Genomic DNA, 122,895 nt, shown 5'->3' with positions numbered 1-122,895 from the left:
TCACGGAACTGCAGTGGAAGTCAAAGAACCGAACCAGTCCAGTGGCCTCTGTCCAGTAATATTTGAAATCATTACTTCGCTCGAGTCTCAAGTTGAGCCAAAGGAGGATCAGGTTGGATATTAGGAGGAATTTCTTCACAGAAAGGGTTGTTAAACATTGGAATGGACTGCCCAAGGAGGTGGTGGAGTCACTATTTCTGGAGGTGTTCAAGAAAAGACTGAACGTAGCACTTAGTGGCATGGTCTAACTGACATGGTGGTGGTTGGTCAAAGGTTGGCCTGGATGATCTCAGAGGCCTTTTCCAACCTAATGGATTCTGTGATTGTTTCCTTATTTGAAGAAAAGGTCCCTGTTGTGGTCTGAGTTAGGTAAGGTTTGAATTGGAAACACCAACACAGGCTGCACAGGTTACATGTTTAGTGCTGGTATCTATTCTTTCTGTGTTTGGTGTGCTGCCTTGCACATGGCTCTTGTCTGGACATAAACGGGAATGCTTTGAACTTGTGGCACTGCAGAAGCTGGCCTCTCCTTCCCTGGACAACCAGAATGGCAGAGTGGCTGCGACTGAAATGGATCTCTGGAGGTCAGCTTCTCCGATCCTCCTGATCAGGCAGGACACAACAGCAGGATCAAAGAATGGGTCAGGTTGGAAAGGTACTACAGTGGGAAATCTGGTCCAGTCTCCTTGCTCAAGCAGGATCATCTCAGAGCACATGGCACAGGACTGTCCCCGCAAGGGTCTTGAATATCTCCAGTGAGGGATCACCTAAGGACCACCCACAGCCGGCTGCTCAGGGCCTGGCTTTTGAAGATCCGCAAGGATGGAAGCCACAGCAGCTCTAGGGGCGACCGTCGCTGCCACCTGTCCCCCCGTGCCCGTGCTGTGCCAAGGCGGCGGGAGCCACCAGCTCTGAGGCGCCTCCGGGGATCCGGGGCGGAAACACGGAGGCAACATCCCTCCGTGGCACGGGGAGCTGGTGGGAACGGGCGCCTTTCCCGGCGTGACGCTGCCCCTCGGCTCCGCGCAATTCCCGCCGGAACCGCCGGGCGGGGGCGGGCACACAAAGACAGCGGCTCCCGGAAGAGGGATCCCGGGATGTCACACCCGCCCCGCCCGCACCGGCGCCGAGGCCGAAGCGAACGCGATCCCTCCTGCCCTCTCCCGCCTCTCCCGCTCTTTCCTTCACCACAGCAGCGAAGCTGGTGAAGGTTCTGGAGCGCATGTCCCGTGAGGAGCGGCTGAGGGTGCTGGGGGTGTTTAGCCTGGAGAAAAGGAGGCTCAGGGGTGACCTTATCACTCTCTACAACTCCCTGAAAGGAAGGTGTAGCCAGCTGGGGGTCGGCCTCTTCTCCCAGGCAACAAGTGACAGGACAAGAGGGCATTGCCTTAAGCTGCGCCAGAGGAGGTTTAGGTTGGACATTAGGAAGAGTTTCTTCACAGAAGGGGTGATTAGACACTGAAATGGGCCGCCCAGGGAGGTGGTGGAGTCACGGTCTCTGGAGGTGTTTAAGGAAAGACTGGATGTGGCACTCAGTGCCCTGATCTAGTTGACGTAGTGGTGTTCGGTCACAGGTTGGCCTGGATGGTCTCAGAGGTCTTTTCCAACCTAATGGATTCTGTGACTGTTTCTGCGATCCCTTCCCAGGCGCGCACCTCCTGCGACCGCCTCATGCGCGCGCCCCCGCCTCCTTCTCCGCGCGCGCACCTCCTGCCGCCGTCCCGTCCCGTCCCGTCCCCGCCCGCACCGGAGCCGTTCCCCCGCGCATGCGCCCCGCGCCCCGTCCCGACTGTTCAAACAGGAAGGCGGACATGTTAGCTCTCGCAGGTTCCCTCGCAGCTGCCGGACCTCGCGCTCTCTCCTCCCCTTAAGCCGCCTCCTTCCCTCCTCCCCTCTCACGCCGCACCCTCGGGTCGGTCCTGAAGCGGTCCGGGCTGCCGTCCTGTCCCTGAGGCGGAGGGGGGGCTGAACCGGCGTTGGCAGCGGCGGGAGGCAGGGAGGAGGAGAGAGGAAGAAAGATGATGCTGCTGCGGCCGCTCTGCCGGTGAGGTGACTCGTCCGCCGCCCGTGGGGGTACTCGCTCGGTGCCTTCCTCGCCCCGTGCCCACGGACGGACCGACCCCACGGCGCTGAGACACGCCGTCGAGAGGATTCCTCTAAGTTTTATTTTTCCATCCATTTTTGCCTTGTTGGTGTGCCTGCAGGCTTTTGTCTTTTTTCTTTTTCTTTCCTTTTTTTTTTTTTTTCCTCTTCTGTTGTTTCTTCTGGTTCACCGGAAAGAAAGCCGCGCTCCGGAACCTGGCACCGACCCGCCGGCGCTGCAGCAGCAGGACGAGAAGGAGGGACCGCTACGCTGGATCCCAGGACGGCTTCCCCGGCTGGGAAAATGGGAATGCTGAGACGGTGGGGCCCGAGCAGAGGAGGGAGGGAGAGGAAACCTGCTGCTGCGGAGCTGTGAGCATCCCGGGAAGCTGCGAGCGGGCCTGGAGGAGCGGGGGGAGAAGCAGCCTCGTTCCCCGCCTGCTGCGGGCTCCCCTTGGATTCTCTGCCCTCTTGACGGGGACTTGCCCCAGAGACTTCTGTGATTGAAGGGATCTCGCAGGAGGCGCTTCCTCAGCCCAGTCCAGGCTGCGTGGTTTCTCTTTTGTGGTCGCCTGTTCCTGGTTTGGTTTTTTTTTTTTTTTACACTTTTTCTTTTTTTTTTTTTTTTTTTTGACCTTACTTTGCTCTGGAATAAGGGAAGCTTTTTATCTCCGGAAACATGTCGACAGGAGAAAGTTTTGAGTCTCGGTTTGAGAAAATCGACGTGACTTTGAAGGACCCCAAATCCGAAGTGAACGTGGACTGTTTGCTGGTGAGTAGGGAGCGCCGATGGGCCCCCGGTCACGTCTCCCCGAATTCCTTACCCTGTGGGACCGAATCTCGCACTCCTAGCTGAGTCACCGCCCTGCTCAGCTCCGCACTGGTGTTTTGTTTACTCAGCTCTGGGCTGAGGGTGCGTGAATGTGTCTGTGTGCCGGGAGAGCGGCTCATGCCAAGGAGGCGCCTGCCCAGCCCTGCCTCACACTTGTCATCTCTCGCTTCGCGCACCGCTCTGTGCCTCGCCGGCTGTCACAGGGGCGGTGGAGCCTTTCCACAAAGGCGGAATTCGTGCGTGCCACTCCGCTGTGTGAGCGCAGGACTCCGATAGCTTTGATACCAATTCTCTCTCCAACAACTTTTTTAAAGACTGAGGTCCTCTTATGCTGTGATTAAGCACTGTGCCTCTGACAGTTGCATACGACACTATTAATAAGCCCTTACAGGTGGGCAGGGGTTTAAATGCATTTTAAATTGGTGGTTGTCTTAGGCCTGGGGTGGAGGGCTGCTCGCTTGTTGTTTCCCTAATTGGTCGTACCTAATCACTGGATCTCACCAGTGCTGTCAGTGTTATAACTGCATCATAGGAAAGCAAACCATAACACTTCCTGATCTGAAACCAACCAGCGTCATATGGTAGCTGATTGACAGAATTGGATGATCTTTTAGTTCTTATTTAGTTCACTTAGTACCTCAGTAAAGTGCATGCCAAATCCAACCAATTTGTTTGGGATGCGGCTGGGTCCTTAAATATGCCTAGAGATGTCCTTAAATAGTACCAAAGTATAATTTTTGCTTTCATACTGAAGTAGAGGGCTTATTTTCTTTGGAGCAAGTGATAGAAGTTCTTTAGTGTATTTTTTTCCCCTGGCTTTCTGTTGTCAGAGGAACAAATAAATTGAATTTGTTCCTTGTATGAACTCTGACATTTGGATTTGGAAGGGAAGGGAGGTGTGGGGGTGGAGATAGCTCTTAATAGTCATTCTTCATTTTCTGCTGCATGGCTTTTGGCAGAAAGCTTGTTTGAGCATAGGGCAGTGGAGAGATTAAAAGAGTAATGCAAGAATCTGTACAAGTTCAAAATATTGTTTATTCTCTTTAGTTTATTACTGGTTTGTGAGCTTCTGAAGTGTTGGCAGGTCAAACCTACATCCCTAGATAAAAGCAGAGCCTTGTGGACGCTGCTGTCACAAAGGAAAATAGCACTGCACCTTCTAGTTAACTTGCTTCTCTTGATCTGCTTTACATATCTGTCATTTTAGAACCAAAGCTAATGAGGAGACTCTGGTTCTTAGTATGTCAGTTTTGGTAAGTCGAGACTAATCAGACGTTTTTACATCCAGGTTCTATGGATAGGTGTCAAGAGTATAGAGTCAGCTAAGAGTCCAGAGTTTGTATTAACCACGGCTCAATTTGCTACTACGTGCTGTAGTCATTCTATGGGGACCTTCCTACAGTGATAGGAAGGAATTGGCAGGTATCAGACATGCAGTTGGTAGTATCTTTAACCGTATTCCTTAATCTTATAATCAGTTTAAGGATTTGCCCCATTTCAGTTATCTTAATTGTGATTAGCAGCTAAGCTGTACTCAGTTTGGGAATGAACTTGTTGGGATGCTTCCTGTTATGCTTGTTGAAAGTTTTAGAACATGTGTTTGCATCACAGATGTTCATGTCCTTTACAGAGACAATTTTTTAGGAAATTTCTTTTCAACTATTACCAATTAAAAAAGAAAATGCCGCTTCTGAGGAAATCAGTTGATAGGCTAACTTTGTACATGTTTGGTCAATATATCAGTCTTCCTGCTGGCTGGACTTACACTTTGTTTCACTTGTCTTGGAGTTTTTTCTATGGAAGAGTTTAAGTATCCTAGCACTTTCTAAACAGCATAAGTATTTTACACCAGTTCTTAATGTGATGATTCACACTACAAGCATCATTCTTGGCCCAAAGTACTACTTATAGATCAAATCCATTAAAATCTGTGTGGATATGCTTTTAAGGAAGAAATGCTTAGGTGTAGGTGTAATGGATCTGCATTTAAAATACCTTCTGAAATGAAATCCCCATTCCCCTCCCTGCAAGTCTCAATTAAAGAGGGAAATTTGACAGACTTTAGATGTGGTACACTTAAAAAGAAAATAAAATAATATTTTTCTGATCAGACTGCATACAGTTCTTTTTAATAAGACTTTTAAAACCTAAATTATTTTTTACCTTTGGTTAAGGTTGTGCATTGATGTTCCTTGTAACTGCTTTCACTTTTCCTAAGCAAAGGTGATAGCTAACTGTGTGTGTCTGAGTGGAAATACATGAATAGCTGATACACAGGCACTTCAACATCTGATATTCTATATGTGTAGGTTTAAAATGCTGGGGCTCATTTAGGTTCAGGAAACATTTTTTTGGCTGTATGAAGAAAAGTCTCAGCAATGCTCTTGGCTTCTCTTAGGATGGTTTTATCCTCTAACTTTGCTTCATTTTTCTTCTATTCCTATGTTTCTTCCCCATCAGTTTGTACCCCTTGTAGACTAACAGGCAAGACATGGAATAACCTTTAAATCAGCTTTGTAGCCATTTTGGGTTTTGTAAATGTCATAAGCCGTGTTCTGTATGCTAGAAGGGTTCTAAATTTATATGTGAAGTAGTATGAGAACTCTAAGAAAGGAAGATGGGGGTGGGGGCTGATACAAAGGAAGATGTATTACCGTTTCAGGAAGGTGTAGGAGAAGAGTGCTGACAACAGAGCAGAACAGGCGGAAAAGGCACACCAAGGGCCTTACAACTTCAATTTACATGCTACAGGAAGGAAATTCATAAAGCTGAGGTGCAGGAGAGAGGTGTGTTTATTTTTCATGTTTTCTCTTATGCAACTGTAATAAAAACAGAGTAAGAAAATGAATTTTAAGTTGCAATTCTCTGCAACTAAATTTGTTTCTTTGGGTCTTCCATGCGCTTGATTTAGTACAAGGTAGGGGAATCATAGATAAACTGTCTTTTTTTTGATGAGGCATGAGGAGGCCCAAGCCTGAGTTAAATGAAGGCAGTGTGTCACAGCATCATGTAGTGCATTTCCTCAAAGTATTTTGTACTAGGACTCCTGCAGTCCCCAAAAGATCTAATAATGCTGTGAAGGCTGTGTTAGAGAGGTGGTTGCACTCTAGGGTGGGCAGTGGTCAGATCCTGGTGAATTCCATAGGGGTGCTGAGTAGGCCCAAAGGCAGTGTAAGTAACTAACTATTAACTTGAGCTAAGTGACTCATTTATGAGCTTAAACACTGAAAAGCAGTATTCAGTGAGCATCATTCTACAGCAATTTTTGGAATGAATCCATGTTTTAATAAATTCTTGGGGTTTATGGGCTTCCAGTTTTTGGGGAGTGGGGAGTTAAAGGGCATAGTAAGTGAGTAAATGTGGGACATTATGACCTGAAATTGCCTATGCTTTTGATTCTAAAATAACAAGTAACTTTTAATGAAAATATATTTTGGTGCTCTCTCTGTTCAGGTAAGAACTCAGGAAGTGTTTTCATGGTTTATATAGGCACTTGGGTTATTATATACATTCTCTTTTTATATATATATATATATATATATATAAAAAGCAATATAATTTTATAATTATTCAGCTACTTAGTCAATTACTTCCATAGCTGATTTAAAAAACTTCACAGTTCTGGTGATCTTAATCTTCAAAGATGTCAAATGTTTCAGTTGTTGAGCAGTTTGTCTTCAAATTAACAGTAGTAAACACTGCATATCACAAACTTGTTTTATCTACTCTCAAGAGGTTTCCATTTTTGTTGCACCAAAAATACATAACTACAGAGCTTGATTCACCTGTTTCTCCTAGGCCTGTTTCATCAGCTAGATTAATTCATGTTCATCTGTCTTGCATAGGAAAAGGTGAGATGATCCCCTCATCTTTGGGATTTGGAGTTCTACATATATATGTCTGTTAGTAGGCATATTTCCCTTCTACTAAATGTGTTAGAAAGCACTTCTGAAGACCTTGTGATTAGGGATTTGGATAATAAATTTTTAAAAAGCAATAAATAAAAAGTATATGACTGAAAGTACCTTTACTTTGGAGGTGTCTATCCAAATAACTGTTGAAAACACCTTGACTGAAACCACACTAACTCTGCTCTTAAAGTCTGGGTGATCAAATACTAGAGAACTTTGGTATCTGAGAAGCTTCCTTGATTGCTAATGAAGCTTTTTGTATGCAGAAGAAGCAGAACTTCATGAACATTTGCAGATTGTCAGCTTCAGAATTCTGTAAGTTGTCTGAAGATAGTTCAAAGTAAGGGAAAGCGTTGACTGGCAAAATCTCCTTGGACATGTTTCTACCATTCTTTAGATCCAAGTGGAAGGTCCTGCAGTTGTCTTGGGGCAGTCACCAGAATCACTACAGACTGGGTGTTGAATGGTTTGACAGCAACCCTGTGGAGAAAGACCTGGGGATTTTATCTGAATTTCTGGCTCTTCTGTTAGAGAGTGACCTTTTTGGCAGGGCGTGTTAATGTCAGGACGAGGGCTTTAAACTGAAAGAGGATAGATTTAGATTGGACATGAGGAAGAAGTTTTTTACTGGGAGGGTGGTGAGGCAGTGGAACAGATTGCCTAGAGAAGTCATGGATATTCCATCCCTGGAAGTGTTCAAGGCCAGATTGGATGGGGCTTTGAGCAACCTGGTTTAGTGGAAGGTGTCCTTACCCATGACAGGGGGGTTGGTACTAGATGATATTTAAGGGTCCCTTCCAACCCAACCATTCTGTGATTTGGTAGTTAGATTCAAAATAAGACTTCTGGCTGACCTAGAAATGCAATTCCAGGTCTTCAAGTTAGCATATCTGAACTTCAGATGCAAAAATAATGAATGTTAATTTTTAATGTTAATTGTTGATGTCAATTAACAATAACATTATGTTATTTAATGTTAAAATTATCTTCTCATTATGTTATTTAACATTAATGTTAATGTTAATATTCTCATCACTATGGATATGAAATACAAAGATTGATGTTAAATTAATGATAAAAATATATATCTTGATACGTTAGTCAAAAGTAACAACAACAAAGATGCAACTCTAAGTTGGCTTTGAGAATACAGTAACTTGATGGGTTCTTCTTTCAGGTTGCATCTCCTAAGAATTTTTTAATATTACATTAGCCTTTAGAAAGTTAACAGTAGAGATGTGGAACTGTCAAAATGTTAGCTTTTGTTTCATGGTGTATGGTAGGTTTTACAGAGGAATTAATAGTTAACTTAGCCAATTTTTCTGCTTATAAAACTAGAGGCTGTGTAGGAATGTAATTATTTATTTTTCCTATAAAAAGTTTTAGTGCGGAATGATAATAGAAAGTTGATGTTAAGACACATTTCAACAAGAGGAATAAAAGCTATAAATGCTCTTACAAAGTAAAAATATTTGTAAACAATGTCCTTTTCCCTGGCAACTACAGAGTGGTTTTTTTGTTGCTTGAGGGAAGGAAGAGGGAAACACCTGGAAATTGTTTGTTGGACAAACTGAAAATCAACCTGTTGGTCTGTAAATCTTTGACTTTGAGGATAATGATAGCTTCAGGAGCCACTCATTGAGAGCTTAATAAATACTGAGAAGCCCTGTGAGCAGATGATGTTGGTAGCCTCACAGTTGCTGTTAGCAGAATTCCCTGGGTCATACTTTAGTTCTACATAAAAATAAAAAGCTTTTTTAGGTCTCTTACCAAAGAACACTGAGATGTTTGTCTTAATACAGGATGTTTATCTTGAATTTAATAGATCCCAAACCATGTAATTAAAAATCTTTTTTTGGTGGATGTTGCTTGATTTTATTTATCAAAATTCCTTTGTCATCAAGAAATGGCAGTTCCAAATGGAAATACTGAAAAACTGAACTTATTTCTCTGAGAACAAAATTGGAGAATGGTTGAAAAGTTTCCTGTCTTTGCCTTAATTTGTCCAGTCATTCCAGCAGCAATAAAGCCAGAAGGATGATGAGACAATATTGGTAAAACTGCAGCACTATGCAAGCAACACCCAGTTATAGCTCAGTTAAAGCACGTGCAGATAACACCATCTTTTAGCTTCCTCAGCAGTCTGCTGAAATAAACTCTCAAATTAATGCCAAGGTACACAGCATGGACAGCAAACAGGAGGAGCAGGAAGCCACTTGCAGCAGGAAAACTGTGATGCTGGAACATTGGCCTTGGAACAGGCTGCCTGGGGTGGTGATGGAGTCCCCATCCCTGGAGGGACAGTGTAGTTGTGGCACATGGGGACACAGTTTAGTGATTGTCCTTGGCAGTGCTGGGGGCTTTTCTGACCTAACTGATTCTATGAACAGTGATTGAACAAGAGATGGAGCTGGATCTTTGAGAAGAAGAAAAGTGGTTTGGAGCTTCTCTTGTCCATGGTGTTTTGCTGTGCTGAGATGATTGGATTGCCTCTGCTGAAGTCTCCAGTCAGCAGGGTAGAGATGTCTCTGTAGTGTGCTGAGCAGCAGCAGGGTATGAAGTGCTGTGATGTGATGCCTCTTCAGTTACAGCTGTCTGGAGACTGTCTAGGCAAGCAGGGGCTGCTTGGCTGGGTTGGCTGCCCATGTTGCTAAGGGAGAATCGGCACAGATCAGCACCAGCTTCTGACTGGAGCACGGGTCAAAGTCTATTCTGATACTCAAAATCTAGTAAAGGATTGGCTTTCACTAACTGAAAGGTTGCCACTCCCTGTCAATATTTATACAGTAAAAACTGTCATGGGGACAGTATGTAAGATCTCTTTATTAGTAAGTCCTAATTGAAATGCAACTGCAGATTTCTTTATTTTAGGTTCTCGTATGTTTCTTATATGCATTCATTTTCCTGTTTCTTTTATAGAGTTCAGAAATATCTGGAGGTTTTCTTGGTTTTTGTCAGTTGCATGGTCTGAGATGATGCAAAGACCTAATGCTTGGAAACCTCTGTAGGAAACACTGCACACACTAAGGGTTTATTTTGGACTCTAGATTGAAACTATCTAAAAGTGTTTCTATCTTGTGTGTGTCTGGGCTGCAGAGCTTATAATTGAACTGGAAACACAAGTGGAACATGTCCTTGTTTTTTCTTACAGATCTTCATGAGTGATAATATTCACTTAGGAAAAATCCTCGAATTCTAATAGTTATGTAAATATCGACTAATGTCTTTATATTTTTTCTCTTAAAAGCAGCATAGTACTCAGTGCTACATTATATTCAGATGTATTAAATGCCATGAAGGTATGAATAAATTTGGAGGAAAACTTGATGTGAGACATCTATGTAGAAAATGCATTAATAGAAGGTGGCTGTTTTCCTATGTAGTCACTGACTGCTATGAAAATACTGTTTCTGTGGAGGCTGAGCTTAATTTTTAGCGAATAAATACTGGCCAAAAAAACCCCTGACTACATAAAAGTAAGTATGTCATCTGGAATGTGCTTTTTGAAGAAGAGGAAGCCAGAAGCTTCTCTTGACATCTGGAGATTTCAGCTAGGAAATTTTTTTCCTGTTTTGTGGTTGGAGAAGTTACATTTTCAGCAGATGGTTAGTAAAACTTGTATTATAGCCATAGTGGTTATTTCCAGTGGGAAAGTGTGAAGGAATGATGGTTGGGGCATTCATCTCAAACTGGCTACTGTTTGATCATTTATTTCTTTAGTCTAAATCAGTTGCTTTGGATGATGATTTGGAAGTCTGCCTTCTTAATGTTTAATACCATGTGCACAAGGAAAGTAGTATTTTATTGAGTATAAATGGTTGTTTTTTTACAGAATTATTGAGGCTGAAAGGAACCTCTGGAGGTCCCTCATCCCCCTGCTGTGATAGAGTGGCCTAGATCAGGTTGCCCAGGAAGGTCTTTGAGCATCTCAGAGATGGTGAACTCCACAACTTCTCTGGGCAATGTGTAATTTTCCACTTCTCAGAAGAATACTTACTCTGTTGACACTCCATACAGCGGAAAATAAAATTCACCAAAAATAGTAGAGAAGTCATCAGTATTCATTTGGCATTTATTTGCAGAGTTCTGGCCTTCTTGTTCAGTAAACCTATTTCTAGCCCAAATAATTTTTTGAAAGGTATCTGCCACAGAAGACCTGAGGAACTTTCTGTGTGGAGGCATTTGTAGACTCAGATATTTTAAGCATAAAGGTTTGTATCTGAGGAGCCAGTTGCTGTGAATTTATAAGCTCATGTTTAATTTGTGACTGTGGTTGAAACAGATGTAGAATTTTTCTGTTGGAGCTAAAAAGAGAGTGAATGCCTTGCTGTGATGTCCAGTTTGCACTCCATGAGTGCCACTTCAGTTTTTCACGATTATGTAGCCTTGTGTTTTCTGTATCTGTGTACACACATTGTTTTCTTCCTGACAGGCAGTGAGGGAGGCTGGGTAGGACTTCCTTATTGACCTGGAAATGTGAAAGACTTCTTGACAGTGATGGGACAGGGACTTGTCCCTGATAGACAGGTGAAGAGGAGATACTAACTGTGGAGTTTTCAGGCAGAGTCTTCAGAGGAGAGACTTCAACTTCAGACTTTGACTTCAGAGAAGTTGAAGTGTGAAGTGCCAGTACAACAAGCACCATCTTCATAGAGTATGGATGACAGTTCAGCATGGTAATTCCACCACTGACACCTGGGAGCTCATTTGACCACAAGTGTGGATTGATTCTGTTAAGTACTTAAGAGGGGAGGAAACCTCTCCAGCCAGGCGGTAATCCAGTAGGAGTGGATGGGGAAGATTCTTCAGGGAGGAGTGAGGTTGAGGTCAGACAATCAACAAGTTAGTGTTGGTTATACTTGGCTTGTGCTTTTTTGCAGATGCTGTATTTTGCTAATTATACCAGGCAGGGCATGAAGCTGTGGTTGAAAATAGAGGTAATACTGATGCCTCACAATTTTGTATTGTTACTATGCGCTGCTGTCAGTGTTAGAGGTAGAATCATAGAATTCCCTTATTTGTTATGAATCTGCTTATACGAATGTATTTTTATACTAAGCTCTACCTAGAAAGTAGCTTCGACTGTAGGCATGCAAAGAATCCTGTCAGTATTGAGCTGAGAGAATTTATTCTCCCCTTTCAAAGAGGGAAGGTGGTTCTGCTGAACCGTTTGTTAATTGCTCTAATGCATCTTCTGTGGGTAGCTGTCCTCCTCCTTCTACTTAATTTACTACAAAGTTCATTGGCAATTAAACAATTGCCAGCATAACAGTGATACAGTTTTTGGTGGTCTTGGGATCATTCAAACCTGCTGTTACATTCTATATATACATATATATATACTCTTCTGTGGAAATTCAAGGCCAAAAGTGGTGCCAGCCAAATGGTAGACTCGTTAGGAACTGAAGTTTTTGCTCTGCTAATATAGACAACAATCATCATGGCTTTTGAAAGAGGGGCTGTTGTTGCAAACGTTTGTGGAGCTAAGATGGTGACATAAATAGGAAATTGCCCATGAAGACCTGTGAGTGAGTGAAAGCTGAACTATTGATGCGATTGTGTATTTTATTGGGCTGCTTTTTGTTTGAGCAGTGGCTTTGTTGGTTCATTGTTTTGTCTTTTTTTTTTTCAATACATTGAGTTCATAATTGGACATGCCATTAAAGAGCTGGGCTTTCTCTATAGAGAATAAATCAGTAGGCTTCCTGGAAGAGTTTTGTCTTCTGTCTTTTACTAAAATGCCCATGGCTATTTTTAGCCTTTCTTACACCCCACGAACTGTTTTGTGCATATGGATTTTGGAAATAGCATGACCTTAAGGTGTTTGGAGATGGTTTTGACTTGCCGAAATCAGGTGGTCGGAGAAATCATCAGAGCTAGTCACAATGTGGTTCTGAATCAAGCTATGAAGCCTCTTGTTAGGAAAACCATATTTAGGAGAATTCTGTGTTGTTTGTCTAAAGAATAAAGTTGTAATACAAAGAAAGTCTTGTATCACATAACTTGCATGCCCAGAGCTGTTCATTGATTCTGTGTGGTGGATTGGAGTAAGGAAAGGACTAAAAGTCTCTCTTGCTTTAATTCTTGATGAATGTAAGGTCAGAGGAGTCTTTGAAGTGTTTTCCTTTTGTTTCTTTTCTGTCCTCGAATGCCTTCCGGCTTTGATAAGAAAGCTTTTGTCCTTCTGAATGCAATGTATACGTAACACTGTTGTCATCAGTAGTTTGGGCTTGGGATATAAGCAGAGATACCATTCAGAGGTAAAATTGGAGCTGCCTTGGTTCTGGGACTGCAGTGATTGTACACAACTCCTCTGTGACTTTCTGTGCCTTCTGTGTAACTGATTTTGAGTGGCATCAGGGAATAGTCGGGATGGCTTCATTATTCTATTCTTTGGTCATGACAGTCTCCTCTTTGAGCCCCTGGCAAAGAAGGGAGTCAGATTAACTTTCACTTTAATATAAAGAATGGTTTCTATCAGATAAAGAATAGTTTCTATCATAGTTCCAGGTAAGTTCATGGGAAAGAAGGGTCTGAGAACCATGAATTCTAGGAGGGAGAAAAAGGGATTTATTTTTTAAATTTTTTTTTTTTTTGTAATGTACCCTTTCTTATTGCAGTCTGACAAACTCATAGATATGGTCAGGAATAAAAGATTGATTAAAACCATTTATTTGCAGGTTAGGAAGTTTCTTTCAAAGTTTCTGATGCCCTGTGAGTAGAAGCTTAATTTTTCAGTGTAAGGTTCAACCAGAGTAGGCAGCTGAAGGTTTTTTGTTCAAATCTGGCTATCTTGTGAGAGGTTGTCTAGCTCTACCAAAGCAGGACACCTTTTGCTTTTTTTCTTGTGTGTTTCAACATCAGCAGACTTACCTTACAGTGGTGCTTCATTACTCATATTTTGTGGGAGGAAATAACAGTATTCAGCAAGGGTGTATTGTAGAAACAAGTTGAAATCCTAAGGTTTCTGACTGATAATTCCTCTTACAGGCCCTTACATTTAATTTAAGAAAAAGTCTTCTGAGCTGATGGGTTAGCAAAAGTGGAAAAAAAAGAAATGGGGTGATGAGTTTTGTAAGAATTACTTTAAAAAGTATTATGATTTTTACAAAATAAGTTTATTTTTCCAGAAGAGTTGGAATCAACATAACTTCTTTCATAGCAATGGAAAAAGACACAGTCTTTAACAAGTAACTTGCAACTTTGATCTAAAGCTTATGCTTAAGGTTAGGTAATTCTCTGAAGATCTTGCTTCCCTTGAATTTCATCCTGATAAAGAAATGGCCTTCACATATAATGAAGTGCAGCTCACAGAAATAAGCTGGTTTATTGGTTAAGCTTCCTTTTTACATCCGGAAGAAGGTGGAAGCAGTGTTACCCATAAGAGCACAATTAAGTTGGGCAGGATACTTGTGTCGTCATCTCTGCAAAACAGAAGAATCACTTAATTTTTAAATACAGAAACGTGGTGTCTGTTGCCCTGATTTTATGTTTTTCAGTCTTCAGATTATTTGTTTCACTTTTGCAGTAGAAGTAAAACCAGTAAGCAAGTTCTGATATAAAAAGAAGAAGCAATTAATGGGGCAGTTTACAAAAATTATTTTGTCAGTAATGCCAGTCCTGTCAATTTATTAATTGAGTTAATTCTTAAACTTGTGCAGTGGATATTTGCCTACCATAAATTACTTAATTCTTGATGGTTATAGAAAATAACTTTCTCCTTTTGATGTTGAGGTTGGGGAAAGTCAGTCATTCAGTTTAAATGCTTCTTGTTTGAATACCAGTCAAATATCTCTTGAAAAGACAGGAGTTGAAATGAAAATTGGTGTGCCATGTTATCCTCTTGCCTTAGTAAGTAAAATATCAAAAAAAAAGGAAGCATCAGTGCAGTATCCTTGATACCCTGATACATCCTTCTTTACTTTGGAATATTTTTAACATCAGAACACAACAGATTATACTTATGGTGTGGCAGGGATCGGGTGCAAGAACAAAAAAAAAATTGCCCTTTGTGGAGAAGACTTGTCTGTCTGAAAGATATATATATATATATGTATACACACACAGATATGAGGTTTGGAAAACAGGCAGAGAAATTAGTAAGATGATAGATAAAGATGATTTTGGTGTTGGAATTGTTTGTTTTGCCTAATGTGCTGTAAGTTAGGGCTTCCTGATTTCTTCAGCGTTTTTGTGAGTCTGTTTTGAATTTCTGTTTCCTGCATCTAAAATAAGGAAGTACTTCCCCCACCCCTCACAATTTGTGGGTTTGGTGGTGTGGAGGCAAGCTGCTTTTTGTACTTTTAAGGGGTAGGGAAATTTCACTGGTAGTACCATCGGGTATTCAAAAAGCAGACATCAAGCTGCAAGGATGTGTCAAATGTGAATGGCCAACAAAAACCTCCACAGCAAGACTTAAAGTCAAAAGGGAGGCGTGAGTCTGTTTAACATTGCATCTTCATTGGTATGTTACAAACTGCTATTTTAATATAATCCATTGATTTCAAGTTTTTAAGTATTTTCATAGAATCACAGAAGTAAAGAGTTGAAATGGACCCACAAGGATCATCCTGACCTTGCATGTTACAAACCCCAAGAATCACACCTTAGGGCATTGTTGGAATGCTTCTTGGACTCTGTCAGGGTTGGTGCTGTGGCCAGTTCCCTGGGGAGCCTGTTCCAGTGCCCGACCACCCTCTGGGTGAAGAACCTTTTCCCAATATCCAACCTAAACATCCCCTGACACAGCTTCATGCCATTCCCTTGGGTCCTGTCACTGGTCATGAGAGGGAAGAGACCAGTGTTTGCCCCTCCACTTCCCCTCGTGAGGATGTTGCAGGCTACAGTGAGGTCTCCCCTCAGTCTCCTCCAGGCTGAACAAGCCAAGTGATCTCAGCCACTCCTTGTAAAGCTCTTAATCACCCTTGTGGCCCTCTTTTAGACACTCTCTAAAAGCTTTGTATCTTTCTTATATTGTGGCACCCAAAACTGCCCCCAGCACTCAAGGTGAGGCCGCCCCAGTGCAGAGCAGAGTGGGACAATCTCCTCCCTTGCCCGGCTGGTGATGCTGTGCCTGATGCCCCCAGGACAGGGTTGGCCCTCCTGGCTGGCAGGGCACTGCTGACTCAGATTCAACTTGCCATCACTCAGGAGCCCCAGGTCCCTTTCCTCAGCACTGCTTTCCAGCCTCCTGTTCCAGTCTGTATGTACTCGGATGGTTGCCCCATCCAAGGTGCAGAATCCAGCACCTGTCTTTGTTAAACTTCACGTGTTTGATGGTTGCCCAGCCCTCAAATGTGTTGATGTCTCTCTGCAGGGTGTCTCTGCCTTCAAGGGAGTCAACAGCTCCTCCCGATTTAGTATCACTGGCAAACTTACTTAGTATTGCTTCCAGTCCTGCATCCAAGTCAGTTATGAAGATGTTGATGAGCACAAGGCCCTGTGGAGGGATAGAGCCCTGCAGAACCCTGCTGGTGACGGGTCGGCAGTCTGATGGCACTGCATTCACTACAATCCTTTGCGCCTGACCCGTGAGCCAGATGTTCGCCCATCCCATGGTGTGTTTATCCAGCTGAATGCTGGACATTTGGTCCAGTAGGATTCTGTGGGAGACAGTATTGAAAGCTTTACTGAAATCCCAAAAGATTAGATTAGCTGGCTTCCCTTGATACCTAGGTGGGTTACTTTGTCATAAGGGGGAATTAAGTTTGTCAAGCAGGACTTTCCCCTCAGGAACCCATACTGATTGTGACTGATGACTACATTGTCCTTCAGGTGTTTTTCAATACCTCCCTAAATAATCTTTTCTATACTAGTCATGGAAGTGACACTGACAGGCCTGTAGTTTCCAGGGTTGTCCTTGCCCTTCTTGAAAATTGGGACAGTGTTTACCAGCTTCCAGTCGGCTGGAACCTCTCTAGATTTCCAAAAGTATTCAAAAATCATTGAGAGGGTTATCCTTTTGACTTAGAGTTGTAGTTTTCTTAAGTTCCGGATGTTCCCACAGACAAATAGGGAAAACTGATTTACATGGACATGGGTTTATGACTGCAAAATACTGTTTTTAAGTAAAGAAAATTAATTTATCTGCATGCTAATGCATATTAGTACATGAACCTAAAAATTACTGTGCTTCAATATAATAAGTAAATTTTTACATTACATTAGCTCTTTTAGTAGCATGTTCATAATGTTCATCAGTCTCTTTGCATTGAATGTATGGTAGAGAATTGATTGTATTTCTTAGGGGGAAAACTGTATGCAAAGAGGAGCTTCATGAAACTTGTGCTTTCAATAGAAAAGTGTCACTACTGGCTGTTTGAACTGTGTTGTGCATGTATATGAAGCTGTTAAAATGAAGATTTATGCATTTTAAGTTGCAGTTAACTGCAGTGTCCAATGCTCAGTAGTATAACAGGAGACTGTTCCTGTTTTCCATAGTTTCCAGTAGTGTAATCACTGGAGGAAAGGGGGAACATCACTAAAATGTTCCATTGACCTAAGCAGTTTGAGGGTTGTAATAAATAAAGTTAGTTCTCTGAAATAATTCTCCTTCTTGTTAGCCTTACATACTGATTAGGTAGTGGGTTTGTACCTTAATGAATTCATATGCGACTACTGCTTGCTTTGTAAGTCTGAAGGTGTGCTTAACAGATTTCCAGGAAAGCCTTTCTGTGAAAAGCTTCATTAATCACTTGAGAGCATAATTAAATAAGTGAATTGGCTAAAAAGAAAAAAAATTATGCTCAGTACATTCACAGACTTTTATATACATGTATAGACACTCCATAGTGATGATAAATATGAAATCATGACATTCATTTTCCTTTAAAAAAAAAATTTGCAAATTCAGTTGTGGTACTCTTAAGTTTCAGAAAAATGGATAGGAGGTGTTGTTTTCAGTACTGTGCAATTATAATTTTCTGCTCTAAATTTTGTTAGAAAGAAACTCTGATGAGAATATTTCTGTATACTGAGTAGTGACACCAAAATTGCACAAGGAATAATCTACCTAAAGTTTTCTAATAGAGAGTTGAGTTAGAATTAATTTTGGTGAGACATCAAATGTATACTATTTTAAAAATATATCAGATCTTGTGGTGGTCAGTGGGTTTTACTCAGGCTCGCAGCCTGTCACAAGTGAGGTCTTCCATGGGTGGATGCTGGGCCTAATGCTGTCCAACATCTTCCTGCATGACCTGGATAGTGGCATTAAAAGCACCCTGAGCAAATTTGCTGATGACACTGAACTGACTAGTGAGGGGACCCTACAGAAGGGAGATATGTCTTACAGAGAGAGCTGGACAGGCTGGAAGAGTGGGCAAGCAAGAACAGTATGAAGTTTAATAAAGTCAAGTGCAGTGTCTTACATCTGGGCTGACATAACCAAAGAGTTATGTGAGCTTATTGTGCTTCTTATGGCAATCTTTGTATGGGTTAGTGCAGCTAACTCCACTAAATTTACACTAATTTTACAGGCTGGTACAGGCTGGGATGTGTGAGGTTGGGAGCAGCCTCGCTGACCTGGGGGGCCTGTTGGACAACAAGGTGAACACGAGTCAGCAGAGCATGGCTGCAGCAACAAAGGTAAACTAGATCCTGGGCTTCATCCACAGAGGGGCTACTAGGAGAATGGAAGGTGTGATCATTCCACTCAGTGCTGGTGAGGTCACATCTGTAGGGAGGTGTCCAGTTCTTGTTCCTGCAGTCCAAGGAGAGTTCTAAAGGAGGGTCACAAAGGTAATCAAAGGGCTGGAGAACTTGCCTTGTGAGGGAAAAGTGAAGGTGTTTCCCTGGAGAAGGTGTGGGGGAGACCTCATCACAATGTCCCAGAACTAAAAGGACAGCTACAAGGAAGATGATAGAGATCTTTTCAGGAGGAGAAAACAAGGGCCAACATGTACAAGTTGCATTGGGAGAGATTTATATAAGAAAGAAATTTTTTGCTGTGACAGTAGTCAGTCACTGGAGCAATTTCCCCAAGGATGTGGTAGAGTTCCCATCGGTGGTCGTTTTCAAGACTCAGCAGGGTGCTAGGCAATCTCATCAAGGCTCCCTTTTGCATGAACAGTTGGACCAGGTGAACTTTTGAGGTACCACCAGATCTACACTGTTCTATGATTCTCCTTCTTCGGAGAAGACACCTCTACAGTATTTCACAGGTTGGTCTCCCCTTTGCCTTTCCCTAGCTTTGTTTCAGAGCCTCAGTGAAGCTCTTAAATCAGTGCAATGTGTTTGCAGCAGTGCTAATTAAGCACAAAGTAATGATATGTGCAATATGTACAAATTGTTTCCTCAGCTGTAGCTATCGAGGTCCCATTTTCTGAATGACACTCTACAGGATATGGTATCTGTGCTGAGCAGCATGATGTTAATTTCTCTTTTAACAGCAGATCTGCTCTGATGAGAGCGAAAGAGACTTTAAGAGAAAAACCTTTAAAGCCAGCGGCCTGAAGACACAGAAGGAACTCAACCACAGAATGCATGCATGACAAATCTAGTTTCTAAGTGGACAAAAATATAAACCGTTGTTATTTTCTTAAATATTTTTCACTATCAATGGCAACTTCAATAGCAATAGTATCTGAATTTAAAAAAGCAACAGGAAAAGCACCTCCCACAGAGTTAATTTTTGTTAATACTCCAGAAGTTAAGATGAACTCTATCTGGAAGGAGGAAAAATATATTCTGAGGGTTTAAACCAACAAATGCAAATTATCCATTTAGATTGGAAAGATACCTCTGCTAAGCTAAGAGAAGCTTGCAAAATGATCAGGAGCTAGTAGGATTTTTGTCTTACAATGGTTTCAGGTGAGAAGTTTCTTGATTAGTATAAAACTCTCCAAATTAAGAATTAGCATAGAATGAAGCTTTCAGTAAATAGAATGTAGTTCTTGTGAGTATGGAAGTAATATAGGTAGTTTGGATATGAAAGATTGTTACCATATACAGTCAGATATAGTCAAACAACATTTAACTTTTACTACATGAAGAGATACAGTTTATTTGAGCATAAAATCAGGGCTTCAAGTATGCTTTCAAAAAATAACAGAAGTAGTTGGTTGAATCTGTATTTCTGATAAAGCCCTAAGGATTATAAAGAAAAAAAATAGCTTAAACTATGCTCTAATTTCAAGTGTATTTTATTTCTCAGCAGATTATTATTCTGTAATAAAACTTAGAAGTGTCGGGGATTCGTTTTGGAATTCCACTTCTACAATGAGCCTGGTATTGGAGGGATCTGTAGCAAGAATCCTCAGGCCAGTCCATCAAGGGTGAGGCCACAGTCTGTCTGCAACAGCCTCGTCTCTGTTTTGTGAGCCAGCGTCTATTACAGCTGCTGCCCTCATGCTACATTCAGTAGCTGTCGTAGTTGGATATGGGCCTTCTAGAATTTACCTCCCTTTTATGTTTTGGGTTGTGGGGCAGGAGGACAGCTACCACGGTTCATAGCAGAAGGTGTATTAGATGAAATAAGAATGCCTTGGAAGAACTCGGTGGAAAGAGCAAATCAAATTCCAGCTATTGCTTACAGTGTTTCCCAGTTGCAGTTATGTGAGGCCATTGGCATTCCCCACTCACTTTTGAAGAAACGAGATGCTCCAGCGAAACAGGTAAATTCAATCACTGTCACTGTGGTGTGGCAAGGAAAAGAGGTTAAATCAGGATGTCTTTTAGTTACTCCTTTACCATCAGAATTCTTGTTATGTTTCTGCTGGTTCAGAATAGTTCAGTGTGTTGGTAGTTATTCTTGACAGAAGACCTAAGCCACATTGGCCTTTTAAGACACTCAAAGGTATGTTTCTCTCTTCTTGCAGAAAATAGCATATTTATTTGAGGATTGATAAGGAATATTATCCTAATCTGTTTTTGTAGTTTTTAAGTTCATACTGCTGGTAATTAAATTTTTTTTTAAATTTGGTAATGAAAAGTCAAAATACGTTTCTTGCCATGCTCATGATATTGAACAGCGTTTGGACACTGAACAAGTCAGGCTTTAGGATATTCAGAAGATTTTCTGCTGTTAAGATTAACTTCTATATAGAAATAGTATGTAAGAATTCACAACTACTCCACTCATCTTTTTTTCTGAATTTTCTTGCTCTTGTCTTCTGAACAACCATGAACTTTTATACTGGTTTTCAGCAGGAATAGCTTTTGTATTCATAGACTGGTTTTCTGCTGTGTTCTTAATTCTTTACAGGAACTTGTACAAAAAGAGGTATTATCTCTACCTGTGCTCTTATTTATAAAATTTGGCTTTTAACTGAATCTATTAAATTGGACTAAGTGTCATCTTCAGAGAATAAGCAGATTAAGAGTTTTTTTAATGAGGTGAGGTTAAATAAATTGGAAATTTGTCGTGTCATAGTTTGATAGGTTAAGGGACAAAATTACAAGAAACGACCAGTTCTCATATGTGTCCTTTAACTCTAAATTGGAAAGAAAGAAAGAGCTCTAAACACTTGAGTGTGACATGATCTTAGAGTTGTTGTACAGCGGTTCAGAAAAGAGGAAATTCAGTTCTTTTCTGTTTGCTACAAGTTATACAATGTGTTATCTTGACTGAAACAAGTAAGGGGGATTTTGAATGTGCTTTACATGACAGATTAAATGCTGCATTGCTTATCTTCTCTGAAGAGTGCCTTAAGCACATAGAGCTTTGCATCATGAACTACTTGTAATTTTACAAATGCAAAAGAGTTTGTGTCTCTGTTGAAGTTTTTGGTACTTTTGTTTCTCTTGCCAAGCAGTTTGTAAAATGTGACTGTGAATGAAAGTGGTAGGTTACTTTTTTATTATTATTATTTAAAATGTTTGGTTATTTGGGATATGTAAATCTGTGTATAGAGGGTGTATACACACGCATACTTCCTGGTGTTAAACCTTTCCTAATGTCAGATGGTTGGGTTTTTCCTTTTCTAAGTCAAATTCTTTATCTGTAGTTCAGAATTTAGTTAAATTTAATGATCGTTTACTTCAATGCCAGTGCATTTTGTTTGAATACCATCAAATATATAACTGCCTTCTTCATTTCCTCTTGAAGTCTCTGAGGCTAGGTATGGTCATTTATAAAGGGACCATGGTTGGTTGCAAGTATCTGTTTCAAAAATGACTGTTTCTGTCCATGTTTTATGTAGTTCTTGAGAAATTGTCTTTGTGGTCCAGCTGACTTTTGGAAAGTGAAGTGTAGGATGTCTGACAAAAGTGTGACTCTAAATTCTTGAACTGATACTGCTGCTCTTTAATTACATTCCAGAATATCTCATGTTGATATTTTGTAGTATTTAGAGATTGGAAACCTGCTTTCCTCAGTGTTTTACAAACATAGAATTTATATGAATGGGAAGTAGCAGTATTGCCTGACTTCACTTGACGTGGCTTTTGAACGACTTGGTTTTTTATATTTTTATACACATGTGCAATGTATCTCTAGTCTCTTAGTTCATGTAGATTTCCAAGAAAGTAGTGGTTTTATTTAATGACTTTTTGTTCAATTAGGTACTGGAAAAATGCTTTCATAAAGCAAATGCTGGGATAAAAATCATATAGAAGTTGGATGCCGGTAAAAAGTAGCCTTTCATTCACTTTTGGTTTATTTTGTAGAAAACATGTTTTCATCAGTTTTGCTTTCTGCTTAATGACAAACTAAATGACAGCTACTCAAAATGGTCTGTGGGACAGAGGAACAGAAAATGTCATGTTAGTGTGCTCTGATTTGTCTCATGACAGGCTTTTATGGTGTGACAAAAATATTGCCTGCCCTCATCCCCTGTAGAGATTAAGTTAATCAGCCCAAGCTCGGTCTTGCTCCCTTGTAAGGACAGGCAAGAGAGACTTTGACAAGATTCCATGGTTGTGGCAATGGTCCAGACAGCCCTGGCTCTCTTTCCTCTTGGGCTAAGATTTGTTTTCTCCCGTTTTTTGAATCCAAAAGAAAATCATGCCTTTGGAGTACATGTATCAGTCTACTGTATCTTCTTTGGGTGTTGGGGGGGGGATGGTTTTCTCAGGTTCTGAAGTGCTATGTAGGAAGAATGGTATTAGGGAAGAGTTGACTTACTCTTTTGTTGTAGCTGGAAAAGTTGGTAGAAGACTTGCTTTTACAGTCATTTCTTAGCATTTTAGTATTTTTCATCCTTGTGATTGCAGTATATCAGCTTGGTGAAAATACCCAGTGTTGTAGAAGTTGAATACTACTGTTTTAGGAAGTTCTGTTCTCTTTGTCTCATGCTTGAGCAAGTGTATTAGAAGTGCATGCCTCATGCTTGAGCAGTGGAAATGTTGGGAAAACTTCTTTCTTGGTGCATGAAGTCAGTGGCTTTAGTTTTCTTCAAACTTTAGTCTCAAAGCTTGAAAAGGAACATAGAAAAACTTAGTTGCATGTGCCTAACAAGCTTGTAAGCATAATAAATCACAACATCTTTGGACTTGCTTGAAATTAAAAGTGTTGGATCCTCTAATGGATTTCTAATTCTTCCACTCTTCCTCTAGTCTTGAAATACTGTACTTGAAAATTCCAGATAAACGAGCTTATATTGTTGTAGTATTACATATGATAAAATCCTTACTGATTATTGTGAGGGAGACTTGCAGTTTGTTAAAGCCACCCTTACGTTTTCATGGACTGCTTTGATTCTGTTCTGTCATTTCACTGCTGGAATGTGGAACCATGCCTTTCAAGTAGGTTTTTGATTTTGTAGTTCCACCTCTCTTTTTTCACATGCAGTCCAAAGCATTCAGGATTTTAGTTGTGATTCTACCATGATGTCAGAAAGGGTAGAAAGAGTACTTAGAGGAGATTTGGGTTAAATCAGAGAACTGTAAAATAGTTTGGGTTGGAAGGGACCTTAAAGATCATCTAGTTCCAAGCCTCTGCTATGGACAGACACTTTCTACTAGACCAGCTTGCTAAAAGCCCTGTCCAGGTTGGCCTTGAAGACACTTGGGGATGGGACATCCACAACTGCTCTCAAAGCATCTATTGTGGGAGTATTTTTAGACCTGAAAGTAATTAGTGACTTGAATATACACTTAAACGTCCAGTATTAATTAAAAATTGTGTTACTAGTGGCATTGTCTGTATATGCTACCATTTTTTCTTCAGGTGGGTTTTGAAAGAGAGCTTGTCTCTTCTCACTTTTTTTTTTTTTTAATGGCTTAAAGGGAGTGGGTAAAACCACGGTTTTTAAATTTATAAATTTGTAAATTCAATTTATTGGGTTCTGGACTGTGGGAACAATCTGTTAGCAGAACTGTTTTGTTCTACATTAGCAGTGAAAATCTCCAAAAAAAGTGGAAAACTTGCTGTTTTGTTCCTGTTAGTTACAAAATCCTGTAGTACAGACGAATCTTAGTGGTTGGAAGTAGAAATAACTTGTCTATATCTAAAATAATTCTCATGGAATTTTTATAACCTTTTTAAAAAATAGCATTACTTGAAAGTCATTTTTCTGGGTATATTCATCATGGAAAAAAGAATAAATATAGAAAAACATTGAGTTTATGCATGCAGACATCTTTTATATTGAAAGTGATGTTTTTCTTTTAATCAATCCACGAAAAAGTCTATGGCCTTCAGTAGGGTTTGTGATACAAAACTGCATAACGATGCACAAATTCTTAAATAGTGTTAAGTTCTTGTTTAGTTGCATATTTCAAATATCTGCTTGACGTGTGATTGCTTGTGCTGGAATGTTTATTGCAGAAATGTAGCAAGAGCTCTGACAGGAGATTGTGCAATCGCAGAAGCTTCTCAAAGTTGATTCTTTGCTTCATTTGGTGCTCAACTTCCCATATTTTTCATTTTGCAGACTGGTTTGCATGTGACACTAAGGAAAGGCGTATTGCTTTATAAATCACTAGTTCAGTTTCTAGAGTTTTTTTAGTATAATTATTTCATAATCTTCATTTCTGGACTTCTCTCATGGCTATTCGCCTCTAATCGTAAAAGTGTTGTGATTTGTTCTAGAGTTTTAGGGAAGAATTTCCCTTTTGGTGGTGGGGAAGGGGAGATTTTGTACAGTGTTTCTAGACTTCTGGAAAAATTATGATGCTCTCACTCTTTCTTGAGAAGTTATTCAATGAATTGTCTGTGCTTTGTTTGAAAAATTAAGTACTTTTGTTCTCAGTTTGCCTAGCCTCTGTTTCCAGTCCCTGGGTTATTTTTCTGTGGGATGGATATTATTACTAGCAGAGGGTTTTTTTTTTCTTTATACACCTTTTTAGAATCTTTTCTAAAGCATAATTATTGAACAAATATTATCTCCAGAGACCCAAGTTGTCAAAGCTAAATAGAGAACTTGCCTTTTTATTGTTGTATAGTTTGTTGTTTATATCTGTAGTTAGCACATAGTGATCTTTACAGCAAACCTGATCCAGGTCAGGTGACAACAGGTTCTGTATGGCTGCTGAGGTATTGTTGCTTTACAGAAAAATTAGTTACCTTTCCACTGACTTGTTATATTGTGTACTTTGGTGGTAATGCTCTTGGTTTGTTTTTCACAGCAGAGGTGTCACTTTTCAGACAAAAGTATGGTGGGAGAGCTAGACGCAGCAATTTAAGCTATTGATGGGAGAACTTAGGCTAGTTTTACTACAGTGTAAGGATAAGAGATCTAAAGTTGCTTTATGTATTTGACAGCTTTTACAAGAGTTAAAGCACTTTCATTTATGTTGCTTGCAATAACTCCTGTGAACATGTTGGTGTCTTGCTAATTCACATCTTGTCCAAGTGACTAAAGCTTACTTTCTGAAGTCAGGTTTCATGGATACCTGCCTGGAAAAAAATCTGTGAGGCAGACAGCAATTTCCTAGGCAACAGATGTGGAGGGAGTTCTGTTTGCTTTGGTAAATACCACTGGTATTTAGTGGAGTTGTGCAGTTTCTTTTCCTTTTGTTGAAGTCTTTACTCAACTCCTTGCAGGTTCCTGCAAAAGAAGCCTTAGACTTTTGAGCTGGGACTGGACCAGTTTGTCTTCATTCTTTCCTATCTCTGATCTGTCTTTATACCATTTTGTCGAAGGGAAGTTATGTACCAGTATTTGCATCCATAGTGTTAATTTTTATCCATGTTACTTTTGCTTTCTAATGAGCGTTCCTTACAGTGTTGACTCCCATTGATCTAAATTGGTAGTTTTAAGTGTGTGTGTTTAAAATGAAAGCGTTGGGACTCCCAGATCGGAATGGCAGATCTCTGTGCTGCCTGTGGAAGAATCTGCCCTCACAGGATAACCAAGAAAGCTGTGAGGACCTCAAAGGGCATTTGCTTGTGTAATTTATAAGTGAGGTTTGGCTTTAAAAAAAAAAAAAAAAAAAAGTAGTTATTTTATATCTTAGGTTAGGGTTCAGGGCTTGCCTTTTATCTTTGGTTAATACCATAACTTTGAGAAGTGGAAAGGATGTGAAGTCCCTTTTTTCCACCACGAGGTATTTCTGTGGATAGTGTTACCCTGCTGTGTGTCAGGTTGCCTGCTCATCTCCAGTTGCAGTTGTTACTGTAGCTGGGAACTCTAGACCCTTGAAGCATTTCCTAATGTCAAGTGCTGCAGTGGCTGTGGAATGCTGCTTCCATGGTGATAAACATCAGTCAGTTCTTTAACTACCAGTACTTCTACTTCTTCCAACACTATTTAAATATATATGTTTTAGGTGTATGTGTGTTCACATCTAGTACAGTTTTCTTGAAGAGGACACTTTTAACAAGCTGTACTTATGCTTTATTTAATTCTACTGTTAGTCAAACATGGTTTGATAAGTCATTTAAACCTAAAGTAGGCTATCTATTTTGTTATTTTCTACACATTAAAATATTAAGAATCTGCATAGCCCTCCAGATAGTTCTGCTTTAGTCTTTTTATATATTCTGTTCATGGTAGAATGTTTCACATTTGGTAGAGAAGCTTTGAAGTTTGTAAAACTTGCCCACAGAGCATATTAACCAATGCAAGTGAACCTTTTTTAAGAAAATGAAATATCTGGAGATCTCGCTTGCTGTGAAATGAATCCATGTAATTTGACTTAATGGCAGTTGGCTTTTACTCTGGTTTCACACCTTCCTGAACTATTTTCAAATGATATTGTACCTGTTTCTGCCTAGATTTCACCGAAATATATTCTTGGTGCTGTCTTGGTCTATGTTCTTCATCATCCTTGAAGACACTGCTCTCTCATCTGATAGTTGTTCCTAAAGATGTAATACTAAGTGGAATTAATTCTGATGCCAAATTGAAATAATAAAGCACTAATATAATAAATTGAAGTTTGGATGTAAAGACTATTAACTACAATAAATTATGCTAGTGGAGTGAAATTAATGTTGTAAAACAGTGTTAAAAGTTTGAGTTTGGAGGGAAAAAAACCTCCCACTAAAATACATTTTCTGGAATGCATCTTCAAACAAAGTCAGTTTTCCACAATTTTAGGCATAAAATAGTCTGATGAATAGGCGTCATTCAGAACAGATCTAGTGATTCAAAATTTCTGCATCTAGTCAGTGGACAGAGAGGGTCTGTGGTGTGAAGGATCTATGACTTGCCCTCAGTGTTAGCGAAAGACAGGTGTGTAGTTTCTCTGAATGATCTGTGTAGTGGGTGCTGGCAGTACTCCTGCACACATTCTGTATATGAGTTGATTTCACAGATTTGCACTACATTTTGTTTTAGTTCATTTTAGGAGATGCTTCAGGTGGTAGGATCCATTGCGGGAGTGGAGAAACAGCAACACCCAAAAGTGCATGTGAAAAAACATTACTACTTTTATGTGCTTCTGTCTAAAGACTTGCAAAGGTTTCTTTCAGTGCTAATATGGATGTAACAATATTGAGAGGTCTTTTAGCTCTGGTGTTAGTGATAGTGGGCGTTTTCATATATGTGTTTGTGTATCAATATATATTGAGATATTTATATTGAATTATGATCTAGTGAGTCATGTAGTAAATGTATGTTCTAGGAATTGGTCAGAGCAAATGTTGAACAGCTACTGTTTGAACAGAAGGCAAGGACATGTACTTATGCATGTAAGTACACAGAACGTGGGTGGTGTTGGCAACTACACATGGTATAACCCTTTAAAAAGGCCAAAATGAAAGCAATAATCCATACAGCTTTCAATAATACTGCCTTGAAGTTTCAAGATCTCCTTATGCAGATGTTAAATCTCCACTGAGTCAAACTCTTAGCTCTTTACTGAGTTAATACTTCACCTCCCCAATATTTCTTTTTGAAAGGCTATCAATTTAACCAAATTAGCAAGAACTCTTATGAGTATTGCAAGGTGCTAGGAGGCAAGGAGGTCTGTAGAGTTGTATCGTGCTGGGTGATGAATCAAGGACCTTTTGCTCAGGCTCATGTGTCAGTTTGTGTACTTTACCTGCTCTAACAATTTAATGAAAAGTCTTAAGTGAAGTGCCTTAAGTCTGTCTAGATTGTCTTGTCCACTTTGAAGATGAAATGTTGAATTGCAGTTTTCTCTTATTTGGACAGCAAAACTAATGAGTGGGATTAACTTAAAACTTAGTGGGATCTTTTGTGTACTTGATTAGAGATAGATAAATGTAGCACTATTGGTATAGTTGACCAGAGAGATCACTTGTGTATGACAGGACATTATTATGAGTTATGATGAACCTGTGCAAATCAAGATTGGTCAGGTTTGTTGATTTGAGAGTAGTGGGGGAAGCTCATAGTACTATAGAAATAGGAAAATGGCTACAATACAGGGAACTAAAATATGGACAGTTAAGAGTTGTAGAGCTTAAGACTTACTTTCATCTCTCCAAAAAAGGAAAAGTGGCAAAGACTTTAAACTTGGGTAACTGCCAGTCTGTCCAAGGAATGCAAATTTTGTATGCTGGTAATACCCATTAAGTATTTTTTTAGTTCTTTGAGTGCTAAATAAATAGTAAAATAATAAAGTGTCTCAATAACAAAGTTTCAACTGAATTTCATACATTTTTATTTATTATGTGCTAGATGATACGTCATAATTAAATAAAATTTCAAAATATAAAAATGCTATAGTTGTACCCTGACAATGTAGATTGTATATTTTCTACTTTATATCACTTAGAAATCATGAGATATGTTTTGCTAAATTGGAATTGGTTGATGGTGTATATTTTGAAATAGCCATATAAAATTGCATTAATATTAGTTCATACATCTGAATAAAACAAGTATTACATAGTTGTAGTGAGTTTTGAGATTAAGGAATGTAGTTACAGAGCGAAGAACTCTAGTATAGTCGTAGTAGGACTGGCAGTTTGATGCATTAAAACTTTGGAAAGAGGTATAGACCAACATTTGGGAAAGTATCCAATTAGTGTGACACTGCTTAGGTCAAACTGAAGAAAACCAGTGCATTTTAGATGAATCCAATGAAAGGAAGTTAGTGTAACAACCTGAGAAATTCAGCGTTAATAGATTGTGTAGTGAATGTGTGTGTTAATGATAAGTTTTATGTTCCAGCATTCTGTATTTTTAGGAAAACTGAAGGGAGAGTAATGGAAAAGGCTGTTGGGTTTGGTTTGTATGAATAGACAAATGAATGGAAAGCTGCTGATCAGTCTATTCAAAACAGATTGGTAATGGGGTTTAACAGGTGTATGGTATTTCACAGGCATAAGGGATCAAAAATGGTGATTAATGGTTAATGAATGATGGTAGAGCAGTAAAAATTAAAGATCCAGCAAATCAAAGAAGAAATTAATACTTTGTGGTGCCTGGCTGATTATACGTGGTAGGTAAAATTCATCACTGAATGTTGAGTGAATGCATGGGGGAAAAACCTCTCATTATGTACTTATGTTACATTGAACTAGCTTTGATTTGTAATGCCTAGTTTTGTGGAAAAATCAAACTAGTGCACAGTGACTATAAAAATTAACCAGCTATTTTGGTGAATGACTGAAAATGTAATGAAGGACAGAACAGGAAATGTACTGCATCGTGTACTTACGGTGTGCTCACAGCTTAAATACAATACGTGTTTTCTCCACACATGCCCCTGCCCCATTTAGAAAGTACATGGTGGAAATAATAAAGCCCCAGAGGGTGCTGATAGTGGGAATTGAAACAGCTTTCATACAAGGATAATTGGAAGAGAGATGGCCAGTGGTGAAATGCTGCAAGTGTGTGAAGCTGTGTCTTGGGGTACATGGGTAAAGAATCATTGTCCCTTTTTTGGCTGAAGAATGGTACACTCAAAACGAGGTACACTTTCACATAGCCTGTAGGTGGTGGAATTCACATCTGCATGATGCTGTAAATGCAAGAAACTAAACCAGAGAAAACACTTTGAAATGTTTTAGAAAATCACTGAAGAAAACGCTGCCTAGAAAATCTTTGTAATAGTTAATTATGACAGTGCCATTTCTGGCTCACACATACACCTGAGCAGTACTGCTATGTGCTGGACTTGCTCATATCCTCTTTCCTGGACATTTTTACTGTCATCTCCAGAGCCAGTCTATGCATCTAGACAGACCTTGATTTTACTCCGTATAGCTATTCCTTTTAAACTTTTAAGTGTGGTGTAGTAATGAATAAAAGTGAACCAACAGATTATGTGGAACTGTTGGTTTCATATAGAAGAGCTCTGCATGTTGTAATGGCTCCCTAGTGTGCCTTTAAAAAAATTTCCAGATAAAATGAGGTGTTTTAAATAAATAATAAAACTATTGATGATTTCATTGAATGAATGGGATATAGAAAAGTCTGTATCAGACCATGAAACTGACTGAAGAACATTAGAAAGGCAGTTTTCCCATTATTTAATTACCTCTGAAATACTGTTACCACATAAGTGGAGGTATAAACCAATTTATTTTAGTACTCGGTTTTAATTGTTGGATGGAAAATTTCTGTGTAGACCTCAAAGCTAAGCAGGAAAATTGCTGTGTAATGACAGAATAAGGTGGAACTTAGTGTTAGCTGAAAATACCTCTAAGCCACAATCTGTATTTCTAAGAAGTATGTAATGTGCTGTATTTAAAAAAGATGCATACTAAAATACATGGAACCCATCCAAGTGGAGAAAAAATCCATCATAAAAATGAGGCCATCTTATTTTAGTAAAGTGTATGAAACTTTTGGAGGTATGGTTGCCTATTATAATGATGTCTTATCATTCTTTTTTTTTTTAAGAGGAGAAGAGTAGGGCTGCTATAGGTCTTGATGGAACGATGATGTTCCTTCTTTTCTGCGTTACCAAAGAAGCCAGATGACATATTAAAAGATTGAGCAATTTAGAGTTTTTTGCTTTTATCTATTTACTATATTAATAAACCCAAAAACTGTAAATTTTTCACCCTGTGACAATCTTACATAGTATTCTATCACCTAATTCACACCAGTGTAGATTCTAATTCTTCCCAGAGGGTAGGCAGTTTTCTCCATGGACGAAGGTCAAACCGTGTTGTCCAGGGGGGTAGAACCCTTCAAAACAGGCAGAGAAATATTCTCTGCATTCTGGGTTCCCACAGAGCAAGATGGAATGAAGAAGCTGAGTTATCTCTGCAGCCACTGCCAATAATGATTGTGTGTCTCATTTGGCCTTTACCCTTTTTCTGCAAGCCATTATTTCTAAAACTCTGTCATATATTCCCCTCTCTCTGACCCGCACCACTTTGAACCAGCACTCACTTTGAGCTTGTATACTCCTCCCTGTTTGTTCACCAGTGATACCACTTAAAAATAGCTGTGCTTCGGTGCTTCCCTTTGTGCTGGCACAGCTTGTAGTGTTTGCAAGTTCTCCTGCTTTAGCTAATGTAAGTGAAACAGACTGTATAATGTTTTATGTTATACACTAGGTTTCCCAAATATTTTGCTTGCATTATGATTCCATAAAATTACCCTAAGCTCACTCTTACATTTGCAGTCTGCCACTAAAATACCAAGGTGGTCTTTTTCTTCAGAAACTTACTTCAGTCAAAAAAAAAAATTATTTTGACAGTTAAGGATTTGCAAGTCTCTTAATTCTAGAATATCACCCATCCCTACCTTTTTTGATGTAAGTTTTGAACCAGGATAGTTTATTCTCTGGATACCGTAGCGAAGGGGAGCTGATTATTGAAGAGCCTTTTAAATAAGCAATTATTGGCATGTAGCTTCCTTAGATATTGTTTGCATGATCTTGAAATGTGATTTGAAATGAATGTGAGATCAGTAGCTTGAATCTGTATTTCAGAGGTTTTTTAGTTAAGTATTTTACTTGATAGAGTTCATATCTAAGAACTGGAAGGCGAAGAACAGAACAGGAAGCATTGTATATGATGAATTCTGAATTAAACAGAATTGAAATTTGCTTTTGCCTGTTCAAAGTGAATTTGTATACTTTTCCCCGTCTTTAATTTAAAACTTAAAAAAAAACCACAACAAAATACCTAACATGCCTAAGACACCAAGGAAACCATGACATTTTCTATACTTTATGCTTCTTTTGGTACGGGTTTATATAGTATTATTTTGGAAGAAAAAGTATGATACAAAAGTAAGATTGATGTTATAAATTTAAACATATTCCCATTTTCCCTATATTTTTGTATTCAGTGTTTAAAACCTCCCTTCCTATAAAGAAAAAGACTGAATTTTGGCTTTTGAAGCAAGCTCTGAATTGAAACAGGTAATTGCAGAACCCCAGAGCCAACCAGGATTTGGGAATTCTGTGCTTCTGCTTGGCGTGTGGAAGTTTTCTGTGTTAGCCCTGAACCTGGACAAATCTATTGACTCTAAGATTTGAAGGCTTCACAGCAGACTGGGCCCCAAATTTTGACAGTTCATTGCCATCTCTAGTTTGCTTTTAAAAATCACTGGATGTGACCCAATAGCCTCATAGCTGTTTTTTTCCTACTGCTTCACACAGCATTGAGATAAATACACAGAAGCTGCTAGTGGACTTTGTACTGCTGTGCAAGCAGTTATCATGGTTCTCGGTTGAATTTACCAAAGAATAGAATTTTTTTCCTGGATTTCCTGGGTATTTACCATGTATTTTTTGGAGCAGGTGTCTTTTAGTAGTTTGCAAAGTATTTGTCACTAAGTTACACTTACCCTGTGTAGCTTTATTTCTGCATCTGTCTTGAGTCCAAATTGTTGTTGGCCTCTTACTCTCTTATTTCTACTACTGACCTGTTAAATGTTGTTCCTTGCTATTTGCTTTCCCTTTTCATTGTCAGTGTCAGTCCAAAAAGACGATCCTTTAATACACAAGATGCTAAATGTGGCTTTATTTTAGAGAGCTGAAATACTGTGATGCTTTTCTTGATTTGTATAATTTTCATTTTAACATTTCTTAGTTCAAAATGAGCCACTGTATGCAGAGGTAACTTAAAACAGGAATGTTTTCATGAAACTGACAAATTTAATATTATCTAGCCTTTAAAGTAATTCTGATTATCCTTGCAGCTACCAGTTTTCAAATTCTAGCATTATTTTACTGCTTATTCTTATTATATCTGAAGTAAATAATTTCAATCTCACATACTTTAAAAGTGGGGACTGCAAGCCAAGAAATAATGTTGATTTTGATAGCGCTTTGGGTTTTTTATAGTTAAAAGTCAGTCCTAAAGACTGAGGTGAAAAATAGACTTGGATTTGAAGTGAAAGATCAAAGACTACTATTTCAGTCTAAATCAAATGTGTTCTCAACTATATATTCCTGGAAAATAAGCTTTCAAAAAGCTTATACTCTAGCTTTTGTTCAGGCATAGTTACTTGATATATTTAGTGAAGACTGATGGGTTAGTTTTCAATCCTGAAAAAAGGATTGAAAAATCCTTTTAAAAGCTGAAAGCAAACAAATTAGTTCTAGTCATTTCTGAACTGATCAGATCAAAGGTATGTCTGGTCTAATATCTCGCTCCGACCAGGTCAAAAATAGGTAACATAGACACCTAGCTATGAACTGGACAAGTAAATAGCAGTACATCTCTGGTGTGCTTTGGTAACATCCATCAATTTGTATTTTAAGACCTTCATCTCTGTTTTTGCAGTTGTCACTTACACAATACCTACCTGAGACAGAGGATTCCCTAACGCTCTTATGATACTTTGTTATGTAACTCCCTAGAATACTTGATCATTTTTCAGTAGAAACCATATCTGTGGTTTTCAGCCAAAAGACTGGGTTAAGTTTTTCTCCAAGAAGATGCTATCCACTGAGGAATCATTTATACCTATTGGTAAACACAGATTTAACCTTTAAGTCATAAAGTTCAGGGCACTTAATGAGACCTTAAAGTTATCTCCTTCTTTGTTGTATTTTTCTCTTGGTTTTTTTGATGATGTTTGGTTTACTTTTGTTCATGGGGATGTGTGCTGTGGTAGTAGTGCCAGATGGGCTTGTGGCTGTTTGTTTCTAGATTTAAGTTGGAATATATAAAGCCAGTATCTTGTTCATGAGAATTCACACTGATTCAATGGGTAAAATCTGGGGTTTGACTCTGAGAATTAGATTTACCATCATTGTCCTATTTGCCAGTTGCCATTTCATGTTCAAGTCCCTACTGTGTGATACACTGTGACTTTTTAATATTGCTGAAATTCATTAGAACTGCTATTTTTCTTCTTGTATTTGGAAAAAGTAATTTTTTTCATGTAAGTATAGAGCTAATTGAGGTAATTAATAATTCATAGAAGCAAGCAGAATTAAATTTTAATGAGTCCCATGGAAATGAAGGAGTGACAGCTGTTTCACGTAACTGCTAACAATTAAATAATGTGAATGATTTCATTTGCATGGAAAATTGATAGGGACAACTGGTTTTTTATCTTGGCTCTTCAGTTAGCAGCATGTGTAATTATTTTTCCAAGTACTTAATTTTGCTTGTTGTTTTGTTTGGTTTTTTTCAGGATGGATTAGATGCTTTGGTATATGACTTGGATTTTCCTGCCTTAAGAAAAAACAAGAACATTGACAACTTCTTAAACAGGTGTAAGTATTTAATGTTTAATTTACTAAGTAACAGAAGTTTATGGTATCAAAAAGAAAACACCTCTTCTAGCTCTTTGAAGGGCAGCTAGGGATTTGGTGTGCATTGAGTTTTTTGGGTGCAAGTTGTTGTAAGAGTCTTATTTATTTATTTCCCAGTGAGAAGTGACAGCTGCCTGTACAAATCTTATCTCCAGCAATTGAATGTCCAATCTGTTGCCTTGCCTTTGGTGGCACAAAGCCTTTTAAGAGAAAGGCCTGTTCTCTTTGTTAGGGCAACTCCCTGGATTCCCATAACTTGTTTTCTAATTTCATATACAAGATATCATAAGCAATTAACAGTAAAATGACGTAATGATGTATACAATGTCAGGAAACAGTATTAAATATCTGTTCACTAACAGACTGGAGCACACGTTTTGTAGGCTGGTGTTTTTTTTTTTTTTTTAGTATAGAAGCTCTCTTTTCATGAAAACTTCATCCTGCATAGCTGATGCATTCACTTGTGTATGCAGCTGATGTGTCTGCAGAAATCTCTGCATTTACTCTGTATTTGGCCACTACCAGATTTCCTGCATGTTATACTCTATAATAACATTTTAAAGTAATAAAGTCTTTTTTTAAATAGAAATCGTAGTTCCAACATTTTCATAATTGAAAAAACCAAACCACAAACAAACAAAACCCCAAAACGGCGTTTAAGAATCAAATATTTTCTAAAGGCTGCCAAAAGGAGAAATTCTGAAGAATGTGGCAGAAATGTTTGCTGATTGAAGACTTGCTTCTGCCTGTGGACTAATGGACAAACCTTGAAATGAAGCTAATATTTTTAGATTTTTATGGGCTTAAGCATCTCAGTTGAATTCTATAATAAATGTTTTTTGTGGCAAATATAAAGTAATTTGACTAAAATAATTTTTGTCTTTGCTTCATTGAAATTTATGTGGGGCTTTTTTCTGTTTCCAAGGTCTCAAATGGTTTATTGAGTGCAGCTGTAACCTGTGATAGTGAATTTGTGGTGTTCATTTACATGATTCTCCATTTGTGACTATATGAATCCACTAGTTGATGGCTCACTTGCACATAGGCTGGTTACTGAAAGCCTAAGCTCAAATGTTCTGTTTAACTTTTAACAGTTCAAACTGTATTGATACCATATGCTGAGTTACATGCACATTTTGTATACTCAGTTATTTACTGAGAAGGTGTGGTGAAACTCTTGGAGAAAAGAGAAGTTGTGTTAGGCAGAGGAAATACTCATTGCAACAGATAGTTTGAATGTAATTTTTATGAGTAGTGAAATCATTAGTGAGTCTCAAAAAGCTTCACTTTTGCAATTGAGGCTGAGTGAAAGAAAACTTTTACATTTACAGACTGATAATGAATATCTTTTAGGTATAAATTATATACTGTGTAAGATGTGACCTGAAGTATCTGAAGGTGGAGAACAGAACATATTAGTTCCCTTCAAACTGCCTTTAGAACATTAACTTGCAGTGTTTGCTGAAATATGAAAGCAAGCTGCAGATGTGCAAGTAGTGGCCTTAGAGGGATCACTGAAGTCTACTTTGCCTTGAATTTCTATAATTAAAAAGATATTTTTGTGTTTATTTTAGCTTTATTAGAAGACTGTTTAAAATATCTTTTTCGCAGTATTATCTGCCTGTTTTGCACCATTATTGCAGAAATTTAAAATAAATTTCTAGATGGCAAATAAAATGGGAGTTTGCTTCCTTTATTTTATAGACTGTGAACCACTCCCTATCCCCTCTTTACTTATTTCTGTGAACCATTGCCCTGTGAACCACTCCCTATCCCCTCTTTTCTTATTTCTGCCTCTACCAGCTGAGGTTATGAGGATGATTTTTGCAGATGTAGAACCTGAGTGATCTTCTGCCATATAGAATTCAAAGAATAAAGAAATGAGTATTAAAGGTATCCAAGAGCCCTGCTTTGCAGTGGTGACTCAGTGTATTTCAAGGCAACATCTAAGCCTATAACCAAAGTTCAGGGCAGGTTGGAGAAGGTGATGTTTTGCTGTGGGAGCCACCCCAGCTGTTCATACAGCATAAGCTGGCCAGGTCCTCCACTGGTCCTGGGAGATAAGGAACTGCCAGTGAAGTATATTGCAGCCTGACAAACCTTGTATAATAGATCTTAGAATATGGGGGTCGAATTTCCGGCACTGTTGTTACTGTAACATTGTCTGAAGATACCTATTAACACTCAGTTATCTCAAGCAGTACATTTCAATTTGCAACTGATCACAAGCTTGGTTTACATTATTTTCAAATCCTTATCTTAGGTTGCTCTTCAGATATATTTTCCTTAATTCTGCTTTGTTCGTAGGCAAGGCTTGTGGTTGAACACCATGTAAAGGATTCATATTGTGCTTTGCTTTCTTTTGCACCAATGTCAGGCTTTTTCATTCAGAAGTGGTGAACCTCCTGTTGTGAGATTACTAGGCAGGAAATTAACAATAGCTAGAGAATTGCTGTCATGAAAATTGCTGTATTTTAGTTCTGTATAATCTTGCTCCTCCTCTACTGTAGGCCAGTTGGCACCACGGCAAATAAGGCAATGCATTATTTGTGGGAACCCCTGAATATTTTGATCCCTGTGTGGAAGAATTTGTCAGAATTTAGAATTTTGCTATAATTTACCGGAATCAGCCTGTGTTATGCTGCGTTGTAAAGGGGTTGGCTTTACATTAGATAGTAATGCCACAGAGTATTTATTCAAACAGAACTATGTTTGTTCCTGTTGCAGTAATAAAATCTTACTGAATTTTTATTGTACATAGCCTGCTTTTGTTTTAGGTTGTGGCCTGTGTAGGCAGAAATCTAATGATAATGATAATTTTCTGTCAAGTGCCTCCTCATTTTTTAACATTTGAACTTAAAATATTTTATTTCTCCTCCTTTTTCTTCTGCTGTACTTACTTCTCTCTAAACTTTGCTTTTAGGCCTAGAATATTATTTTTGAAAATTAAACATTGTTGCATAATTTATTTTATTAGAAGCCTATCTGTTTTAGTAGAACTTCCTGGCTTTTAGAAATACTGAAGCATGAAGCTTTTCTACGTAGTCTCATGCCAGTGTTGACCCACATGGATTAAAATAGACTGTTTTAATCTTTTACCAAATTTGGAATTAGAATATCTGCCCACGGGGAGTTTGTAAATTATTCTAGTTTATAGAATGACAGGTTTATATAAATAATTGCAATGATTCCCAGTGCATGTTTTAAATTAAAATCTACTTTTTTTGAGTATTAGGAATCATGAAAGTGCAGAAAAGCAGAACTTTTTTTAAAAATATTTTTTCAAGTGTCTTGTAGTATATTTTTTGATATGCTTTCCCAGATGTGTTGCATATTTATTCAAAAATAATCTCATTATACTGATCAGCTTGCAAGCAGGCTCATGCTGGATGTGAAATTTTTGCATAGCTTTTTTTTTTTTTTTTTTGCAGGTAATTATTTTTAAAAAATTCCTAAATTAAGATCTCCTGTAATAGGATTGTACAGTAGAGTAATTGCATTAGGTTTTGTCAGGTTTTGGTTACTGTGGTCATGAGAATGAGGTCATGCGTTCTGCAGAGAGTTTTTCAATGGGAAGGTAGGTTCTTTGAGCAGCACTTCTTCTAAAAGCTACGAGAAACTGAAATGAGACAAATGGGTTTAATTAAGTTGACGGTATGTGAAATGTGAATTTTGTTCTGTGCAGATAAAGACACAGTAAATAAAATGAGAGATCTGCGCATGAAAGCTGAAGATTATGAAGTGGTGAAGGTGATCGGTAGAGGGGCATTCGGGGAGGTTCAGTTGGTAAGTTAAGTTTCTATTTGTGCATTTGAATGTATTCTGTAGTGTTTGCTCATGCATCTGCTTCTCAGTGTGGTGTTCTGAAGATGCAGTCTTAAATATTAAAGCCTTTAGATCAGTGAAATTTTATTCCTTTATATTTCATGGAAATGTTTTTGGAACTGTCGTATTTTGGTCCTGTCCAAGTGCACAAGTACTTGTTTTGCATTGTAGTCTTCTCTCTTAGAATAAAATTGAATGTATATTCCTCATAATCAAGAAAACTAGCCTTTACCACTGTTTACATTGACACTTGAAGTCTTAAGGGCTAGAAGAGTTTCTGCCAGTTCAGGGACTGCACCAGATTTTTGTGGACATAGTTCTCACAGATGGGAGATGTGTGTTGTTTGTGATAGGTTAGCAGCCAGGCTTGTTCATCCTGCTTTATTTAATTGAGTGCTGGTGGGAGAAACTGGAAATACAGCAGCAAGTATACACATCTGCTAATGAACTCTGGAAAATGCTCATAGTTTTAACTTTATGATATTTCACAACACTAACTGCCAATATTTGTCCTTTTATTAAGGGCACATACATGCAAATTATGTGACTCTTATGCCTATGGACGTCTGTGTTGAGTTGTTCTAGCAAGTATTTTTAAAGTAATGCATTGTCAGATATAATTATTTTGTGGACCTACGGTATATAATCCTTTATAGTAATGTGAAGAGTCTTATAAAACGTATTAAATGGTAGAGCAGGAAAAGTAATGTTTTCAGTGATGTTCATTGTGTGTTAATATGGCAAACTACTGTGTTCCACATGTCACATTTGTCTTCACAGGTAAGGCATAAATCCTCAAGGAGAGTGTATGCTATGAAGCTTCTGAGCAAATTTGAGATGATAAAAAGATCAGATTCTGCATTCTTCTGGGAAGAAAGGGATATTATGGCTTTTGCTAATAGTCCCTGGGTTGTTCAGGTAAAGTGATACTACTTTAAAAATATTGACGTTATAGAATAGTTTGGTTGCAACATTGCATGACTTGGAATTACATGTTTCAAAGTCTCTTTTTTTGGTTTTTTGGTCTGCTAGGGAATACACGACTAACATTGGGAATGCTGTACAAAAGAGCAGGTATCGCACTTGCTTCAAACTGTATTTTGTCACAACAAGATAAACTATTCTGTTTATTATTAAAACTCTTTGCCAGATATATATTGGTGTATCTGCTCCATAGCAATTATCTGAGGCATCCAGCCTACTAGAAAGACATACTTAAGACACAGCTTCTGTGTATTCTAATTTCTGTGTGTATCTTTGATTCAAATTTTGCCCGCTCTGGCAATTTTTTCCTCATTTTAGTGTTGTCACTGACAGTTTTTTGGGAGGTACTGCTGCCTTTGAAGTTCTAAGGAGCATGCCTGAACCAATCATCATGCATTGTGTGTGCATGTCAGCTTGTTAATTTAAACTGTTGTTTACCCTTAAGCATATGAATTCTTCTGTTAGGTTGGAATTACACAAACTCATTCAAGATTTACCCAAGTCAGATGGGTAACTGCATTACTATCTGTCTGGATGTGATTGTTCAGAATTAAACTTAAGCATTTTGTACAATTTTAAGTAAAGAAAAATCTGCTTGCACTACTGATGTTGGACAGAGGGCTTACACCTTTGAGGGAAATATTTTTATTCTTTTAAGTTTAGGCTTATTTTCTATATAATAAATAAATGTTGACAATAAAAAGTAAACATTTAGTGATCATACAAATAGAATAGGGCAGATGTTTGCAATACAGTAGTTCCATGTTTGTGTATGTGTCAGCTAGCATCCCAGTGAGAAAAGAAGCATTTTGTTGTCTTAATGTAATGAGCATTCTTTGAAATTATCTCGAAATTTATTGCACCAAATTCACTGATCTTGATTTGTAACCAGCACTTCTTCCAGGGTAAAATAAAAGGATGGAGGATCTGGCTAAAAATTTGCTCTAGAGGTTAATTTCTTTTTAGGAAGTCTGCAGGATGATGAGAATTGCTGCAGTAATTGTAGCAATTCTGTTACTTTGGAAATCAGTTTGCCCAGAAATGCCTTTGATTGCCTACAAGCAAAATATTAAAGGTAACTGGAATATTAAGTGGCTTACGTTTTGTTTTTGCTTTTTGCAGTTATTTTACGCATTCCAAGATGACCGTTACCTGTACATGGTGATGGAATACATGCCTGGTGGGGACCTCGTGAATTTAATGAGTAACTACGATGTTCCAGAGAAATGGGCAAGATTTTATACTGCTGAAGTTGTACTTGCATTAGATGCAATTCACTCAATGGGTTTTATACACAGGTAAGAAAGAAGATGTTACATAGGGTTGTTTATTTCCTGATGCTGCCACAATTACTTCAGTTTAGGCAGCTTTAAAATTCAAGATATTACTTCTTTTTTGTTGTTACATAATTATTCCATCTTACAAATTGCAAAGTTGTTGCCATCAGAAAGTGTAAGTCTGAGGTGATACAGTAAAAGTAAAGGTTTTCATCAGGCCAGTGTTCCTCAGTTTGGGGAGCAATAAAATTGTCCCACTGTACCAAGAGATAACAGGAACAAAAATGTTATGAGCATGTTGGCCCCAAAATGGCTCTTTCCTTTTGATTAGAAAAAGCTGTTTAGGGAGTTTGATCACAGTAGTATCCACTGTTAGGAATTAATTCTCTGCTAGGCATTTGAAGCCTCAGTGACCCATTATACAAGAATCTGTGAACAATGTGAGGAAAATTTCCCAGCCATATGTTTTCTTGTAAGGGGCAAGATGGAAAATTGAGATGCAGAGCAAAGGGACTTGTGTTAGTTTCATATTATGTCCTTGCCCTAAAGAGATATGTAATAATTTCTCAGATAGGTTGAGAAGTTTTCTTTTTGGTATTTGAACTTGTATCTGTTGCTAGCCTTTTAAAAATTGTATTAATGAGGAGCAGCAGAATAACTTTTTTCAACCAAAAATACAGGAAGACTTCGAGTAGTGTGTAGTATACAATAGTATATACATTTTCAGTTTGTAATTTGGTCACAAGATCAGCATTAACACATAAGCTTTTGCAAAAAAGCGACCACAAAGCAAAATAAATGACTAATCCATTGCTTGAGTAGGATCTAGAGCATCATTAATTATGTAGCTATGCTGAATCTAATGGGTAAATTATCTGGCTGAATGAACCATTTGTACATGTGTATTGCAAGCTTTAGAAAGCAGGCATTAGAAGATGCCAGCAGCACAGCAAGTGGTTTTTTTGTGAAAATTTAGATTGTTTTGACACCAGGAGGTACTTTGGAATTTGTTTTTCACTGTAGTTAATCTGTTCAACTCTGATGAATGAAAAGGAACTTAGGAAAAAATGGGCCTACTGCTTAATGGGTCAGGGACCGAGGGACAGAGGACATGGGAATGGCTGAGGCTGCTGCCTTTGCCCCAGCCTTCATTGAGAAGGTCTGCTTTCAGGCCTCTTGAGTCCCTGTGCCCAGTGGCAGAGCTTGGGAGAGGGAAGCATTGCTCTGGCAGAGGAAGATGAAGCTGAGTCCCAGTTGTGCAAACTGGATGTGTACATGTATGTGTCCAAGGCACAAGGTGGGACATGCCAGGGGTGGTGAGGGAGCTGGCAAGTAGCCTTATGGTACTGCTCTCTGTCACCTTGGGAGGTGTGTGGGAATTGGGAGATTCCTGATGACTGGAAGGAAACAAATGGCACACCTATGTTGCCCTAGGAAGGGCCAGGAGGAGAGAGTCAGAGGAGCTGAAGGCTAGCCAGCGTGAGGGCAGTTGAATTAAATTCTCAGGAAACCATTTCTGAGCACAGGAAGGTGATTGTGAACAGGCTGCATGGATTTGTGAAGGGAAATGCATGCCTTCCCAAACCAGTTACCTTCCGTGTTGAGATGATGGGCTTCACTGGTGAGGCAGAGTGTTTGTCTTGACTTTAGCGAGGTTGTAGATGTAGGTGGGTGAGAAAGGTACAGTTTTAACAGGTAGAACTGTCTAGATACTCTTTGAATAGATTGTGCTGTCCAGCAGCAATCAGCTACCAGCAGTGCCCCAGAGGTTTGATACTGGGATCAGCACTGTTTCTGTTCTCAACGTGAACAGTGCTCAGACAAGACAGAAAGCATTAGTCCCCAGTGGCCCAACAGGACTTTGTAAAAAAGGTGGAGCCAGACTTGAAAAGATGAAAGGCAATGGATGACACAAGTTGCAGCAAGGAACTATAGCTACTCATTAGGAGTTATTTTTTTTCCACTATGTGGAGGTCAAACAGTACAAGAGAAAGGTTATGGAATCTCCATCCTCAAAAAAGAAAGGAAAAAAAAAAAGAAAACTTGCCTGGATTTGACTTTGAATAACCTAATGTAACTTTGAAGTTGAATCTGACTTTGTAGCTATACATCAGGCAGCTAAGTGAGAGTCTTACAGAAATCTCTCCCAATCAAAATTATTCTGTGAGTCTACTGGTGCATTTGCACTACATTTCATCTGATGGTTATGACCAGAGTTCTCCTTTTAGGTCTCCGAAATATACTTCTCCTGAAATTTGTGTTAACGTTATCTTGATAATTGTTTCTTACTACTATTCTGCTTCAGTATATTCAATAACATCAACATGCTGCACTTTACCAGTTACTTTATGAAAACTTCTACAGTGAAAGTACTTGGTGGAGAGGGGTATAAGTTAATGCTCCTCTTGAGTCATGGGAAAATATTTGTTCACAATAATAGACTTTTGAAAATGACGTCCAGTTGTTGAAATAGAAGTGGTACAGAAAAGGAGCTATGTTTTCAATGCCTTTTTGATGTAACCAGTGAGGGTTTTTTAGGAACTTGAGGTTCAAGATCAGTGTCCAGATCTATTACATTTGATGACTTTGAGGCTGTATTCTCATGTGGTCTACTTTTAAAAAATGTTGTCGTTCAGCAATCTGTGTTGGTCGTGATACTTAGAGAAATCAGAAAAAAATGGAGGCAGCAGTGGTGCTTTAATGTTGCTGTTTTTCCATGCAATGTTGCATCTGAAAAGCAGTTGACTTCCATTGTTTTCATAAGTTAAATGGATTTTTTTTATTTTTTAAAATGTGTATTTTTCTTCTTTCAGAGATGTGAAGCCTGATAATATGCTGCTAGATAAAGCTGGTCATTTAAAATTAGCAGATTTTGGTACTTGTATGAAGATGAACAAGGTAAGTGTGTTTGTATTTTCACTTTTATGTTTGTGAAAGGAAAACATACTTAAAAGTGAAAAAAAAAGATACTGAAAAGTTTTAAGCTAGATAAGAAGAGTGTAAAGAGTGCTCTCTTACTGTTCTTCATGGTCTAGTGAAAGAACCTAGATGATCCTTAAGGTCTCTTCCAACACAAATTATTCTGTGATTCATGCCTCTTATTCAGTGACAGTGTAAAGTGCAGAAATGGTTCTTCAAGTACTGTTTTCGAAAGAAACTTTCTGAAGTCAAGCCGTTTATTGTCTCTAGATGTTTGGGGTTATTCCTTTAAGTCTTTTGGTATGAAAAGTTAGTGCAAAGAAATGAGATGGTTTTTACGTAGTGTGCCAGAAATGAAAGAATCAAAACTGATGTGCCAGTTTCTGAATACCAGCTGTACTTATTAACCTTTGCTGATGTAGTGCGAAGACAAATCTGAAGGAAACAGGTATCATAGAATTATTTATTTTTAAAAAATGTATTCTCAAGTCATTAAAAAAACGTTTTGCAACAATATTCGAACACTCTGTAGCACTGTTCCCTACACAAAACTGACTGGTTTGTGCCAGCCTGTGCATATATTTGAGGAACACATATGGTGGAAGTCTGAAATACATGGTACTTAGTGGAGTTGGTGTAGTATGTACAATATGTTCTCACCATATTCCATTGGTGCATATATTTGAGGAACACATACAGTGGAAATCTGAAATACATGGTACTTAGTGGAGTTGGTGTAATATGTACAATATGTTCTCACCCTATTCCATTGGATTTGAGTAAATTATTGTACTTAGGTGCTGAATAAAAGGCGCCGATGAAAACCAAGTGCAGGTTATTGCGTACAAATCCTAGTAGTCTTGAGCCTCGTCTTGGTTCCTCTAGTCTTTTGAAAGAGAAAATTTACTCTATAGAAGAAAAGCTGCTCAGTGTAGGAGCTTAATTTAGGATTTGTTGCATATGCAGCACTAGATTGGCATTTATTTTATTTGCTTAGTTATATATTTTTATGCAAATTTTTCTACTGATCAATTTCTAGGAATGGCATAGGATTACTTCAGAAGTGCCTGAGTGGCACTGGAAAAGGGTGTGTGGTTGCAGCTTCAGCATTCTGGATGACAGCTCCAGTGTGACTGATCTCAGTTCTGCCAGCCCTTTCGCAGGGGTGTGAGGAACATCAAACATTCTTCTCACCTGTTACCTGCTTTGAAGTCTCCCTGCTTAGGTTTTCAAAGCCTTATCTACCTTTAGTCTTCCTAGTGGTCTGTATCTTGGGTCAGAGGCCAAAAACTTGCAGTTCAGCTGTTCCTGTTATCAAAATCCCCAATGTTGACCCATTTATCCTAACAGAGGAGCTTCCACTGTTTACAGTACATCCTGTCAGCAAATGACTCATTTCTATTTATACAGGCATGAGTGGCTGTGTGGTGTGTGCAGGGCCTAGATGCAATTCTGATTACTTCTTGGATACTAACTGAGGTTTTTAAAGTAATTTCCATTGTGTTTGACAGATCTAGTGCTTTGTTCTGGCTTTAGAAGCTTAGACTTTAAAAATACAAAAAATCCATTTAAAAAAGAATGTTTGTTGACAAAATTTGATGTGGATCTGTCGATGTTGCTTAGGCTGCATAAACTCATGGAACTTACTGGCAATTTTGGATCTTATATTTGGGCCTGGCTGATTTCCTCTCCTTTGTAGGAAGGAATGGTACGATGTGACACGGCTGTGGGAACACCTGACTACATCTCTCCTGAAGTACTGAAGTCCCAGGGAGGGGATGGTTACTATGGGCGGGAATGTGACTGGTGGTCAGTTGGAGTCTTCTTGTATGAGATGCTTGTAGGTGAGTAGTGGGATCATCAAAATAGACTGCACTACACTACTTAAGTAGAATCCCATGTTGAAATCACTCTTGTTTTTAACATTACTACTCTTCTGGCATAAGCTGTGGTTTACAGATCCTGGTATTTACAGAATATATTTTAGAAAAATTCTGGTAGAGTTCTCAAACATTTGTCCTTGCCTCTTGTTCACTTGATTGCACATATTGTTGTATATGTAATTCAAACATTGCAAATAAAGTCTACAATAATTTTGATCTGCTTTTTAATGTTCGTGATTCTGCTTTTTCAGGCGATACACCTTTTTATGCAGATTCTTTGGTTGGAACCTACAGTAAGATTATGAACCATAAGAACTCCCTTACTTTCCCTGATGACAGTGACATTTCTAAAGAGGCAAAAAACCTTATTTGTGCCTTTTTAACTGATAGGTAAGATTTGTATTTTACTCATCATGAAAGTAAGCCTTCATTAAGAATAATTCTTGTCATGTTGAAGGAAAATGGGTATTTGTTTTGTGTGCATTTTTAAACTGCTCAAGAGAAGTGAAATTCTTATTACTTGGGCAGGAATTCAGTATAACAATTTGGCAATTGCCTGAGCTGTCCATGATGGTGGAAACAGAAGCAGCAGAGCTCTTAGAGACAAAAGTTAAACCCAAACTCTGTTCTGAAATGTAGGTGCTGTGGTCATATAGATACATTCTTATGAAAATCTTCGAGTTACGTCTACGTTTTACTGGAGCTTGAGCGGTATTTTGCTGTCTTTGTTGTTAGATTATGCCTTAAATTGAGTCTTTCCTTCAGAATAATTTATGGAATCTCACGTGTTTAACCAAAATACTCTTTAACAGGGAAGTGAGGCTAGGACGAAATGGTGTAGAAGAAATTAAACGGCACCTTTTCTTCAAAAATGATCAGTGGGCTTGGGAAACACTCAGAGACAGTAAGTACAGTGCTTTTTCTCAGAAATGGTGGTCTGGTTTATGTATGTATCGTGTTAGCAAAAGGACTCTGGTGTATTTTGTTTAAAGGAGTTTAAAGTTGTATTTATACCAAGCAAAAATTTTTTAGTGATTTGAGTACTATAATAATTATTATCATAATATTTTGCATTTTTTCTAGCTGTAGCACCAGTTGTGCCTGACTTAAGTAGTGACATTGACACTAGTAATTTTGATGATCTGGAAGAAGACAAAGGAGAGGAAGAAACATTTCCCATACCAAAAGCATTTGTGGGCAACCAGCTTCCTTTTGTAGGATTTACATACTACAGCAACCGTCGGTACGTATGCAGAAACCAAATTAACAGTGTATTTTTTTTTTTGGCACTGTTTCTGACTCTTACCAGCCATTATTTAGATTTAAGTCTATTCAGATCCTTACTAATCATTCAGACTACTGAAAATTGCTTTTTTAATATTTTAACAATGATAACCAGTACTGCTAGGCATCATTACCTTAAAATATGACATTGTGTTGTTGAATGTCCTGTTCTGCACTGAGAAGGTTTTATAGTGATGCTGCAGAAGCTGAGCAGGAAAAATCCACTGTTGCCACTACTAGGCAGAGCTGCCTGCAGAGCACTGAGTTGTGTGTGTAGAGTCATGAATCAGGGCTTGAAAGTCCATTTGTTTTACTGCAAATTACTGTCCCTGAGCTGTATATGAAGTTTCCATACTTTACATCAGTGTTTTAGTGTGTGGTAAATTAAACCTTGGCTTACTAGCAATATTTCCTACTTGCCTGCTTTCTGCTTCATAATTTTTCTTTTTTTTTTAAGTACACATCCACTGCAGAGTGAGATTGTGATGCTTTATGATTTTCACTATTGCTTAAAAGACTTCTAAACGACATCAGTTAAAACTGTATTAATTCATGCTTTCAGTAGTCATTATTATTGTAGGCCCTATGGTTCGCTATATCTACATTCAAAAATCTCAATAACTTTTTATTACTTGGAAAGCTGCTTTTAATTGTGGTGTCAGGCTTAAAATGGGCTAAAACTTCTACTAGAACTGTCAGATAGAGACTATTAGTTTTAATAGCATTTCTGGATAGGAAAATCTTAAAGGAAATAAATCTGGTTTTCGTCCTTGCATAGAAGAGGAAACACTTTTCCAAGCCTGTGGTGAAATTCTTTCCATCTCTGCAAAGAGTTGGATTTGTTGTTACTTTTTGCCATGGTAAGGCATAGAAGGACTTGCAGGCTTTCCATACACTTTGGGTGAGTTCAGCAGTTCAAGAGTTTCACCTACTGTTCTCACTTTAGTCTGTAACTTTGAAAAGTTTTAATTTTTGCCTTGCAGGAATATTTTGGAATATATTGTCAAGAAGTAGCATATTACGAGCTTGTTAATAACAGAATTTCATCCTTCCCCGTTTTCCTTTTTGAGTGACAGTATCAGGAATTTAGAGAACTAAGTGGCTGTGTTCTTGCTGTCATTGAACAGCTCTGCTCCTCCCTGCGACTATCGTAACTTTGTAGGCTTACTAGAACTATAATGCTGGCCTAGAATTGAATTTTGTCCTGTGATATTCTGCTGGTGTGATGGTCTTGAAAACTCTGAAATGACTATTCATGCTTGCTAAACCTGTAATCATAACTTTTGTTTTCTTTTTGTACTGAAAACAGTTCAAGTATTAAAAGAAAAATAAATCTGTATTTGGCCGTTTTAACACAGGTTTTGGAATAGCAGCTGAGAACGCTTTGTAGCCCTATCTGGCTTGTGAGTTCTCTTCTAGATTTGATGGAGCTGGTGCTGTGCCTGTCTAAGTATCACATTCTCACTGCTCAACAACCCTGGTGTGTAAAATATGGTGGCTTCTTGTGCTCCAAACAGCAAGCCTGATTCTATAAGAAAACAGCTTCATTTCCACTTTGTCATTTGATTGTCTGCAAGCTGGCCTGATGTTTAATTTGACCATGGTTTGGAGATGCCTTTGATTTTATCCTCCTTGATCTTTTGGAGAGGTTTTTTTGCATCTGAAAAGATCCATGTGAAACAAAAAGAGGATGTGTCCATCTTTCTCAGCTCATGTGTTGGAGAGTTATTCCTCACATAATCTGATGCCCTTAATAGATACTTTATGTCTCTTTAGATCAGTTACCAGGCCAAGAATATCACATCAAGTACCAAAGGAATTTGAAAATAGTAATTTGTATTTGTTTACCTGACTCTTTAGAATCATCACAACTAGAAATTTATGGTATTTTTGGAAAACATTTATGTAAAATGAGAACACTGGCTTCAGGGCAAACTTTTTGTGTGTGGAACTCTTAGTAACTTTGTTGAAAGTCACACAATCTCTGCAGACTTTGCTTCATTACTGCTACTTGCTGCATAAGTGCCTGAGTAAATATTTATGGGATGGAAGCCAATGAGAGTGTTGTAACCAAGGAAAGCAAAGTTTTTTTTAATGATTATTAAAAAAAAGGAAAGTGGTTGTATTAGTATTTGGCAGAAATCCTTTTTTTCTGGAGGCCTTCTATTGCAGCTTTCTACTTTAACCTTTATAATAAATTGAATTTTTCAATTATATGTGCTTAAATCTGATTATGTTACTATTTGATTATCCATATTTTGGAGCAATAAATCTGGGAGTTATATTTTAGGATGTCTGTATTATCTTAATCTTTTTTCATAATCTTGCCTTTACACAGCTCTTCAAATATAACTTTAAAAAATGTTTTTGCAGGTATTTAGGTGTCCCTGCAGAAAATTCCAATGATAACAGAACAGGCTCCAGTGTGGACAAAAGTGTGGTATGTCTTCATATTTACTGTATCCTAATAAAGAGTCTGCTGAACATATAGGCATAAACTGTTTGAGTTAGAAATGTCTCAAGTTATCTTAGTGTTTGGGATATGAGAAATCAATGCATAATTTTTAGCTCTTTAGTATGGCCTCCCTAATAAAGCTATTGGAAAAGCAGAATTTCACTTCTTAATATAATATTGATTTTCCTGAATTGAGCAAAATAGCCAAAATGTTTTGTGGAAAAGGATTCACAGTTTTTATCTTTAGAAATATCAAAGTGCTTGTGCAGTGTTTTTAGAGTGCCTTATCAATCTTGGGTATCTTTGTGGCAACCATGGGGAGTCTGGACTTCCAGTGAACTGAGTGGGAGGTGGAAGATAATGTACCAAACTTGGGCATTCTACTCCTTCTCAAGCCTTCCCCACAAGCTGTTGGGAGTTGGGGCACTGGGGGATCTGCATTTCTAGAGCAGCTCATCTAGCAAGAAATGGTCAGGAATTCTTTCTTGGGAATACTCATTCCCAAGCATCTTGGCAGTCAGGTTTCCGGGAAGATATGCTAAGGTGTTTGAGACTTGGTTGAATGCTTGGATTCTATGTAAGTTCTGATATAAATCAAGCTATTCCCTGAGAATGGTTTGATATTTTACAAATTACATTCTTTCCAGAAGAAAACATGGTCAAAAAATTGATAATTAACTCTAAAAGAAATCTTGGCTTTGACTATTGTCTACTTTGTTAGTATATTTTTCTGTTTTCTGTTGAGAGTAGAAGAGATACTGATTTGTATTCAGTTTTCTCTTAAACTGGCAGTGAAAAGGTTTAAGGACACATGGCACTACCCAGAGAAAATTTGTACAGAGCAGGGGAACTGATTATGTCCTTTATTGGGCAACTGAATTTATTTGTTGAAATGGCTTGATTCTTTTTGTATATTGATGTGTTTGATATATTTTCTTTTCCTAATAAGCATTTGACTGTTGATACAGTAAAATTTAAAACCAGAGCCAGACTTTCAAATATTTGAAAGTACTAAAAACTGTGTGCTGGCTTTTGGTTGACTTTGAAGAGAGGCACTGAATGGACTTGGCATACTCATTGGAATACTACTCAGTCTGTAGTTAACTCTCAATAGTCCTGTCCATATTGTCAGACATATTTGAATGTCTTGTGATTTTAGCAGTTTTGGGAGGTGAAGGTCTGGAAGAATTTAAGTGTAGGAAGGTTTAAATAAATGTTGAGTCTTTACTACAAGGTATTTTTACCCCACAGTTTTTTCTCAGCTGTTTTTCTTTCATTACATGCTGCAATGAAAACGGTAATGTTGACACACTGTTAGCAAATTAATTAGTTCTGGAAATATAGCACAAGGTGTTACTGGGTTTCTCTGCATTTTGATGTACTGAATGTCTTCTGGGAGAGATATGAGTGCCACAAATTTCCAAGAAATTGATTATTTTGCAAGTGTGTAAAAGTTCACAGAATTAGGCCATGATGTTGTGCAAAAATGGAATTCAATGTCTGATTGCTTACTTTGGTTTAGTGCTGCCATAACCACCTGTAAACAGTTTAGATTTTCGGAAAAAGAAGATTAACAGATGCTTTTGCACTGGATCTTAAGTTTTCTTCATTGCTCGGGGTACAGAACCAGACTCACTATGCTGTAGTGATTAAGAAAAATGAAACACTATGACAGTTCCAGAGGGATTTATCTTGACTTGTCTGCTGCAGACAGACTTTCCTATAGTGCTTTCCTCCCCTGCTTCCTACTCAAAATGGAAACTGAGAACAAACTAAAACTTAAAGGAGTGCTTTTGTACTGAGTTAATTGTAACTCAGGATTTTCTTGAGGTATTCTTTAGTCTGTTGATAGCAGATTGTGCAGAACTTTGTCCGGAAGCCTGTTGTCTCTACTGATATAATTAGACTGCTCAGCAAGCTCAGATGGGTCCCCTGGGGTCCAGCCTGATGTGAGAACATACAGAGACGGAGAAACGCAAGAGGATGCGATAGCAGTCCAAGCTAGTAGGAGTCAGTACAGAAATGCCTCAGTTGCCAGATGTCTTTTTAGACTTGTTTCTCATCTATCCCGTTTAGTTCCTCTGTGCACCCTGTCTGGAAGGGCTGTAACATGAATTAAAAGAAATGGAAGAGCAATTACATTGAAACTTCGTTATCCTGTTTCGGGGTGTTTGCTGCCGTCCTTTCTTATTAAAGTGAGAGCCTGTAAATAGTCTTGCTTCTTGCTTTATTTCTCAGTGATTCATACCAGAGATAAATCCTTTGTGTACTGGTCCTTCCTTTTTCCTTAAAGTTTAGATTTAGAGGCCATCTCTTGTTTTTAATTACAACCGTTGTCTGATCCGCATAGTATTGTGTTCTGTGTCACACCAGTAATTTGTTTTCCAGAGCTGCTCTGTTAAGTGCCGAAATGTGTAATTTTTGGATTTTTTTTTGAGATTTTGGAATTGAAATGGGAAACAAGAAAGTAAAGGATCAGAACCACTTGAATATGTTGCTTTGAAGAGAGTCTAGATTAGGAATGTAGTGCTTCTCTATGGAGTTACAGAGCACTGAGGGAAATGTGGAAAAACTACATAGGCCAAAATCTTGACAATATCAGTAGAAAGGTGAATGAATCAACACAAGGTTGACTTAATGAGCTGCCTCAAAGCTGACACCATCACGTTAACTGAGGATTTTAATGTTGGAATGGGATTATTGTGCCTAGATATTTGGTGGAAAGTAGATATTTTGAGGCTACATGAAAAGAATGAATTTCTGAGTTTATCCTGCTGGCAAACAGTATGTGCTATGCAGTAATGTGCTGTATTAACATCTGAAGTTTGTTACTATTTTTCAAACCTTAGTACAGTTCTAGCTGAAAAAATGATCTTTGGCTAAAGAGATGGTAAGAGCACTTTCTCCCCATCGCCAGTAACTGACAGGCCTGGTTCTGCTTCCTGAACTTGTTGGGAGCTTCAAGATGCGTTGCAAAATACATGTGGTGATTCATGCTAGAAGAAACTTTGAGACTAACAAAAGAGCTTTCTTATATCTATGTAGTAATGTCTTCAGTAAGATTCCGAAGAAATGTAAAACACGGAGGATTAATAATTTAACTTAGCCCTGTAAATTTTGAAGATACCCTCGAATTTCATGTGCATGCAAATGAAAAAACTGTGTTATTTATTGTAATTAAATTTTGGGGCAGGGAGGGAGGGACATGCATCACATTTCAATAAGGTAAAATGTCTTTTTGGTAGAAGAAAGTAAGCTGTGATACGATGTAAGCAGAACTGAATATTATTACGTATTTCTTTAAAGTTTCTAAATTTAATGCATGTTCTTTCTTGTACAAATATATACTTAAAGCTGGAAAATATGCAGAAGATGATCTATGAGTTAGAAGAACAGCTACATAATGAAATGCAGTTGAAAGATGAAATGGAGCAAAAGTGCAGGTGAGACTTTGAACTTTAATTGTTTACATAATTTAAATGTATCTAACACTTCAGTTTTGTGTTACTGCTTTAGGGATTACCAGGATAACACTAAGAATAGTATTGTAGTTCTCCAAGGGAGTTCCAGGCACAGCTTTAAGTAATTCTAAAATTTTCTTGAGTATAGTATAAAGAAAATGTTTGGTTTTTTTTTTTCATTGACATCCATGTAACACATGTTCTTTCTGAACACTTAAGTATTTGAGTTTACCTGATATCTCTGTATTCAGATGTTTTATTGGACTGAGGTACATACTCATCATGCTGATTTCTTTGAAAATGTGAGATTCTGTATATATGGCTTGTATTAGGTTATGAAAATTAATTAGCTGTTTTCCAAATACAGGGTACTTGTTGGAAAACCACTTTTTTTTTTCCATGACTGACATGTAGGAACAACTGTTTGCTTTAAAAAGTCCTGTTTCTACCATGCTGAAGAAGCATTTTTCTTGCAGCTACACTTATGAACAAACAGTTGAGATTATTCTTTTCTGATAATCAGGCATTTCTACTCAGAGTCATGCAAACTAAATTCCCCTTCAGTTAGCTTCTCCTTTTGAAGTCTTTTCCTGAAGGATTAAATATTACCAGGAGGCAACACTAGGTATAGGATACAGGAAGAATTTAGACTTGTGAATTAGAATCATAGTGTGTAGCTGTAGAAGCTCTTTAGGTGTAAACTGGTAACCAAAGTGGTCTGGTGGGAATTTAGACTGTGTGACACTGTTGCACTGTTGGGACATTCTGATTGCTCTCCACAAGCAGGGCATACATTCTTGAAGGATATTCAGTAGCTGTCTTCCTGCAGTGCTGCTGGAGTTGTCAGAGCACAACTGTGTCTTCTGGTATGTCATACCATTCACTGTAGAGTTAGTAGACAGGAGATAGAGGCAGTTACAACAGTTAGCATTTTTTGTACCTGCCAGGTAGCCTTGTCTGGGTCCTTTTTGTTGCTTCTTTGAAGAGGGATAGCTGCCTCCAAAAATGCAATGGATGTGTCAATGTTATTGCCAGTTAAATGAGGTTCTACTGTGTGTTTTGCCTCGCTCTCTCTGTAGTCCAGTGTTCTAATACATTGCTTCAACAGAGAGAATTCCAAATAATATTATTCATATACCCTTATCTGTAGTAGGGAGCTGTCTACTGTGGAATTAATGAACTATGGTAGATATTTGGAAGTCACAACTAGAGGAAGTTTTTGCAGCTTACCCAGGGTGTTCTAATCTTAAGGATAACGTGTACATACACTGTTTTTCGCAGATTAAGGGATAAAATGTGGCATCTAAAGTTTTGCATATTTAATCTGCTGCAAAACTGATAAATACTTAGTGATGCATTTTACAAATTATTTGCAGTGATTGATTGTCTTCAGTTTTAAATGTTCATTACAAAATAACATTAGTCAAAATATAAATGTTCACTTTAGTAATAGTCACAAATCATTTCACTAGAAAAACAGTATGTATAATGTATCTATTAAATTATCTTGTGTTATTTTTAGATCTTCAAACATAAAGCTAGACAAGATAATGAAAGAACTGGATGAAGAGGTAATTTTTTTTTCCTCACTGAAGTTGCCTTAATTGGCTAAAGAGTGGAGTTAGGAATAGTACTTTTATGATTCTAAGATTTTTTCTGTGACTAAAAAAATTGTTCTCTGTTCAAGTTTGAGACCTAACTATCATGTTTCAATACATAGCATTGGGAGATAATATTTTTATTTGTACACATTTTCAAAAACTTTTCTTTCTGTAAGTCATACTGATTTCTGTTTACTCTGGTAATTATTTTCCTTAGTCTTGCTCACTGCAATTTTTCTGGAGTTTATCAAAATCAATTATTACAAAAATACAGCTTATTTTCTATTGAGTCCTTCTCTTGTCTCTTGATAATAATTTTGTAGCTACTTTAGATATAATCATACTAACAACAAATTTTCTAGTAATTGTATAAATTTGTCATGTAGAAGTTAAAAAAAACATCTTTTCTGAAAACCTTTCCAAGAAAGCCAGAAATTCATTCATTGAAACAATGCATCAGTTTCCTTGTTTAGATAGTTGCAGAGATACTGATTTAGGGATCACTCCTTCAAATGTAACTATAAAATACCAATCCTTTGAATTTTAGGGAAATCAAAGAAAGAACTTGGAAACAACAGTGTCTCAGATTGAGAAGGAAAAGGTGGTATTACAACATAAGATAAATGAGTACCAAAGAAAATTTGAACAAGAGAATGAAAAAAGACGTAATGTGGAAAATGAAGGTATGCAATATTGTCCAAACATTGGTACTGATGAGGTATATGATGTGTTTTGGAGAATAATTTAGTATCATAGTATCTTAAGTGCTATGCAACTTCAAAGAAAAGGGATCTTTTCAAATAATGAACACAGATTTTGAGGGTTTTTTTATTTGAACACAATTTTTTTTATTTTTATTTTTAACTTCTGTTCTCTGCGCTGTGCATTGTTGGTCTGCAAGCACACAAAAATATATATAAGAAGTAAAAAGTCAACAGAAGATCTATTAATGCAAAAAATATTTTTGAGCATGTTTGTGTAAAAAAACAAGAACAAAACCCTAAGAGTTTTTTAATATGCTGTATTAATAGTGCAATTTCTCTTTAGTGTCCACACTAAAAGATCAGATGGAAGACTTGAAAAAAATCAGCCAGCATTCACAAATTTCAAATGAGAAGATAACACAGCTACAAAAACAAGTATGTTTTTTGTGTTCTTTGTCTTCATTATTTCTTAGATTTGAGCATTCAAATGTAGCAAAACTGTTCCATGATCTTTATATTTGAGAATCTTGTCTGGTTTGTTTTAACAGCTAGAAGAAGCAAATGATTTGCTGAGGACAGAATCGGACACAGCTGCAAGACTGAGAAAGGGTAACACAGAAATGAGCAAGTCATTAAGTCAGGTTGAATCACTGAATAGAGAACTGCAGGAAAGGTGCAGAGTTCTGGAAAGCACAAAACTGCAGGTGGAGAAAGATTATTACCAACTACAAGCTGCTTTGGAGTCAGAACGAAGGGACAGAAGTCATGGATCTGAAATGATTGGAGAACTACAGGGTAATTATTCTGAATTTGTACTTTACCAAAAAAAGTTGTGCTAACCCTACTTAAGTGAAGTACAGTTTGATAATGGGAGGAAAGCCAACCTGCAAACAATGCCTGACTGAACAATTTCTGAAGATTGGATCTGGCTTCCTGATCGTGTTGAGCAGCTCTTGGGAGGGAAAGAGAATATCAAAATCAAGGAGTGTCAAACACTGATTGTGAGTCTGGGGCTGCCCTGACTAAAAGTCTTGAGTCCAGTGGTGCAAAAGTATGAAGAGCTGATACAGTGCTAGAGAGGATGCAGCCTGTCTTACTGCCTTGTGCAGTAGCCAAGTTGATATATCCTGCATTTTCTCTTCTTTCATTTGTGGAGAAAGCTATTTTTTTATTAAATTGCATTTTTCTTTTATGATGATTTGACATTACTTTATAAGCAAGGTTAAGAGCACCAATAAGGGATGCAGATGTGGAATCCCTTTTTGCTTGATCCCTTGGATGCTTGAAACTTTTTACTGTTTGTACTGATTCTTCATACTAGGAGCTATTCAGATGCATTAGTTCATGATTGTGCCTGTGCTAATGGACCCTGACTCTTAACTTGCCATTTCGAACCATCTGTCTGCAGTATTGAGTTTCCATGAGGTGCAGGCTTTTGATGAGGACTCTCCTTTCCCTACTAAAAGGGAGCCTGTAAGACACAGACTTTTTACCAGGGCCTGTAGTGACAGGACAAGGGGCAATGGTTTTGAATTGAAAGAGAGTAGATTTACATTAGATACAGGAAGAAATTTTTAACAATAAGGATAGTGAGACCCTGGGACAGGTTGCCTAGAGGAACTATTGTTGCCTTGTCCCTGCAAGTGTTTCAGGCTAGGTTGGATGGGGCTTTGAGCAACATGGTCTAGTGAGAGGTGTCCCTGCATGTGGCAGGGAGGTTGGACCTAGATGGTTTTCAGAGATCCCTTCCAAACCAAATGATCCTACTTAGTATTTCATATAAACTCTTACGCCACGCAAGGGTAGATGCTATGGGGTTTGAGGAATAGTTCCTTTTTCCATGTCATAGCATTTAAAATCACATAGGATGGTTTTGGTTGGAAAAGACCTCTAAGATCATTGAGTCCAGCTGTTAACCCAGAACTGTCAGTGCCTGACTTCCCCATGGTTTGAGTCACAGTCAGGTGAATACATGTTGTGTTAGTACCCACAGATCCATTTGAGACTGATCACTTATGTACACATTAGTGAAGTTAGCATCGGGAAAGGTTCTTGTTCCATAGCATAGCAGAGCATGGGTTAATGAAAGAAATTTTGAATATTAGATACTGGAAGTGATGGAAGGCAGTAACCATTTCTGCATGATTGGTTTTTGTGAATTGTTACTGATGGCGTGCATAAAGAGTGTCTAAAAAGGTCAGTTTCCTCTGCAATGTATGGCCTTTGCATGGCTGAAAAATTTGAAGTATTTGAAATATTTTATGGGCCCAGAAATCGCTAAAAGTTCCAAAGCCATTTGATCTAAGTAAAGTAACTAATATTGAGTGATATTTAATTTTTTGTGGCAGTTCGGATTACAACTTTACAAGAAGAAGTTAAAAACATTAAAAACAATCTTGAAAGAGTGGAAGTGGAAAGAAAACAAGCACAGGATATGCTTAATCATTCAGAAAAGGTATGGTGAAATTCTGTTGAGGCTGATGCTCTTTGTCAGCTTTTGACTATATTTTCAAATATTATTTATTGTTCTAAGTTAGTCTTATGTTTAGATTATTAACTGAGTGCCTCTAGTTTACAGTCTCATCAGGGTGGTCTCACAAGTCCTCAGGTAGGTCTTACTTGTAGCATCGGGCATAAAAATTGTTTGTCATTCACTATCACTGATTCAAGGATCCAGTCCTACTGCCAGTAACAAGGAATTTTTTTCTGCCTGCCTAATTATGACTGCAAAGGCTTGCCTCTGAAAATCTATGAACTTTTTAAAAATCAGGGGTTTTTTTCTGCCTTTAATGGATTTTAACTTGACTGGATCAGTGCCAGGCAGGCCTTTTGCTCAACTTTGGTGCGGCATTTTTTTTCTCTTTTTGTCCTTCCTTCTGAGAATGTCCCCCTAACATCTCTGATCTCCTCCATATGTCGGAGAAACAAGAAGAGTAAAAGGAAATATTGCATCCCTTCTCCAGACAACTGCAGAGTTAACTCTCTGTAGTGAGGTCAGGTTAAGACTTGCTGTGCTGTGTGGTCTGTGCAAATAAACCAGAGGTACGACTGCCAGTGAGGGAAGAGGCGAGCAATTCTAAGTTGTTGTTATGTGAAGGAGCCTTTCAAAGGCAAGTCCTCATGTCTCAAAGCACATCTCCAGTGCTTGTTTGATGAAATACTGTTAATGCCTGGCAATCCTAGCAATGAAATGACATTTTTGCATCCAGGTAACAATAATTCAGATTCCTTTGTGTTCTAGGATGTCAGTTCATTAGTTGTATGTTTCCAATTTAGGTGACTACTGATTATTCAAACTGAGTTGTTTTCATTATCTTAGAAATTCATTGACTACTGAAAAAAAGTTAATTAAATTTTTTCCAGAGCACTGAGTAGTTTTGATCTGTTACTGTTCTTTACTAAGCATGGAAAATAACATTGATAATCTCTTGATAACAAAAAGTTAATACTAAAAAACAGAATAAAAGGGTGATTCCTTCATGTATTGCAGAAATCTGGTAACTTTTTCCTTATCTTTAGGAAAAGAATAATTTAGAGATAGATTTGAACTACAAGCTGAAATCCTTACAAGACCGGTTAGAACAGGAAGTCAATGAGCACAAAGTGACTAAAGCGCGGTTAACTGACAAACACCAGTCAATAGAGGAGGCAAGATCAGTTGCGATGTGTGGTAAGTTTTTCCTGCCAGTTTCAGGTAAATACATAATAAAATGTGTTTTGATCACGGTATTTTAATGCACATTGTCTTATAACATAGTGCTCTTGCACTAGTGTTAGATCCCTTGTGTAAAGAAAATGTGTATTGAAATCTTAAAACATGAAAACTACGCATTTTAAATTATTTTCCCTAACATGTTACTTCATGGAAGTTGTATTGTTTCTTAATGTTTTGCATACCTTACTTCAAAGCCTTCCTTGGCTTCTAAAATGCTACTGAATCTTGAAATGCTGGCTAATGCTAAACGAGATTGAAGGAATGCATTATCAAGAGAGATGTCTCAGAGTGTTCATTCCTGTGTAACTGCATAAAAAATACCAGAGTTGTATTAGGCTTGTCTGAAGTGAAGGGAGAAGTTTCTTTTATAGATGTATATATGTGAACCAAGGTGTCTTGATCTCATAATTGACTATGTCAGGTTTTCTCTGTGAAGGTCATCAGTACCTAAATGCAGTTTTTAGAGCTGAATAAATGGCAGTGTTTTTTTCTTTTGCGACTATCCATTCATGGAAATGAAACTTTGCCTTACTTCATAATGATTACTTCAAGAATCTGTGTTTTTTATTTCTTTCACTATTTATCTTTCAGTTGTCATGATAAATGTTCCAGTGCTTTGAATGCAGATTGGAATTGTATTTCTTTCTTAGTGCTCCTTGTAATAATGCCAGGATCTTTTTACTTAGTAATCAGTTGATCAAACAGCAGAAGAGCTTAGATAGCTGAAGAAAGGGGTCTGAAAAATATTAGGATATTTAAGACTGTTTGTACAAAAGCATGCTTGCAGATGCTACATATTCATTTTTGTTGTTTTTCTTTCCTTAATCTTTTTTAGAAATGGAAAAAAAGATAAGGGAAGAACGGGCAGCAAGAGAAAAGGCAGAAAATCGAATAGTTCAAGCTGAAAAACAGTGTTCCATGTTGGACTTTGACCTGAAGCAATCTCAGCAGAAACTGGAACATCTCCTTCAGCAAAAGGAGAGACTGGAAGATGAAGTAAGCAAAATGTTCAAAATGTTCATCACTAATAACTTTCTATATAAATAAGAAACTAGAGTTGCACTGAGAAATAGAAAATTAAATTAACTTACACTGAGCTCCGTATAATAATACAGCTCTCAATAGAATTGAGGATAGCTGTTGGCCTAAGTAGGTTTAGGTAATTTCTTCTTGTTTCTTAGCTCTTATTTGCCTTACATATTTGAACCTCAATTCAAGATAACACATTTTTTTGTGTTTTCTCTTTTTCTAAAAAAAAATCTACTTGCGAATTTGACTGTGCAGCCTGATTTACAGATCTGTGTTGTCTAGTTTGCATTCTTTCCAGAATTTGTTCAAGGAAATGGAGTTAGAACACTGAGTGTGAAAACTAGGTCTTAAGAATGATAGCTTCATCCTTACATTTTCTTTACAGGACAGGGGGAATGAAGTCTATAACACCTCTCTTAGGGGTCACGACTCATGTAAATTAGTTTTTAGGTAGTTGGTAAGCTGCATTTTTTTTCTGGGGTGAGAGGTTTTTAAAATCTGAAATCCATGGAGAGGTTTCCAGACAATTTGGGCTTCTTCAGTTGTTGTCCTTCAGATAAGTTAAAACAAATTGGGAATTTTGAAATAAACTAAAAATGGGAAAGCTTTATCATCCTGCAGCATCATAGCCATAGGTTCTGTAAGGGCAGCATCTCTGTGTGAGATTATTGCTCTGAAGTATTGGGAGATTCAGTAATATTTTGACATATGGTACGTGGTGTAGCATCTAGTTAGTGGTGTTTAATATAAAACCATCCATATATGAAACCTCTTCAGCCACATGCAATTGCTTATTTAGCAAAGGCTCCTAAACTGAAATATTTCTCATTTAGGTAAAGAATCTGACACTTAAGCTAGAACAAGAGACGAATAAGCGAATAATGGCACAGAATGAATTAAAGGCACAAGCTTTTGAAGCTGATAACTTGAAGGGTTCTGAGAAGCAGCTGAAACAGGAAATCAATACATTGTTGGAAGCAAAGAGATTACTGGAATTTGAGTTGGCTCAACTTGCAAAGTAAGTAAAAACCTGAAGTAAAATGGAAAAAATTACTTAATTTTACATGTACTATTTTGCCTGTTTCTGCTAGTGAATAAAGTTCTCTGGTGCATATGCATTTTTTCCTAAACTAAAAGAGTATTTTTAGCTTCATGTTATGATTCCTATGTAGCTGCATGTTATGATTTCTATGTAGCCTTCAGTGTTGGAATATTTTTGTTATGAGCTATGAGTCAGAACAGTTCTTGGCTCACCATTCGATGTTAAGGCACACATATATGTGTGTATATATATATATGTGTGTGTATACATATATGTATGCCTCTTTTATTTGAGTGACTTCTTTATGGATTGACTCCAGTGCTACTTACTAAATCATATGGGACTTTTAGTACATGGGAGTCAGTAGTTTCCTTTAAGTGCCTAATTAATTTTCTTAAGGATTCTTAAACTGACATTTTTCATTAATTAGACTTCTATCATATATTCCTTCAGCTGACTTAATGTTTCTCCATCTAGAGTACTTCTCAGCTTCTAAACTACATACTGAAACAATCATCACTTTAGAATAAGAACTGTATTAAATCAGAATTTTAGGATGCAGCAAACTGTTGCTCTTTGTGAAATAATATTTGTGCAAATGGAAGATCATTGTAGGATGCTGATCCGGGTAGAAATTGTCTTTGTCTTTTGTTAGTACCTGACTTTTAAAATGTTTTCCTTTTTTATTCCTTCAAAGACAGTACAGGGGAAATGAAGGTCAGATGCGTGAACTTCAGGATCAGCTTGAAGCTGAGCAGTATTTTTCGGTAAGGCTTGTAAGGAATTGCATCTGCTACATTTTGATGTAAAATCATTTAACAGTGAATAGTTGAAACTAAAATTGTTTTAATGTAAGTAACAGCCTGGCATAAGCCAGCAATTCAGAAAATCCTGCTTGAAATACAAATAAGGAACAAAGTATTAAGAGAACATTAGATGATGTATCTAAAATGTTGCTTTGTTGTTTGTCAAAACTTACATTACACTGAGTAACTCTTACCTGAATTATTCATCAGAGTTGTTCCTGTCTTGAGGTTGGAAAGGGGAAATTTTTCTCATATAATTTCAGACTTTGTAGGGAGTTCAGAATCTCCAAACTTACTGGAAAATACTCCATGTTGTTGATCTACCATACATACGTTTAAGAACCATAGCTTCAGTAGCATTCTGCATGTATTCCTTTTTCTAAAAAGATACCTTCTCTTCACCTGAATCCCTGAAGAACCTTACTGGGTACTCCAAGTAGCCAAAATGTGTATTTCATTAGATGTAGTGCAATCTGTTTCGTCTCTGTGAAAAGAAACAATAGCATGAGATTCTCTGTAACACCTGAAGTTCAAATACATTTGTGAATATGGACAGACTCATTTCACTTTGGGAAATAGTTTTAAATTTGGTTTTTCCTGGGAGAGGCAATAAAAATTTTTTATGTTTACTAACCTGCATATGATTGTCATTTCATTATCTGTTACAGGGGCTTTTTTGTGCATTTTTCCATGACATACTGCTAATACTAATAAGAAGATGCAGAGCATTGTGTTTCTCAGTTTTTTATTTTTTCACTAACTTGTAGTTTAAATAAGACATTCATAATTCAGTCTGAATATTTAGCAAAAGTAGTTTACTGTAGAAGTTCAAATTTTAACTTTCAGAATTGCAGGTGGTGTTAATAGCAATATAGTAATTAAAACCAGAAGTAATTAATAGAATTCATTCACATAAATCAGGCCTCAGCTGAATCACTTACTAAGAGAAAGTTTGTGCAGAAGAAACTTAAGATTCTAAGAGAAAAGATACATGGGCACCAAGAGAATGCAACAGGTGAAAGCACAGAATGGTGTTAGGCTTGTTAGACAAACATTTTGAGACAGTGATGCTTCAAGAGGATGCAGTTTTGTCCTGTTGTGTCCAGGAGACCTGCTCTGCTGTGTCACAGTGCCTAGTTTCTCTTTTGCTGCAGGTGTATTTGTGCAGCTGTGTAGGAAAACAGATTAGAAAATTGAAAAGTAATTTGGTCATATCAGTTCTCTACCCAGCAGAAACTGGAAAGAAGCATCAGGGAGAGGCAGTAATGGCAGTATTGGCATGTGTTGGGGTTTGACAAATTCAAACTACCTAGTCTGAAAACAAGGAAGAATTTCACTATGAAATTTGAGTAATGATTCTTTTTTTATGCTTTCTTTTACAGACACTTTACAAAACTCAGGTTAAGGAGCTGAAAGAGGAGATTGATGAAAAGAATAAAGAAACACAAAGAAAAATGCAGGAGTTGCAAAATGAAAAGTATGCCCGTTATGTTTCTCACATACACTTAAGTTTTTCTGTGGAATATTGTCTCAGTCATGAATACTTTGAATCAGATTTAAAATATTTTAGTTCCTTCAGAAAAAGGCCTCAAAAGTGTTCTGTAACACCTTGTAAATGGCAGATACATAGAATGTTACCTATACTGACACTCAAAGTCAAATATGGTTATTCATATTTGCTTTGGACATTGTAATGTCTGTAAGAAGAATAATGACTTCTCTGAGAAGTTAGTAAGATTCAATAATTTGAAAAAACATTCCAATTTGTGGTAATCATATCACTTACCAACTTCTTTCATTTGATTATATTACCCTGATAATTACTTAATATATTTCTATGTCAGTAAAATAATTTGAGAAAAAGGTAACGAAAAGTCTTTGAATTTGAAATTTAGTATATTTCTGATTACAGCAAAAATAGTCATTTTAACAACCATTAATTGTGATGTACTATTTTATAAGTTATTAAATAAGAAAACAATTTTAAGCTTTTTAAAGTTTTTCCAATTTCTTAGTTTATTTCATAAGCTGAAGAAGGAGACTGTAGCCTCATGCATGAAGTACAGTTTTTTCTAAAGTCTTTGTCTCTTGTTCTGCTTGAGCATCAGCATTGAAAAACTGAGGTTATGTACAGTGTTCTTTTTGTACAGCATTTTGGTGGGCTAAGAAAGGGAGAAAGAAAAGATATTGTGCTAATAAATATGGTGTAGGAGGAGAATATGTTTGTCTCTGCTAAGTTGTTCAGAAGTGGTAACCAACATAAAGAAATGGGGAGGGAGGAGAAGGTAGCCAAGATTTCCCTTATTCTTCTTGGGGTTAACTATTTATTTTCTTACTTCTTTTTATAGATTCTCTGTATTCTATTCCCTCACTATTTTCTGCAATCTTATGTTCATCATAAACGTTTCTCACTTGGATATAACTACGGGAATTGTGATAATGGGCAAATGTGGGTTAACCATCTTTTGATGGGACCACTCTGTACGTGTAATTCAATTTTATTTTCTGTTCCTGAAAGGGAGGAGAGTGCGTCTTGGTGTTTCATGGATGATTGAAATGTTAATGAAATAGTGAGCTTGCTGCTGTAGCTTGTGTGCACCATCAAAAGATACAAGTGTACAGAATGAAGTTTTGTAACTCTTGCTTTTCTTAAGAAACTGATAATGACCATTAGCTGAGTGATATAATTTGGGTTTGATAGTCTTAATGAAAATTTGGAATGTTTTGCATAGGCATCTTAATGTCCTTTTTACAGAGAAGCACTTGCTACCCAGCTGGATTTAGCTGAAACCAAAGCTGAGTCGGAACGGTTGGCACGGGCACTCGCTGAAGAACAGTATTATGAACTGAATCAGGAAAGCAAAAAAGCTGCATCAAGGCACAGGCAAGAATTGACTGATAAGGACATCATCATAAGAAGGGTAAATTAACTGTTATCAATGCCTGTATAAATCCTTTCCAACTGGAAACAGAAATTCATAGCTTTAATTTATAAAGTCATCTTGTGATAGTAAGTGATAATTAATTAAACATCTTAAGTTTTGGGCTCATTGGAACCTTAGACATTTAATTTCATCATGTCACCTCCCTAAAAAACAGAATTCATTAATCTCAGGTGAAGCCAGAAAGAAAATCGAGTGAATGTGTATAATTCAGTTATTAAGCCTTTTGTATTTACTTCTTGTCGTTGCCAAGTGTATTACTGAAATCTTGTAACTCTGTGTTAGAGACTCTTATTGCAAAGTAACTTAGTCTTTAAAAAAACACAAACCCACTTCAGAGTCACAAAAACCCACAAGTCAAAACTCAAACTGTAATTTTTGAAGATGCTCGATTGCATAACTTTTGGGTGTTGGTATGAGCTTGATAAATATCTTTAACTGAGTAGTCTCAAATAGGATGCCATATGTACCATAGTTATTTTATCATTGTTGTTGTTTCCCATTTAGCATCAGCTATGCATGTTTTCTTAAAAAATCCTGGGGGTGTAAAGCTCCAGATGTAACTGAACTTGGCTCAGTTGCTGAAAGCTTTCTGTTAGTGCTACCATGGATATTCCATCCCTGTGTAAAGATAGTGCAAATAGTGTTTATTTCATGAATTTGCTTTTATAAGCTTGAGATCCCCAGAATACCACCATTTCTTAAGCACCATTTAGTAGACTATTTCTGTGGCATCAAAGGAATACCTTCTTGCCAGTATCTTTCTTGGTTTCATATATTCTGATAATTTGGTCAGACAGCTTGATACACAAGCATTTGCGTAGGCTTCAAACAAAAACTTTGTTCAGGAATACTGTTATGTCTGGTTTTTCATATATATTTGTTAAATGATCCTGGCTGTGGCAGTGAACATACTCACATATTCAAAGTGTTGTGGTTTTCCTTCCCAACTTTTTTCTTTTTTTTGCAAGCTCTGTACATATTTACCTATTTCTGCGTTGTCTTAGACCAGATTTGGTTTTATTTTTATCCTCATTTTTATGATTTATGACAATTATTTAGCAGTAAATGCCTTGTATCTACTCTAGCCTTTGATGCTGTAGTTCTGTCACCTGTCAGCTACTTTTCTGTCTGGATTCAAGGTATCAGGCCTCTACATATTAGTTTTTCCAAAGTACAACAAATTAATTGAAAATTTCCACATTCCATGACTGTCAGTCTACTTAAGTTGATTTTTAATTATATACTACAGTGTTGTCAGTTCTGCAATGATTATTTTTTTTCTGGGACAGGTATATTTTGAGCCTTCTGGTAGATCAAAACAGCATAGAAAAATAGTAGCATTTTTTAGAAGTTCACATAGGTAGAAGGTGTTCTACGTAAATGGTTGTTAGAGAATTAAGGGTATTTAAAATAATAGTATTATAAATATTTTTAGAATTTATGCCAAGGTCTTTATTTTAAAATGTGTTTCTTTTCATGTAGCTGGAAGAAACTAATAACACTTTAACCAAAGATGTTGATTTAATAACAAAGGAAAATACAGAGATCAGTGAAAAATTTAAGAAACAAGAAGAAGGTATGTCATGTATGGAGTTTTAATTGATCTGTTCTGAAGCACAATTGAATTTGAAGCGTATGGGGAGAAATGGGAAGTGGAAGAAGACATTGCTGTTTATCTTCTATATTATTTTGGGCTTGATGTTGGCTTTAGTATTTCATCTTTGTGCCTTTCTGATCGATCCTTCTGGTAATTTTCTGTCATTGCAGTAGCATTAAACTGGTAACGTTTGTCTTGGCAAACTGTACTGTGCTCAAAAAGGGAAACAATAGGAAAACAGAATGGAAAAAAAATAGGCACTTATAGAAGTAATTAGGTTTAAAAATATTTACTTTGTACTAAAATGCCTCAAAGTTGAATATTATTTTAACAGATTACAAAATGAAAAAAGAGGAGGAAATCAATAATATTAGAATGCATTATGAGAAGAGCATAAACACTGAAAGAACTCTGAAGACACAGGTACAACGTTTTATGCAATTTAATAGCAATAATTACTTTGCATTAACAGAAGTATTTCAGGTTTATTGCTTTTGTGAACTAACTCAGTTTCTTTGAAATTAAGCTTGTATGAACCATGATGTACACTATGCATTGTTAAATTTACAGTTGAAAGAATAAGTTTTTATGCTGTGTACTTTTCAGTATTACTTTGATTGTGAGAGCCATTTATTTTGGTGAAGGGTTTTTTTTAATCAAATCCTGTAACTAGAGGAACTGAGAAGTTTTGTGTGAAACATGCTGCATATATCATTTTTCTTACTGGTTCTCCTTTTTCTTAACAGGCTGTCAACAAACTGGCTGAGATAATGAATCGGAAAGATTTTAAAATAGACAGAAAGAAAGCTAACATGCAAGATTTGAGGAAGAAGGAGAAGGAAAACCGAAAGCTTCAATTAGAACTTAATCAAGAAAAAGAGAAATTCAATCAGATGGTAGTGAAATACCAAAAGGAGCTCAATGAAATGCAAGCGGTAAAATAATTTAATTTTTTTATCACGTTGTGGAATCGTCTCCAAAGGAAAAATGTATATAGTTCCTAATGTACTTGGAAACAGATTAGTTTTCACATGTTCTAGGCTAAACAGGAGTTTAGTGAAGCAGAGAATTTGACAAGTGTGCAACTGTGCTTGTTCTCATTCATTTCCCCTAAATTCTTGACTGTGGAACTTACTGATATATTACAAAGATTAAAAACCTGAATACTATCTAACAGGCAGGAAACTGTCTGTTCATTTCACTGGTAGGTAGGTGGTCTTCTTTTCATAACAAATGGTAATTTAGTAGATGAATCTGACTGTCTCATGTGTGAATACATCACTGGATCTTTGATATTTAACATTTTTCCTTCCAAAGCTAAACAAAAGTTTTTACTGTAATAGTTTATTTCAATTCTATCAAAAGTACCTACATGTATTAAAAAAATAGTAATGAGTTTTGTTTTCAAAGTATTTGGCTGCTGTACTTTTGGTAACACAGTAACTATACATGTGTGTATATAAATACAGCAACTAGCAGAAGAATCTACATACAGGAACGAGCTCCAGATGCAGCTGGATAGTAAAGAGAGTGACATAGAGCAACTACGAAGGAAAATTATGGACCTCCAGCAAGGAATGGATTCTACCAGTGTTGCCAGCCTTCCAACAGATGAAACAGATGGAAATCTTTCAGGTAAGAGAAAAGCATATTTGAACTACTTGGCCCTGTTGCATACGTGTAGTTTTGGAAGGTATTGTTTCCAAACAAGTTACTGCTTCTTAAAATCTTCTGACTGTCTAATTCTATATCACATCTCCACTTCCTTTGTTTGTGTGTTTGTTTGTTTGTTTGTTTTCAGACCTTGGTAGCTTATATTTAAGTCTTAATTTTTTCTCACATCATGCTTCCCACTGTATGGTTTGGCATTAGCATAGTTTATATGCACGTTTGTAGAATGAGTATCTTTACATCTCTTGTTTTTCAAATACAGTGAATACAATGTGCAGTATTTGGTGAACAGAAGACAGGGCCAACACTTCTACAACATCACAATTGTGTTTTATATCTTGAATGCAAAATTGCCTTGATCTTGTCTTTTCTTACTCAGTCGTGCAGCAGCTCTGTGACAACTGGCAATATTTGCTGGTGTGAAAAATAATTGTAGGAATTTCCATAATGAATTTGTTGGTTGTATGGTACTCTGATTTAGTGGATTAAAATAAGAACGAATAATATAGTGTAGCCAGCCATTTGCATTTGTCAGTACCAGGCACTGTACTTTGAGACCCACTGTTAGACTCATTAGTTATTTACCTCTCCCTTTCCCCTGTGTTTGAAAAGTGTGATCAGTTACTACTTTCACATGATCCACTTCTGCATCTCTCAGTACAGGAAGAAAAAAGTTCAGTGGTAATCAGGTGTGCTTGACAATTTCCATACGTCATAGCTAGGTATATATTTTTTACTACAGTTAAGTAATTTTTATAATTAATTGTGAAATTTTTAATAAGTTTTTGATAAGTCTGAATTTTATTGTAGAAAAATATTTTTAAACATACAAAACCAGAGTACTATTTTGGGTATTTTATGACTTTAGTGGATGAGCAGTCAGATAAAAGTAAATAGAATAATTTTAGATGTCTCTTTTCCTGTTAATGCACTTCATGCTGCTCAAATTGCCACAATCTAGTTTTTCCAGAAGTCTTAGAGTGATTGAAATTTCAGGTAGGTTATCAGTTTTAGTACATGTTTTGATGTAGTTACTCCTTTCTGTGTCTGTTTTTGTTTCCTATCTTCCCCTAGTGTATTTTTAGATCTTTATTTTTAGTTAATACTTTAATGAATTTCATTTTAGAATAGATTTTTGTTCAGATAATGGTATAGTCTTTTCCTTCACAACTTCCATTTTGTTCAAGAAGCCTTTTGCACTCTGGAGTTTGATCTGGAAATTGCCATCTTGTAAAGATTTTGTCTTTTGACAACATCTTCAAGGCAAACTTCCATTGGAAATTCTTAGAACTATTAGACTGGTTAGGGAACTTTTTTTTTTTGCTGTCACTTGCTAGGAGCTCCTTCTGGTATTTCTGAAATATCAGTACTTTCCAGGAGTTTTTGTCTTAGATAGTCATTCTCAGTGTATTCCATTTATTTAACAGGGATAAAAAAAGAAGTCAGAGGGGTTTTGCTTATTAAAGTGGTTTTTTTTCCTCCCCTCAAATTACAATTTGGAATGAAGCCTCATGTTTTTAAGTGTCTCCTAATTGAAGAAGACCGTGGTTCGTAATTTTGGTAGAAAATTTCTGAACTCTTTTAAATTGAGAGCTTTAGGGTTTTTTTCAACAACAAAACAGGCCAGATTTTTTCTCCTCAAAGGAGTAGTTTTGAAATTCCTCGCTTTCCATCTCATCCATTTTCATTTAATGGCTGCTGTGTATTACATGAAAAATACAAATGCTTCCATCTGGGCATAGTTACCTTCCCTATTTTTTTCTTAAGGGCAGTAGTGTGTCAATATGACCCATTGTGTCTCAGATCTTGAAAGGACTGTAGGAGAAAGTTCTTTCTTTGTCTGTCTCATTAAGGAAGGTTATTTTCAGTTTTACCTCTGGAGATGTGTGTAGTCAGGCTTTTGGCTGCATGACCTGTTGCTTCAGTTTTGAGGCAGAAATTTCAGTCTGTGCAAGATCTTTTCAAGTCAGCTGTTAATATCCATTGTTAATTAGAATATCACAGTTACTGGAAGTTCTGGTGTTCTTGGGTGAGGTATCTACTTGTTATCCCTCAACTATTTCTTTTTTGCTAGCCTTTCATTTCTCTTCTCTTTTTTGCCCTTTTCTCTACCCATGCCTCTGATTTTTACTGCAGTTGTGCTGCTGGTTTTACTGTGTGATACAGGTAGGACCTCCAATACATATTATTAGGACTTCTCTAGATTTAGATCATGTCCCTACTTGCTGCCTTTTTCTATTTTTTTTGAATGAGTTTCTGGGTTGATCAGAATCTGAATAAGAAGTGATTTGGTAATTAAAAGAGATTAAGTGACATTAGTATAGTCAGATTTCACACACTTGTGAAAGAGCCAAGCAGAGGGCAAAAAAGGAGTGCAGTAGCATTATAAAGACAAGAAAAAATCCAGACTTCTGAGTAGAAATAACCCATGCCACAGAAAGAGGAAATTACCCAGCACATAATTACTTTCCTGCAAACCAAGTAATTAGATTACAAAACAGAATGTGACGTATTACAGCAGGCTCATTTGCTACAGTTTTGTTATATGATGTTGATTGTCTTCAACTGTGTGCCAAGTTCCCATCAATTCCATAGCCCAAACTTGGCCATTCCTTCGAGCACCTTGAATAGCATCTTGTTTAAGAGCTGGATGTGAGGAGTAGTCAATGGTATTCTCCAGCTGGTGCACCAGTTCTTAAGGCAAAGACACTCCTTAAAAAATTTTTAGCAAATAAATGGTTGAATTTTATAATAAGTAATTATAGTATGATTTATTCATTTTCCTGTCATGATAAAAACATCACCAGAGGAAAAAATGAAGATACAAAATAATATAAACATGTGTAAAAGAATGATTCCATGGTCACAGATCTGGCAATAGGCAGTCTTTGGTTTAATTGAGGAGAAAAATCAGTAAAATGAATTTTTATACTCATAAAATTTTAAGGAAAAAAATTCTCTATTTAGAGGTAGACACAGAGAACTCAGATGGTAGCATACTTTACAGCTGCATTTCCCTTGGAGGTGTTTTTTGTCTGTTATTGACCTAAATACTCCCTCAAATTCTGGTAGATCCTAGGGTAACTTACACTCTCCCAAGGTGGGGATTGGCCCCTTTAGACAATCCAGGCTATTCTCAGGCTTTTATCATTATGTGGATGAAGGTTTTTCCTTGTATTCAATTCTAAGTATGTTTTGTAACTCTCACTCCTGATTATTGATTCAGATAGCAGCTCAGTTGGTGTCCCCAGTGTTAACAGAGTCCTTCCTGAAACAGCTGAGATACTTGCTTTTTAATGATGCCTTTGGAATGCCTCTTCCTCCTGCCTGGACTTAGGGAGTCTTTATACTTGCATGATTGTAAACAGAATTCTTCTTTGCCAAGACAGAACATAATCGGGAACTTGAGGTTTTTTTTCTCCTAATGGTTACAGAGGACTTAACCTGTTGTGAATTGCCTCTTTTCATCTGATTGGCAAGATCATTTAAGCAATGGAGCTGTCCTACAGGTTTAACTGCAGCACATAATATTTTACAGCATATGTTGTAAATCATGTTTTGCACAAAGATATAGTGAAATAATAAATGTGAAGCATTTAAGCCAGCAGTTTTATTGGACTCAGACAGGACTTCCTGAGGTACCTGCAAGTAGCCTGAATAAACCCCAAAGCAAGTTCCAGCCAGAAATCCTTAGTGAAACCCACATGAAATTATAGTAGGACAGTCTGAAGAAGGAAATAATCAAGTTGGAACACTGGAAAGAGTTAGCAAGGTAGTATCTCCAGGTTTTTGGTTGCTGTGGAAGACTCTTAGGAGTAGGAATTCTTGAACATTAGAAAGAGATTCTCTGCTGTTCATGAAAGCACCCATATTTCTTAGCTCCAGAAAAACAAAAGGTCTCATAAATCAGTACAGTCATGGTTGCCTTGTGTGATTAAAGTCTTACTGTTAGAACTCTTATCATACTGAATCCCTATGAGTCCTGGTAGTGTGGATACTAGCCATGGAGATGTTTAGAATGCAAATCTACATTTAAAATATATTCAGAGAGAGCTATAAGATCTGTAGCCTTTATGGACTTCTTTCTTCATATCTTATTCAGATCCAGCTAGCCGTCAGATATTTTTGAGGCCTATTTTGGATTTTCTGGATTGCAAATATGAGGTATCAATTCTGGGCTTCTTTCCAAAATACAGGGAAGTTGCAGGCAATAGTTTTGAGCCTACTTTTAAAGACAGGAATGGAAGATTCTTTTTCATAGCCTAGATAGCCCATATTTTCTTAATTACTTAATCAGAACGCTCATAAATATTATTCTTCTGGATCAAATATTTGTGAAATGGCCAGATGAGCATTTGCAGTTGTGCTGTGTAACTCTGTCAAGGGAAATTAAACTGCACTATAAATATTACTTGAGAAGAACCTTTGTGGCAAGGTTGGAATGAAAGAGCTCATCTACCCTTTTAAGAGTACATTTGGTTCCAGACAAATCTAAGCTTTGTTGAAAAGGAGTACGTTTGGAAACTGTTACTTTCAACTGCAAGATATTATTCACAGGTCAGAAATAGTCTCTCATTCAAACAGAATTTGCTCCCTAAAATAGATTTGTAGGAGACAGAAAAGAATGTCAGCTGATTAATTTGAAATACCTCATTTACTTCCTACTTCTTTTGAAATTGTTTTCAGAACATGCTGAAATAGAAGGGAACCTAGAAAAATTCCTACTGTCCCTATAAGTGTCTTTTAAAGTTCACAGTCATTGGATCTTTCCAGATTTTCAAATGCCACTATTTCAACACATGCATATTTCTTTTTTTTGAACAAGTCATCCTTCCTGTGTTCCTTTTGAACTGCAGTCACCCATACTTTGTTCTTTATTAGCAATTCATCACTTTGTTTTGCAATGGAAACTTGAGTTTTAGGATGTTTCTATAATTTCTAAAAATGGAAGAATCTTCTCTTAATGTAAAAATTAATCAAAGTATTCAAAACAAGGTAAGCATTATCTGTGAGGCCTGTAGATGTGGAGGAAATAGGTTTTCTTTCCCAAAGCTACCGAGTGTCAAGAATTGAGGAGAGTCTGGGGTAGGGATGGGAGGGTGGAGACCCCTACCCTCCAATCCCCATAGTTATTATGCAGATGTGAGAAGGCAGGGAGGTACAAATTTCCTTCATTTTTCTGGGACGTTTTCTTATTGGAATTAGTTCTGCTAACATGCTTTTCTTCCAGTTGATTTCAGTAGTTCAGTGATCCCCAGTATTCTCTTTCATGTGGAGAAATGTTAGGAAATTATTCCGTATTTCTAAGTGTTGTAATTTCTAAATATTGTATCCTGTAAGGCTAATGTGGGAAGAGCTTTTACATGCCCCATTTGAATGACTTGCTAGGCTGTTAGTCTCACTGTAATTCTACATAGCAAAGTACATGGACAATAACTTTTATACATTTGAATACATTTCAGAGCTTGCTGGGATACACCTCATATAGAGTTACTCCTGAAGGACAAAAGGAACCACTAGCTCCTTAGGACATAAATAGTTGTGGAGAGTGTTTCAGAAAATTTTAACTTAATGTTTTTGAAGTTTTCAGTGCTACTATTATCTGGCTTCATAATTTTCAATTTTAGAAACCACTCTCAGTTAGTTGGAAGGGCTTTTTAAATCAACAGTCCACATTAGGCAGAATGCTAATTTTCTTGTGGTCCTTCTTTGTATCATGCTAAATTATTTCAGTAGTTTCATGGTGGGAAAATATGATACTACATTTCTCTTTGGAGAATTTTTCACTGAAAATATGAGTAAAACACTTGTCTCTTATTCTTTATATCTAGTTGATTCTTCCTGCATTCCTTATTTAATTATCTCCTATGCTTATCTTCTGTGAGTAATGGGACACCCATGTAGCTTTGCTTGCTCTTGTGCTCTCTCTCCCTTTTTTGTTTCCCATGGAAAATGTGGATCTGATTTGTTTTACTTCCTGCATCTTCCTGCTGAGTATTTTCATACAGCCCCTCTGAATGTTAAATTATGTTTACATTGAAAATCTCTTAATTTAAACTGTAACATATTTTCAAAGCAAAGTTTTTCCTGCCTGGCTCTTTGCAAACTATTTACATACAGTGTTAGATGTTGGCATCAAGGAAAACAGCTTTACTTTTATTGTGCAGTAACTGTGTAATCAGATGTTGGCTTGTGATGCAGCATGAATGAAATGCTTATATCTTCATTTTATTTAGCTGTGCTTTTTATTCTGCTTTGCTGAATAGGTAATTGCCCATTACTGCATGTAGTACATCTTCCTTTCTAGTAGTAGTTTGCTTTTGTGCTAGTCTGCTTTATTATTACAAATACACAAAATTATTAAATATGCATTTTTTAAAACCAGAATCAAGACTTGAAGGTTGGCTTTCAGTACCAAACAAAGGAAATATAAAGCGGCATGGCTGGAAGAAACAGGTACAAACATCTTTTTTTCTTTCTTCCTCAATTTCCTTGGAAAGGTTTTTAGGCACGTGGTGAATTGGTTTTACAACTCATATTTAAGAAACAAACAAAATAATTAAGAGTAATTTAGTGTATGTACATTATTGAAGGAAAAAAACCCAAGAAAATTCAAGTTCAGTATGAAATCTTTAGTAATGATATTGTGCAAATTTACAAGAGGGGAGGAAATGGTTTACAGTGAGCATCTTGGAACCATTAAAAATCACATTTCTTCTTTGAGTTACTACTTTATAATTCTGTTACTGAAACAGAACCTCTTTGTGTAACTTGGCACCAGAGAGTAGGGAACAGCACACTTAAATGTTCTGAAGGTCATGGAAGAGTGCATCACACTGCATCTTGCCACACATGATTTCCAAGGATGTTTCTGTCTCCCTTACCTTTAAAATGATCTGTTTCTCTTGAAAAGAACTGGTTTACTCTCAGAAACTGGATCTCTGTGCTGGAACTCGCACTCCAAACAAAGCAGTATTGTTTTTCCTCTGCAAAGGTTATGATCTGGTTCTTTGAAATGTCAAATTGAGATACTTAAGAACCAGTTTCGGATTATCTTGTCTGGGTTTTCACTTCCCCCATTTGAACATCTTCTAGTACAACTAAATACAAAAGTGAACATGGTCTCTAGAATTTTTTAAATTTTAAAAGCCATTTGTATGAAACAGTTTATTTTCCTCCTTCTTCCTTATAATCAGAGACTGCTACTGGGAATTACTGAGTTATTCATGACACTTTTGAAGTAACTTTCTAATTCCTGTTGAAAGGTATTTCTTAAATGTTTCTGTTTACATTCACATTCTACAGCAGTTAGAAGTGGTTCCTATAAAATTTAAAGGAGAAGGGATTCACTCCTGTCAAAGAAGCACTTAAGTGTTTGTATTGGGCCTTTAGCTGCTGAACTCCTTCTTTGAAGTACTGCTATTTTCAGTGGGCTTACATGGCCTTCTTTATACACTCCAAATGTTTTGAGTTCCAGACCTGCCTATTTTTACGTTAATATCAGACCTTGGTGATTTGTCCGTAAGTTAAAACCACCACCTATTCTGGCTTGCTGGGAGTGAGTGTTAAGTTCTGCCCTATTTCAGCTAATGGCCAGTCACCTTCCCCCCCTCCCCTTTGGGTAAGGGAAGAACAAAATCAGAATTTATGGCTTGAGTTAACAATTTACTGAAAGCACAAAGCAAGACCAAGGCAAGCACAATAAAACCAGCAATATTAATAGCAAAAGTATACAGAAGGAGCAGGTGTTTTGCCCACAAAAAAGGTGTTCACCATCAGGAGCAAAACCAAATGGCGGATGCTTCCTGTAGATCTGTTTGATAGCTAAGGCTGCTTGACTCCTCTTGTTATAGAATTGACCATGCCTGGGCACAAATCATGTAGCTTTGTTCTGTTCTGGATTGTATAAAATACTGTGTCATTTTTCTGTCAGAATACTTCAGCAGCCTTTTATGGTTATCTTTTAAAAATGGAGATTATTTTTGCGTTCTCTGACAATTGAAATTTTAAACTCCTGATAAATGCAGCTTCTTCAGTGAAAGACTATCAGAATTTCTTCAGGCATGCCCAGTATAGGCATATTTACTTACCTCAAGATGTTTTAGGCAGTTAATCCATTCACACTTTCCTAGTTTGAATGTGCTCACACTTTGGAGGAATTTGAGCTGCAGATGGATGGCTCAGTCATGAAATCAATTGTGCTGATAAGGTTCCTTAACTAGGTTCATATCAGTGAGACACAGTAGTGAGGGACCATGTTCACTTACATGTGCATTCTGTTGGCTGAACTGTACTGCAGCTGAAACAGGCTGGCAGGTAGTTTCCTCATGTGCTTCTCATCCCAAAACTGAAAGTGCAGGAGAATTTGGAAGGTGGGAGGTATGCAACCTCAAATACATGCATGCCCAGATTAACTTAGAGAAAAAGCAAAATTACACTAGCAATTGGATTGGTGCCTGAGTTGTTACAACTTGAGCTGCTGCATTTCTGACTCAAATGTCAGTAGCACTGATGTTTTTGTTTTTGCCCCTTGGCCTCTGAGTTATTTAGCTTAAGTTAGAAAGGGGTGAGTGTGGAAAACATATTTGAGAATAAACACTTCAGTTACACCTAAAGCTAACACTAAAATAGGTTAGCCATATTTTCATCTGGAGCTTCATTTCATCCCAAGTGAAGTTGGTAAAATATCCTTCAAAAACCACTGTAGAACAGAATTACTGTCAGAAGATTTTTTTTATACGTTCACAACAGGGTATTGAGGCTGTTGTACATAACTCTTCTTGGTGACATTTGTTTTTTCACCAAGGCTTATATACAGTGTGATAACTGAATTCCTTTGCAGTCAGAATTTGCATTTGTGATAGTTGTCATCTTAGGGCTTCCTTTTATCTTTGAAAGGCAGAGGTGCACACTTCAAAGATGGAAGAGGTATTAGCTTTCTGTTGGAGTGGATAAAGGAATTGAAGCACAGTCTTTTTCTTCAATTGGAAGAATCACAGGAGGCTCACACTATTACAGCTTAGTACTTACTCAAGTTGATTAGGCTTTCTATTAAGGAATTGTGACAAAATGCCCTTTTGTGGATTTTTTAAGATGCATTTCAGTAATTGAGATTTACAACTGTACTCACACCTTGCACTGCACATTTTACAAACGCTGTTGTATAAACTTAAGATGATTTTCATAATCAGGCTTTGAGGTCAGCTTCAAGTCCTGTGTAAAATGAGGCTGAAACCTCGCCTTGTAGAAGGAGTAAACATAGTTTCAAATTATCAGCATCTGCATTGTGCAGAAAGCCATCCAGTTACCTGCCAGTACTTGGAATTCAAGATGAACTATTGGTGCATTCATTTCTCATGCTTTTCTCTCCTTTCCCCTCCTCCTGGGTTATATTACACGTGAATCTGGAGATCAGTATAGACAGAGTTGTCAGTTTACCTCCTTTTAATGCTCTTTAGTGCCTCATACCTTTCAGTTCCTTCTAAAACATTTGAAACTGCGGGGGGGGAGGGGAACAGCCACATCTGTCACTGAGTTTATGCTTGTGGACAGTTCCAGCAAAGATGTTGGACTTGCAACTCCCAGTGAAGAGCAGCAGGCAGTGAATTCCAGTGTTGAACTTACTGGGAAGTGCTTAGGTTAGAGGTGTTTGATCTTAACTCTCTCAGTGTATTCCTGGGTACCAGACCTCTGTTTCTGCTGGTTCATTTTGGCTCTTTTTTTTTTACCAGTCCATTACATTGAAAGTGTAGGAAATAGCAGGAGCCATGGGACTCTCTTTTAGCCTACCAGCAGTTTTGTGGGAAGTACCAGTGAGTCCTGCAGGCATGGAGAACTAGAGAAGTTGTTTACAACATTATCAATAAGTGATAATTTTTGCACTGTGTCACTCTCAGTGAAACAGTAAGTTTCATAGTAACCTGCCAGTAGCAACTGAAATTTGTGAGTTTGTGTACAGCTGGACTTACAGAGTCATCACAAGCATTTTAGAGTGATCCAGTGACAACACAGTCACTGTAACTGTAGCATTGCACAGCTGTCAGTAGTGTAGGTGCCTGCAGGATGATATAAATATCTCCTGATGTTAATTTGAAACCTTTCATTTACTCAGGCTTTTTATGTGCATGTGGGAATACATTAGGATAAATAATTGCTTTTTAAAATGCAATTTCAACTGTTCTACCCTTTCTTTCCATAGTATGTTGTGGTGAGCAGTAAAAAGATACTGTTCTACAATGATGAAAAAGACAAGGACCAGTCTAATCCATCTATGGTACTAGATATAGAGTAAGTAAAGTTATTGTTAGTTTTGATACAAATTGACAAGAGTGTTGTGTGTGATAGCAAATCCAGAAGCTTGAAATAAAAATTCCATACATAATTTTTAATTTCCCATACTAGTTGGAAAATGTCTCTGTATTTCAGCATACCATTAACAGAACTTTGACAGTACTTTTTTTTTGTCCTATGCTTGCTAAAAGTTAGAGAAAAAAGAGAAAGGATCATTGCTGTTTTAGTTCAAAGCATTTCTAACTTTTCCAGCTGTTTTCTGTTTAAAGTGATAAAATATATTAATTGTGATTCCTTTACATTGGTTATACATGAGGAGAATTGTGTCAAATATCACCGAAGCCCATCTCTGGTACATGACTGTGATGTTTGAACAGCTGATTGACATTATAGGATCTTACAGAGCAGTAATTGAAAAAAGGTTTTAGAATTCATGAATAGTTGTATCAATGACTAACAAATACAGTGGTCTGGAAGGAATTTCAAACTCAGGAAGTGCTTAAGCTGCCAGTTGCTCATAACCAGGAAAAGAGTTATTTTCTCTTTGAACTGTTTCTTTCTCTCTTTTTGTAAACATCTGCTACAACTACTGTTGAAAACAGGAGGTTGGGAGACGTGGACTTAGTCTTGACCCAGTATAAGATAATGTTTGTTCCAATTTTAATAGTGTTTTTGACAGCTGGTGCCCCAGATTTCCTTTTGTGATGTTTTGGCATTGATTATCAACTCATAACATGATTTAATAAAAAAACTACTGGATAGTATTCTACTTAATGTGGTTACTTCCATCCAGGTTTTCACTGAGCTTTTCTAGCAATAATGTTAGACTTCCTAGTGTTTTGAGGAAGTATTTGAAAGCCTTTATCTTAAGTAAATTTACCATGCTGGATCTTGAGTCCATTGTAAGATAACCCTCTTTCCATGCTGTGAAATATTTTGGTCTTACCTGGGTAGACAAAATCTATATGGTTTATGAATTAGTTCCTGAAATCATATTGCAGCATTGAAGAAGGTCATGTTGCTTGCATAATTTCTAAGAACTTCAAAGCACTTTGATAATTGTTCTGAAACATACATGTAGCCTTTTAGCATTTTCTGATGCATGTTTCTTCTAATCCAGTAAGCTGTTTCATGTCCGGCCTGTAACTCAAGGAGATGTATATAGAGCTGAAACTGAAGAAATTCCTAAAATATTCCAGGTAAAAAGAAATATATTCTCCTGTCTATTTAACTCTCTTGAAAAAAAGAGGTGGCTTCTTTGAAAAGAGTATAAAAGTACTTAGTGCTTCAGCAGTAACACAGCAGTATTCTTTTTCAGATTCTCTATGCTAATGAGGGGGAATGCAGGAAGGATTTGGAGGTAGAACCAGTACAGCCGGCAGAGAAGACAAATTTTCTAAATCACAAAGGCCATGAATTTATTCCCACGTTATACCACTTTCCAGCCAACTGTGAGGCCTGTGCCAAACCTCTCTGGCATGTCTTTAAACCCCCTGCTGCCCTAGAATGTCGAAGATGCCACGTGAAGTGCCACAGAGACCACTTGGATAAAAAGGAGGAATTAATTGCACCATGCAAAGGTATACTCATGGTTTTTGGTGTTCTGTATTCTCTGCGTGGTTAAGCCACACGTGCTAAACTATTGGAGGTGAATAAAAGCACTTCAGTTTAAAATGAAACCCAAAACTAAAGTTCCATGTTTTTAGATGTGAAAGTTGCTATTAAAGCAATAGGTTGTTACACTGCTTATGAACAGGCAGCTGTGGCAAACCTCTGTAGGGAGGGCTTTGGTGGTGTAACTGATGGGGCTCTGCTGAGGGCCCTGAGAGCATAAGGTTGTTCCCTACAGGTTTGTGCCCAAGTACTGGGCAGCTCCTTGGTGCCCAGACCACTCCCTTATACCTGACCCATGCTAGGGACAATTGCAGTGGCTACATCAGCAAGTTCTGCTAAAACCTTGCATCAGACTGGAGTAAAGGTTTCTTCTCTGTGCTTCTGTGAAGTGGAGCATTCAGGGTATGTACTCTGGAACTTGGCCATAAGGCACCCACACAACCTTCCAGCTTATTAAAATTGTAATTAGCGTAAATTTCTCATTTCTTGAATATTCATGTTTGACTCAAGAATCTTAATGCAGAATGACAAAGAGTGAAAAAAATTATATTCATCATTTCCCCTGCTGTTTGTTGTCTTCCAAAAATAGATAAATCCAGTACAAGAGTTTATCTGGGTGCCATTGTTCTTCCAGTGGCATGGTTGGTGTGTCATAACCCTTACTTTTGGTAAGGAGCCCTGGTTTTCACTGAATCATCTTCCTTTTCCTTGTAGTGAGTTATGATGTAACTTCAGCAAGAGATATGCTCTTACTGGCATCCTGTCAAGATGAACAGAAGAAGTGGGTGACTCATTTAGTAAAGAAGATCCCTAAGACGCCACCATCTACTTTTGTTCGTGCTTCTCCTAGAACTTTGTCTACAAGATCCTCAGCAAACCAGTCATTCCGAAAAGTTGTTAAAAATACTTCTGGAAAAACTAGGTGAGAAATAAGCTACAAAAACTACAGATCTTCTTGACTAAAGAAAAAAAAAATCTCAGTTTATAAATCCTACTTCATGTGAAATTGTGAAATAATTCCCTGGTTAATGGCTGTTGAACGACTGATCTAAATCTTTGCTCAAATCCCTAAGGAAGGAGCAAAATTCTCCTGTTATTGTGGTAAATGTATCAGTTCTTCACATTTGGAAAGGTACCATGGAGGTGGTACCTGGCCTGCCAATGGTTGGAAGGGAGCTGCTTGCCTTTTTTTTCTTCTTTAAAGGCAAGGCTCAGTAGATGTGTCAGTAATGGCATTTAGCAGCAAGGATGATCCACAGTCATCTCATCCATGGAATGACTCAGAGCTTGCATAATCTAGAAGTCTTCTGCAAATGGGGCTGAAATGAGAAATTTACGGATTCTGTCTGTTGTTGGGCCATTTCTTTTGTTGTGAGGCCACTTAAGTATTAATTCCATTCTTCCTCCCTGCTTACTCATTCCCTGTTGTCTTCTATTCCAGCAGTTGTTTTTGTAAGCTGTCCGTGACCCTATGCATTAACCAAGACACGATGTAAAATACACTTTTTTAATGCTTAAGTTACTGTAATCTGATTTTAACCTGCATTAGCTTCTGATACAGTATGTGTGTTGTTTTCTCCCCAAGTAACCAATTGAATCAACAGTATGGAACAGAAAACTAGTGTCTCAGTAAGGAAAGAGTCTTCCTAGGTTGGCAGGGCTACCAAACAGTCCTGGCATGAAATGTAATAAAAGCAAACTTTTGCATGTAAAGAGATAGTGGGTGTATCATAAAACATCCTCCTTGAAGGGAACAGTAGAGAAAAAAATTTGAAAGACACAAAGGGAGTTGATTTTCTTGTCCCCAAGACTTCCATCCTAAAACATAAGTGGTCACAGAATTGTTTGGGTTGGAAGGGACCTTTAAGTTCATCTAGTTCCAGCCCACTCTGCCAGGGTGGATCAGGTTGCTCAGGGCCCCATCGAGCCTGGTCTTGAACACTCCCAGGGATTATAGTTTTGAGATAGCAATATTTTGAGTGAAAGCCCTTAAAATAATCTCATCCAGGAAAATTACTTTAGGCCTCAAATAAAAAGCTGTCAGTATAAAAATCAGTGATGTTGTGGGCAGTTTGGTGTTAGAGATAATGCAACAGCATGAGGAGGACATAAAGAGAAAGCTGTGACCAGCAGTTAAGAATTTGTAGCTGTGCCAGAGTCCTTGGGAGAGAAGCCATAGTCACAAACACTGAACAAAGTCTCAATTTACCAGTTACAGTTCAAATGGGAGGAATGCAACAGAATCATGTTGTAATTTTACATTTTTCAACACCAGCACTTAATCAAGCTGAAGTTCTGAAATACAGAAACACTTCTGATTTGTGGGGAGATTTCCTGGGAAGTGGGCAGTTTTTCCTTACAGTCTTCACTGTAAAAGTCTGTGGAAAACAAGGGTGAGTGCAGTGGAAAAGCACACCTGAGTTCGAAAGACTGTAAAATTAGGGATTGCTTACTAAATGAAGTAGCATCTTCAGCATTGTACCAAATAAAGACAAATTGGTAATTGTTACTTTCGGGGGGGTTCAACCATGTTGGTTATGTACTTACATGGTGTGTATGTGTACAACAGAATCTTGTCAAACTATCTGTCTTGTCTAAAAAATGTCCATTTCTCCCAGCTTCCAGAAGGTTTTATAAAGCTTCATGATGTTTCCAAACTTAATTTTTCCTTCAGTCCAAGGAAATGCTCTAAGATTGATGGAAAAATGTTAGACGCTTCCAAAGGCTTTAGCCAGATTCTTTAGGACTTTTAGAAATAAATTACACCTGCTAAATTAAAATATGCATAAATAATAGCTGTTGTTTAACATCATCTTTGTTTACAGTATGACTGTTGAAGAAATACTCCTGTTTTATGGCTGAAAAAAATATGAAGTGCTGTATGTAGTGTATGATACATTTATTTCAATGATAATCAGGATTTTAAAAACTAGTTACTAAAGGCAGACAAGGATACCAGAACTGGTTAAAGAGCTCCATGATACTTACTTACTTACTGATAAGCAAGTAAGTAAGTACTCCAAGATACTTACTTACTGTTAAGTAAGATTTTTCAGTGAGTCTTGGACCACTGGAAAGAAAAAGCATATCATGCTGCTACTTAAAAGGATTGGGTAGAAAAACCTCCAGAACTGATGATGTAAAAATCATTAATACAGTTTTAAAAATGTAACACTGCATAATGTTAGTCAACGTTGCTTACCAAAAAGCTGTTAAATTAAGAATCTTTTGAAGAGGGAGTGTTCTTGGACAGTAAAAAAAAAACCCCAAAATAAACAAAACGACTAATTCCTCCCAAACCGACCAACCAGCTAGTGGGATTGGAAAGAATTATTTTAATGTCATTTACTTGTATCTTTAAGATGTATTACTGGATAATCTAAAACAATAGTTGAAAGATACTGATTGTACATTTTAAAAATCATCCTCTAGTCTTGAGTGTACAGATTCTTTCCTCCTCCCTGCCAGCCCTTGCCTGGGTAAGGATAGTGCATACTTCCTTATTTCACATTTAGATGTTTAGAGTTGCAGACTTTCTCTTCCAAAAGACTCTTTGAATTGTACTCTGAGTATGCTTTCTTTTCCATTTATCCTTGTGAGGTCCTCTGGTAGCTGTAATAACCAGCTTTCATACTCTTTTATGGGAGAAAAATCCATTTTCTTAAATCAGTTAATTGATTCTTTTTCACTCTGTCTTAATAGAAATGCTGGTTTGGAGTTGCCTTTAGCAAGGACAAGTGTGCAGCTAATCTGCTATAGAAGGAATAGATTTGCATATTTGAAAGGTTACAGTAACAAAGGAATGCGTATGTTTGGGAACATCAATTATCCAGACTATTTATGTTATTAATCCTATTGGCATTGTCCTGTGAGAGTGTTAGAGAGTCACAGAAATACACAAGTAGGGAATTGAACTTACTTTAAAAAAAAAAAAGAGAAACACCATCATTAAAGCTCTGTTTTTAAGATCCGAATGATACCATAAGTCTAATGGCTCACCAGCACCAGGAGGAGGACAGCTGCACATTCCTGAGTTTTATCTTGTGTCAGTTCATACTTCATAGATTACCAGAGCGAAGTGACCTATTTTTCAGCAGAAAATTAATCCGGGAATGTGTTGACTAAAGGAAAGCCAAAAAACCCAAAGCATGACAACAAAAAGAATCCAACCCTAACCCCACAGAAGAAAAGCCTGTGGATTTCTGTTGGGTTCAGAAGTTGCAGTGGTTTGGGGGAGAGCCTCAAGAATGAAAGGAGGAAGGGTGGTGGTGATGGTCTTGCACGAGTGAATGTCATGTCAGATCAGCTGTTCCAAATAAGTTTTCTCCATCTGCCCTGGTGTCCAACCTCTGCTCACACGTTTCACCATCACCCAAGGAGATCTTCCAAGTTCTTGGGAAGAAATAAAGCTCTAAGGTTTTCTGTCAATTCAGAAGTTAGTACCTGCATGGTATCTTATCTCTCTGGCTTCTTGAATTTATCTGACAAACTGTGACATAGATCAAACAATTAACATTTACATTACTCTTCTAGACTGACCCCAAAACCAACTAGTGAACTTGATGATATCTTGCTTTTTGATGATGTCAAATACTGACAGAGCTTCTTAGAACATGTAATTAATTACAGGAAGCTCTGTTTTAATGCTGCATATTGTAGGCTCTGATGGTGGAGAAAGTTCTATTGCACATAAACCATTTAGAGAGGCACAGCACTTGAGCAGCAGGAGTATTGGGTGTGTGTGTGTGCTCCTGCCTGTCACAGTGCCTGGAGACGTGTGCAGGAGGCAGATGGGGGCTCCTGCACCTCCCTGATGCTCAGGGAGCTCCTTGGGTGGCTTTGTGACACACTCTGTCCCCATCAGACAGCTGCCACTGGGTTGACTGGAGTGTAGTGGGGCTGCATGGCACTGGCAGAGCAATGCGAGCAAACGGTGAAAAGATTCAGAGTTACTCTGAGCAAAGTAGCATTAGAAAAAGGCCTGGTTGGAACTTCTCATTCTGGCAGTTATACTGTGGACATTTTTGTGGCTTTCTCAGACAAATTTTTTTTTGTAAATTGTATCTATGAACTAGACAAGTACTGCTGTGATGGACTATGCCCAGCCTGTCCCTGATACCACTATATATTCTGTACTGTGTGTTTAAAAAGAAGAGGCAATAGATTTAATATAGGAAAATTCACTTCTAATGTACCAGTGTTTAAATTTAGCTTATTAAATAAATTCATAGTGAATTTTATATACTGAACACTTAACTGGCAGCTCAGCACAGCAGCTGAGCTAATCTGACAGCCTGTTGCTACTTAAAGGGGAGGATTTTCCCTCTCCATCTTCTTTCCCTTCTCTTCTGTCCTTGGATCCTAGGTAAGTGCTGTAAATGATCCATTTTGGACCCTTCCATGAAGGTCCACAATTCAGTTTCCTGACTGTTAAAAAAATATAGACTTACTGTGCCAAGCTACTGAGTGGATCAGTGCACTAAGAAGTGCAGTGACTGCCAAAGCTGAGGACAGGTAAGTAGGAGGATGCTCTCCTGGGGTCAGGAAGGTGATAAAGTGGAGGAACAGCAGGCTCTTTTCCTCTCAGGAGGCCAGTCAATTATTACATCAGCTTCTATGAACTCAAGATGCTGCATCCTCTTTACCTAGGTGTGGGAATAAGAGAAGCAGCAATGTTTTTTATGGGATATACTTGTCTAGCTTTTACTAAGTATCTGAAAATTGTTCTCTTGTCAGACAGTATAGCAGAACTTGCTCTCGGTGATGGAGTCCTACCATGTAAGCAGGCATTAACTGTTTTGTTGAATGGATACAGACTTGAGCACATGCTTGAAGACATTTCAGTACATTTCATTCAGGGTCTGACCCACCTTTCTTTGCAATTGGTAGGCAGTGCTTCCTTGACTTCATGGAGGGGTGTCTCAGACCCATTTAAAGGAGCGAGCTTCACATACAAAAGTTCATCTTAAGTTCTATTCCTCATTTTAATAACTTATCACTAATGAATATGAATGAGAACTTCATGATGAACTCGCTGGCATTTGCAGTACTGCTTCGAGATTGGAACCTACACTTCATAGCTTACAGTCTGCTGGTTTATTCACGTTGTATTAGCACAGCTGAGGGGTTTTGTTTTAATATAGTTGGACTTGGGCACTTGATCAAGTTAGTGCATGTTTAAAGAGGGAAACAACCAACCAGCCACAGTTCTTGTGCATCAGATGAGCTCTGCAACTGCATGTGCGTGGTCTTAGCCTAGAGAGCCTTTTCTTGTCCTGCAAGTGAAAGAGGGTCACCTTGCATCTGCCATACACCCATGATTGTTGACTCTTAACTGCTTACTTGTAAAGCTGCAGTAATATCTGCAGTAAAATCTGTCTGATCTCTGTGTTTGCTTAATGTTGTTTGAAACTGAGAACAGTTTGTGGAAGATGATATAAGTATGATGTTAGTATTGTACCTTGTGAATAGAAAAAAAAAATCGGTTAAAATAAAGTATTTCTTCACTGCAGCTCTTGGCAAACACGCACTAGTGTTACAAAGCTAATGTTTGTAATTAATTATATATAATATTTGTAATTAATTGTCTGTTTTCTTCTTTGTTCCAGCTAACCACATGTACAGTGCTTAATGGAACCTCATGGGATGCAGTCAGAGAAACAGGGCTTTTTTTAACCACACAGAGCAGTGCAGACGGGCTGTTGTTCCTTTCAGCATAACTATCACAGGCTTCAGGGTTAAGATTGCTATTACTGTCTCCTCCTTGCTTTGGCACAAAAGCACGCTGAGGGTGTTTAATTGCGGGTTTGCCTCAAGGTAGATTAGATTAATTATTACTATGTAATGCAAGTTAAAGCAAATAAAGCTTAGCTAGGTGTATTAAAAAGGTGCTGCCTTTTTGGATTTTTTAAAAAAGCCTGTCAGTCACGATGAAATGCAGCCAACTTTCTTCGTACCAGTGAAAGAAAAGGACTGTTAACCCTGTGAAGGGGATATTTATGTCAAGATGAGCATATGAAACGGAGTAGAAGAGGAAGGTTTCTCAATGAGAAGGACTGCAATTGCTTTCAAGACTCTTAAGTTGTGCTCTTGAAGACTCCAGAACTAGCTTACAATGAAGCCTCATCACTTGAACTTCAGTGCCTTCACTGCAGAGTTCTTTACAGCCTTAATCTTAACCACCCACTATGGAATGGATCAAAGTGTTAAATATTTTGCATTATGCTTTACAAAATACTGATGCAGCAGGTTTGTAAAGGGGGGAAAACAAGTAATTGCCTTTAATCTATGCATTTTTGCCAAGCCATACTGAATTATTTTATTGTTAGAGGCATTAGAAACTAACAGTAAAAAGAACCACCGAGTTTGGAAGCATATTTTGGGGTACATCATTTCTATTACTGTATAATGTATTGCCTTACAATTTTAAGTGATAACGTACATTAAGTTAACAAACATTTAAGAAATATATGCACTGTTTGAACTGTAAATTATTCTTAGAACACTTTTACTTGGTTTTACATTGTTCTTTTAGTGCCTTAATTTGAGATAATTGTATTATTGCCATGTCAATAAATGTAGAAACCTAAAACTAAAGAAAAGAAACCTCTAAAAAACTATTGCATATCAGTAGTTTTTACTGAATTTTAATTGGTTGAAGTATTGTAGATGCTAGATGCATTTTCTAAATTAAGTACAATCTTTGAATGAGAATTCCTCTTACAAAGAAAGACTGATTCTTGTTCATAAGCCAAGAGATGTGTAGGCAATGCAAAAAAAAAAAAAAAAAGCAAAAGCTCTAGGTAATTCAGGAATTTCAGTAAATGCTGTCAGACTCTTGCTTTGTAGCAGGAATACATTCATGGTATGGGCAGTATGGTTTTATTTTATTTTATTTCTTAACCAAATACCTCCTCAGTAATTTATAATGGCTTTGCAGTTGTGTATTAAATAAGAAGCACTGGAAAACTGATTCGTCCTTAGGACGATTTGCATGTTTCAAGTGGTATTGAAAGCCGCACTGATGGATATGTAATAATAAACATATCTGTTATTAATATGGTAATGACTCTGTGCTCATTTAATGAGAAATAAAGTAATTTATGGAAAGACCCTTTTGAAAACGACTGGCATGGTGTTTTCTCCTGACTGTAGCTTATACATCTTTCTAAGCATTCAGACATTGCAACAGTTTCCAAGTACAAGGTGCATTTGCAGTGTAATGCCCAGGGCACTCTGAATTTTTTTTTTTTTTATACTAATGAATAAGTAAATACCATATTAAATAATGTTTTCATTTCCTTATTCTCATGGCCTGGTGTAGTAGCCTAATTTATATTTATTATTCAACCACCACCCTGAGCTGGTCTTGTGATTGCTTCATCCTTCATGATGCAGGTTTGGAGCTTCAGAAATCCCACTTATTTGCAGGAGGGAACACTATTCAAAAGACAAGGTAGTTTTTGTTGGTGGGGGGTTTTGGTGTTCGGCTTGTTTGGGTTTTTTTGGAACAGCCTACACATCCCATGTGGCTAGCTGTCCATAAATCTCCCTGGGTAATCCACCAAGGCCTGCAGAACAATAGAGCAGTAAGGACAAATTACATGTGAATGGTTGTATGTCCTTTGAAGGTCACAGAGCTGGGAAGTACGGATAAATAGAAGCCATTCATGTAATTTCAGGAAGTTCCTCTATGTTGAGCTTGCTGTGTCAGAAATGTCAGCAATATCTAAGCTGTGCCTGGAGTACACTAAAGACAATCTTCAGATCACCAGTCACATTGACTCTGAGCTTGTCAAGCAATAAAAGGGATAATTATGACCTGCTTTAATCTTCTGTCAGATACTGGGAGGGGAAAAATATAGTAAGATGAATAAACATCTCTTACTTAAATATGCACATTGTAATAGGAAATTTGGAGCAGTTGGAAAGGCCTGTGGTCTCTCTAGACCCAGATTAGGTTGAGGATTGGTTTTCTGCTTTCCTTTAGGTGTAACTGGCTACCTCTGCAGGCTCAAAACCTTTTGCTTGAGTAATTTATTAATAAAAAGTAGTACCTTGTAATTTCATAAATCTGAGAAATAGCATAAACCCTGTTATGAATAGCTAATGACTAGTGGGAAGAGGGAGGCATTGTGGAAAAATGGTTTTTGCTCTACAGATTGGCACCTACTGTCATTTCCAGAGTTTTTTTTGTAATGCTGAAGTTCTGCAGTTCTTTTTAAATGCTGATTTTATGTGGGAAAGCAGCAGCAGACATAATGAAGTGTAAAATTACATTGACTTGTGTGTCTGGGATAAATTGCAACTAAAATGCTATAATAACAAAGTCTAGACGTGCAAATTACAGTTTGCGTGTTCTGGTACACTGATGTTGGCACTTGTTTACTGTAAGCAAGGTGCCTATCTACAGGAATACTGATACTTGGAATAAAAAGAGCAGCCAAAGGTTTCCACTGTTAGGAGAAGTAATGCTCACAATCTCAACTGCAAGTCTTCAAGAGATGTGAAACGTGTAAGCTGTGAAGAGCCAGCATCTATCACCCTGGCTGCCTTTATACTGGTGAAGCTGGAATTTTACAAGCTGCTTGAGAAATCAAGAAGTCCAGATTCTTACATGATCCTGTTTTTGTTGATTTGCCTCCACCTTTTCATTTTTTTTATGACTGTATTAGGTTCACTGGCATTGGTAGAATGCAAAAAATCTGATTCTCTCTTCAAGCCTCCCTATACCTGCTGAAGGCAACAGGAGAGAGAAAATGGAAAGAGTAGTTAACTGTAGTAAACCAGCCTGGTAATAAAAGGATATACAGCCTCTTCCACAGGTGGGATTTTCCTACAGTAGCCACTGAGGCTGTAGCCAGAAGCAAGTCAAGAATTGTGCAGCAAGAGGAGGGGGCAGCAGGTGCTGAGCTTCCCTCCGATCTGATGAACTCTACTGGGATTTGTTTCATATACTAGTTACAAACATTAAAAATGCAACTAGAGATTTGTTCTTGTTCCTTCCTCCAGCTGTTCATTGTGACCCAGAATGTAAAACACTTGAAAACTGCTGAAATGGAAGAGGTAACACAAAAATGGGGGGTGTTGCTACTTTAAACATCTCCTGGATTGCTATGTTTCCTTTACTGAAGATGCACAGAAGATACACTGGAGCTGTAGATGCCTCATCCCCCTGAGTGTTCAAGGCCAGGTTGGATGCGGCCCTGGGCAACCTGATCTAGAGAATGGCATCCCTGTGCATGGTCCCTTGCAACCCAAACTGTTCTATGATAGAGAGGTTCCCAAGAACATTATGTTCCCCACAGAAAATAAATTATACATTAATAAATGCACCTGCCAATATATTGAATGAGGGTAGCTCATCTTGACCTTCAAAGAAACAAGAAATGTAAATGCAGCATTTTAATTCCTGAGTCTCTGGTTATTTAAAGTCAATCTTTGTTCTATCACAGGTATCACACAGGTGCCTAAAGCATGCCTTGCAAAGGGCTTTGGTTTCCTTCCCCATACCTTTTGCTGTATCACAGCACCTGCTTGTACTGTCTGAGGGTTCACCTACCACTTGTGCTCCTCGGAACCGGCCCATGGGAGATTTCACAGCATTAAAAGCCTTTTCTAAACAGATCTGGACTTGCTCTGAGCCATCTTCTAGCATCCATCTATCCTGCCAGGCCTGTTGGCCTACGTGCACTATGGTGCTGATGACAGCCCCAGCTTTTGGATCCAAGCTGGCCTGTATCCAACCAGCTCAGGATGGGAAGGAGCCCTGCTCAGATGGTCCTGTCACAGGCCACAGAGACACAGCCAGGGCAAGCACTTCCAGTGTCCGCATGTCCCCACCCAAGGTTCCCCCAGGGCCTGAATTTACTAAGAAAAAAGGTGCATTTAATAATGTCCAACCAAGCTTTTACAGTTTTAATGTCAAGGTAATCCTAGCTCATATTTATACATCAGGTTGCACTCTTTCTCTCCACACTCATTATGTCAGTTTGTGTAAGACTGAGGGAAACCAGCATCTACTGATCCCCTCCTTTAGTAAAAAGGCACACGGCTGTTACTGCAGGAAGAGGCCTACACGGTCTCGGAGGATAAAAGAGGGAGCTGGTGGTTCTTCACCTTGCAGAAGTCGGGATGATTTTCCCTGCAGATACAAATCCCGTTTTCTTCTCTTTCAGCACAGCACCCTCTAGTGCTTTCCCCAAATCCTGGAAATGCATGGTCTGTGACTGCCTGAGCACTGATCAGCTAAGGGTTTCTCTAAAGGGAAGGATGTATTCAGAGTAGCTTCACACCATAGAGCATTCGGCTTCCATTCAGCTGGCACGAGTAAACGTGACTCTACATAGGTCACCATCGGTATTAAGAACAAAACGTTCAACTGGAGATATCCCACACTTAGATTCACAGGCAGGCAGCTGGGATCTGCTCTCACTTAAATAGATGGTCTGCAGGATCTCACCCTAGAACTGGATCAAAGCTTTTCTAGAAAGCTCCCATCAGCAAGTCCAAGTAACAAAAGATTCATCGCTTTTCCTGGTCAATTTTAACACTTAAATTGCTTTAATAACTGTAAACTCCATCTTAATCCAAGATCCAGCATAATCCAGCATAATTTCAGCATAACACCCATTGGAGCTTCTCTGTGAAATGTAATCCTTGCTCGCCCAAACCTCCTTTTCACATCTAGGAGCTTACACTGGACAATAAAATCAACTTTCACTCTTCTTCTCCATGACAAACTGAAAAGACAGAAATTTCTAAGCCTTTCAGTTTAAGGCCGACATTCAAACCCTGGATTACTTTTACGGCCATTTTCTATTTCATTGTTCTACTGTTTGGAACTGAAAATCATGTCTGGGGAACAGCAAGGAAAAGATCCTTCTTGTTTAGGAGATCACTTCGATGGCAAAAACACGTCCAGAAGTGCACATGCCAACAAGCAGACAGTAGTATAAGCTGTGGCAGAAGCTCTTCACAGCTGCACCTGTAAGCAGCAGAGGTGCATTGGATTTCTAGAGGTGGGAGCTAGGAGCGGTCCAAGGAAGAGATGTTTCTTTCTGGCATTCTCTCCTTTATATGTTTAAGCATTGCTTTGGTTTCCTTAACCACACCCTAATACCAGGAGTTTTTGTAGAAGCAGTTGAGATTCAGGTCTCCACATCTACTAGTTTTAATGTTTACAACCTGGGGTGTATCATGCTGAAGGCTCCTGGCTGTTGCCATCACACACATCCTTCAGTGCTCCTTATCTATCACCAAGCCTAAAAATCACTGCTGGTTGATTACTCATCTCCTCTCCTCCCAATGAACTTCTTTTGTTGATAATTTTAGCTCCCACTTCACCCTTTCCTATAAATCAAACCTATTTCACCCACTAGAGCCTTTTCATTTTTTCTGCCTTCCTTCCCCTGCCTTGTGCAATCACAGCTTTTGCCCAGACCCCCGGGGGTGCAACAGCCCACCTCAGCTCTCACAGAATCACAGTCACAGAACGGGGCAGGAAGGGAGGCACCACAGTGGGTCACAGTGCTCAAGCAGGCCTGTGCTAGGGCACACGGCTCAGGATTGCATCCAGATGGTTTTGAGTATCTCCAGTCAGAGGGAATCCTCACCCTCTCTGGGCAATCTGTTCCAGAGCACAGTAACCTGCACAGAAAAGAAGTTCTTATGCTCAGATGGAACCTCCTATGCCTCAGTTTCTGCCCATTGCCTCTTGTCCTACTGCTTGGTACCACCGAGGAGAGCCTGGCTCCATCCTCTAGGCACCTCCCTTGAGATATTTATACACATTGACAAGGTCCCCTCTCAGTCGTCTCTTCTCGAGGCCGAACAGGCCCAGCTTTCAGCGCATCATCGCAACAGAGATGCTCCAGTCCCTTAAACATCTCTGCTGCCCTTCCCTAGACCCGCTCCAGGAGCTCCATGTCTCCGTTGTACTGGCGATCCCAGAACCGGACACACTCTCCCTCCAGCCCTGCGCCCTCCACACCGGCGTTCCCTATCCGCGGCACCAACACCGCTTGCATCCCATTCAGGGGGTCGGGCCCGTTCCAGACCCCAACCCGGACCCCTGCGGCGGCTCGCAGGATGAGCCGGATCCGGGACCCAGCCCGTTTCCAGCCCGCTCCCGCGGCGCTCCCGCCGCCGGCCCCGCCCGTTCCGGCGGTGCGCGCGCACCGCTCCCGCCCCGCTTCCGCCGAGCGGCCGCGCTTGCAGCGTCATCCCGGGGGCCGGTTTGAATGAGACCCCGAGCGGGGCCGGGACCCGCCGCCGCCGCCGCCCGCCCGCGCCCGCCCGCCCCGCCAGCGCCTTGCCCCGCCGCCCTGCGCCCGCCCGCCCCCTCCGCGCCCGCCCGGGACACGCCGCTCCGCCATGCCGCTCTTCTCAGGTGAGCGCGGCCCCGCCGGGCCCTGCCGGGAGCGGGCGGGCGCTGCCCCGGCGGGAGCGGGAGCGGGAGCGGGAGCGGGAGGCGTCTCGCACGTGCGCGCCGATCCCGGCCGGGCCGGCGGCGGGAGCGCCCCGGGAGGCGCGGCCCGGCCGGCGGAGGAGGGAGGGAGGGAGGGAGGGAAGCGGGGAGGCAGCGTTGGCCTGGCCCTGCTGGAGGGAGGGCGGGTGTCACTCGCGTCCCGCGGGCCGCCGTGCCTCAGCACGGCCCTGGCGCAGTTTGCTCTGGCTTTCTGCTAAAAGGGAAGCGGTGCTGTCCCTCCGGTGAGCCAGAACTCTGCATCCGCGCCTCCCAGTTTATTTAGGTGTGTCTGCCTCTGCTCTTTGAAATCCATTATATGCTACAGACTCAGGTGGGTTGGAAAACCCCAAGTCCAACCTTTGACCAATCGCCACCATGTCAACTAGACCACGGCACTGAGTGCCACATCCAGTCCTTTCTTAAACACCTCCAGGCATGGTGACTCCACCACCTCCCTGGGCAGCCCATTCCACTGTCTAAGCACCGTTTTTGTGAAGAAATTCTTCCTAATATATAGCCTCAACCTAAAGTTAAAGCTTTCTTAAATTATATCACATCCTGCTGGCTCTTCTTGCTGTGAGGAAAGGTTTCAATGGAAGACATCAAGAACAAAACCTCCAGTGACGCTTCTAGGACCAGTTATTGCCTTGATAATATCTCACAGATCTGGCCTATTTGGGCTCTTCAGTTTTTTAGGTTGTAGGCGGTCTCAGGACACAGTTTGTTCACAATTTTGGCTGTGGTTGGCAAACTGGGATACTTATGTCAATATAGCACGATTTTCCCTGAACTCATCCAAATCTAGTGGAGTCTCCCTCACTGGAGATATTGAAGAACGGTCTGGGCACAATCCTGTGCCATGTGCTCTGAGATGGCCCTGCTGGAGCAGCGAGGTTGGACAAGATGACCCTCTGTGGTCCATTCCAGTCTGACCCGTTCTGTGAATTGTATGCGCTGTGTTTTCTGACCAGCAGGGAAATTACGTCCTTCCTTTTTCTTACTTTCCATGGTTTTAAAATTAACAAGTTTCTCTTTATTTTGTACGAAGTCTTGGTTGCAGTCTCTGAAGAGAAGACACTCATGCTCTTCCGTTCCTCCTCCTGAGTGCTGCGTTGTTAAAACTGGTGACACTACAGATTAATAATTGCTAACTCTTCTGCATATTTAGCAGTGGATGCTTGACTGTTCAAAAATTCAAACCCAAAAAGTCTGTGCAGCTGACTTGTTCAGTGACTGAGTGGGTTGTCTTCCTGGAAGACAGGAAAAGCCTCGTACTTCGTAGGTCTTAAATATGCAAAATAATAAGTGTGTTTTAAAAAAAATCAGAACGTTGGGCAAATCAGAAGGTGCTTTCTGTTAGAAAAACTGAAAAGTCAGTCATTTGAGTTCCTTTGTAGACTAATTTAGTCTAACTCATTTAGACTTGCTTTTGATTATTCTGTCATATTACCCATCACAAGCACTGAATAGATCTGAAGTCTGAACCTTTTTGGAAGGATTTTTAAAATGATGACTTCTAAGGGTTTTGTGTTTTAAAAAGGTACAGTTGCTGTAATATATTTTTGTAAAACCAAAGCACAGGTAGAAGGATGTGGCTTTCCTAAAGTCTGGTATTTCAGCCACTTACTGTGCATGTAGGATATCACTGTATGCTGTATTTTACAGATTTTCAGCAAAATCTCAGCTTGCTAAAGAAGGCTTATTGTGTTAGTGATTGGAAGTGGTCAAAGCTGTGTCTGTAGAGGCACACAGCTTATTCCAGGCATTTTTTTGTCTGCTCTTGGTCATTATGAACTTCAGCAAAGTGAGGTTAACATTCCATTCTGCCATTCTGGCTCCTGTTTCTTCTGGTGATCCCATTCCCAGCATCGAGGTTTACGCTTTTTGTGACCAAATTTCACTCCCCATCTTAATTCCAGTCCTGCACCTTTACTGGGGTCAGTGGCCTTGCTTTTAAAGAACGTTGTATTGTTTTCCTCTGAAGGAGAACGGAAATGCTACGGATAACGGAACTGGAATCGCACCTCTGAACTTCCTCCAGAAAGTTCAATTGTTTGCAATGAGCAATGCCAAGAGAATGGGAGAGGTAGTTCCAGACTGCTATTGTGAAGACCTGCTAAAGGGTTTCTGATGCTGTTAGACATACTTATTGCTTGCAAAGTTTCTCAGTATGTGTGTTACTTACAGTGGTTTTGTAGGATATTTTTAGACCTGCTGGAAGTGGTATGTTCTGGTGGATGTAAAGATGTATATAGTACATATAGTAAAGATGTTCCCTCCATAGCTTCATTATGTACCATTTTAAGAGTCGAAAACAGAATGTTTTGAGATGGTATGAAGTCTTGGTAATTACATTCTTGGGTATTAGGAAATAATCAAGTTTCAAAACATTTTGTTTGCAGTTAATGTGAAATGGGGAAAAGAGAAATTCGATGGTGTGGAGCTGAACACTGACGAACCTCCAATGGTCTTCAAAGCCCAGTTATTTGCACTGACTGGAGTTCAGCCAGCTAGACAGAAGGTTATGGTTAAAGGAGGAACTCTGAAGGTAGAAGTCAATTTTTTTGTATTATGTCTAACTTTATTATGTGTTAACAAGAACAATGGCCCTATTTCTGGGTGTTCTCTGGAAGATCTTCAGTTGTATGTGTTAAACTGACTGCACTTCTTTGCTCATTTATTCAAAACACAGCTTGGTGGGGGGGTGCTACTTTTTAGTGTTCAGAACCAGAATTAAGTGTTTTCCTCCTGGTTTGTTTAAGAGAAGTTTTTCCTGGTGCTTATCTGCTGGAGGCTTACTGGTGTAATGAGATACAGGCAACTTTGCTGCAAAAAGTTGTTTACATTTAAGCAGTGTTAAACAACACATGAAGAACCTTATTGAAAACACAACTTGGCTGCTTTTTGTTTTAGTCAGGCAAGATTTGATAACATGTAAATAGTTAATGTTGTGTAATCTTGGATGAAATATAATTGTATGTTTAGAAATATGTGATTAATATTAATGAAAATATTTGCTTGTCTCTTGCTGCAAGATAATTAACTTGTCTTTTATTTTATTTCACAGGATGATGACTGGGGGAACCTAAAAATTAAGAATGTAAGTTCTGAGCAGTAACTAAATTTTATTTGTGTTGTAATTTTTATTTATTTTTTATTTTTATTTATATTTATTCTGGCATTTAAAGAAAGACTTGAAAGTGCTTGCTGTGTCTGTTTGAATGGGCAGTGCTTTCTTAAAAGGTCATACCTTGATGAAAAATAATTTTGTACGTCATATTTAAGCATGCTTAGAAAAGTCTCACCATTGATTTATAAAAAAACTTTTCTTTGGCATCAGTAGGGAATCACACCATCTATTCTGAAGTACTTGGGAGCATTTATTTATTTATTTTGTAAAAGAAATGGTCTGGGTCAGAGCAGTGGTCCTTTTGTGCTGTCTGTCTGTGGCCATAAAAATAAGTGATGTTGTTTAGCATCAGCTTGTGAACCTGGGCACTCTCTGCAGACCCTTGTCCTTGCACATCCCCAGGGTGGACAAATGTGTTGGTGATGCTGAAGTTACACCTCTGCCTATGTTCTTTTTTACCAGCCTGCTGAAATCTGCTGTCCTGTGTTAAATAGCTGCTGTTCATAAACAAAGCCATTAGTAATGGTGATTCGTACCTTTGGCTAGTTCAAAAAGAAAACAGAAAGTGAATGTGTTTGTGTTGCTTGGCTGTATAATATTGCATCAGGGAATCCCACAGGTTTTTGTTGGGTTTTTTTTCTGTGTCATTTTCGTTACTGTAGGTCTCTTGTAATATCTTGTAACATCTGTTACAGGTTTTACTCCAGTTCTTCACTGGGCAGAGTGAATTAGGTAGCATTGCTCTTACCCTTGTAACTGGGTTGCAGGCATCTGTTAGCAGCCTGTAGCTGCAGCTGTTGTAGCAAAGTTATTCAGCAAAAACCCCAGTACATAATATTCTTGTCTTTTTCTGCATACTGTTATGCTAATAGCTGCCTTTATTCATTTTAATACTATTGTATACAAGTTCTAGTGATTTATTTACACTGTCAAAGCAGTTTCTCTTCATTGTGTTGTTTATCCTTTTCTTAGCACTGTATGTTTCAAGGCTCCAGGTAGTAATTTTCTCCTCCTTTGACAGGTCTAATTGTGTAGATGGGCTCCTGTTGAACGCCAAAAGATTCTTTTTCATATTATGCTAGTTCAGCAAGCATGGAAACTTGATTGTTTTCCCCCACCCTTACATGTTAGTTTTTGTGCATAAACTGATGTGGTAATTTATGTTATTTTTCACTTTTCAACTAGTTTAACTCAGAACTTGTCAGGCAAGCTCAGCAGCCTCACCAGATGTTTCAGTGGAAACATCTAGCATGGATAATTCTGTGGAATTGTTCTCAATAGCTACTTCCTAGATATGAGGAATTAAGGTATGCCCTAAAGTCACAGTAGTGCAGTATTGGCTCTGTTAAACTAAGAGAAAGATGGTGTTTATTTTTGGGGAAATAGCTGAAGGTTGTTAAGAGCATAAGGGCTTGAGTGGAAATAACTGTCCTTAAGCATTCATTGCTGTCTTTGCTGTGTTCCAAGGGGATGACCTTACTAATGATGGGCTCCGCAGACGCGCTTCCAGAAGAGCCGATCGCTCGACCTGTCTTCGTGGAGGACATGACAGAGGAGCAGTTGGCCTCTGCTGTAAGCATGTTTCCAGCTTTGGTTTCTTGTAAACCTCCAGTAATGGCAAGTTTTTAAACACTTGCAGTTGCTCAAAAGTGGATTTTGAAGCTGGAATGTCGGTTTAGCATCTTCACCAGGAGTCACAAATTTACATCGATGGCCAAGCTGGGAGCAGTGAAAAGAAGTTGGGATTTAATTTAAAAGTCATACAATTAGTGCTGTTTTTCCTTTGAGCAGGCAGCTTAGTAGATTGTCTAAAAATAGCATTGCTGATGTTTTTAAAAACAAAGTTCTATTGCCCTGGCTGTATCAGTGTCCTGAACTTTGTCTAAACAAGGCCTTGTAGATATGCAGAATTATTTCCTATGTCTTTCATATCTGTAAGGAGAGACTCGGGTTTGTTTTGGGGTGGGGTGTGTTTGGGGTTTTGTTTGTCCATGTTACTGGTATTAAGTCAGCTTTGTGAAAAATGAAAATGAGTTTGACACACATGTTTTACTTTATGGGAGTAAAGTCTAGAAGAGCATAATTAGTCTATTATTTTCTTAATGAAGTAACTCCTGAGTTTCCTTTCTTATAACTTGAAAGGCTTAATTTTCTCACCAGTCATTTGAACTGCAAGCTCTTTGTCATACTTAACAGTTGTGTGATTGTTGTCAACTGTGCATGCAGAACAGGAATACTTTTATGCATGTCTGTAGGAAGAAGGATCTGTAGTTTAGGACTGGGTTTGTGCTTCAGGATTTAGTGCTTTCCAGGCCACCTGCAGGTGAAGGATACGTATTTTTGACTAAGCACATACACAGACACTGAGATAACTGAGAGGCAAACAAGGAGAGGTGATGCACTGTCAGATAACATTTTGAAAAAGTTGTTCACATTGAAATTTTGTTATACATCAAACTTCAGTTGTCTGCACTGCATGTATTCACTTGTGGAATATGCTAAATGAGTTCTCTCTTCCTAAAATAATCTGTTGGTATCGGTATGCAGTCCTACATCAGTTTCATTAAACTGTGTATTTTTCCCTGACAAATACAAAGTATTCAGGGTTAAAAAAAAAGAAAAATTCTGTTACATGGTGGTTTATAGTTATTTCTGAAACTGGTTAGTTTAACTATTAGTTGGCCTCCACATTGGTCAAAACTTCAGAAATTCACAAGTTGTCTAAAAAGATCAAGCTAATGATCTCTTGCAAACTTCTGGAGAGGAGTTTAAGCAATGCTTTTGTTTCAAACTATGAACTCCAGCATTTTCAGAGTTTTACTGAAAACTGATTTTAATTAAAACATCAGTGTTTTGTACAAATGTATTCATGTGGAAATTCCACGGAAATAGAATTTTAAGGTCAAAACTTGAATGGGATTATAATTGAACTTTCTGAATGACTGCATGCTTGAAGAATATGTTCATTAAACTAAATGTGCACAGAAAAACCCCCAGAGCATTCCTGAATGTCCCCTTAAAGTATCAAATGGTGAAATGATGAATATAATCATAAAATGGATCTGGAAAACCTCATGGAGTTTGATGGAATATTCCAGGTTTTATGCATAATTCATTTTCTTAGAAGTTGATGGCACATTACAGTGTTTATACAAAAATGGTTGCACATCTCTCTGACCTTCAAGCACCCTTGTGAATTTTTTTTGGTAGATGGAATTGCCATGTGGATTGACAAACCTTGGCAACACTTGCTACATGAATGCTACGGTTCAGTGTATCCGCTCAGTGCCAGAAGTGAAAGAGGCCCTTAAAAGGTAGGATTCAGGACAAAAATACCGTGACTAAAATGTTTTCTTTAGCTTATGAAAGAGATATTTTGTGGAATGCTCACCTTAACTCTGGTATGGATTATCGTAACGATCTGTCGCTCTTTTGGTCTATTCAAGATTAACATAATGATCGATTAAAGTTTCTCCCATGGTTGTGTTAGTCTGTACTTTAAGAAAGAAGTTAAGGCTTTGTGTTTCTTGGAACTGGCTTTTAGTAGAGAGAATGTGTTTTGCTTAGCTAGACCTGCTTAAAATTCTAAGACAAGCTACTGAACTCTTAACCCTGTTTTTTTGCTGTTACTTTTTATGGCCCTGTACTGTATAAAATAATCATATGGGAGTCCTGTTCCTTTGAGGAATATTTCCTGCAATGGTTCTATTGCACAGTGTTTGCAGCTGTGAAATTCTAGTGTTACTGACATTTGCTGCTTGGAGGTACAGTGGGAAGTTCTAAGATGCCTTTGTGGAATTTTGTTTCATTTGGTAGTTAGTTCTGATTGTAGGATAACTTCTCAGATTTTTGTTTGTTTCTTTTGTTATTCTGGACTGAAATGTGAAAATGGCCAGTGGTGTGGTTTTATTTGGGGGTTGGTTGGTTGGTTTTTTTGGTAAGGAATATATGAGAAACTTGAAAGTTATGAATATTGAAGGAAAAAAGAATTACCTGCCAATGTGTACCTGAATTTGTCCTCCAGATAAATTGTAATGAGAAAACAATGAGTATTTTTAAAAAGTGAGAACTAGGTAGAGCATTATTGCCACCTTAGGGTTAATTTAATTCCTTGGTACCCAACTGGATATTCTGTATTACTGTAATCACTAGTTATTTAAGTAGTTATAAATTGTTTCTCATTCTGTTAGCAGGTGAACCTTAATTATTAAGCACTGAGAACTATTTGTGAAGTACAGAAATTTGATTTCAAGGTTTTTATTGGCTATCGGTGTTTGTATTTTTGGAAGGTCTGTTTATTTCCATGTGAAGGACTCTTGAGTTACTGCACTGAATCAGAGTATTTGACAATTTTAACCTACCAAATGGCAAAATGTAGCCTATGAAACTGGCAGACTGCAATACAAGATGTGGCTGTATTGTCTGTGGGAAGTCACATTCGCACTCGGATTCAAGCTCTGTTCTTCCCTGGAGATTTAGCCTTTTTTTGGTCTTCCCTGCTTGATGACAGCATGGAAGGCTGTAGGGTGCGTGGCAGTGGGAGATGTGTGAAAGGACTCACTTGGGAAAGCTGTTACAGCTTCTTTTCTCACGGCCTGCTCTGCTGATCTCCCCAGGGAACTCCTCCCTGTTCTGTAGCATGTCAGGGGAAAGTTTCCTCCTTGTCATCTCACAATGGTCAGAATCTCAAAAATTCAGTCCAAGATTTAGTGAGACCCTCCTTTTGCTTGAAGGCTTTGGGGAGTCCATCTGTTCCTCATCCAGCTGCTAATTTAAGAATTCAAAGAAGAGTGGCAAGTTCTTGTCATATAGGTGGACTCCCACACCTTTTCAGTATAGGAAATACTTCCCCAAGAAAACATCTCACGTCTCACTGTTTTGCTTCTGCTGTGGAGGGAGGAAGCAAGCCTGCCCTCCATCTCTGTGCATTTTATCTGCTATCTATCCTTGAAGGTGGTTTTTAGCATGTATCTGAAGAAGCCATGGCAAATGTTTCAGAAATGGAGTAGCTTTTGTTCAGACCTCTTCTCAGTTTCTTTAAAAATAAAACGAGTCTCTGAGGCAAAAGGATTAGGGAAGCAGCAGTGATGTATCCAGACTTCTTGGTCTGCCTTTACTTATTGTCTGAAAGATTGCTTCCATGCAGTGATTACAAAATAGCTGAAACTTTGAGGTGAATGTGAGTTGAACCTTACCTTCAGTTACTTCTGGTTTGGTGATAAATTTCTTTTAAATGAATCTAGCCTGCTGCCTGCTTCAGAAACCTTACTGTCCTTCTTGCTTGGGTTTAATTGCATGCAAATTATTTTTCTTCCCTTTTAGGTATGGTGGTGCCTTAAGAGCTTCAGGAGAAATGGCCTCTGCTCAATACATTACTGCAGGTTGGTGTTTAGAGTAGAAAACAGGGGTTTAGACAAGTGTGTGATCTCCTGCTAACTGCAGATGAAATTTGCACTCTGTGTGTTGTTCTTTAGTGTATATGCCATAGGAATGTCAGATCTGCTGGCACTGGAGGATTCATTTCGTCTTTAAAGGTTATTCTGCCCCTGCCTGCAAAGCATTTATCTCTGCACATGACCCAGCTGCAGGCTAGGGAAAAGATATTTAAGCATGATCTAGGCTTAGATAGAAACAATTTGTATCTCTTCCATGTTTTACATGTAGGCATTAAGTAATTGGAACTTCCTAAAGCAGACTCCATCCATCCATGTTTTGATTTGATCACTTTGTGTAGAAATGTTTTAGTTCTTTGTTTCACATAGTGGTAGGCTAACCCCATACTCCTGGGATATGTATTTCATTGGTATTTTTTAATACAATTTACTGGCTGAGCGTTATTGTTACGGTGGAAAGTGTCTTAGCCTTTGCCCTAAAGATCCAGATTTCATAACTGGAATGGAAAGTAGTGTCTTCAAACCAAAAGTTACTCATTGTTGTGGTAGTGTGGGTGCTCACACTGTGGGAGCTCACGGTGGCCCTGTATCTTCAAGCTCTAACTAGAGTTCTAGTTAGACCCTTTACACTTGAACAAGGGTACTACTTGTCCACTTTTTCTTTTTTTACTCTATTTCATTGCCCCACTAAGATGCTGGGCCAGGACACTGGGATTTCTACCAGTCCATTTAAGGAAAAACAAAACAATATAAGGAAGGAAAGGTCCAGTTTGTGGGTATGCCTGCTGATCGAATTTTGGGGTGGTAAGTTCAATGGTTACTCTATACAGCCATGCCTGCCCCTCCCCTTTTCACTGCCTTTACTTCATGTCCCTTGTTTTCCTTTTAAGGTGACAGCTCTGCTTCTTAGGAATTTTAATAGTTTTAAGTAACTTGTAGTTAATTCTTGGGTGCTGAGCTGTTCAGGAACTCCTGCATGACACTTATGGCATTTTTTTTTAATTGCTGTGTCATATCAGTTGCACCTCTTGTCAAGGTCAGTGAAGACATTCCTGAAAGAGGAAGCGACTGACCTTGATTCCCTGTAATCTTGCCTATATTCACTTACTCAAGAGTACCATTCATTAGTCTCTCCCCTTGTAAATTAGTGACCATGCAGATTGTTGCCTACCTCACAGGGTTGTTGTGAGGATTAACAGGTGCCTTTGATGTGATCTGTGGATGTAAAATGCTGTAACCTGGGTAGATAAGACATATGCTGGAGCGTGGAACAAAAAAGAAGGCCATGTGTGTTGTCATGCAGTATCATTCATTGGATTGCACATAGTTAAGAGCTCTCTGCACATATGCATACACATACTTGTTTTCCTGGGCCTTAAGCATGGGTATTTCCTAGATATTTTATTAAAGTTTTTTTTTTTCCTAGTAGCTGGTGAAACTTAAGTTGCTCTAGAGGATAGATTGTGAATGCCTTCTGGTTTCTCTTGTGAAAATGTTGTTCCTCAGATGTGTTCCAAATGAAATCTTAATTGCTCAATTTTTTTTTTTTTCTGTTAGCAGCCAGGAAAGACAAGGCATTATGTGCCAAATTCTCAGATTTGCCAGCTTTATGCTTTCCAAGTTGTGTTCACAAAGGAGATCTTAGGTGCACCTGTTGTGCCACCTGGGGAATTTGGTCCTGCTTTGGAAAGATCAAATTGGACACTGTTAAATGATCAGTCTTTAAATGTTGCTGCTGTTTTACTATTCTTTTTACACTTCCTGCCATGTTTGAATTGTTTTTGCACTTCTCAAAGCATTCACTTACTTTTTCTTCAAGCTCTTAGAGACTTGTTTGATTCCATGGATAAAACTTCCTCCAGTATCCCACCTATCATTCTCCTGCAGTTTTTACATATGGCCTTCCCACAGTTTGCAGAGAAAGGTGACCAAGGCCAGTACCTTCAACAGGTAAAGACCAATTATGAGCTTATTGTTTAAAATTCTGTAGTATGTTGGAAGTTGAGAACAAGAACGTTTTAAGACTTTCCTTCTCTTGTGAAAATAATTACTCCCAGTAAAGTGGGGTGTTTTTTTCTGTAGAAAAGTTGTGTAGAAGTTGACTTTAATATCAAGTGCTTTGAGAATGCATGGTGGAATTGGGAGAAATTCTTAGTTAAGGAATCCTCACATTTGGCTTTATAGCTGATGGGTTTAATGTTACTAAATCATAATGCCACTACTCAGGTTTAATGTTGTGTTCCCTTCCTAGGATGCCAATGAGTGCTGGGTGCAGATGATGAGGGTACTACAGCAGAAGCTGGAAGGCATAGAAGGTGATACAGTTATGGAGGTAATTGTAGTATTACTCTAATCAGAATTAGGATTAATAGTATTTCACATATTTTTTGCTAAAAATTTTTTTATTATCTGTTTGTGAGTTCTTTAACATGTGTCTGGAGTCCAGTAAGGGAAATTGCTTTCTGATGTGTCTGATCAGCATAATGCTCCCATGGTCCTGTCAGCTCTGCTGTGGAGTGTGCTAAAGGAACCCTTCCCTTTTGGCTTTGTAAGGCAGTGTTGGACAAAGCTGCTGGTGACACACACTCACATATGTGGCAGCTGGCCCTGATAACCTGTGAATTCAGCACACCAGAACTTCTAATTCTGAAAAAAGGGTGCTACAATTTTAACTTGAACTGTTATGAACAGACAGCTAACCGAATCAACTTGATACAGGAAGTTGCTGAAAGTTTTTCCCAAGGTTTTACCAGAACAGCTTTCTCTTTTCTCTGTAAACTGTTTTCTGGAGACTCTTGGCAGAGTCTTGAAAGACCATCTGAAACTTAAGGTAGATTTAAGTTGGGGGGGGCAGGGATGTATGAGTTTCTGATCTTGCTTGTTAATGTGCTTCAGGATGGTTTTAGCAGCATGTTTTAAGTGTATTTGTTTTGAAACTTTTATGCTATGTAAGAGGATTAACTGACTAGGAGAAAATGCACCTATAGAAAGATGAAGGAATAGGCTTTAAAGAATTAAAATAAATGAGGTTATTTTGTCTGTAGGGAAGACTGTATTTACATTCTATTTAAAGTTACATCATGAGAGATTTTGTTTTACAGACAGACTCTGGAGCTACAGCAGCATCCTCTAAAAAGAAGAGTTTAATCGATCAATTCTTCAGCATTGAATTTGAAACAGCGTATCCTAAAGACTAAGGCAAGACATGAACAATGGTGATTTCACACTTTAGCAGTTGATTTCAGGGAGGATGAAAAGCATTGTTCAGAATAGTATGGAAAATAAAGATGTAGGTCTGGGAAGAAGGTCATGATATTGTGCAGGAGTACACAGAAGTTAAAGTGAAGATTGGATTGTGCTTTGAGGGAGAGGATGATGTGGGGAGGAAGAATGGTAATGGAAATTTACAGAAAAAAGTCCCCTTGTTAAATTTCAAGAGCAGATTTCCTCCCCAGAGGAGATTGGTACGTACCAGCTTCAAGGATGCTGACATGCTTTATCCAACTAAAAGTAATTGTTGTCCTAAATAGGCTTTTTTGGCTTGTGAGGGTGTGTTTCTGACACACTTGGAGTACTAAAGATGCACAAAAGGTAGCTTGATTGATTTCTTAAGAAATAAATTAGGTATCCACTGTTGTATGAGTAAGAAACAAATGCAGCTGACAAGTTTCTAGTAGGTTCTTTATAGCAAGAAAAAGAGGATATGACCACATGGGGCACACATCTCATGGCAAGTATTACTCTTTTCCCACTTCTCCACCCCAAAATCCTGTCATGAAATTGAGCACCACTTTTAGAAAGAATTACACTGTGCATTTTGCTTGTCTAAAATAAGGAAACATCCCCTTAGATGAGGTTCTGTATCTCATAGCTTGGTAGTAAGGAGGAGTAAAGGGATTTTTTAAGGTGAGAATCATGCATCTCTCTCCCTCTATCATGATCTTTGTTGTCCTTGAAATAGTTGGGAGTCTTGGAATGTGCAGCTAAGAGGAGTGATGCATAGGCCAGAATTAGGAAGAAGACTTGTTAGAACAGTTGCAGACTTTCAAAGTGTGATTATGGCAGCATTTGTAGAATAGCTGCAGTCAGAAAAATACCTGGTTGGAAGGAGATGGATGAGAGAAAAGCATTGAGGTAGAAGTATGAAAAGAGGAGAGAACAGACAGAACAATTAAAAGGAAATGAATTAATTTCATTTCAGTGAAGAGGACAGATAGAAGGCAGAGAAAGGAGGCTCTCCATGTTGAAAGAAGCAGGAAGTCTGGCCAGCAGCAGCAATAGAAGAACTTTATTAATCATAAACAACAATGGAGTGTAATGTTGCAGGAGGGCTTTGTGACTTGGTGTTGGCAGCCAGTTAATGTGTTCTGTGTCCTGTGGGTTGGGTGGTGATGGGGGAGAAGAAAGAAAAAACCAGGCCCCAGCTTAAATGGTGCTCAAAGACTTATTTTACTTTCTTTTGGTGTGCTGTCTGCCCCTGCTGCCCCTTGTCCTTAGCCACGAAGGAACAGATTGGTCTGAAGGAAGGGCTCCTTCAAATCTTTTTTGTACTACGAGAAGTAAAAGTACCGTCTACACAAGCACAGAATTACCTAAATTACTGTGTTGCTTGGCATGTTGTTCTCACTAGAGCAGTAGTTCAGCTCTTGGTGCATGGTGGTTTTCCTTAATTTTGTGAAGCATGAAATGTACAGAAGCCGAAGAAGAAGAAGTAACTAAAGGAAAGGAGAATCTTCTTCAGCTTAGCTGCTTTATCAATCAAGAAGTGAAATACCTGTTTACAGGACTAAAATTGGTAAGCTATCGCAGCTTTTGTTGAAGTTCTAAATGGCCTGTGTATTTTTTAATTGAAATTCTAAGTGACCTAAATGCACTTAATTCTGAGTGTATTTAATCTGTGACTTGGCATCTGCTGTCCAAGCTTTACAAAGTTTCAAGAATCTTTTTGGTGTTCATTGGGATGAAAGATGGCTGTGAAAGGGAGTTGCATGTTAATGTTAAACAGAGTTCAGCAGAGCATTTTCTTGATGCTGACATGGTCTTCCCCATGCAGGTAACCAAGTGCAAGGCAGTTTGCCACTTGTTTGTTCATCTGGGTTTCACTCCAGACTGAGCAGTATCATGGTTTATGCAGAAATCAGTTCCCAAAAAGTCCAGAAGTCAACTTGAAAGTAGAGTGGCGTTTTGGTTCCTAATTAAAACCCCACCAGATGATGTAAAAACTAAATTTGATTTTGCAGATTTTGAAGGGGGTGTTATTTTCCGTGAGACAACATCATCCTCAAACTTTTTTTAAGTAGAACTCCTTAAGGTAGTCTGTGCTTTTATATATATGTATTTTGAAATTTTAAGGGCTCTTTGGGGAGCCTGAATGTCTTGGGGTGACAAGGAGAGGAGCTACTGCAAAACCTTTATAGTAACTGCATAAGGCTAGGGCAGTGATCTGGTTTGTACAGGACTAAAACCAAGTTGCATGATTCTCAGATAATCTTTGTATCTCTTTTTCTTCCTTTTTTTTTTTTTAAACAGAATTTAGAACGAAAAGGAGGATAAAATAGCTAATGCTCACAAATTAAAAAACTATCAAAAAAGAAGCTCCACTTTCAGGCCAAAAAAAGTCTACAATTCTTATGCTGGATTGCCTGTAGCAAGAAAGTTGCAACATTAAGAACCAATCTAGTCTTTCCGGGAATTTTGTTAGGAGACACCAGCTGTCACTTTAGATGCAGCTCTGCCTGCTCGAGGCTGAGAGCTGAGAAATATGCAAATATTCTTCACACAGGAACCTTCAGATTTTCTTCAGTTGTGTTCCCAGCGTGATATGATACATTTGTAACCAAGTCCAGATACAATTAATAACAAAATCCAATTGTGAGTTCTACTCCTGTGGAGCAAAATTTTCTGCAGAGATAAACTCAGTGTTGTCAGGGCTCAGGAATGGGCCTGGAGCTGAAGAAATGAATGGGCATGGTCCTTTCTGCCAAGGAATTTCAAAATCGTGTGTGTTGTAATGGCTGGCAGCAACAGAAGAGACTGGCAGAACAAGATTCAGTTTATGGTTTGTTTACCCCTGTTGTGCTTTTCTCTAAGCTGTGTTTTATGATGAACATGTGTTACTTCTTTTCCTTGTAACAGCGTCTTCAGGAGGAAATCACCAAACTCTCTCCAACACTGCAGAGAAATGCACTCTATATCAAATCTGTGAGTGGTACTTTCATTGCTCTTTATGGTTCTTTTAAATGTTGTCAGTTCTCTGTTCCAAACCACAAATTTATTGCTGCAACACCATGTGATTTATGTTTATAAAGCATCTGAGTATCCACTACCAAGAAATTTAAGGCAGAGCTTCAAAAAAGGAGACCTTGTTTTATTCCTGTGGGTTTGTGTACAAACACTTTCTCAGAATAGACTGTAATTTAGGATGAACAGCAGTGAAGGTATAAAAGATCCATGAATATTTAAAGTAATAGCTTTTTCTAATTTGTTTTTTTATAGTCCAAAATCAGTCGCTTGCCTGCATACCTGACTATTCAGATGGTTAGATTTTTTTACAAAGAGAAAGAATCGGTGAATGCAAAAGTTCTTAAGGTAAGTTTTCTGCATATTGATGTTTAATTCCTCTTTCTGTTTTCCATGAGTTTTTATTACAGGTAGATTACAAGGACTTGAAGACTACTTACTAAATTGTTTGCTTTTAAATTGCATTTAAAAACATTAACAGTGCAGTTTCTTTGCTCAAATACAAAGTAGTTTCGTTTCCAGTTGTGATGGTGTGTGGCAAACTACATTGCCCACAACAGAGTGAGGGAGGAGGTGAGGGGCAGAAGTGAATTTGCCCCAGTAGTGCTAATATTACAGGATGAGAATAACCAGGATGTTTTGGTCTTGTCTCACCAGTGGTTCTGAGAAGAATGTGTAACTAAGGAGAGGGCCATGCTTTCAAACTCTGAACAGTGTTCTAGTGTTGATGGGAGATGTTTATGCTGTCAAACACTTCCTGTATTAGTGATTTTGATTGTCTGGCTTTCTGAGGGACAAATGCAGGAACCAGCTGCAAACAGCTGAATGTTCTGGTTTTGCTCTCTGTTGGCCATGGCTGACAGACCTCGTAGGCTGCCCGAGGAGCATCATGATAGATGCTCCTTCCTTACAAAAGGAAGAAAGGAAATAAAGATTGAAGGTACATGTTAACTATTTCAGAAGATGGTTTTGGATAACACAAATGGACATTTTTGCCAGGATACAGTCATCCTACATGCCTGCTGCTTTTTTCTTTTCCCTTAGGCCTGTATAGGTATTTCTGGAGTGTATGACAGCTAACAATAAACAGTCTGATTTATTAATTATTAGTCTATGCTGAATGTAATAATTTATAGTGGTTTGTTTATACTGAATTAGACATTCTTCTGGGAAAGCATTGTAGCCCTTTGGGTAAATACTGTCACCAGAATCCCAGTGGGTCAGGTTGCCAACAATTTGAAGAGGGTTGCATTTAATTTGGCTTAGTGTTGTCTTCCCATGGGAGAATGCTTTAATGTGGAGTAGCAAACCATGCTAATAAATCTACATGCTTTTTACCTCCTAGGATGTCAAATTTCCTCTTATGTTGGATGTGTACGAGCTGTGTACGCCAGACCTGCAGGAAAAAATGGTTTCTTATCGATCAAAATTCAAAGATCTAGAAGACAAAAAAGTAAATCAACAGCCAAAGAACGTAAGCTCCCCGACACTTTCACTAATTCATACCTCTGAAATTGGGGTACTAATAAGGACTAGAGAAAACTTTAAATATATTATTTTAATATATTCATACATTATTTTCTTATGTAGCAAACTCATTGGTTCTGAGCTTTAGTTCTTTTTATCCTGTATTTTCATGGAAATACAGTATCTGCTTTGGTATATTTGCTTGATGAGAAGTTCTAAATGCTGTAGTCAGACAGCATGTATTAAATGTATTAAAATGTAGTGCTTCTGTTTACCAGTGCTACGCCTAAAGGTTTTCTGTAAGTTACACAAAATTATTCTCTTCAAATATTACTGTTTGCTGGCTGCTCCCCTCTTCAGTGGAGTGTAGGAAGCTGTTCCCTGCTCACCAGCTGGAAGGGGTTGTACAACGCACTGCCACGCGTCTGACTGATAAAAATTAGAGTACGTGTCCTGGTGAGCTTAAAATCAGCACTCTAAAACCTTGGTAAATGCTTTCATGTCTTACCCTGTCTACAGAATTCTAACATTGACTTCCTTGTCTTTCATGAAGACGAAAGCAAATGAGCTGTAGTGTTTTAGCCTTTTTTTTTTTTTAAGTTTGCTGGTATTTTTCCTGGCCAAACTCCTGGCAAGTTCTTTTAAACATTTGGATAAGGCTTGCATCCCCTCTTTTACACAGATGGGAGCAAGGAAAGAGTGCTATTTTTGAACAGAATGTATTGGCACTGAGAGTCAGTCCCTGGTATTTTCTTATTGCCACTTCTGCTGCTAGCAAGCCCTAACCAAGGAATAAATCTTCAGTTGCAGAATTGTTTCATAAACAAACCCATAAATCTGGTGGGTGAACAGTGCAGGCAGTATGTGCTAAAATGGTTATATATTTGCTTAAAACTGGTCTTCTTCAGATAAGGTTTTTGTATGTACCTAGAAAATATAGTAATGGAAATTCTTTTAAGTTGAACAAAAAATGTTTAGACTTAGGAAAATATTTAAATGAATGGAGACTTGGGATTTGATGTGATTGTGCTAAAGCCTTTATTAAACCATTCTGCATTAATTCAGCTTATTCTCCTTTTTAGTCTAGTAAAAGTGATGGTGCACAGAAAGAAGTTAAATATGAACCATTTTCTTTTCCTGATGGTGAGTACAGGGAAGCAAATCTACTTTAAAGAAACTTTCTATTTACTTGTGTTCAAGTGTGCCTGATGGTAGGAATACTTTGAGAACCCTGGCTCTCTTTAATGCCTTTGGAAAATTAATCTTCAGAGACTGACAGAAATTTAAGGAAGGGAAAGATTAGGTAAACCAAAATGTTGAGATAGTCAAAGGCATAATTGCCATCCATCTGACAAGCTGGTGATAATAGAAGACAGGCATATCAAAGACATTTGCATGTAATGTGCAGTTGTTTTGCATGCTGCCTTGTCAGTGGGTGGTAGAAAGCTGAAATCAAAACAAAAACTTGAACTGGATTTCTAAAAGTGTTGTTGTTGTGCTGGTGTTGCCTCGGTTTTGGGGAGGGCTTGGAGCCTGAAGGCCCAAAGCTCTCACCCTGTGCATTATGTCACTGATATTTATGCATACATATTTATTGCCTGAGAATGCACAACATCCTCAGTTTCCTGAGACTCTCCTGGCTGAGAGCTGCTGCTTTTAGTTCACAGTGGTTTTGTACCGTGCTGTAGCTGGGGTTTTACACACACAGCTCTGGTGCTGCAGCCTGGCTGATGCATCTTTGGTCTGTGAGCTGTTACAGACACTGCTGCCGTTCAAGTAGGACTCAACATTACATTCTTTCCCTTTCAGATATTGGTTCCAACAATTGTGGCTATTACGACCTGCAGGCAGTGCTAACTCATCAGGGCAGATCAAGTTCCTCTGGGCATTATGTGTCTTGGGTTAAAAGGAAACAAGGTAAAAAAAATAAACAAATTGCAGCCCTGTTAACCACTCTTCACAGCTCCTTTCAGCAAAGGGGCTGTTAAGCGAGCTTAGATTTTATGTACAAATGATCCTGTTGTTTTCCTTGCAGATGAATGGATTAAATTCGATGATGACAAAGTCAGCATTGTTACACCTGAAGACATTCTGAGGTTATCTGGGGGTGGAGACTGGCATATAGCTTATGTTCTACTCTATGGGCCTCGCAGAATTGAAGTGGTTGAAGAAGAAGCTGAACAATAGTCTTCCGTTTTAGCCATTCTGCCTAGGTGTGAAATAAATGTTGATTACTGATCACTTCTTTAACCCCAGAGCTTTAGCAAGTGGATAAACAATTTGTTCAAACCTTCTCATGTCAGAGGGATATTGTTTTAAAACTGATCCATGTACCAATTAGTCACTACTGGACTGGACTGCCCACTGTGGTGGTGACAATACTTAAAATAGCTTTAATGTCTTGCAGAAGATAATTTTTTTTTTAATGAACCTCTCCTCCTCCTCCTTCTTCTCTAATGTCATCAAGTATTTATTACACACCTACTCTCACATTGGTTACTCTTGCATGGTTTATACCACAGTTCAGTAGCTGTCCATCCTTTGCCTTACCTGGCACTTCTGTTAGGAAGGTAGAAGAGAAACCGTTGCCTTGTTGTGTAACTCAGTGCTGCTGCCTGTAGCCAACAGCTGTGGCTACAATCAAGTATTTGTCCAGCCTGACCTGCTGATTCAGTCTGTTCTGTTGCTGGCATCTCATAATTTCAAAATAAATTGTGATCAACAATGTGTCTCCATTAAAAACAGCTCCTGTCCTGGTACTGTAGTCAGTATGCGTTTGTTTTCACTTCCTGGGCCACCACTGATGAATGTCTCAAAGCAGTCATGGAATAAAGTCACTTTTTTTTAAGCTGTAGGGCTGTGTCTCCTGTCCTGTTACTCTTTACTCAGTAGGTAAGCCCAGTTTGGTGGCTGCAAAACTGGGCTTTGCTTACTTACAGGACCTGCTGCAGTAAGTGGGTGTGTGTGACTGCAGTAAAAAAAAGCATTTTAGTGCTGGCTACAGCCTGAAAAGTGTGATCAAGGCCATCAACGCACTCAGCCCTTGGTGTACAGGTTCCCAGTGCTGATGTGTCCCAGTGCCTTCTGGAAGAGCTGGTCCCTATTCATATGAAATACTTGCACTTCTGTTGGCAGTGTGGTGAGGTTGCCTGTGCCTCACTTGCTCTTTTATCCTTCCCTGGGGACACTGGCATCTGCTGTGGCCTTCACATGTGGCCTTGCAATTGTTACTCCAGTGCCACCTCCCCTGCACAGCATCCCCTGGGAGCACACCAAAGGCCTTGGGGTGTATTTTAAGTGGCACAATTCTTAAAGGCAAGTTCTGCCCAGTAAGGAAGCCACCCGACAGTACTGGCTCAGTTCCTGCAGGCACCACAGAAACTACAGGCTCCTCTAAGTTAAATGCTTGTTCTGCATCCTGTTACAGGGGAAGGAGGGATGGCACCTGTGCTTGGTTGCAGCTTTGTGGAACTGCATCCTCCTGTTGTCATCCTCAGCATTCCCAGCACTGAAGTTGTCAGTCACACCTGCACACTTCCACTCACAATATGCTCAAGTCCCTCAATCAGTTGAAACTGTTGAAGTTCACACCTTCTACCAACCCCTACCTGCATCAGGAGCTAAGACCTGGGCTGTTCTTTCCTATAATTTTCCTACCAACCTTTACTGAAGCACCCTAATCAAATTCTTAAACACATTTAAGTCCAAAGTGGGGCAGCAGGCACAAAACTCTTACCAGTGGCTCTGCAGGCAGGAACTCTCCTTTGAGGTGGTAGCTAAGCATACTGGAAACTGACAGCTATGACTGAATAGCTGAAAAAAATAGAGGGAAGAGTTCAGTGGAAGGTAGTTTTCCAAACACTGATCCGTTAGAGAGATCTTGTGAATGACAGAAACACTATGCAAACTAGCCACAGACCAAGTTGTAGCCAGCTAACAAGACTGCAAATATCTCTCACTTTTTGAGAGAAAACAGCTTGTACCCATCTACAGAGAACCATGCCCTTAAAATGAGACCTTCACAGTAACCTGTGACAAAAAAATTCCCTTGTTTACCAGGACTCAGGGGAGCTCCTACACAGCCAAAGAATGAGAGGCTAAAAATAATCACTAATAAAAACCAGCGTGGAAATCCCCTGATCCTTGACTGAACCAGTTCTTCAGCAGGAGAGTGGGACAGCACTTCTTCCCTGCAAGTCAATGCTGTGCCTTGGAGCGTCATCACAACCACCCTGTTATTTTACCTCTGCCAGGTAGGTTTTGACAGTCCCCAGCTCCCATCACCCCAAGGGGTGACTCCAAAGTCCTTCACCGAGTCCTTCCCTGTGCTGAGGAATATGGCAGAGCCAGTGGCAGTGGGAGAAGCTGCCAATGCTCTGTCCAGTGGGAGCAACCCACGTTCTGCTGGTGCCAAACCCTCTCACAGCCTGCACCAAAATCTGCTTTGACTCTCCATCCTCCCTTTTATGTTCTACCACCAAAGATGAAACTTCCTACTTCCAGGCTAGGGTGACTAATCCTCTTCTCAGACAATCTGGACAACCTCACAGTATTATTAAAAAGCTTTGTATCATTTACTGAACATAAAATACCTATCAAAAATCTGTTACCTAGTGACAAAAGTAACAATTATCAATGACAAGCACCAGAAGAGTCACAATTACCAGCACCCCCAGCCCCAAGTCAGTCAGTTGGCATCTGAGGCGAGTTAGCTGCTGCCCTCGGTGTCGTTGGTGAGGCTTTCGGCCAGGTCCCCAAGCCCGGCTTTGCTCAGTGCCGTGATCAGGTTCTCAGGGGTGGCGTGAGCACCCTCCTGATCCTGCCAGGCCACCAGCAGCTGCTTCGCTCTCATCTTCACATCCTCGCTGTCCAGCTCAATCTGCCGTATATCAGATTCCTTCATCTCCAAGTAGGGGGCCAAGGCCTTCCACTGCTCCCCCAGCCTGTTCGCAAAGGACTCGATCTGCTCGCCCGTCATGGCTTTGTCCCGTTGCACCTCTGGACCTGGAGAAAACAGAGGAGGAATCAGTGAAACACAGGGAACATCTCCAGACACTGCAAATTAATCTTCTCTGATCTGCCCCATTTCAAATCTTCTGTTTATTTACTGACAGCCTGACTTACACCTTTCCTGTAGCTTTTCAAACCTACTCAAGCTCTGAGAGCAGATTTTTACAGGTGTTTACCTGGGTTTCAAGAGGAATGTCTCTTAATGCCCATAATAAAGAGAATACTGCTTTTTATGTTATCTCCTATTATACTGAGAGAGAAGTGCCAAAGTCTTAAATACATCAGAACTGCCTCCTCCAAATGAAAACAAGGATTTTGACAGGCAGACTACAGTTTTCAACACAAGTCAATTATAACATTAAAATACAGAGTGATCTTTAACACTCAGTTGTCTTTTGGAATTTTTCAGTCACCTTACTCAAGGTCAACCCAGGTAAAAAAAAACCCCAAACCCAGTTTCCTTTCCTTTTTTCTCATGCTACTACTAGCAGCAGGACTGTGACAGTAAATGTCATGTTTAGTCAGTACTTTAAGGAATTTTCTGTCATTCTGGCATTGACACAAGAACCATGGAACACTAGGCTCTGCTGAGAAGCCAAGTGCTGTAGTGATTACACAGATGGCTTTGCACATTCATAGCTTATCATGGTCTACAATCTATGGCTTATCACCCATGTTTATTTCACAGTTTTAAAGAAGGAAACACCAAAGACTGAATTATGTAGAGAAATTAATAATAATTTTTAATAAAATATCTCACCCTCGTGCCACCTGAAAAAACAGTTGGCATGGAGTAGAAGTTTCAACTCTAGCCAGTGCTTTTCAGTCACACTCATTTATCTGAAGTCCCATCGAGAGGAAAGGATAGGAGATGCTGAACAACAAAACAATAAAAGCCCTCAGATCACTTCCCTTATGTCTAAGCACAGCAGACCACGGCTCTGCCATCGTTGCTTTAAGACAAGATTTAAAGAAAGATGTAAATCCCACACAGTGACACCACAAAGGCTGTGTGAATTAGCATTAAGCTGAAGAGAAAAGAACTTCTCTACTATTGCCAAGGAGACTGTGGAGAAGGTCAAGTGCTGGATGGAAAAGGGAAACATGAGAGAGATTCACAGAGGCCCACAGGTGGCCTTCCACTACCAGAAAAAAGCTTCCAACAAAGCTGCCAGAGGTACCCAGTGCTTCGCTTCCATGCCCTGCATATCCCATATGCCCATGATGGATCCAGGAGCTGGCACACAGAGTTACAACACGCAAGGGAGAAGGTGCTGTGAGATGAGGGCATGAATGAGGATGGAAGAGGGCAGATTCACAAAGGAGATGGGGAAGGACACCTAGGAGCAGGACATAGCAGGATTAAAGACAAGAGACAACCAGGAGTGGATTGTGGAGAAAAATGAGCAAGATGATGTTTGTCAGGAATATTGCTCTTCTCAGCCAGAACCTTTTACCTTTAAAGTATTTTAAATGAAGAGGAAGTAAAGATCTCAGAGTTGGAATATGTTAATTTTTGAAAGTCCCAAAACTACCACCCCAGGAGGGGCTAGGGGAAAGTGCTTACCCCAGCAATTAAAGGGCGGAGAGAACAGGAAAGTGGGTGAGGAGCACTCACACAGGTTTTTACACAGCTGGTATCTCAGCCATGGACACCCAGTGACACTGGCAACATACGCCACATAGCAGGAAAGGTGAAAGAGGCTCCTAATGCAAGTGCTAATCCAACAGGTTGGATGCCTTCAGCATTGCAGGCCAGGACTCTGGGAGGTTGCTCCTGGTGCCCCGTGTCCTGTAAAGGCTGTGCTTTTTGGTAGGCATGCACTGGGGTAAGCAGGACTGATGGCCCTCAGTAGACTATGTTAAAACACAGATTCTGTATTACACATAAGAGAAAAACTGAAAAGACTGAGAACATGCAAGTCTTACTTTCATTGTTTTCCTTTAATAAAGCATCATTATCTTCCTCATCTTCATCTTCACCTGTTTTTATTTCTTCAGAAGGAGGCTACAATGAAAGAACTAAACATCACTGGATGAACTTTGTGTTCAAAGAGAAATTCTATAGCTCTGTGCTTGTCTCTGAAATGTGTGTTAGAATGGAAGGCCTGACATGATCCCACATGAGAACTAAAAATCCCCCATAGTCTCCTAAATAACAGTAACAAGTTCTAAAAAAACGTATTACTAACTAAAAAACCTAATAAAAACATCCACTGACCTCACAGGATTCTTTCTTTTCACAGTAATAACTACTAAGCATTCCGTAGTGAGCTTTATCACTTGCTTAAAAAAAATCCCAGCCAACCAACTTTGAGATCACTACTGATGAACATTTTTTAAAAAAATCGTTATTCTTGTTATTCACTTATTTTATTCCTCACTTGGGAATTCCCCGAAGTTTATGCACTTTCAGACTTCTGGAAGGTGGCAAACAAATACACAAACAACAAACTTTTCACTCCCTCATTTACCTACTGATCAGCCAAAAGGTTTCATCTTTTTCTACATTTCAGCCACGGGCCTTATGTACATATTTTTTTCTTGCCATAGCATTTGGCACATGACAGTAGTACCATCAGGAATATTGCAGACAGCCATACCTTAATACATTCAACCAATTAAAATACATTTGCCCTCCCCTCATTTTTTCTGAACTTGCTATTAGCATTCAGTTAACTCTGATGGCTGGACAAACAAAACAGCCATACATTAAAATCCAACCTTTACACCTCAGTAGTTTCACATTACACACATGGAAGGTCTTAGTAGAGAAGCAGGGGTTTGTATCTGCAAGACATTGCTGGGTTGTGTGCTAACTCAAAGGTGTAGAAAGTGCCCCTTCCCCACTTGCAGCCTCTCTTACCACTGTGTACAAAATGATCTGAAAGGCCCCTTCCTGGACTCAAATTTTTACTGTTGACCAAGCAAAGGGTTAATGCCTTTGCTCCACAAGGTTTATTCTTGTTTTGCATATTTTAGAAGTCAGGGAGCTGACAGAAGAACTCTGGCAAACCTTGCTGTAAAGCTCTGGTAACACGTAGCACCTTCAGCTGCACATGCTGCCCCTTTTCCTGCCACCCCAGTATATTCACGAGCCATAATTCTGGCTTATACGTTCCATAAAACTGGTCTGCACTGCAACATGGAACCCAAGTGGCTGGGTTCATATGTATAGATATATATATATGTGTGTGTGTGTGTGTATATATATATACACTCCTGCCTACCAACAGAACTGCCACAGCTGATTTTTTTCCCCAGAGTACAAGGCAGGGCTCAATAGTTACTAGGTTAATCAATGTTACTTAGTTTATTGTTACTGGGACCTTCAGAAATTAGACTAATTTAATTTGTAATTTTTACTTTAATGTACAAACTCTTTTCCTAGTTGGGTTTTTGGGGTTTTTTTTGCCCCCTCTGCCCCCAGGTACCAAATGGACTGTAGAGAGACAAGCAGAAAGTGAGCGAATTTAACATTAATTATTATAGGATAGTATTACTTACTGGCAGCTCCTTGGCTAATTTGATTACCATGTTTTCTAGATATTCAGGTAAACTCTTGAATTGTTGGTTTGTTGGCTGGAAGAAGTGGGGACTTCTGCGTGCCAGAAGTCTCAGTGCTCTCCAGCCATAGTTAGAATTGTTCACAGCCCTACAATAAAACACAAGTTTGTTTAGTAAAGTATGGCATCTATAAAAGCACAGAGAAAGATTTGAGACTTTTAGTAATATAATTCTGTCCAAATTTAAACAGCTTTTGTACATTTCTGGAGTCCTGCACAGATACTAGTAATGCTGAGAACAGTCTGTTTTCCTTAACAAGCCAAACATGAAAGAAATTAAAATCAAGTGAAACACATACTTATACTTATTTTCCACCATGTTTTCAGGGTCTGCTTGTTCAATAGCTTCTTCAAAAAATTCCTCCAGTGTTGGCATATATTCCCTAAAAAAATCAAATAAGGACAATAATATGTTTCACAAACTTCTCTAAAATAGAAAGGTTTTGGTTCCTTCAGACACATCTCAAGCTCATCCACTGAAGAGAGAAAAACAAACCCCAAACCAACCCATTCAAATAAAACAATTTTAAATAAGCAAAGAATCTGTTTGATACACATTGCTATAAAATTATTTACTCCGTAACCACCGGAGCGTGCCAGCTGTTGCTAGCACTACCTATTATATACATTTAAACCTCCTGCCATACTAAGAGGTGACACCAACATCTGTCAACAGCATCTGCACAGCTCACAAGTGCTCAGGAGTCTAAAATGGTTGTTAGTTTTGTGCCATTTGACAGCATCAGTAAAACATGGCTGTCCCTGCCACCCCCATCTCAGTTCCATCTGCTCTTGGAACTTGTGGTTGGTTCTGAGAGGTACTCAAAGCAGCACAAAAGGAACCCTGACCTAAGAACAGAACAGAACAGAAATTTCACACCATTGGGACAGTTTGCTGCTGAGAAGACTCTAACCAAGAAACACAGATTGTGTAAGAGCTGTAGGTTACTGACAGCCAAAACTCTCAGTGGTGCAAAGCAAGCTCAGAATGATCTGTATTTCTCCTTCCTAATGCTGACAGGGACACAGCTGCTTCTGCAAGGTCTTATCCCTAGTCAAGGGTTGGAGCAGGGGGTGAGGCACACTGCTCTAAAAATTCACTTCAGTTTTGTTATGAAAAAGGCATTTTGCCCAGGGCAGCAATGCCCTGTGCATTATCACTGACTATTGGAACCAAAGCCAGCACCTTGAAAACCCATCTGAATCCTGCTAATATTATCCCCAGAACAACCATCTAAAAAGGAGACAGCTAAGGAAGTATTACCCCATTTGAATGGAGATGTGAGGAACCAAAGCAAAAAGCTACAGTCACTTGACCACGTACAATCACAAAGCCTACAATAAAAACTTGGAACTGAATCCAGATCCCATGGGACCTATTTCCTGTTTACCATGGCATGCATTTTCTTTGTTTATCTCCATTTGTTTAGGCCTTTATTTATTAATTTATTTTTATTTAAAGACACTGCAGCACAATACAATCACACACAGGGAATCAAAAGCTTTGGTCCCAAACACAACTCCACCTTCATCCCTTGGCCTAGTAAAGGCAAGAGACCTTCCTGTACATCCCAGCCTCACAAGAAAGGAGGGTGCTTCCTCTGCAAAGCTCTGAACCTCTGGAAAAGCAATTCCTCCATTCAGGATATCTGCACAGGTAACACCTCTCCCCAGGCAACCAGATTCTACAGCCACTACTAGCAGAGTTCTCTTTGGGAACTCTCCCATTCCTTCTCCAAATTTTCTTACTCTGCATCGTGTCTGCACAGAAAAAGGGATTTTGGTATCTGTAACACACAAAGTTATGTAGCAGAGTACATTTTAAGCATTTCCCACAATTGTGCAAGCTGAAGTGACAACCAATAACTGCATTTTTCTGCATCTGCCCCATGAGTAGACACGGTATGTGCTGGAACAATGCCTGGTAGCCAATTTCCTCTTATCTAGCATTGTTCAAAGCACAGGCCTGATCGAAAATCATAGCCAAGTAGCATGCTAACTTAATCAGAGCCAGACTTGGCAATCTTCCTTCATTATATAAGGTAATTAATTATACAATCATGCTCTACAAAATGGGAGTTCTCATCTGGTTTTCAGCTTAGATTTTATTTTACTAAGCCATGAAAATTACTGATAAATATTCGAAGAAGTGAGGAAAACTGTAAGGGGATTTCACGGCAAAGATTCGTGCAAACACCTTCTCTCAAGAAGGTGTGAAATCCACACCTCATAAAATCACCTTGTATATTTTCCTGATGCCAATTTGTAACTCTCTAATTGGAGTGCTAATTAATTACCTTTAGACAAAAGATACACCCATTTTTTACCTACCTACTCTCAGATTTACAGGCTTCCATGTTATCAGGACACAAATTCCAAAGGCGGGTCAGTTCCTCACTGAAAAGAAAAGCATAACCACACATTGTTTATGTTCATCATTCTACAATTCCACACTTATGGAGTGTTTTAAAGGGATCTGTAAAAAATGGTTACAAGGAAAGAAAGCCTACTGCAAGTTTTAAAAGGATGATATATCCTTTGGCAGTTCTTTCCTGGCAGGTCCAAGCTAAGGAAGTTTGAAAATTACTGCATAGAAAAAATCAGTGGGGGAAAAAAACCCCAAACACAAAACCCCTCAAACCAACTAAACCAAACCCAGAAACTCTGTAATGGAAAAAGAATCCAACATACTTCCCCATAAGGATTTTTTTGTTGGATCCTTTTCCTAAGAAGTCCTCTGGAGCTGGCCTCTTTCTCACAGGCCTCATTGGCTTAGAATCAGGAGGTCTAAAGAAAAAAAAAAGGATACTCTTTAGTATCAAACCAGTAACATCTCAAGAACAAAAAAAGCCATTTCACCTTCACCTTGAGATGGTGCCAAGTTAAATCATAACGAAAGGACTGAAGGACAGTGAGTCTAAGAGTGGAAGGAGGCAGTGGGGAAGAGGAAAGAGAAGGCAAAGTAAAGATAAGGAAAGGATTCTGCCAGACACCAAAATTAGTTCACTCAAAAATGTAAAGGTCTACCAGAGTCCCGATAAAAAGAAGGAAGCAAATCACATTTGTGCCAGCAGCACATGTAAGTATGATCTACCCTGCTGCTGGGATCATCTGCTCTATGCTTGCAAGGTCTCTTTCCCCAGCTGCACCTGATTTCATGGGATTAGAGAATGGAGATCCCAGAGCACTGAGGTTAGGCAAGACCTACCCAAGCTGAAACTCTGGATGAGATCTAAAGGAGACAGAATATTTATAAAAGTCAAATTTCATAATTTTACTTCCCCACAATCCCCCTGCAACAGTAATTCTCTCTTCTAACAGCTCCCCTCCCTTTTTTTGCAAACAGTTTCAGTCATGGAGAGGTGGCTGCACCTCATCTCTCCAATAAAAGGAAATCTCCAAAGAGATAATGACCCAGATGCTCCTTACCACAAACAGGCTACAGTCTGTGTGTACAATGAAGAAGGGTGGAAGACAAATGTTTGGTCATCCCCTCAAGACAGTCAAGTAGACACATGGAGTCAAAGTTCAGGTTTTGCCACTAGTTAGTAACTAATTACACAGGAAACTTTCAGAAAGCCACCTTAATGTCATTTCCTTTAAGGTAAGAGATCACCATCAAGTGGCACACTAAGAAATAAATTGCATGAGAGAACTGTTACACAAACTCCAGGTATGCTGCTCTGCCAAAGTCATAAAGCCAAAGGCTTCATTAGAGGCAATCCAAAGGGGTATATAGGAAAGTCAGGCACTAATCTCTTCAACCTAGGGTCTGCTGAAAGCAGGAGGGGACAAAACCTGCTCCAGTCTCCTGGACCACTGGATCCTCAGTACCACCAAATGTTCCCCTGAGACAATGGGGAATGCTCTCCTGAGAGCCCACACACCCATAACCACCTCTTCTCTGACACACTGCAAGCCTTATGACTTTTGGCAGAAATTTAAGAGCCTTCTGCACTCACTAAAGGGACAGGCAACTGCACAGATCTCCAAGCTGTGTGAATGGGTCATGCTCATATGCACCATGGGTGCCATATTCTGAAGTGGAACCACCATTTCAAACAAGCAGCAGAAAGCTTCTGTTTCATAACACAGTTACCTTTCTTTCACAAAGCTGGGGCAGCCCTCATTTTTCCATGAGTTCCAGTTTTCTTCAGTATTTAATATATGCTGTAGAAACACAGAAAGTATTGCATATTATTAGGATGATAAGCACTTTCAGAGTTGACTCCAAAATTTTAAACTAAGCTATTAAAATTAAGGGGAAAACTTTGTTCTAGGTTGTGTGTTTCAGTCACTATCTTGAAGATCATCAGTATAATCTTAGGCAACTGGTTTATTTTATTCAAAAACAGTGTATCTTCTGTCTTCAAAAATTGTGGGAAAGGCTTTATTTCCCCTGGTATACACAAGAAAATAGATGCAGTCAAAGTAAAGGAAAAAAGGAAAGCAAAAAGACAACTTCTTGTGTTTTTATTAATTTCACTTGTATTTTATTTCCATGTCTTTGGGCACAGGACTCCTATCTGCAAAAAGTTTTATATTTTTTTTGCTTTCCAATAACCCATCTCTCCTGTATGTCCACATGCACATATAGGCATATTTCCATTTCTCCCCAGCACAAGGAAGAAAAGAGTATTAATGAAAACATGGGATAAAGTATGACTACAAAATAAAAAGACATTATAAGACCTTTTTTTACTGGGATGAGGTAAAAGCTTTCTC

General features: G+C 38.6%; 3 protein-coding genes across 5 annotated transcripts in view; 2 read left to right on the top strand and 1 right to left on the bottom strand.

Annotated features, from left to right (window-relative positions):
* Positions 1-1,765: 1,765 nt before the first annotated feature.
* ROCK1 (Rho associated coiled-coil containing protein kinase 1) lies at positions 1,766-88,022 on the top strand. 2 transcript variants are annotated; one of them, XM_069004573.1, is made up of 34 exons: positions 1,766-2,454; positions 2,739-2,854; positions 34,674-34,755; positions 38,480-38,580; positions 39,400-39,537; positions 40,726-40,901; positions 43,694-43,778; positions 45,499-45,643; positions 45,934-46,072; positions 46,495-46,586; positions 46,766-46,925; positions 49,340-49,406; positions 52,776-52,864; positions 54,405-54,453; positions 55,031-55,166; positions 55,531-55,622; positions 55,736-55,982; positions 57,536-57,642; positions 58,707-58,857; positions 59,738-59,898; positions 60,765-60,949; positions 61,671-61,740; positions 63,162-63,256; positions 64,535-64,700; positions 66,207-66,300; positions 66,656-66,744; positions 67,068-67,256; positions 67,791-67,956; positions 74,378-74,448; positions 78,191-78,279; positions 79,403-79,481; positions 79,601-79,862; positions 80,611-80,818; positions 86,505-88,022. In XM_069004573.1, exons 2-34 carry the CDS (start codon positions 2,762-2,764, stop codon positions 86,506-86,508), a joined length of 4,077 nt encoding a protein of 1,358 aa, XP_068860674.1. In that variant the 5' UTR covers positions 1,766-2,454; positions 2,739-2,761; the 3' UTR covers positions 86,509-88,022. The 2 variants fall into 2 exon arrangements, with proteins under 2 accessions (XP_068860674.1, XP_068860675.1); XM_069004574.1 differs by lacking the exons at positions 1,766-2,454; positions 2,739-2,854 and having other exon boundaries at positions 34,701-34,753.
* Positions 88,023-93,179: 5,157 nt separating this feature from the next.
* USP14 (ubiquitin specific peptidase 14) lies at positions 93,180-112,448 on the top strand. Its single transcript, XM_069004572.1, has 16 exons — positions 93,180-93,286; positions 95,767-95,912; positions 96,432-96,464; positions 97,962-98,066; positions 99,705-99,808; positions 101,817-101,875; positions 103,707-103,837; positions 104,139-104,219; positions 104,989-105,068; positions 106,568-106,682; positions 108,023-108,088; positions 108,383-108,475; positions 109,473-109,601; positions 110,677-110,737; positions 111,404-111,511; positions 111,630-112,448. Exons 1-16 carry the CDS (start codon positions 93,271-93,273, stop codon positions 111,779-111,781), a joined length of 1,479 nt encoding a protein of 492 aa, XP_068860673.1. The 5' UTR covers positions 93,180-93,270; the 3' UTR covers positions 111,782-112,448.
* Positions 112,449-114,126: 1,678 nt separating this feature from the next.
* Positions 114,127-122,895, bottom strand: part of THOC1 (THO complex subunit 1) — a 19,006-nt gene continuing 10,237 nt past the window's right edge. The window contains exons 15-22 of one of the 2 annotated variants that reach the window (XM_069004570.1): positions 122,270-122,340; positions 121,379-121,402; positions 120,862-120,957; positions 120,502-120,567; positions 118,470-118,553; positions 118,112-118,259; positions 116,534-116,612; positions 114,127-114,598 (exon numbers count right to left, since the gene is read on the bottom strand). In XM_069004570.1, the coding sequence (XP_068860671.1) occupies positions 114,303-114,598; positions 116,534-116,612; positions 118,112-118,259; positions 118,470-118,553; positions 120,502-120,567; positions 120,862-120,957; positions 121,379-121,402; positions 122,270-122,340 (864 nt within the window). In that variant the 3' untranslated portion in view covers positions 114,127-114,302. The remainder of the gene's footprint in view (positions 114,599-116,533; positions 116,613-118,111; positions 118,260-118,469; positions 118,554-120,501; positions 120,568-120,861; positions 120,958-121,378; positions 121,403-122,269; positions 122,341-122,895) is intronic. The other variant, XM_069004571.1, reaches the window with a different exon arrangement.

This window comes from Aphelocoma coerulescens, chromosome 2 (assembly GCF_041296385.1).
Source record: "Aphelocoma coerulescens isolate FSJ_1873_10779 chromosome 2, UR_Acoe_1.0, whole genome shotgun sequence".
In the NCBI taxonomy this organism is placed as follows: domain Eukaryota; kingdom Metazoa; phylum Chordata; class Aves; order Passeriformes; family Corvidae; genus Aphelocoma; species Aphelocoma coerulescens.
Note: the sequence above shows the minus strand (reverse complement) of the source record. Positions and strands in the feature narration are given on the sequence as shown.

Coding starts and splice junctions, on each gene's coding strand:
- USP14 (XM_069004572.1), top strand. Junction 106,683..108,022: donor TGTTTACAGGACTAAAATTG/GTAAGCTATCGC, acceptor TCCTTGTAACAG/CGTCTTCAGGAGGAAATCAC. Junction 111,512..111,629: donor TTGGGTTAAAAGGAAACAAG/GTAAAAAAAATA, acceptor TTTTCCTTGCAG/ATGAATGGATTAAATTCGAT.
- ROCK1 (XM_069004573.1), top strand. CDS start 2,762: ATGTCGACAGGAGAAAGTTTTGAGTCTCGGTTTGAGAAAATCGACGTG. Junction 54,454..55,030: donor TGAAAGAACTGGATGAAGAG/GTAATTTTTTTT, acceptor TTTGAATTTTAG/GGAAATCAAAGAAAGAACTT. Junction 74,449..78,190: donor GGCATGGCTGGAAGAAACAG/GTACAAACATCT, acceptor TTCTTTCCATAG/TATGTTGTGGTGAGCAGTAA.